The sequence below is a fragment of the Bos indicus genome, chromosome 8, assembly GCF_029378745.1.
Source record: "Bos indicus isolate NIAB-ARS_2022 breed Sahiwal x Tharparkar chromosome 8, NIAB-ARS_B.indTharparkar_mat_pri_1.0, whole genome shotgun sequence".
NCBI lineage: Eukaryota > Metazoa > Chordata > Mammalia > Artiodactyla > Bovidae > Bos > Bos indicus.
This window is the reverse complement of record NC_091767.1, coordinates 51031926-51176104: the sequence shown is the minus strand read 5'-3', so window position 1 is coordinate 51176104 and position 144179 is coordinate 51031926. Positions and strand designations below refer to the sequence as shown.

The 144179-nt window shown below is 40.2% G+C and overlaps 2 protein-coding genes across 10 annotated transcripts; one reads left to right on the top strand and one right to left on the bottom strand.

Moving 5' to 3' along the window:
* Positions 1-46467: 46467 nt before the first annotated feature.
* Positions 46468-107659, bottom strand: OSTF1 (osteoclast stimulating factor 1). 2 transcript variants are annotated; one of them, XM_019966076.2, is made up of 11 exons: positions 107422-107659; positions 76231-76277; positions 69517-69567; positions 66548-66611; positions 64666-64719; positions 63080-63187; positions 62131-62180; positions 58364-58442; positions 55099-55197; positions 47434-47464; positions 46468-47052 (listed from the first exon to the last, which is right to left on the bottom strand). In XM_019966076.2, exons 1-11 carry the CDS (start codon positions 107453-107455, stop codon positions 47025-47027), a joined length of 645 nt encoding a protein of 214 aa, XP_019821635.1. In that variant the 5' UTR covers positions 107456-107659; the 3' UTR covers positions 46468-47024. The 2 variants fall into 2 exon arrangements, with proteins under 2 accessions (XP_019821635.1, XP_019821634.1); XM_019966075.2 differs by lacking the exon at positions 47434-47464 and having other exon boundaries at positions 107422-107657.
* A 124-nt stretch (positions 107660-107783) lies between these two features.
* NMRK1 (nicotinamide riboside kinase 1) lies at positions 107784-137021 on the top strand. 8 transcript variants are annotated; one of them, XR_002181263.2, is made up of 11 exons: positions 107788-108158; positions 108557-108592; positions 112478-112531; positions 122363-122453; positions 122741-122789; positions 129406-129553; positions 129634-129705; positions 130330-130436; positions 132591-132674; positions 135870-135964; positions 136308-137021. XR_002181263.2 is itself a non-coding variant. In XM_019966080.2 (10 exons), exons 3-10 carry the CDS (start codon positions 112503-112505, stop codon positions 136325-136327), a joined length of 600 nt encoding a protein of 199 aa, XP_019821639.1. In that variant the 5' UTR covers positions 107788-107972; positions 108557-108592; positions 112478-112502; the 3' UTR covers positions 136328-137021. The 8 variants fall into 8 exon arrangements, 6 of the variants coding, with proteins under 6 accessions (XP_070650769.1, XP_019821639.1, XP_019821638.1 ...); XR_002181264.2 differs by lacking the exon at positions 132591-132674; XM_019966080.2 differs by lacking the exon at positions 135870-135964 and having other exon boundaries at positions 107788-107972.
* Positions 137022-144179: the final 7158 nt, after the last annotated feature.

The following is a 144179-nucleotide window of genomic DNA, read 5'->3' as shown; positions in this document are numbered from 1 at the left end:
CACCTTGATCTTGGACTTCCCAGCCTAAAAAATTTTGAGAGAATAAATCTCTGTTGCTTACTTACAACACCCAGAACCTTACTGTGGTATTTTGGTACAGCAACCTAAGCAGACTAATACAGATGGGGATGAAGGGAAGGGAAGGAGTTAAAGGGAACATCCAGGGCTCTAGCTTGGTCTGGATACCAGCCACTGACAGAGATGCATACAACAAACAGGCTTATGGAGAAGGAGGCTCAGTTCTGTCCAGATCAAGTTTGAGAGATTACAGGATGTGCTTGTGGAGATGTCCAATGAGCAGTCAGACATAGATGTGGAGCTCAAAAGAAAAAGTTATATCAAAGATGCAGATTCAAGAATAATCAGCATAGAAGTAACAAACAAAGGTTTAAAAATAAATGAGATCTCTCAGGAAGAATATGAGAATGAATGACAAGGGGGAAAAAAACTAATGACATAGGACAAAAGATTACCACTATTTAATGAGTCGGAAAAGGAAAAAGAAGACCTCTTAAGAAAGATTAAAAGAGAAAGGAAAAAAATCCAAGAAACCATGGTGGAGAATAGAATGAGAATGACTAGAGATCTCATCAAGAAAATTATAGATATCCAGGGAACATTTCATGCAAAGATGGGCACAATAAAGGACAGAAATGGTAGGGACCTAACAGAAGCAGAAAATATTAAGAGATGGCAAGAATACACAGAAGAACTATACAAAAAAAGATCTTAATGGCCCAGATAACTATGATGGTGTAATCACTCACCTAGAGCCAGACATCCTGGAATGTGAAGTCAAGTGGGCCTTAGAAAGCATCACTACAAACAAAGCTAGTGGAGGTGATGGAATTCCAGTGGAGCTATTTCAAATCCTGAAAGATGATGCTGTGAAAGTGCTGCACTCAATATGCCAGCAAATTTGGAAAACTCAGCAGTGGCCACAGGATTGGAAAAAGTCAGTTTTCATTCCAATTCCAAAGAAAGGCAATGCCAAAGAATGTTCAAACTACTGCACAATCGATCTCATCTCACACGTTAGCAACATAACGCTCAAAATTCTCCAAGCCAGGCTTCAACAGTACATAAACTGTGCTACTGCTAAGTCACTTCAGTCATGTCTGACTCTGTGTAACCCTATAGACGGCAGCCCACCAGGCTCCCCCGTCCCTGGGATTCTCCAGGCAAGAACACTGGAGTGGGTTGCCATTTCCTTCTCCAATGCATGAAAGTGAAAAGTGAAAGGGAAGTCGCTCAGTCGTGTCCGACTCTTATCGATCCCATGGACTGCAGCCTATCAGGATGCTCCATCCATGGGATTTTCCAGGCAAGAGTACTGGAGTGGGGTGCCATTGCCTTCTCCAACATAAACTGTAAACTTCCAGATGTTCAAGCTGGATTGAGAAAAAGCAGAGGAACAAGAGATTGAATTGCCAACATTCATTGGATCATAGAAAAAGCAAGAGAACTGCAGAAATCTGCTTTATTGATTACACCAAAGCCCTTGACTGTGTAATCATAACAAACTATGGAAAATTCTTAAAGAGATAGGAATACCAGACCACCTGACCTGCCTCCTGAGAAGTCTTTATGCAAGACAAGAAGCAACAGTTAGAACCAGACATGGAACAACAGACTTGTTCCAAACTGGGAAAGGAGTACGTCAAGGCTGTATATTGTCACTTGGCTTATTTAACTTATATGCAGAGTACATCATGTGAAATGCCAGGCTGGATGAAGCACAAGCTGGAATCAAGACTGCCAGGAGAAACATCAACCCTTTATGGCAGAAAGAGAAGAGGAATTAAAGACCCTCTTGTTGAAAGTGAAAGAGCAGAGTGAAAAAGTTGGCTTAAAACTCAACATTCAGAAAACTAAGATCATGGCATATGGTCCCATCATTTCATGGCAAATAGATGGGGAAACAATGGAAATAGTGAGAGACTTTTATTTGGGGGGACTCCAAAATCACTGCAGGTGGTAAATGCAGCCATGAAATTAAAATATGCTTACTCCTTGGCAGAAAAGCTATGACAAACCTAGACAGCATATTAAAAAGCAGAAACATTACTTTGCCAACAAAGGTCCGTCTAGTCAAAGCTGTGATTTTTCCCGTAATCATGTGTGGAAGTGAGAGTTGGAGTATAAAGAAAGCTGAGTGCCGAAGAACTGATACTTTTGAACTGAGGTGTTGGAGAAAACTCTTGAGAGTTCTTTGGACTGCAAGGAGATCAAATCAGTCAATCCTAAAGGAAATCAGTCCCGAATATTCATTGGAAGGACTGATGCTGAAGCTGAAACTCCAACATTTTGGCCACCTGATGCGAAGAACTGACTCCTTGGGAAAGACCCTGATGCTGGGGAAAATTGAAGGCAAGAGGAGAACGGGACAACAGAAGATGAGATGGTTAGATGGCATCACCAACTCAATGGACATAAATTTCAGCAGGCTCCGGGAGTTGATGGACAGGGAAGCCTGGTGTGCTGCAGTCCATGGGGCTGCAAAGAGTCAGACACGATTGAGCAAATGAACTGAACTGAATGGTGGAGAAAGTAAAAGGGTGGGGGAGGTCAAGGAGAAGGGCATGAGTAACAGGGCCAGATGTTAATGAGAGGCAGAGTTAGGCAGGGACAAAGAAGGGAACCAAGGATCAAGCAGCAAGGTAGATGCTCATGACCTGGAAAAGAGGGTCAGCACCTGGGGTGCAGGGTTAGGGGTTGAATATGCAGAATAGGGCTTCCCTGGTGGCTTAGCTGGTAGGGAATCTGCCTGCAATGTGGGAGACCTGGGTTCGATCCCTGGGATGGGAAGATCCCCTGAAGAAGGGAATGGCTACCCACTCCAGTATTCTGGCCTGGAGAATTCCATAGACTGTATAGTCCATGGGGTCACAAAGAGTCTGACATGACTAAACGACTTTCACTCACTCACTTATGCAGAATAAACTCTAAGAAAAATGGAGGTAAAACAACATGAGAAATGAAATCAATACATATTTGCAAATTTTTTACCCTTGAGTTGTAATTTTTTTAATAGATGTAAATAGTAGGACAGAGTTCATTACTACAGGCATAAAGAGATACTTTGTTTGTGCAATGCTATTTTTTAAATTAAGTAACTTGGCAGGTTAGAAATGAAGTCACATGTCAACCCCATGTGAAACTACACTGGTATATTTTGTTCAGATTAGGTTTTAATAGAAATGAAGCCTTGTGAATCTCTGAACTTTCAAAACTGATTTTCATTTATTTGTAAAGTAGCTAGAGAGCAACTATAAATGCATTCTGCTGCTGCTGCTGCTGCTAAGTTGCTTCAGTCGTGTCTGACTCTATGCGACCCCATAGACGGCAGTCCACCAGGCTACCCCGTCCCTGGGATTCTCCAGGCAAGAACACTGGAGTGGGTTGGCATTTCCTTCTCCAATGCGTGAAAGTGAAGTCGCTCAGTCATGTCCGACTCTTTGCGACCCCATTGACTGCAGCATACCAGGCTCCTCTGTCCATGGGATTTTCCAGGCAAGATACTGGAGTGGGGTGCCATTGCCTTCTCCAGTAAATGTATTCTGAAGCCAGGCAAATTCCAGAAAATCTACCTCTGTTATTATAATGCTGGTTATCGTTATTATTTGGAGATGATAATATTCTGCACATAATCAAAGGATTTTATTGACCCAGAACCTGACTAATCTATGGTTAAGACAGAAATCTCTGAGTCTAGGAAGAAACCAACCCTATCCCTCTCTTTCATTTTCTCCCTCCTTTTGTTCCTCATCCAAATGTGAACAATCCTAAATCAGCAGCTAGCAACATCACAGCTACTGTCATTTTGAGGTGACTCTGTCTACCTGCACATTTTAATTCCTCTGAAAGAAGTCCTTTCCTGCTTGCAAATCCCCAGATGAAATGAAGGTTCTGTCACTCTCCTCCTCTCTCCAAATTCTAGAACATGGTCCATCTCAGACCTTCATGCTTTCCTTCTGATTTTCTTCTGCCCTGTCCAAGTCTAGCCAGATGCTACCCAGCCTTTATGCATGAGACTTATGTCTTTGCAGAGGCTTAATTTCAAAAATAAAAGTTAAGATCAACACTGTGTCTACTCATTCCCATGGCATGAAGGTGAATTTCATAACACATCAAGCTGACACAGAGGTACAAAATCTATGGGGGCAGGGGAAGAGCAGGGCAGGGAAGAACATTAATTTATCTTTCCAAATATAATCTCTTCACTTAAGCAAATAAAAGAAGAAAGAAGGAAAGAATGGGTAGGGAGAAGCAGTTGGATATAATAAGAATAAAAGCATCCACCAACTAACACCATAATCACTGGGGACAATTTTGGTATCAGTTCAGTTCAGTTCAGTCACTCAGTCGTGTCTGACTCTTTGTGAACCTATGAACCGCAGCACACCAGGCCTCCCTGTCCATCACCAACTCCCAGAGTCCAACCAAACCCATGTCCATCGAGTTGATGATGTCATCCAACCATCTCATCCTCTGTCATCCCCTTCTCCTCCTGCCTCCAATCCCTTCCAGCATCAAATGAGTCAGCTCTTCACATCAGGTGGCCAAAGTATTGGAGTTTCAGCTTCAACATCAGTCCTTCCAATGAACACCCAGGACTGATCTCCTTTAGGATGGACTGGTTGGATCTCCTTGCAGTCCAAGGGACTCTCAAGTGTCTTCTCCAACACCACAGTTCAAAAGCATCAATTCTTCGCCGCTCAGCTTTCTTTGTAGTCCAACTCTCACATCCATACATGACCACTGGAAAAACCACAGCCTTGACTAGATGGACCTTTGTTGGCAAAGTGATGTCTCTGCTTTTTAATATGCTGTCTAGGTTGGTCATAACTTTCCTTCCAAGGAGTAAGCATCTTTTAATTTCACGGCTGCAATCATCATCTGCAATGATTTTGGAGCCCAGAAGAATAAAGTCTGACACTATTTCCACTGTTTCCCCATCTATTTGCCATGAAGTGATGGAACCAGATGCCATGATCTTCGTTTTCTGAATGTTGAGCTTTAAGCCAACTTTTTCACTCTCTTCTTTCCTCAAGAGGCTCTTTAGTTCTTCTTCACTTTCTGCCATAAAGGTGGTATCATCTGCATATCTGAGGTTATTGATATTTCTCCCGGCAATCTTGATTCTAGCTTGTGCTTCCTCTAGCCCAGCGTTTCTCATGATGTACTCTGTCTGCATATAAGTTAAATAAGCAGGGTGACAATATACAGCCTTGACGTACTCCTTTTCCTATTTGGAACCAGTCTGTTGTTCCATGTTCAGTTCTAACTGTTGCTTCCTGACCTGCATACAGGTTTCTCAACATGCAGGTCAGGTGGTCTGGTATGCCCATCTCTTTAAGAATTTTCCAGCTTATTCTGATCCACACAGTCAAAGGCTTTGGCATAGTCAATAAAGCAGAAGTAGATTTTTTTTTTTGGAACTCTCTTGCTTTCTCGATGATCCAGCGGATGTTGGCAATTTGATCTCTGGTTCCTCTGCCTTTTCTAAAACCAGCTTGAACATCTGGAAGTTCACGGTTCGTGTATTGCTGAAGCCTGGCTTGGAGAATTTTGAGCATTACTTTACTAGCGTGTGAAATGAGTGCAATTGTGTGGTAGTTTGGGCATTCTTTGGTATTGCCTTTCTTTGGGATTGGAATGAAAACTGACCTTTTCCAGTCTTGTGGCCACTGCTGAGTTTTCCTAATTTGCTGGCATATTGAGTGCAGCACTTTCACAGCATCGTCTTTCAGGTTTTGAAATAGCTTCACTGGAATTCCATCACCTCCACTAGCTTTGTTCATAGTGATGCTTCCTAAGGCCCACTTGATTTCACATCCCAGGATGTCTGCCTCTAGGTCAGTGATCACACCATCGTGATTATCTGTGTCATGAAGATCTTTTTTGTAGAGTTCTTCTGTGTATTCTTGCCACCTCTTCTTAATATCTTCTGCTTCTGTTAGGTCCTTACCATTTCTGTCCTTTATTGAGCCCATCTTTGCATGAAATGTTCCCTTGGTATCTCTAATTTCCTTGAGGAGATCTCTAGTCTTTCCCATTTGATTGTTTTCCTCTATTTCTTTGCATTGATCGCTGAGGAAGGCTTTCTTATCTCTCCTTGCCATTCTTTGGAACTCTGCATTCAAATGGGTATATCTTTCCTTTTCTCCCTTGCTTTTTGCTTCCCTTCTTTTCACAGCTATTTGTAAGACCTCCTCAGACAGCCATTTTGCTTTTTTGCATTTCTTTTTCTCGGGGATGGTCTTGATCCCTGCCTCCTGTACAGTGTCATGAACCTCCTCCATGTTGGAACAATCCCAGCATACTTTTCACCTTGTGTGCTTCCCTGGTGGCTCAGACAGTAAATAATCTGCCTGGAATGCAGGAGAACTTGGTTCAATCTCTGGGTTGAGAAGAAGCATATTTATTTAGTATTGCTTGGGTGAAAAACAATATTTTTTTTTAAAGAGTTGTCTGAAAAATGCTAAATATGTGAAATTTGTTAAACAAAAATGTAAAAGCTGTTAAATAGGCAAAAAGAATTAACATTTTATAAAGTAAATCTATATGTGAAGATATAATTTTATGCCAGTAAATATTAGTCTACAGCAGTATTTTATATGGCTGAAAAAATTCTATTAGGTAAATTTAACATAATCTGTTTTAAAATTCCCAACTCTTGGAAACTCAGTGTATTTTTTTTTTCAAATTTCATTGTTATAAATAATATATTGGATAAACATTCTTCTGGTTAAGTCTCCTAGGAGGTTTTTCATGTACAAGAATTATCTCTGACCTGGAGCTAGATCCCAGTTCTTCTGAATCCCAAGCTAATATTTTTTCTCTATGCCAAAGGGGGAGATTTATACAGAACATTAGATTTTCCATACATAGGTCTGCACAAATACAGAAAAGAACATGCAAAAATTCCTACAAACACATACATAGAAATTTATATTGATTGCCACTGATTGCCCAGCTCGAATAAGTGCAATTCTCACTCCAGAGTAACTGGCTGACAGTTTATTAAATAATATGCTTTTTGAGATATACTGTCAAGAAAAAATAAAGTTCTTGTCTAACTTACATGGTGCTAATGACTTGGATCAGGAATCTCTTCTGACTCAAAATCTGTGGGCCAGAGTCTCTTTAAAAGTTTTCCAGGAAGCAACAGACAAACAACTAATCTCAAAAATATACAAGCAACTCCTACAGCTCAATTCCAGAAAAATAAATGACCCAATCAAAAAATGGGCCAAAGAACTAAATAGACATTTTTCCAAAGAAGACATAGAGATGACTAACAAACACATGAAAAGATGCTCAACATCACTCATTATCAGAGAAATGCAAATCAAAAACACTATGAGGTACCATTTCACACCAGTCAGAATGGCTGTGATCCAAAAGTCTACAAGCAATAAATGCTGGAGAGGGTGTGGAGAAAAGGGAACCCTCTTACACTGTTGGTGGGAATGCAAACTAGTACAGCCACTATGGAGAACAGTGTGGAGATTCCTTTAAAAACTGGAAATAGAACTGCCTTATGATCCAGCAATCCCACTGCTGGGCATACACACCAAGGAAACCAGAATTGAAAGAGACACGTGTACCACAATGTTCATTGCAGCACTGTTTATAATAGCCAGGACACAGAAGCAGCCCAGATGTCCATCAGCAGATGAATGGATAAGCAAGCTGTGGTACATATACACAATGGATTATTACTCAGCCATTAAAAAGAATACATTTGAATCAGTTCTAATGAGGTGGATGAAACTGGAGCCTATTATACAGAGTGAAGTAAGCCAGAAAGAAAAACACCAATACAGTAAACTAATGCATATATATGGAATTTAGAAAGATGGTAACAATAACCCGGTATACGAGACAGCAAAAGAGACACTGATGTATAGAACAGGCTTTTGGACTCTGTGGGAGAGGGAGAGGGTGGGATGATTTGGAAGAATGGCATTGAAATATGTATAATATCATATATGAAACGAGTTGCCAGTCCAGGTTCGATGCACGATACTGGATGCTTGGGGCTGGTGCACTGGGATGACCCAGAGGGATGGTATGGGGAGGGAGGAGGGAGGAGGGTTCAGGATGGGGAACATGTGTATACCTGTGGCAGATTCATTTTGATATATGGCAAAACCAATACAATATTGTAAAGTTAAATAAAATAAAATTTTAAAAAATAAATAAATAAAAGTTTTCCAGGTAATTTCTCTGGTGGGCCAGTGGCTAAGACTCTGTGCTCCCAATGCAGGGGACCCAGGTTCGATCCCTGATCAGGGAATTAGACTCCACATGTTGCAACTAAACAGCCTGTATATCATAAGAAAGATCAAAGATCCTGTGTGTCGCAACTAAGACTTGGTGCAGCCAAATAAATATTTTTAAAATAAAAAAATCAAAATGTAAATATTTTTTAAAAAGAGTTTTCCAACTTTTGTAACTTAACCAATGGGCGGGGGGTAGGGGGAACTGTGTTATGCTCATGCACCAAAAAAATGCATAGTTCTAATTTTTCTGCCTTTATCTTTGTCTCTTTATTGACTCATAAAGGTAATTAACATGGAAAAACTCTGGTGAACCATATGGCAACAGTGTTTAGCACTAACGATCTTAAATACACACACACACACATACGCATATGTTACCTGGGTAACTGCACACTGAAGTACAAATGAACCTGATGACAAATGTAACTGAAGCAAGATTTCGTGACCTTTGAAAGGCCTACAATCTACTATGAATAGAAAACACTGAATGTGTTTTCATATAAGGAGAAATAAATGGCCTCAAATCCTATTTCCAATTCAAATGTAACATTTTCCTGACAAGCATAGGCTGCCAAGCAGAATGCTATGTCTTAAACAAGTTTTCTATAGATGCTACCAATCTATTTCAAATCCAACACATTCCCTTAGATTCTCTCTCTTGCAGTTCACATAAAATATACAGCATATTAATGTAATTTATCCATCTTGTTCAAGAAGGATAGAGCAAGGTTTACATCAATTCTGTCAAGAGAGTACAGAATTGGTAAGGTGAATTGATTTCCCATTTACCGTCTCTGGAGATGATTTCCTTGAAAATGAGATGTGTTTGGATTTAACCTTCATGAATAGCAAATCAATGACCATTTCACTTTTCTTCATTCTCTTCATAAGGAGGCAGCGTGAAGCATGGAACGGCTCCCCAGCCATGGAGAAGTGGTAATGCCAGAGGAGCTACTGTTGATTAAGGAACCACTAAAGCCACTGCAGAACTTTTGCCTGGAAAATCGCATGGATGGAGGAGCCTGATAGGCTGCAGTCCATGGGGTCACTAGAGTCGGACACGACTGAGCAACTTCACTTTCACTTTTCACTTTCATGCATTGGAGAAGGAAATGGCAACCCACTCCAGTGTTCTTGCCTGGAGAATCCCAGGGACGGGGGAGCCTGGTGGGCTGCCGTCTATGGGGTCACACAGAGTCAGACACGACTGAAGTGACTTAGCAGCAGCAGCAGCAGCAGCAGCGTATTGGAGAAGGAAATGGCAACCCACTCCAGTGTTCTTGCCTGGAGAATCCCAGGGACAGAGGAGCCTAGTGGGCTGCCGTCTATGGGGTCGCACAGAGTCAGACACGACTGAGGCAACTTAGCAGCAGCAGCAGAGTATATAGTCGGAGAAGGCAATGGCACCCCACTCTAGTACTTTTGCTGGAAAATCCCATGGACGGAGGAAACTGGTAGGCTGCAGTCCATGGGGTCGCGAAGAGTCGGACATGACTTAGCGACTTCACTTTGACTTTTCACTTTCATGCACTGGAGAAGGAAATGGCAACCCACTCCAGTGTTCTTGCCTGGAGAATCCCAGGAACAGGGGAGCCTGATGGGCTGCTGTCTCTGGAGTCGCACAGAGTTGGACACGACTGAAGTGACTTAGCAGCAGCTGCAGAGTATATAGTTGCCATACCACAACCCATACATCACTAGTAAATTTCAGAAACTATAATGTCTGCTACTATGTAAGCCAAAAGCAGAAAATGTATCATTTCCTCTCACTTCTGAAATCTCACAAATCCCTCTTAATGACAGAACCTAAGAGGAGACCAGCTGGCAAAGGAGCCTGAGAAATGTAGTTTGTAGACTTCCAGATGCAGCAGTAGAGGACCAAGTGTGAATGATGAAGCATTCAGCTTAGATAAATAAGTACCATATTTATTAAAAAAAAAAAAAAAAAAAAAAACAGAAGCAGAAAAACAAAGTAGAGTTAAGGAATTCAGAGGAAACATAATACAGGGAATAGGAACCAAACAGCAATTATTAAAGTAATAATTAACAACTTTAAATAAATTAGAGAAGGCATAACCTTCATACAATACAACAAGACACTCTTAAAATAAGGGGAATTTCAAAAAGAAAATGGTAGAGTTCTTGAAAAAAAACAAAATGTTTTTAAAAATTCATAAGAAGGTTGGGAAGATTAAGTCAAAAAATCCCCCCCTCCTTTTTTAAATACTGATAGGAAGTAGAGGAAAGACAGTAAAATCAGAGTGTATTTTTGAGGAGTTTGTCATCTGAAATAGGAATTTCAAAAAAAGAGAATATCAACAAAAAATAGTGGAAGGGGAGCTATAAAGGATATAATAGAAGAAATTTTCTCAGAATTGAAGAAAATAAACCTATAATTTGAAAAGGCCCATGAAGTACCCCCAAAATGCTAAGAACTTCATCATACAATTTAGCATACCAGAAACAAAAAGATCATAAAAGTTTAAATAGAAAAAAAAAAAAAAAAAAGAGGACACAATAAAGATTCAGGAATAAGAATGTCATCAGACATCTAAAAAGCAAAAATAAGGGGGAGAGGCATAGAAAATGTCATCAAAATTCTGAGGAAGAAATACTTTCCAACTTAGAATTCTTTCCCATTTACATGATCAAACAAAGCATAAAGACTTTTTAAAATACAAGGTACTCTTCAGGTAACATCTCTCTCAAGAATTGTTTCCCAGAAAGCTATTAGAGTGTAAATTCCAGCCAAAAAAAGGAGCAAACCATGAAGCCACAAGAGGGCTTCTCCGGGGGCTCAGCGGTAAAGAATCCACTGAGGTGATCCGGGTTCAATCGCTGATGCAGGAAGATCCTACATATAGCGGAGCAACTATGGACCAGAACTACGGAGCCTGTGCCCTATGCAGTCGTTGTGCCACAACTACTGAAGCTGGCGCACCCTAGGCCTGTGCTCTGCAGCAAGAGAAGCCACCAGAATGAGAAGCTGGAGCACCACAAGTGGAGAGGAGCCCCCGTTCGCAGCAATGAAGACTCAACACAGCCAACGCTAAGAAATTAAATCTAAACAACAGAAGTCACAAGATACAAAAAAGAAGAAGCTAAACAATGAGAGAGGTGAGGGAATTTGGAAGGAGTGGTTTCTTGGTGAGCGGTTCTTCAACAGCCTAGAGTCAACCAGCCCAGGCTGGAGGAGTGCGATGAAAGACTCCAAAAGAGCTGTCTGCATGGTGGTGCTGCGCTATGCTTAGTCGCTCAGTGGTGTCCAACGCTTCGCCACCCCATGGATTGTAGGCTGCCAGGTTCTTTTCCTCATGGGGATTCTCTAGGCAAGAATACGGGAATGGGTTGCCATGCCCTCCTCCAGGGGATCTTCCTAATCCAGGGATTGAAACAGGTCTCGCTCATTGCAAGCAGATTCTTTACCCTCTGAGTCACCAGGGAAACCTATGAATACCAGAGTAGATAGCCTATCCCTTCTCCAGGGGATCTTCCCAACCCAGGAATCAAACCAAGGTCTCTGCATTGCAGCTGGATTCTTTATCAGCCGAGCAATCAGGGAAGCCCATGGTGGGGGTAAATCTAGTAGATTATCTGATGAGTGTGGCTCTGCAAGAGAGACATGTACATTCTGAAAAAAATGTTTGGGGAAGAAGTAATAATAGGCACATATGAAAAAACATAGCCATCATAAACTTCAGGGGAAGAAAATGTAAAGAACTACAATCACATTACATTTTATGATAATTTATGTATGAACAATCATCTCACACGCTAGTAAAGTAATGCTCAAAATTCTCCAAGCCAGGCTTCAACAATACGTGAACTTCCGGATGTTCAAGCTGGTTTTAGAAAAGGCAGAGAAACCAGAGATCAAATTGCCAACATCCACTGTATCATCGAAAAAGCAAGAGAGTTCCAGAAAAACATCTATTTCTGCTTTATTGACTATGCCAAAGCCTTTGACTGTCTGGATCACAATCAACTGTGGAAAATTCTGAAAGAGATGGGAATACCAGACCACCTGACCTGCCTCTTGAGAAATCTGTATGCAGGTCAGGAAACAACAGTTAGAACCAGACATGGAACAACAGACTGGTTCCAAATAGGAAAAGGAGTACATCAAGGCTGTATATTGTCACCTGCTTATTTAACTTATATGCAGAGTATATCATGAGAAACGCTGGACTGAAGAAACACAAGCTGGAATCAAGATTGCCAGGAGAAATATCAATAACCTCAGATATGCAGATGACACCACTCTTATGGCAAAAAGTGAAGAGGAACTAAAGAGCCTCTTGATGAAAGTGAAAGAGGAGAGTGAAAAAGTTGGCTTAAAGCTCAACATTCAGAAAACTAAGATCATGGTATCTGGTCCAATCACTTCATGGTATATATGGGGAAACAGTGACTGATTTTTTGGGCTCCAAAATCACCATAGATGGTGACTGTAGCCGTGAAATTAAAAGATGCTTACTCCTTGGAAGGAAAGTTATGACCAACCTAGACAGCATATTAAAAAGCAGAGACATTACTTTGCCAGCTAAGTCCATCTAGTCAAGGTTATGGTTTTTCCAGTAGTCATGTATGGATGTGAGAGTTGGACTATAAAGAAAGCTGAGTGCTGAAGAATTGATGCTTTTGAACTGTGGTGTTGGAGAAGACTCCTGAGAGTCCCTTGGACTGCAAGGAGATCCAACCAGTCCATCCTAAAGGAGATCAGTCCTGGGTGTTCATTGGAAAGACTGATATTGAAACTGAAACTCCAATACTTTGACTACCTGTTGTGAAGATCTGACTCATTGGAAAAGACCCTGATGCTTGGAAAGATTGAGGGTAGGAGGAGAAGGGCACGATAGAGAATGAGATGGTTGGATAGCATCACCGACTCAATGGACATGAGTTTGGGTAAACTCCAGGAGTTGGTGATGGACAGGGAGGCCTAGTGTGCTGCAGTCCATGGGATCACAAAGAATTGGATATGAGTGAGCAACTGAACTGAACTGAACTGAATATTTACATGATCAAAATAATGTAAATAGTAAATAATGATTTCACCAAAAATGAATAATATGACTCTATAAGAAGATGGGAGCAAAGCTTAGATAGGGTTGATGGGAACATGGGTTGAAGGTGTACAAGAGAGATAAAACTTCAACTTCTCTAGTAGAAAATCAATAGAATATATATGAAACTGAAAATCAGAATACAGAATATCAGTTAAGCATGAAGATCCATTTTAACAATAATAAAATGAATCATTTTAAGTTGTAACCTGTCACAGGTTCTACTCATAGTAATAACAGTGGTAGAATAGCAGTCTAAGTCTGTTATGCAAGATCTGTGCTTTTAATGGCTCTATGTGCTGATTCTGCCTCTTGGGCAATGTCATCTTTTAAATCTCTAGTGTTTCCGTCTAAACCCTACTCTACAAGATGTGCATTTCTAACACCACAAAGTCCCAAATATCATATAGGGATATTATTCAGAAATTAATTGCAAAGAAGTACTGTACCAAACCATTTGTCAGTATAATATGCTAATTACACAAAGTAATACTTCCTTGGGACCCCATTCTCTGATAATTAACTGTAATATTAAGACCTTCTTATAATTTTAGGAAATCATTTTTTTTAACCTTTGTTTAAAAATGTATTTATTTTAATTGGAAGCTAATTATTTTACAATATTGTAGTGGTGTTTGCCATACATTGACATGAATCAGCCATGGGTGTACATGTGTCTCCCATCCTGAACCCTCCTCCCACCCGCCCCATCCCACCCCTCAGGGTGGTCCCAATGCACCCAGCTTTGAGTGCCCTATTTCATGCATCAAATTTGGACTGGTGATCTACTTCACATATGGTAATACACATATTTCAATGCTATTCTGTCAAATCATTCCACCCTCACCTTCTCCCACAGAGTTCAAAAGTCTGTTCTTTATCTGTGTCTTTTTTGCTGTCTCACATATAGGGTCATCATTATCATCTTTCTAAATTCCATATGTATGTGTTAATATACTGTTTTTCTTTCTGACTTACTTCACTCTGTATAATAGGCTCCAGTTTCATCCACCTCATTAGAACTGATTCAAATGCATTCTTTTTAATAGCTGAGTAATATTTCATTGTGTATATGTACTACAGCTTTCTTATCCATTCTGCTGATGGACATCTAGGTTGTTTCCATGTCCTAGCTATTGTAAATAGTGCTGTGATGAACATTGGGGTACATGTGTCTCTTTCAATTCTGGTTTCCTTGGTGTGTATACCCAGCAGGAGATTTCTGGGTCATATGGCAATTCTATTTCCAGTTTTTTAAGGAATCTCCACACTGTTCTCCATAGTGTCTGTACTAGTTTGCATTCCAACCAACAGTGTAAGAGGGTTCCCTCTTCTCCACACCCTCTCCAACATTTATTGTTTGTAGACTTTTTGATAGCAGCAATTCTGAGTGGCATGAGATGGTACCTCATGGAGGTTTTGATTTGCATTTCTCTGATAATGAGTGATATTGAGCACCTTTTCATGTGTTTGTTAGCCATCTGTATGTCTTCTTTGGAGAAATTTCTGTTTAGGTCTTTTTCCCAATTTTTTATTCTGTCGTTTATTTTTCTGGTATTGAGCTGTGTGAGCTGCTTGTATACTTTTGAGATTAATTCTTTGTCAGTTGCTTCATTTGCTATTATTTTCTCCCATTCTGAAGGCTGTCTTTTCACCTTGCTTGTAGTTTTCTTCACTGTGCAAAAGATTTTAAGATTAATTAGGTCCTATTTGTTTATTTTTGCTTTTATTTCCATTACTCTGGGAGGTGGGTCATAGAGGATCCTGCTGTGATTTATGTCAGAGAATGTTTTGCCTATGTTTTCCTCTAGGAGTTTTATAGTTTCTGGTCTTACATTTAGATCTTTAATCCATTTTGAGTTTATTTTGGTGTATGGTGTTAGACAGTGTTCTAGTTTCATTCTTTTACAGGTGGTTGACCAGTTTTCCCAGCACCACTTGTTAAAGAGATCGTCTTTTCTCCATTGTATATTCTTGCCTTCTTTGTCAAAGATAAAGTGTCTATAGGTGCATGGATTTACCTCTGGGCTTTCTATTTTGTTCCATTGATCTATATTTCTGTCTTTGTGCCAGTACCAAACTGTCTTGATGACTGTAGCTTTGTAGTGTAGTCTGAAGTCAGGCAGGTTGATTCCTCCAGTAACATTCTTCTTTCTCAAGATTGCTTTGGCTATTCAAGGTTTTTTGTATTTCCATACAAACTGTGAAATTATTTGTTCTAATTCTGTGAAAAATACCATTGGTAGATTGATAGGGACTGCATTGAATGTATAGATTGCTTTGGGTAGTATACTCATTTTCACTATATTAATTCTTCCAATCCATGGACGTGGTATATTTCTCCATCTATTTCTGTCATCTTTGATTTCTTTCATCAGTGTTTTATAGTTTTCTATATATAGGTCTTTTGTTTCTTTAGGTAGATTTATTCCTAAGTATTTTATTCTTTTCGACATAATGGTGAATGGAATTGTTTCCTTAAGTTCTCTGTTTTCTCATTGTTAGTGTATAGGAATGCAAGGGATTTCTGTGTATTGATTTTATATTCTGCAACTTTACTATATATTCATTGATTAGCTCTAGCAATTTTCTGGTGGGGTCTTTAGGGTTTTCTATGTAGAGGATCATGTCATCTGCAAACAGTGAAGAGTTTTACTTCTTTTACAATCTGGATTCCTTTTATTTCTTTTTCTGCTCTGATTGCTGTGGATAAAACTTCCAAAACTATGTTGAATAGCAGTGGTGAGAGTGGGCACCCTTGTCTTGTTCCTGACTTTAGGGGAAATGCTTTCAATTTTTCACCATTGAGGATAATGTTTGCTGTGGGTTTATCATATATGGCTTTTATTATGTTGAGGTATGTTCCTTCTATGCCTGTTCCTGGAGGGTTTTTATCATAAATAGTTGTTGAATTTTGTCAAAGGCTTTCTCTGCATCTATTGAGAGAATCATAGGATTTTTATCTTTCAATTTGTTAATGCGGTGTATCACATTGATTGATTTGCAGATATTGAAGAATCCTTGCATCCCTGAGATAAAGCCCATGTGGTCAAGATGTATGATCTTTTTACTATGTTGTTGAATTGTTTGCTAGAATTTTGTTGAGGATTTTTGCATCTATGTTCATCAGTGATACTGGCCTGTAGTTTTATTTTTCTGTGGCATCTTTATCTGGTTTTGGTATTAGGGTGATGGCGACTTCATAGAATGAGTTTGGAAGTTTACCTTCCTCTGCAATTTTATGGAAGAGTTTGAGTAGGATAGGTGTTAGCTCATCTCTAAATTTTTGATTGAATTCACCTGTGAAGCCATTTGGTCATGGGCTTTTGTTTATTGGAAGATTTTTTATTACAGTTTCGATTTCCATGCTTGTGATGGGTCTGTTGAGATTTTCTATTTCTTCCTGGTTCAGTTTTGGAAGGTTATACTTTTCTAAAAATTTGTCCATTTTTTTTCCAAATTGTCCATTTTATTGTCTTATAGTTGCTGATAGTAGTCTCTTATGCTCCTTTGTATTTCTGTGTTGTCTGTTGTGGTTTCTACATTTTTATTTCTAACTTTGTTGATTTGATTTTTCTCCCTTTTTTTCTTCATGAGTCTGGCTAATGGTTTGTCTGTTTTATTTATCTTCTCAAAGAACCAGCTTTTAGTTTTGTTGATTTTTTCCCTATAGTCTCCTTTCTTTTTCATTTATTTCTGACCTAATTTTTATGATTTCTTTCCTTCTACTAACCTGGGGTTCTTAATTTCTTCTTTTTCTAGTCGCTTTAGATGTAAAGTTAGGTTATTTATTTGATTTTTCTCTTGTTTCTTGAGGTAAGCTTGCATTGCTGTGAACCTTCCCCTTAGCACTGCTTTTACTGAATCCCATAGGTTTTGGGTTGTTGTTTTTTCATTTACATTTGTTTCTATGCATATTCTGATTTCTTTTTTGATCTCTTCTGCGATTTGTTGGTTACTCAAAAGCATGTTGTTTAGCCTCCATATGTTTCTATTTTTAATGTTTTTTTTCCCCCCTGTAGTTGACATCTAATCTTACTGCATTGTGATCAGAAAAGATGCTTGAAATGATTTCAATTTTTTTGAATTTACCAAGACTAGATTTATGATCCAGGATGTGATATATCCTGGAGAATGTTGTGTGTGCACTTGAGAAAAAGGTGAAATTCATTGTTTGGGGGTGAAATGTCCTATAGATATCAATTAGCTCTAATTGGTCTATTGTGTCATTTAAAGTTTGTATTTCCTTGCTAATTTTCTGTTTGGTTGATCTATCCATAGGTGTGAGTGGGGTATTAAAGTCTCTCACAATTATTGTGTTACGTTAATTTCCCCTTTCATACTTGTTAGCATTTGCCTTACATATTGCAGTGCTCCTATGTTGGGTGCATATGTAATTATAATTGTTATATCTTCTTCTTGGATTGATCCTTTGATCATTATATAGTGTCCTTCTTTGTCTCTTTACACAATCTTTATTTCAAAGTCTATATTATCTGATATGAGTATTGCTACTCCTACTTTTTTTTTGGTCTCAATTTCAATGAAATATCTTTTTCCAGACTTTCACTTTCAGTCTGTATACGTTCCTTGGTATGAGGTGGGTCTCTTGTAGACAGCATATATAGGGGTCTTGTTTTTTATTCCATTCAGCCAGTCTATGTCTTTTGGTTGGGGCATTCAACCCATTTACATTTAAGGTAATTATTGATAAGTATGATCCTGTTCATAGTGATGCTTTCTAAGGCCTACTTGACTTCACATTCCAGGATGTCTGGCTCTAGGTGAGTGATCACACCATTGTGATTATCTTGGTCATGAAGATCGTTTTTGTACAGTTCTTCTGTGTATTCCTGCCACCTCTTCTTAATATCTTCTGCTTCTGTTAGGTCCTTATCATTTCTGTCCTTTATCGAGCCCATCTTTGCATGAAATGTTCCCTTGGTATCTCTAATTTGCTTGAAGAGATCTCTAGTCTTTCCCATTCTGTTGTTTTCCTCTATTTCTTTGCATTGATTGCTGAGGAAGGCTTTCTTATCTCTTCTTGCTATTCTTTGGAATGCTGCATAGAGATGCTTATATCTTTCCTTTTCTCCTTTGCTTTTCACTTCTCTTCTATTCACAGCTCTTTGTAAGGCCTCCTCAGACAGCCATTTCTCTTTTTTGCATTTCTTTTCCATGGGGATGGTCTTGATCCCTGTCTCCTGTACAATGTCATGAACCTCAGTCCATAGTTCATCAGGCACTCTATCTATCAGATCTAGGCCCTTAAATCTATTTCTCACTTCCACTGTATAATCATAAGGGATTTGATTTAGGTCATACCTGAATAGTCTAGTGGTTTTCCCTACTTTCTTCAATATAAGTCTGATTTTGGCAACAAGGAGTTCATGATCTGAGCCACAGTCAGCTCTTGGTCTTGTTTTTGTTGACTGTATAGAGCTTCTCCATCTTTGGCTGCAAAGAATATAATCAATCTGATCTCAGTGTTGACCATCTGGTGATATCCATGTGCAGAGTCTTCTCTTGTGTTGTTGGAAGAGTGTGTTTGCTATGACCAGTGCATTTTCTTGGCAAAACTCTATTAGTCTTTGCCCTGCTTCATTCCGTATTCCAAGGCCAAATTTGCCTGTTACTCCAGGTGTTTCTTGACTTCCTACTTTTGCATTCCAGTCCCCTATAATGAAAAGGACATCTTTTTTGGGTGTTAGTTCTAAAAGGTCTTGTAGGTCTTCACAGAACCGTTCAACTTCAGCTTCTTCAATTTTACTGGTTGGGGCATAGACTTGGATTACTGTGATATTGAATGGTTTGCCTTGGAAACAAACAGAGATCATTCTGTCATTTTTGAGATTGCATCCAAGTACTGCATTTCAGACTCTTTTTTGTGGACCATAATGGCTACTCCATTTCTTCTAAGGGATTCCTGCCTGCAGTAGTACATATAATGGTCATCTGAGTTAAATTCACCCATTCCAGTCCATATTAGTTTGCTAATTCCTAGAATGTCGACGTTCACTCTTGCCATCTCCTGTTTGACCACTTCCAGTTTGCCTTGATTCATGGACTTGACATTCCAGGTTCCTATGCAATATCACTCTTTACAGCATCAGACCTTGCTTCTATCACCAGTCACATCCACAACTGGGTATTGTTTTTGGTTTGGCTCCATCCCTTCATTCTTTCTGGAGTTATTTCCCCACTGATCTCCAGTAGCATATTGGGCACTTACATGGTCAAGGCTATGGTTTTTACAGTGGTCATGTATGGATGTGAGAGTTGGACTGTGAAGAAAGCTGAGCGCCAAAAAATTGATGCTTTTGAACTGTGGTGCTGAAGAAGACTCTTGAGAGTCCCTTGGACTGCAAGGAGATCCAACCAGTCCATTCTGAAGGAGATCAGCCCTGGGATTTCTTTGGAAGGAATGATGCTAAAGCTGAAACTCCAGTACTTTGGCCACCTCATGTGAAGAGTTGACTCATTGGAAAAGATCCTGATGCTGGGAGGGATTGGGGGCAGGGGGAGAAGGGGACGACAGAGGATGAGATGTCTGGATGGCATCACCGCTTCGATGGACATGAGTTTGAGTGAACTCCAGGAGTTGGTGATGGACAGGAAGGCCTGGCGTGCTGCGATTCATGGGTCGCAAAGAGTCAGACACGACTGAGCGACTGAACTGAACTGACTGATGATCCCATTGCCATTTACTTTGTTGTTTTGGATTCGAGTTTATAAACCTTTTCTGTGTTTCCTGTCTACAGAAAATCCTTTAGGCATTTGTTGAAGAGCTGGTTTGGTGGTGCTGAATTCTCTCAGCTTTTGCTTGTCTGTAAAGCTTTTGATTTTTCCTTCCTTATTTGAATGAGATCCTTGTTGGGATAGTAATCTAGGTTATAGGTTTTTCTCTTTCATCACTTTAAGTATGTCCTGCCATTCCCTTCTAGCCTGAAGAGTTTCTTTTGAAAGATCAGCTGTTATCCTTATGGGGATTCGCTTGTGTGTTATTTTATTGCTTTTCCCTTGCTGCTTTTAATATTTGCTCTTTGTGTTTGATCTTCATTAATTTGATTATTATGTGTCTTGCCATTTTAGAAAAGTCAGAGGGACCAGAGATCAAATTGCCAACATCCACTGGATCATCGAAAAAGCAAGAGAGTTCCAGAAAAACAACTATTTCTGCTTTATTGACTATGCCAAAGCCTTTGACTGTGTGGATCACAATCAACTGTGGAAAATTCTGAAAGAGATGGGAATAACAGACAACCTGACCTGCCTCTTGAGAAACCTATATGCAGGTGAGGAAGTAACAGTTAGAACTGGACATGGAACAACAGACTGGTTCCAAATAGGAAAAGGAGTACATCAAGGCTGTATATTGTCACCTTGCTTATTTAACTTCTATGCAGAGTACATCATGAGAAATGCTGGGCTGGACGAAGCACAGCTGGAATCAAGATTGCCAGTAGAAATATCAATAACCTCAGATATGCGGATGACACCACCCTTATGGCAAAAAGTGAAGAGGAACTAAAGAGCCTGTTGATGAAAGTGAAAGAGGAGAGTGAAAAGGTTGGCTTAAAGCTCAACATTCAGAAAATGAAGATCATGGCATCTGGTCCCATCACTTCATGGAAAATAGATGGGGTAGCAGTGGAAACAGTGTCAGACTTTATTTTGGGGGCTCCAAAATCACTGCAGATGGTGATTGCAGCCTTGAAATTAAAAGACGCTTACTCCTTGGAACGAAAGTTATGACCAACCTAGATAGCATATTCAAAAGCAGAGACATTACTTTGCCAACAAAGGTCCGTCTAGTCAAGGCTATGGTTTTTCCAGTGGTCATGTATGGATGTGAGAGTTGGACTGTGAAGAAAGCTGAGCGCCAAAGAATTGATGCTTTTGAACTGTGGTGCTGTAGAAGACTCTTGAGAGTCCCTTGGACTGCAAGGAGATCCAACCAGTCCATTCTGAAGGAGATAAGCCCTGGGTGTTCTTTGGAAGGAATGATGCTAAAGCTGAAACTCCAGTATTTTGGCCACCTCATGCGAAGAGTTGACTCATTGGAAAAGACTCTGATGCTGGGAAGGATTGGGGGCAGGAGGAGAAGGGGACGACAGAGGATGAGATGGCTGGATGGCATCACCCCCTCAATGGACATGAGTTTGAGTGAACTCCAGGAGTGGTTATTGCTGCAATTCATGGGGTCACAAAGAGTCGGACACGACTGAGCAACTGCACTGCACTGAACTTGGGTGTTGTGCCTTGGGTTTATCCTGCTTGGGACTCTCTGGGTTTCTTGGACCTAGGTGGCTATTTCCTTTCCCATTTTAGGAAGGTTTTCAACTAGTATCTCCTCAAGTATTTTTTCATGCCCTTTCTTTTTGTCTTCTTCCTCTGGGACTCCTATGATTCAAATGTTGGGGCATTTAACATTGTTGCAGAGGTTTTTGAGGTTGTCTTCATTTAATTATTTTTTCTTTTTTCCTCTCTGCTTCATTTATTTCCACCATTCTATCTTCTGCCTTACTTATCCTGTCTTCTGCCTCAGTTATTCTACTGTTGGTTCCTTCCAGAGTGCTTTTGACCTCAGTTATTGCATCATTCATTATTAATTGACTCTATTTTATTTCTTCTAGATCCTTGTTAAACATTTCTTGCATCTTCTCAATCCTTGTCTCTACTCTATTTTTCTGTAACTCCATTTTGTTTTCCAGATTTTGGATCATCTTTAGTATCATTATTCTGAATTCTTTTTCAGGGAGACTCCCTATTTCCTCCTCTTTTTTTTTGTTTGGTGGGCATTTATCATGTTCCTTTACCTGATGAATATTTCTCTGCCTTTTCATTTTGTTTAGATTGCTGTGTTTGGGGTGGACTTTCTGTAGGCTGGAAGTTTGTGGTTCCTCTTTATCATGGAGCTTGCTCCCTGTGGGTGGGGTTGGACTAGTGGCTTGTCAAGATTTCCTGGTTAGGGGAGAGCTTGTGTCTGTGTTCTGGTGGGTGGAGCTGGATCTCTTCTCTCTGGAGTGCAATGAAGTGTCCAGTAGGGAGTTTTGGGGTGTCTATGGGTTTGGCATGGATTGGGACAGGCTGTATTTTAATGCTCAGGGCTGTGTTCCTGCATTGCTGGAGAATTCACATGATACGTCTTGCTCTGGAACTTCTTGGCTCTTGGGTGGAGCTTGGTTTCAGTGTAGGTATGGAAACTTTTGGATGAGCTCTTGTCTATTGATGTTCCCTGGAATCAGGAGTTCTCTGGTATTCTCAAGTTTTGGATTTAAGCCTCCTGCCTCTGGCTTTCAGTCTTATTCTTACAGTAGCCTCAAGACTTCTCCATCCATACAGCACAGATGATAAAACATTAAGGTTAATGGTGAAAAAATTCTCCACAGTGAGGGATACCAAGAGAGGTGCACAGAGTTACATGGAGAAGAGGAGAAGAAGGAGGAGGGAGACAGATGTGACTAGGAGGAGAAGAGAGGAAGTCAAAAGAGGAGAGCCCAATCTAGCCAGTAATCAGTCATCTTTTAAATCTCTAGTGTTTGAGTTCTAAATTCTACTCTACAAGATGTGCATTTCTAACACCACAAAGTCCCAAATACCATATTAAGGACATTACTCAGAAATTAATTGCAGAGAAGAAATGTACCAAACCATTTGTCAGTGTAACATGCTAACAAAAATGTAGCACTTCCTTTGGACCCCATTATCTGAGAATTAACTGTAACATTAAGACCTTATGGTTTTAGGAAATCATTTTAAAACAGATTCTCATTGGATAGTTTGGAGGTTCCTTAAGAAACTAAAAAGCTACCATATGATCCAACAATCCCATTACTGGACACATATCTGGAGAAAAACATGATTCAAAAGGATACATGCACCCCAGTGTTCACTGTAGCACTATTTACAACAGCCAAGACATAGAAGCAACCTAAATGTCCATCATCAGATGAATGGATAAAGATGTGATACATGTATACAATGGAATATTATTCGACTATTAAAAAGAATGAAGTAAGGCCATTTGCAGAAGCATTGGTGGACTTGGAGATGATCATACTTAGTAAACAGAGAAAGGGCTTCCCTGGTGGTCCAGTGGTTAAGAATCTGCCTGCCAATGCAAGGAACATGAGTTCCTGGTCCAAAAAGCTCCACATGCCACAGATCAGTTAAGCCCACGAGCCACAACTACTGAGCCTAGGTGGAAGCCGGAGCACCCTACAGCCCACGCCCACGACAAGAGAAGCCACCACAATAAGAAGCCCATGGGTTGCAACTGGAGTGTAGCCCCCCTCACCCCAACTAGAGAAAGGTTGCATACAGCAACAAAGACCCAGCCCAGCCAAAATAAATTATTTAATTAATAAAAACACTTAAAAAACAGAGGAAGATAAATATCATATGATATCACTTATATGAGGAATCTAAAAAAATGATACAAATGAACTTATTTACAAAATAGAAACAGCCTCAAGACTTAAAAGCAAATTTACAGTTACAAGGGAAAAACGATAGAGGGGAAGGATAGATTGGGAGTTTGGGTTTAACATGTTCACACTGTTATATTTAAAATAGATAACCAGTGAAGACCTATTGTGTAGCACAAGGAACACTGCTCAAAACACGATAGTAACCTAAATGGGAAAAGAATTTGAAAAAGAATAGAAATATTTATATATACAACTGAATCACTTTACTGCACACCTGAAACTAACACAACACTATTAATCAACTATGCTCCAATATAAAAAAAATTTAAATATATTCTCATTCCTGACTTCTTAAAAATAATCACTGTCAGGGTAGGGGGTGGGAGGAAGAAAAAACCAATCACTGTTAATTTTATATTAATGATTCAATCAATTGCTTTTAAAGTCTCATAAATACATCACTTTTCATATCATCAGGCTACTTTGGAGGAATTTTAAAGTAAATGGCAAGTCTAAAGTAGTTCTTTGCCAGCTATAATCAGAATCACCTGCTGAGTTTTTTAAACTACTGATCCCTAAGTCCCACTAGAGACTGATTAAAAATCAGAATCTCTGAGTGTTCTAAGAGCATCCCTGGAAAATTTGTAATGTAAAGCCAGTACTGAAAACCTGTTAAGTCTAGATCTATGATTCTCAAAATGTTCCCAGATTAGCAGCACCATCTCCTGGAAACTTGTCAGAAATGTGACCTCTCGCCCCTGACTCACACCTACTGACTCAGACACTGTGGAACTGGAGAACCGCAGTCTGTGCTTCACTCATCCTCCAGGTGAGCCTGGTGCACACCCGTGTTCATTTCCTGGGGCTGCCATGGCGAATTACCGGAAACCAGTACCTTGAAGCAACAGAAATTTATTTTCCCACAGTTCTGGAGGCGTCAGCAGGGCTGGCCTCCCTCTGAAGGCTCCTTCTCTTCCTGGCCTTTTCCAGGATCTGATGGCTGTTGACATTCCTTGTGGCTGCCTCACTCCAAACCTGCTGCCGTCCCCACACGGCCTTCTCTTCTCTATCTCTTATGAGGACTCCCATCACTGGATTTAGGGTTCACCTGGAGATCCAACCAGTCCATTCTGAAGGAGATCAGCCCTGGGATTTCTTTGGAGGGAATGATGCTAAAGCTGAAACTCCAGTACTTTGGCCACCTCATGCGAAGAGTTGAGTCATTGGAAAAGACCCTGATGCTGGGCGGGATTGGAGGCAGGAGGAGAAGGGGATGACAGAGGATGAGATGGCTGGATGGCATCACTGACTCGATGGACGTGAGTCTGAGTGAACTCCGGGAGTTGGTGATGGACAGGGAGGCCTGGCGTGCTGCGATTCATGGGGTTGCAAAGAGTCGGACACGACTGAGTGACTGAACTGAACTGAACTGAACTGGAGATCTTTAACTTAAGCACACCTGCAAAGACATCCATTCCTATCACATTCACCGGTTCTGGAGACAAATCCTTTAAGGGGATCTCCATTCAGCCCACTTCAACACTCAAGTTTGAGAAGCACTGGTAAAGGGAAAATGAATGAAGAAATACCACATCAAAAGATACTCCCTTTAATACACATGAACCCTCCACTCTCCTTTTCTCCTCTGTATAGTCTTGTTCAATCCTATCTCTTCATTTATCTATTTGTTAAGCTTTTCTATTTATTTTCCATTATTTAACTTATTTCTATTTCCTCACATTCCCTGAGAAAAAAGATCTTTCCATTATTCCTGAATTCTTTTCATTATAATATTATTCATACTGCAGACTTCACAGAATTTAGCAGAAAATGCAGGGTAGCCCTCAGATAAAGCTGCCTTTTTCAAAGGAAACACCAGAAATCACATTGCACATAAAGTGTGATCAAAGTTTATTTCAGAATTAATACTGAAGTGAAGTCGCTCAGTCGTGTCCAACTCTTTGCGACCCCATGGACCGTAGCCTACTATGCTTCTCCATCCATAGGATTTTCCAGGCAAGAGTACTGGAGTGGGTTGCCATTTCCTACTACAGGTACCAAATTCTGAATATAACTGTTTAGGAATACTAATTTTTAATCATTGCAACTAGTGCCCTCTAGTGGCCAATATCAGAACTGATAATAAAAACTAAAGCCTTTTACTTGCTCACTTGATTAAACATATATTGAGCATCTAATGTATATCAGATACTGTAGATATCTATGTGAGATACCTAGACGAATAAACTACATATCCTGACCTCCAGTTGTTCAGCTTTTTTCCCAAAGTTGTCTTGGTATTGGGGTTAGCTGACTGGACATACTGCACTTCTGATCAAGCAAAGCATTTACAGGGACACAAAAATCCACGTTTCAGTTTGCTTATTTGGCACCCCAGGCAGCTGCAGCTCCATCTTGGGTTTAGAAATTTATTTCAGTAAGTAATTGCAACACAAACCAGAAATCTTGGGTGTGATTTAATGAATCATGAATGTTGATATGGAAATTTTTAACTCTTTGACTTTCTTTTACCTATGATATAATCACTTAACTTTTTTCCCTTTAAAAACTAGCAGTGATGGCTAGTTTTCAAGATAACTAGCCAAGCATACACATTTCCCTCTCTCTTCTTCCCAATCACACTCAAATATAAATAATTTTAAAAATATAAACATGAAAATAACTCTGTAGAGTGTTGAAAGATGAGAAAGGTGACAGCAGACCAAAAGAAAATTTAATTTTGACAAAATGTATGCTGCTGCTGCTGCTAAGTCGCTTCAGTTGTGTCTGACTCTGTGCGACCCCATAGACGACAGCCCACTAGGCTCCCCCGTCCCTGGGATTCTCCAGGCAAGAACACTGGAATGGGTTGCCATTTCCTTCTCCAATGCATGAAAGTGAAAAGTGAAAGTGAAGTCTCTCAGTCATGTCTGATTATTCACGACCCCATGGACTATAGCCTACCAGGCTCCTCTACCCATGGGATTTTCCAGGCAAGAGTACTGGAGTGGGGTGCCATTGCCTTCTCCGGACAAAATGTATACATGGTAAGTATATAGAAGATCCATGTAAGGCATGTGATCTTGTGGTTACTATAGGGCTTTCCAAGGGCTGTGTTGGTATTCACAAGAAGAAGAAATTAATAGGGAAGATGAGATCATAGCAAGGAAAAAACTAGGAGGATTCAGAAGAAACAAGAAATTAGAGCAGGGGTGACCTGAAGAAACATAAATGTCTGGAGAACTCTGGAGATACTGGGGAAAACACAGATTTCCAATAGCATGTGAGACTAATGTTGAAATAATTATATTAGGATCACATAATCTCCAAGGATATGAAGACAACCAGACAACAAATTGATGAGTATCAAAGAGCTGAAGTTTGCAAATTATTCGTGTGTTTTTCTAAAAATAAAATAAAGTAGAATGGTCTTGTTCTCTGTATAGTATCACCCTTATTTACTTGCACTTAACATACTTAACTGATTGAAAAAGGCAAAGTAAGTGTTAGCTTGAGGGCAGTAAGAACATGACCATGGTTATGTTGTACTGGGGAATATTATCCATCATGTTTCAATGCAGGAAAAAAATTTGAGATGATTCATGTCATGGAATTCACTGAGGGAGCCTGTCCTGATGATTCACCTGATATGTTGTTGGTAACTCCCCGGTTGAGGAAGGCTCAACCAAGGGTTGGCCCATACTTCCCTGAATGATGAGAGTAGAGAACCAAGGAAAAAAGATTGTTCCTTCAGTACCCTCACACCCAAACCAGTATGCTTATCCAAAACAGCCCCAAACATCTATGTTCCTTGTTATAGGCTGTGCTGTATACCCCTCAAATTCACATTGGGTGTTCAAGGCCTAACACCCAATACTTATGAATGTGACTGAATTTAAAAATGTGTTTATCCCAGAACAAGAGTGATATTCTTACTGGCAAGGGTGGAGAGTAGAGAATGAAAGAATTCTGTACAAAGAGATCTTGTTGAAAAAGTAAATATAAGATCAGCAGCAGCAGTTTTTAAAGCTGCACTGAACATGGGAAACTCCATGTTTTAATCAGGCAACTAGGTATCTGTTCATGGCTCTGCAGGTAAAGAATTGATCCAATATCATGTTAATGTAAAGGTTTCTTACTAGGTCCATGAAAGACATGTACCTAGATAGCATATTAAAGAGCAGAGATGTTATTTTGCCAACAAAGGTCCATCTAGTCAAAGCTATCATTTCTCCAGTAGTCATGTAAGGGTGTGAGAGTTGGACTACAAAGAAAGCTGAGCACTGAAGAATTTATGCTTTTGAACTGTGGTGTTGGAAAATATTCTTGAGGGTCCCTTGGACTGCGAGGAGATCAAACCAGTCAATTCTAAAGGAAATCAGTCCTGAACATTCATTGGAAGAACTGATGCTGAAGCTCCAATACTTTGGCCACCTGAGGCAAAGAAATGACTCATTGGAAAAGACCCTGATGCTGGGAAAGGTTGAAGGCAGGAGGAGAAGGTGACAACAGAAGGTGAGATGGTTGGATGGCATCACCAACTCGATGGACATGAGTTTGAGTAACATCTGGGAGTTGGTGATGGACAGGGAAGCCTGGCATGCTGCAGTCTATGGGGTCACAAAGAGTCAGACATGACTGAGCCACCGACATGAAAAACACAAGATACAAAGTGTCCTTTCTGAGAATGGTACTGGCACAAAAACAGAAATATAGACCAATGGAACAATATAGAGAGCCCAGAGATAAACTCACATATCTAAGGGTACCTTATTTTTGACAAAGGAGACAAGAATATACAATGAGGCAAAGACAGTCTCTTCAATAAATGGTGCTGGTAAAACTGGATGGCTACGTGTAAAAGAAGGAAATTAGAACACTTCCTAACACCATACACAAAGATAAACTCAAAATGGATTAAAGACCTAATTGTAAGACCAGAAACTATAAAACTCTTAGAGGAAAACATAGGCAGAATACTCGATGACATAAATCAAAGCAAGATCCTCTATGACCCACCTTCTAGAGTAATGGAAATAAAAACAAAAATAAACAAGTGGGACCTAATTAAACTTAAAAGCTTTTGCACAGCAAAGGAAACTATAAGATGAAAAGACAGCCTTCAGAATGGGAGAAAATAATAGCAAATGAAGCAACTGACAAAGGAATAATTTCCAAAACATACAAGCAGCTCATTCAAGTCAATACCAGAAAAACAACTCAACCAAAAAGTGGGAAAAAGACCTAAACAGATATTTCTCCAAAGAAGACATACAGATGGCTAATTCAGTTCAGTTTAGTTGCTCAGTCGTGTCTGACTCTTTGTGACCCCATAAACCACAGCACGTCAGGCCTCCCTGTCCATCACCAACTCCTGGAGTCCACCCAAACCCATGTCCACTGAGTGATGCCATACAACCATCTCATCCTCAGTCATCCCATTCTCCTCCTGCCCTCAATCTTTCCCAGCATCACGGTTTTTCAAATGAGTCAGCTCTTCACATCAGGAGGCCAAAGTATTGGAGTTTCAGCTTTAGCATCAGTCCTTCCAATGAACACCCAGGATGGATCTCCTTTGGGATGGACTGGTTGGATCTCCTTGCAGTCCAAGGGACTCTCAAGAGTCTTCTCCAACACCACAGTTCAAAAACATCAATTCTTCGGCGCTCAGCTTTCTTCACAGTCCAACTCTCACATCCATACATGACCACTGGAAAAACCATAGCCTTGACTAGACAGACCTTTTTTGGCAAAGTAATGTCTCTGCTTTTGAATATGCTATCTAGGTTGGCCATAACTTTCCTTCCAAGGAGTAAGCATCTTTTAATTTCATGGCTGCAATCACCTTCTGCAGTGATTTTGGAGTCCCCCAAAATAAAGTCAGCCACTGTTTCCACTGTTTCCCCATCTATTTACCATGAAGTGATGGGACCGGATGTGATGATCTTAGTTTTCTGAATGTTGAGCTAAGCCAACTTTTTCACTCTCCTTTTTCACTTTCATCAAGAGGCTCTTTAGTTCTTCTTCACTATCTGCGTAAGTGTGATGTACATGAAAAGATGCTCAACATCACTCATTATCAGAGAAATGCAAATCAAAACTACAATGACATATCACCTCACACCAGACATAATGGCCATCATCAAAAAATCTACAAACAATAAATGCTGGAGAGAATGTGGAGAAAAGGGATCCTCTTGCACTGTTGGTGGGAATGTAAATTGATAGAGCCACTATGGAAGGTGGTATGGAGATTCCTAAAAATCTAGGAATAAAACCATCATATGACCCAGCAATCCCACTCCTAGGCATATACCCAGAGGAAACAAAAATAAAAATGACACATGTATCCCATTGTTCCTTGCAGCACTACTTACAATAGCTAGAACATGGAAGCAACCTAGATGTCCATCAAAAGATGAATGGATAAAGAAACTGTGGTACATATACAATGGAATATTACTCAGCTATAAAAAAGAATACATTTGAGTCAGTTCTAATGAGGTGGATGAACCTAGAGCTATTATACAGAGTGAAGTAAGTCAGAAAGAGAAAGATAAATATTGTATACTGATGCATATATATGGAGTCAAGAAAGATGGTACTGATGAATTTATTTGCAGGGCAGCAATCGAGAAACAGACAAGAACAGACTTAAGAACACAGTGGGATGGGGGGAGTGTGCAGGGAGGAAGGAGAGGATGAGATGTATGGAGAGAATAACATGGAAACTTACATGTAAAGTAGATAGCTAATGGGAATTTTCTGTATGACTCAGGGGTTCTGTATCAAACAGAGGTTCTGTATCAACCTAGAGGGGTGAGAGGGGGAGGGAAAAGAGAGGATGGTTCAAGAGGGAGGAGACATATGTGTACCTATGGCTGATTCATGTTGATATTTGGCAGAAAACAAAATTCTGTAAATCAATTATCCTTCAATTAAACAATAATTTTTTTTAAAAAAAAAGTGTCCATTCTGAGGGGAAAAGATTTTACTCACTGTGTTATGCTTGTGGTTACATCTCTTTAAAGAGATGACTAAGTTAAAATGCAGCCACTGAGGTAAGCCCTTATCCAATCTGACTGATGTCTTTGTAAGAAGAGGAAATGTGGTCACACAAAGAGACACCAGGGGTATACACCCACGAAAGAAAGACACAGCAAGAAGATAGCCATCTTCAGGAGAGAGGAAAGAGGCCTCAGGAGGAACCAAACCTGCCGGTATCCTGATCTCAATCCACCAGCCTCCAGAACTGAGGAAACACATTTTTATTCTTTAAGCCAGCCAGTCCGTGATCTTTCGTTGGAGCGGCCACGCACAGTACTATATTTCTCGAGATGTAATATCTGATTCTTCTTTTTCTGTTTCACTAGTCTCTTTCTTCTGCTATTAAAGTTGATTCACCAAAAATTACCAAAACACAGTCTTGATCAAAAGAAGGTTAGTTTTACAAGGACACACTGTATATAGCACAGGGAACTCCATTCAATGTCACGTGGCAGCCTGGATGAGAAAGGGGTCTGGGGGACAATGGATACATGTATAAGCATGGCTGAGTCGCTCTGCTGAGCACCTGAAACTATTGTTAATTGGCTATGAAATCAAAGCGTTAGTTGCTCAGTCATGTCTGACTCTTTGTGACCCCATGGACTGTAGCCCACAAGGCTCCTCAGTTCATGGAATGTAAAATAAAAAAATTTTTTTTTTTTTAAAAAGGGTTAAGTTTATTAGTTTCATGTAGCAAGAGGGAGCACACACATCTCAAACTAGAATATTTAGAGAAAGGTATTTACAGGGTTTGGGAGCCTGGAATTTGTCATTCAGTTGTTTTAGGACAGAAGATAACGAGCAAGGTCTTTGGTGGGGATCAGTAAAAATTTGCCAACTAGGTGAGTTATTGGTACAATCAGTGGTTTTTATCTTTCAAAGATACAAGTCCTTATACAGTTACCATTAAATCAAGTTTGTGACTTCTCTTGAATGTAGGAGTCTGAATGAGCTGGTGTTAGGGATCAGAGCTTAGTTTGCCTTGCAGTCATGGTTTGGTACAAATTTCTCTGTTTTGCAAGTTATGGTACAGTTTTGCAAGCTGTGGTTTCTGTGTCATTTCTCACTACTCAGAACCTCTTTGTGCTTCCCTCAGTGATCTCAGATCAATCTAGAGAGCTGATATGGATAAGTGAGCACAGTATCAATGAAGAGTGAGTATGCCTACTTTCTGGGTGATTCCAAAATTCCTTATCTATTTATGAACCATCATAATCCTTAGAGGAAACTAAAATCTGAAAAACTAAAATGTTCGATGCAATTAACACAAATTTACCTTTTTCATGTTAAAGTGAAAGTCACTCAGTCGTGTGCGACTCTTTGTGACCCCATGGACTATATACAGTCCATGGAATTCTTCAGGCCAGAATACTGGAGTGGGTAGCCTTTCCCTTCTCCAGGGGATCTTTCCAACCCAGGGATCGAACCCAGGTCTCCCACATTGCAGGCAGATTCCCTACCAGCTGAGCCACCAGGGAAGCCCTTTTCATGTTAACTGAGACCCAAATAGTGGGACTGCATTAGCAATTTAGCTTAAAACTTGAAAACAGAGCTCTGGAGTCAGGTAGATCTTGATTCAATTCCCATCTCCATGGCTTGTTTTAGGATCTTAGGCTAATACCCAGATGGTAAGCGGGTTAGAGGATCATCAAACTCATCTAGCAGAATTTAGAAGAGAAGCAATTCTTGCCAGTGACTGCAATATGCAGCACTGAGTAGTTACTGGAAGAACCATCCTACAGAACCTCCATGTTTGTGTCAAGGTGAAAAGTCTAAAGGTGCCATACAAATAAATGCAAATACAGATATACAGAAACTGATCATGAATAGACATGACATCAATTGGCTAAGGGGCACAGGAAAGTTGATGTACAAACCACAGTATTTTAGTTTTGTTTTGGCTAGCTGGGTCTTCATTGTAGCTTCTCTAGTTTGGGCATGCAGGTTTAATTGCCCTGAGACATGTGAGATCTTAGTTCCTTTACCAGGGTTGAACCCATGTCCCCTGCACTGATTCTTAACCAATGAACCAGGTAAGTCCCAAGCCAAGAAAAGTAGATGAGTCTGGAAGGGAACTTGAACTTAGGGGCACTTATGCAATATCTGGCTTCCTAGATGGCTCAGTGGTAAAGAATCTGCCTACTGATGCAGGAGATGCAGGTTCTATCCCTGACTCAGGAAGATGCCCTAGAGGAGGAAATGGCAACCCACTCCAGTATTCTTCCTGGAATATGCCAAGGACAAAGGAGGCTGGTGGGTTATAGTCCATGGGGTCGCAAGGTGTCAGACAGAATGGAGCATGCAAGCTCATGCAATATCTACAAAACCCTGCTTTGGGCATGCAGTCTTAGGTAAGAGCCAATCTTGGCACATTAATGGGAGTGCTTGTACCATTAGGCTGGGAAAGGATTTTAAGTGACTAAGCGTAAGGCTATCATAAGACTGAAGTACCCATCTCCATAAAGAGCATTCTTATAGGAAAACTGCCTTATCTTATAAGAAGAATAATTAGAATCTTAACACATGGCATCTGGTCCCATCACTTCATGGCAAATAGATGGGGAAACAGTGCAAAACTTCATTTTGGGGGGCTCCAAAATCACTGCAGATGGTGACTGTAGCCATAAAATTAAAAGATGCTTACTCCTTGGAAGGAAAGTTATGACCAAACTAGACAGCATATTAAAAAGCAGAGACGTTACTTTGCCAACAAACGTCCATCTAGCCAAGACTATGGTTTTTCCAGTAATCATGTATAGATGTGACAGTTGGACTATAAAGAAAGCTGAGTGCTGAAGAATTGATGCTTTTCAACTGTGGTGCTGGAGAAGACTCTTGAGAGTCCCTTGGACTACAAGGAGATCCAACCAGTCCATCCCAAAGGAGATCAGTCCTTAGTATTCATTGGAAGGACTGATATTGAAGCTGAATCTCCAATACTTTGGCCACCTGATGTGAACAGCTGACTCATTTGAAAAGACCCTGATGCTGGGAAAGATTGAGGGCAGGAGAAGAAGGGGACGACAGAGGATGAGATGGTTGGATGGCATCACCAACTCAATGGACATGGGTTTGGGTGGACTCCTGGAGTTGGTGATAGACATGGAGGCCTGGCATGCTGCAGGCCATGGGGTCGCAAAGAATTGGACATGACTGAGCAACTGAACTGAACTGACAGAGCATTTGGGAATCTTTGAGTTCAAGGTTAAACATTTAATGTCATTATTCCTTATTTATATAGTTCTTAATTTGAAAGATAGAATCACAATGCATAACCTCCTGCATCATACCCTCTGAAGAAATTTTAAATAGAAAACAACTTACCAGGGATCGAACCTGCATTGCAGGAGGATTCTTTACCAGCTGAACTACCAGGGAAGCCCTCCTTATCTTTAAGTGTAGTACTAAAACCAAATGATTTATAAAAATTTTTAAAGCTCTGGATTTTTTTATTTTTACTTTTTGTGATTGCTTGAATTGCGAACAGATGTATCTTCCAGACACAATATTTCAAGATCAACAAGTTAACTATTATGTCCTTTGTTGTTGGTGATCAGTTAAGTTATGTCTGACTCTTTTGTGACATCATGGACTGCAGCCTGCCAGGCTCCTCTGTCCAAGGGATCTCCCAGGCAAGAATACTGGAGTGGGCTGCCATTTCCTTCTCCAGGGGATCTTCCAGGGATGGAGACCATGTCTTCTGCAGTGGCGGGGGGTGGGTGGTGGGGTGGGGGGTTTTATTTATCATTGAGCCACCAGGGAAGCCCATTATGTTTTACATTCTCTTTTATTCTCTAGGTTTGACTCATGGTAGACAATTTAAAATGAAATTTTACAGATAAGGAAGTTAAATTTCAGAGAAGAAGACAAGAACTTAGTACTTATTAAATGAATAATACAACTAGTATTTTCTGTATATTATCTCGACATCTGCAAACCCATTTTGCTTGGTAGCCAACAGTACTCTCATTTAAGAGATGAGGAAATTTGCAGCTAATCCAAGACTTAACAATTCTCCCTGAAAATGAATGCCTTTTTCTCTATGCCATATTTTGTAAAACATATGGCTCTCTGTTAGTAAAAGGAGAAGTCAGAATGTTTTGTACTCTTTTGACTTTTTTCTGAGAATGTCTTGCTCTATTTGAAATTTCTAAGAATGTCTACAGTGACAATTTCTTTTTAAAATAAAAACAGCTATATTTAAAATATTCTGTATTTCTGAATCATAGGGAATGATTCTATCAATGATATATAAACTGACATTTCAGATCGTTTGATACAAATGATATAAACAAGCATTTCAGAAATGGTCAGTTCTACATAAATCACAAAATAAATCTTTATATAAGTGCCTATATTTCCTTGATTTGCAAGGTCAAGCCTCTGTTTGGAAAGCAACTATTTGACTTCAGAATCCAAATAATATTGATCATACCTCAGTGACACCCACAATTAGCCAGAAGTAATTCTCTTTGTCTGAAATCTGAAAGATCATTGTATGACTATTTCAGAACTACTCATTATATATGCACATACAATGTAACTTGTATGTATAATTTTTATGTATGTATAAAATATACATTAATTATACATATAGAGAGAAAATATGTATTAAGAAATGTGTATTTGATCTCCCACTCCTTTTCCTGGCACACAGTTCCTTAAAACCCTTGTAACCTCTGAAGTGGTGTCTTTTTTGTACGCTAACGACATGACTAACAGCTGGGGATCTTGGAAAGCCTCAGGATGAAGGCTGTTAATCCAGGGAAACAAGCCTGTGATTAGAGGGTTGGAACATTCAGTCCCACCTGGGAGGAAGGAGGGACTGGAGGTAGAGTTAATCACCTATGACCAATGATTTAATCAACCATGTATGTGTATGAAGCCTCCATTAAGAAACCCTAAGGGAAGGGGTTTGGAGAACTTTTGGGTTAGTGAACATGTGGAGAGCACCACACTCAGAGAGGCAGGGACACCCCCCCGCCTCCGCCACCTCATTCTTTCCCCCACACTTGGCCTTATGCAGCTCTTCCACTTGGCTGTAAACTATTTTCCTGAGTTCTATGAGCCACTTTAGCAAATTATCACACTCAAGATGGGGCAGGAGGTCATAAGTATATCTGAATCATAACTAGCAGGTCAGAAGCACACTGGGCTTGTGCCTGGCCTCTGAAGGGTGGCCAGGGGCAGTCTTGCAGGACTAAGCCCTTAACTTGCGCGATATTAGTGCTAACCCGAGGTTGAGTGTCAGAACTGACTGAATTACAGGTGAACAGTAAACAGATTCTCTCTTTTGGCCTCCACTGAGGCCTATCCCCAGTTTTGCTAACATAAAGCAGTCCATAAGAGCCAGCAGTTGAAACAATGTTGACCATGTGTCATCTACTCACTGAAAAGGCGCTTAAGAGGTGGCTGGCGCCGAGCTGGAAGTGGAGGCCTGGGCTCCGGTGCCCCAGGGCAGGGGATATGAATGCAAGGATGCCGGCAGCCTTCCTTTGTGGAACTCACTCGGAAATGTGGCAACAGCAGGGATGCTGGCTGCCCCAGAGGCAGAGGGTGCAGCAGAGCACAAAACACATTGGCGAGAGGCCTTTTGTTCCAGGTGCCAAAGCCACAGCCTCCCCAAAACGCCAACCTGTGGCTGCAGGTAGTGGGGAGAACCCTCCTCGCCCAGACCTCAAGAGACTAGCTAGGTCAGGTGGGAGGGGGCGGACCAACAAGGTGAGGGCAGTGGGGAGGGTCCTCCAGAGACCTGCCCCATGCTGCCTCAATCCAGCCTCCTTAGTTGTGCTTCTGCCCACGGTCCCCTTCAACAACAGGTAGTCAGTAGTGGCCCGCGCGGACCCCATACTAGTCTGGAGGGGAGAACCCTGTGGAGACCCCCCCTGGACCAGCTGCTGAATGCATCAGGAAAATCTGATATACAAGTATAGCCTGGTTAAGGTAGCACACATCGGAGCACCAAGCCTTGAGTGTGTGGCCAAAGAAATGTAGATTTTCAAAGTAAACAGATTTGAAGGACTGGAGAAGGTGATGGCACCCCACTCCAGTACTCTTGCCTGGAAAACCCCATGGACGGAGGAGCCTGGTAGGCTGCAGTCCATGGGGTCGCTAAGAGTCAGACACGACTGAGCGACTTCCCTTTCACTTTTCACTTCATGCATTGGAGAAGGAAATGGCAACCCACTCCAGTGTTCTTGCCTGGAGAATCCCAGGGATGGGGGAGCCTGGTGGGCTGCTGTCTATGGGGTCGCACAGAGGGGGACACGACTAAAGTGACTTAGCAACAACAACAATTTGAAGGACGGGACGGGGAAGGAAATTATGGGCGCAAGAAAAGGTCCAAGCACTTGTGGGAGGTTAGAATTCAAGCCCCTGTTCCATTTCTGCAGCTTCACCCGCTCCTAAAGATGGATATACAGGGAAATCTGATTTGTTTTCCATTCTTACAAAAAAGTACTAAACATGTACCTAAATGTTTATGGCTTTTCATAATTGCCAAAAACTGGAAACAACCCAAACATTCAGCAACAACTGTGTTACATTCATAAAATGGAAGTTTAAAAAAGGATACGTGCAACAAATTTGAATAACCTCAGAGATATGCTGAATGAAAGAAATTTGTCTCAAAAGATTATATGCTGAATGATTCCATTTACATGCCTTTCTGGAAGACAGCAGGGATGGGGAACAGATCAGTAATTGACAGTCACTGGAGTAATTGACAGCCGGTGAAGTAGCAGGAGGGTATGACTATAAAAGGACAGCCCATGAAGTTATTTGAGGCAGGGAGCTATTCTATATCCTGATTGTGGTGGTTATGCAAATATACACATTGTTAAAATTCACAGGACTCTACATAGAAAAGGGGGAAGAGTCAACTTGACTGCATAACTTTTTTAAAGCACTTACTCTATGCCAGGCACTATGTTATCTGAAGCAAAAGCAATTTGCTCAATGAGATAAGGAGTGAAGATAAACACAAAGTAACTATGGCACAAAATATTTGACACATGATAACTGAAAAGTAAAAACAGCAAATGTTACAAGAAATAAAAGGAGAAAGAGATCATTTCCAGCTTAACTAAACAGAAAATGCTTCAGGGCAAGATTGCCTTGAATTTCAGTTTCAAGAGCAAGAGAAGACAGATGATCATTCCCTGTGGAAAATGGTCAGCTAGATCATCTTATCACTGGTGTGCAGGAAGGAACAGAACAGAAAGTGCCTGAGGGCAAAAAGTGTGCCTGGTTAGATGGTAAGGAGTTTGGGGAGAGCCTGAGTTGGCATGCTGGCCATCTAGCACAGTAAGCCTTTCCAGGCAACTGGACCCACCCTTGCAAGATACCTTGGATACCATGTAGAAGGTTCACCTGGTCCACATCTTCATTTTATTCCCACAAGAGTTTTTTGCCTCATTTACAAATGTGGCATATATCTTCATCTTACTTGCTGCAACTTGCCTGCATGCTTAGTCGCTCAGTTGTGTCTGACTCTGCGACCCCATGGACTATCACCTGCCAGCCTCCTCTGGGGGTTCTCCAGGCAAGAACACTGGAGTGGGCTGCTGCAAATTAGGCTCTTCTTAATTATGATTATGGTGTCTTTTGCCTGTAGTTTGTCCTCAAATCCTCAAGGATATCCCTTTCCAGCTCTTTTTTTTTTTTTTTTTTACCACCAACCTCTACTTAGATGCTACCTCTAAAACAGAGACTCAAACTCCTTCTTGAAAATCCAGGAAGTAGTAGTGGAAATGGAAAGGAAAGCACAGATTTGAGAGACATCATTTTAGAGTTAGGATTCACAAGGGTTGTAAATTAGATGTAAGGGATAAAGGAATAGGGAAGAAAGAACAAATACAGGTTTCGAAGTTCTAAAAGGAGGAAATACACATAGTGATGATTTTATTATTATCCAACAATTGCATTTAAATATTAGTTTGCTTTAATCAATATTTTTAAGTGAAACCAATTTTTCTTTACTTAAAAAAAAATACATGTAGGGCAATAAAAACTGTTTGGGAACAGGCCACCACAACTTCAAATTAAAAACTTAAAAGTATTTTAAGCAACAGCATGAGGAAACCCAAAAAGATCAAAATAATAAACAATCTCTCAGATCATATTTGGGCTTCCCAGATGGCACAGTGGTTAAGAATCCATCTGCCAGTGCAGGAGACACAAGGTTTGATCCCTTGGGTTAGGAAGATCTCCTGGAGCAGGAAAGGACAACCTGATCTAGTATCCTTTCCAGGAAAATCCCATGAACAGAGGAGCCTGACAGGCTACAGTCCATGGGGTCCCAAAGAGTCAGATGCAACTGAGCACACACAGATCACAGTTTAAAACTCCTTACTGGTACTGAGATGAGGAAAGAATTTTCATGGATTTTATAAAATACGGAACAAGAAAATAGTATAAATTGAAACAATCTTAAAAAACGAGTATTGGTGGCTTTTCTCACAATAAAGAAATTATGTTGAAAGAGAAATAAAAATGACATATAGAGAATAAAGCTTGTTATACAACTTGCAGAAAAAGGAAAATTTGATAGTACTAGATGTGTACTGTTAGTATTAAACCACAATTAAACCACAGAAGAGACCCACAAACTAATTTGAACACAATGAGATTTTTCCTAATGGTGTGAATTTATGTAAAATCATTACTAACACAGCAATAAAAATATATGCAAGCCATTACAATAAGCAATTAAAAAATGAAGAAGTGAAACTGACCTTTTATTCTCACTCACTTGCAGTCAATACAAGTTTACTGGGTTCTTGGTTCAAAGGAAACATAACATACCATAGTTTCATTCTTAGGATTCCTTGGTGGGTATAATGACAATGCTGTTAGACAAGTACTAAGTACTGGTCCTCTGGTCCTCTGCTGGTTAGGAACCAGAGAGCACAACAGGAGGTGGGGGTGGGCAAGGTAGCAAAGCTTCACCTGCAGCTCCTCATCACTCCCGGTCTCTGGCATTACTGCTTGAATCCTATCTGCCTCCCACCCTGTCTATCTGTGAAAAGTCTATCTTCCACAAAATTAGTTCCTGGTGCAAAAAAAGTTGAGGACCATTGCTTTACCATTGCTTTACCATATATTGTTGACACTGGGAGACCAAATTCTTTAAGCCCTGACCTTATGGCGGAAACATACAATGTTGCAAAACTTACTATTTAAATAGGCTGTTTCCATTTTGAAGGCATCAGTTCAGTTCAGTTCAGATCAGTGGCTCAGTCGTCGGACTCTTTGGGACCCCATGAATCGCAGCACGCTAGGCCTCCCTGTCTGTCACCAACTCCCGGAGTTCACTCAGACTCACGTCCACCGAGTCAGTGATGCCATCCAGCCATCTCATCCTCTGTCGTCCCTTTCTCCTCCTGCCCCCAATCCCTCCCAGCATCAGGGTCTTTTCCAATGAGTCAACTCTTCGCATGAGGTGGCCAAAGTACTGGAGTTTCAGCTTTAGCATCATTCCTTCCAAAGAAATCCCAGGGCTGATCTCCTTCAGAATAGACTGGTTGGATCTCCTTGCAGTCCAAGGGACTCTCAAGAGTCTTCTCCAACACCACAGTTCAAAAGCATCAATTCTTTGGTGCTCAGCTTTCTTCACAGTCCAACTCTCACATCCATACATGACCACTGGAAAAACCATAGCCTTGACTAGACGGACCTTTGTTGGCAATATATAAGAGCAAAACAGAACCAGACATGGAGCAACAGACTGGTTCAAAATTGGGAAAGGACTACATCAAGGCTATATACTGTCACCCTGCTTATTTAACTGCAGAGTACATCATGAGAAATGCCTGGCTGGATGAAGCACAAGCTGGAATCAAGATTGCAGGAAGAAATATCAATAACCTTAGATATGCAAATGATACCACCCTTACAGCTGAAAGCCAAGAGGAACTAAAAAGCCTCTTGATGAAGGTGAAAGAGGAGAGTGAAAAAGCTGGCTCAAAACTGAACATTCAGAAAACTAAGATCGTGGCATCCAGTCCCATCACTACATGGCAAATAGTTGGGGAAACAGTGACAGGCTTTCCTTTCTCAGACTCCAAAATCACTGCAGATGGTGACTGCAGCTATGAAATTAAAAGATGCTTGCTCCTTGGAAGAAAATCTATGACAAACCTAGACAGCATATTAAAAAGCAGAAACATTACTTTGCCAACAAAGGTCTGTATAGTCAGCTATGGTTTTTCCAGTAGTCATGTATGGATGTGAGAGTTGGACCATAAAGAAGGCTGAGCGCTGAAGAATCGATGCTTTTGAACTGTGCTGTTGGAGAGATACTTGAGAGTCCCTTGGACTGCAAGGAGATCAAACCAGTCAGTCCTAAAAGAAATCAATCCTGAATATCCATTGGAAGGCCTGAGGCTGAAGCTGAAGCTCCAATACTTTGGCCACCTGATGGGAAGAGCCCACTCATTGGAAAAGACCCTGATGCTGGGGAAGACTGAAGGCAGGAGGAGAAAGGGACAACAGAGGATGAAATGGTTGGATGGCATCACCGACTCAATGGACATGAGTTTGAGCAAGGTCCAGAAGATGGTGAAAGTGATGTCCATGGTCTCACAAAGAGTTGAAAACAACTGAGCAACTGAACAACAAAATAAGAGCAAAATGGTAACACCAAATAGCCTTTCAATTCGAAATCATCATATACTAAATACAGGACCTATGGTCTTTCAAGCCCATCAAAGCACTCCAAAGCAACAAAATAAAACTGAAGCAGTGGCAGGGATAATCTCCTCACTTCATCTTTGAATTATTTTAATAATAATAGTAACAACCAGGTCAAGTTATGCACCTCTTCCCTATACTTCACAGAAAGTATATTTATCTTGAAAACCACTAACCTAAATGGCCATTAAGGAAATACCATTGTCCCTGGTGATACAGAGGTTAAAGCGTCTGCCTGCAATGTGGGAGACCTAGGTTCAATCCCTGGGTTGGGAAGATCCCCTGGAGAAGGAAATGGCAACCCACTCCAGTATTCTTGCCTGGAGAATCCCATGGACGGAGGAGTTTGGTGGACTACAGTCCATGGGTCGCAAAGAGTCAGACACGACTGAGCGACTTCACTTTCACTTTCCTCCCATTTTAAAAGTATTTTAGGGAATCCACTCTTCACAGATAATGGTGCTTTTGAAACACAAGTTTGTCAACACATTCTTCATTTGTACACATCAATTTGTTTTTAATGAAAACTTCCTCATTCAAGCTTATGAGTACAGCCAACATTTATTTAGCAGTTACTCTGCCAGGTACTACCCAAAGTCATCAGCATAGATCATTTTATTTAATCCTTTTTAACATTAGGCAATGGGTACTATTCTTCCATTTTACAGTTAAGGAATCTGAGTGTTTAGGTAACCTGTCCATGTGACTCAGCAACAGGCAACAGAACCAGACTTGAATCAGAGAATTCCACTCCAAAGCCCATACTCTTAGTCACTTCTTGAAGCATTCTTCTTTTATATCAGAACTATGGGTGATGTAGAGAAGGTCACCATTATCTCCTTTGCTGATTAGCCTCTTTTCCTTTTTGTCTCTTCTTCCATTTCCCTTCCTGCTTCCTCTCAGTCTAACTCACACCTTTGGATTCCTCCATTTTGTTTTCCAGCCACAGCCAGGGAACCTGGCCTCACTCAGCTCCTAGCTGGCAACAGCACAAGTTTAGATGGAAACCATTAGCAGAAAGCCACCGGCAGAATAGCAGAACTGCCTGGGAAATGTGAGGTTACAACCGTGTCCACGATGAGCTTGCACACTTGTGTAAGAAACATTCCCTGACCCTTCCGAAGAGACGCACTTATTTTCATGGTGAGGTGTAAATATGTGAGGAGCTCTCAGACTATCCGAGGGAAATGGTGAAGTTAGCAGTGCAAACTCAGAGCAAGGTGAATAGCTGCTAATCTTGACTTTCCTTCTTTAACACTTACTCAGTCTACTGTGCATTAACTTGGAAATTTGGGGAACTTGAGGGTATGACCTGCTTCGTTAGATCATACTTCTCCAGGGCTGTGTGTGTTGTTAGTTGCTCAGTCATGTCTGACTCTGCGACCCCATGGACTGTAGCCTTCCAGACTCCTCTGTTAATGGGATTCTTCAGGCAAGAATACTGGAGTGGGTTACCATTCCCTTCTCCAGAGGATCTCCCAACCCAGGAGTGGAACTTGGGTCTCCCACATTACAGGCAGATTCTTTACTGTCTGAGCCAGCAGGGAAGGACCCAAAAATGTTGCCAAAATTTTTCTGGGGTAAAAAAAGGAGATCTTTTTTTTAAAAAATTCTTTTTGAGGGTTAAATAACACATTTAATTAAGTTAGCTCAGTTTATTTGATGCTACATCCAAAGCCTGAGTTAGAAAATGAGCAGGTCTGCGTCAATTTTTCCGTCACCTGCCAGTTGCAGTAGGCAGCAGGTGCACGAGCTCAGGAGTCAACCAGACCTGCTTTTCCACCTTTAAGCAGTGCAACCTTGAGACAGTTACTTAACTTCTTCAAACCTTGTCTTCTCTGTAAAAAGGTAAGAGCATTAATGTTTGCTGCCCGGGGTTGTGCTGTAAAGATCAAGTGATGTCATGTCTATGAAAGTGCCTACCACAGAACTGGCAGCATAGACACTTAATAAATGGTTGTTTTATTTAATTTTATATCATTTTAAGGGAGGAGAAGATGTACAGGCTTGTTATTAAGAAATAAAGAGACAGAAACCATACATTTGCGGTCTGGAATTTTTCCTTCACTTAAGAAAACTGTTCACCAAAGCTATATTTTCAGTTAAAATAGCAAGAGCAGGGTCTTTTGCAATACTTCTCCCACCAAAACCTCAACTTTTAGTAATCAGACACTTTGAAGTTTGACTCCACAACGTATAGTTGTCTGTGTATTACTGCTGCATATGTATTTACAACACAAAATTAAGGAGAACAAGCACAAAGTCAAAGTTAACAGGGAAATGCAGATGATCAGTGTCAATGTTAGACTCTCGTAGCCTATCAGAAAGCATCATTTATAAGAAAAGAAGAAATACCAGTGAATCAGAAATTCTACACAGCAAAAAACATTTATGAAGAAAGCTTATATGGAAACATTGTTTTCTTCTGCCTAAAATTATCTTAGATTTCATTTTCAGCATTTCTAGTTTGGTTTTTAAGATGGGAAAAAAAAATAAGGTCACCATGGCTTTGCTCAACATTTCCCTTTGGGTAACAACATAGCCAATCCTATTTTTAAAAGTAGCCAATAGGGGTGAGGGGGGATCAGTGAAGAAACACAGAAATTGACAACTGTAATGCATGGCACTTCAACAACAAATAATTTGCACCACAGCAGTCCTGGAAAGAAACTAAAATGGGAACCTACGATAAAAACTGGGCTTTTTTTGCATGAGGTTACGGGCTTCCCTGGTGGTTCAGATGGTAAAGAATCTGCCTGCAATGCAGGAGACCTGGGTTTGATCCCTGGGTTGGGAAGATCCCCTGGAGGAGGGCATGGCAACCCACTCCAGTATTCTTGCCTGAAGAATCTCCATGAACAGAAGAGCCTGGCGGTCTATAGTTCATGGGGTCAAAAAGGGTCAGCCATGACTCAGCGACTAAGCACATACACTGGGCCAATAGCTGGACCAATCTCTCACTGCCCGAGGGGCTGGAAGGCCATCTTCTTTGTTAAGGATGCAATGGCTGGGAAGGAGTTCAGGCCACAGTGACTATCAGAAAGCTCGGGTTGCAGTAAAACCTCCAATGTCATTTCTAGAATATAATCAGAGCTCTCCTCTGCAGAGTCTGAGTGGTGGCAATTTCCTGGAACTGAATTTTGTTGCTGAGTTCAGCATTAAACAATCTCTGAGAAAGCTCAGATAAGCTAGACTGAATAAACAAGAAGCAAAGTAAATTTTCTCATGGAGTTTCAACCACAGCCAAATTGTGTATTGTGGCTGTTCCAACAGAAAAAAACTGAGTATATACCTAAGTCTGCCCTTCACTGCCAAAAAAACTATATATAGTTGGCCAACTTTCTAGAATTCTCTTAATGTTAAAGCAATGACAGTAAGGCCTCTTTTCCTCAAATGCATTATACATTTACATCAAGTACACAGTATTTTCATTAAAATTATCTATATTTCTACAAACTTTATTATCTCTACCAATGTTAAAAAAAAAAAAAAAAAAATTTGAGTGCTTAGTTGGCCTCTATCCTGACTGTCCCAGGCCCAAAGTACACAAGAATAAAAAGTCAGAGATTTCCCATTTTAAAAAACAAATACTTAAAAGGTTCTGTGGGAAAAGAATTTCAAAAAGGATTTCATATATTCAAGACTATGCTTATAAAGCAATAAAAATGTTTAAATTTAGGTGTTTGTTTTAAAAATACAATATCCTTTTTTTTAACTAATTTCAGATTTTGTGCTCATCTCTGTTAATACTTATACAGATGTCTATTAAAATTTATTTGGGATATTTGACTGACCTTGAACAGGCTTCTCAGGGTATCCTTTCTCAAAGCACCCATGGAGAGAAAAACCAAAGTCACAGACAGAGGAAACTCCTCTACAGGCAGTTATTCATTTCCTGAGTTAGCCCACTTCCTTCTTCAAACATTTCCTTCTCATCACCAATGTGTTTTCTGAAATTATCATCAAACTCCTCTTGCAAAACATAATTCTGGATCTGAGGCCTAAAATCCAGGCAAATGCCAATGGCCATGTCATTTTTTAGTATCATCACTATTGTGATCAAAATTAGAATCTCAAATGAAGTGTCACTTTGGTAGTACAGAAGGCTCCCTGTAATGTTACACTGATTTTTTATCAAAAGAAGCCAGATCATTATGAACTAGAGCCATGTTTAGAGAAAATAACTTACCAAAGTAAAAAACTGAATGGGGAAAAAATTTCATGGCTCATGACTCCTCCATTATGGAAAACTACAGCATCTTTCATAATAAGGAAATCATTTTTTTGTTCATCTTTCAAATCTTAAGCAAACTGTAATGAGCTGCTAAATTTTTTCACATTAAGTATAACATTGGAGAGAAAAACCGAAAGTCTCACAATGTTTAAGTTTGGGATGGACACATACACACTGCTGTATTTAAAATGGATAACAAACAAGGTCCTACTGCATAGCACTGGGAACTCTACTAAATGTATGTGGCAGCTTGGATGGGAGGGGAGTTTGGGGAAGAATGGATACATGTATATATATGGCTGAGTCCCTTCCCTGTTCACCTTAAATTATCACATTGTTAATTGGCTATATCCCAATATAATATAAAAAGTTTTTTTTTTTAAGTTTACATATTTTATTAGAAATCTATCTCCTCAATGATTGCTGCCTTGACTTTAATCAAAGCAGATATATCAATAGAAGGCTGAACAGAAATTCCACTACTTTGCCAAACTTGATCCCCTAACGCACTGAGAATCTCCAATGTCCACACAGTTTCCATCCCACATCCCTGAAGAAGGGGAGGGGCTTAGGGAGCCCCACCTTGTCTTGTACCAACAATAAAGTACACTGTACCCAGAAAAAAAGAAAGAAATTTGGCTGCTATGACTCTTCTCTGCTAATAATACAAAATGTATTTAAAAAAAATCAAATCAGGCTTTACCTAAATATAAAAAGCTTTATTTATCAGCAAAGAGTAATACCATAAAACAGACAAAAGAAATAAAGTCTCTTAAAATGTTTATTTTTGTCAGAATAGCCGACAATTTTCTGTTAAATCTTTTGGTTTATTATTATAATAAGCATTCTTCCCTTGAAAAATCCATTCAAAATATCTCAATCCTTGAGGTAAAGAACTTTAAAAAAAAAAAACAAACCTGACTTTTTTAAAGAAAAAAATTCTTAAAATTCCTTTAAGCTTGATAAATAGAAATAATCTCTTCTTGTTCTACTCTGGTGAGCAAACATGTACTTTATACAGCAAAATATCCAGTCACTTATTGGCAAACTGAAGGTGAGAACTAGTCACTTACAGGTTTTATTCAAACACAGTGCAATACTGCCACGTTCATATAGACTTTTCTTTTTTTTTTTTTTTTTTTTACAGTTATCAACACTCTTCTGACAAAGACAAGGTTTTGGAATGGCAAAAGCAACAGAAGTTTTAGATCTCAAAGCTCCGGAAGGGAATTAATCTGAGTCTTCATCATCAAGATAGTCCTCAGCATTGCTTAATGATCGGACTGCATCTAAAGGAATAGGGGGAAAAGCAAAACAGAAAAATTAGAAATGGCTTGGATTCTTTTTCACTTTCAAAGCTCCTAGGGGTTGTATTTCCCCCAAGGATCTTTCTCTACTTTTGCTTTCCAGTCTAATTATCAGCTTCTGCTGCCACAGAGGCTGACAGCTACATTTGTCTGCACGTTACCTAGACACGCAAAAAAGCAACAAACGTGGTGCTGAGGAGCTGTCAGTCTGCCTCCCACCACGGAACACCACCAGCCACATGCACCATGACCAACGTGGGACACGCCAGAAGCCCGTCCACCCTGACAGCTGTGCTTCCAAACCTCCTCTCCCAATGACAAGTGCACAGGAGGCTTCAGCCAGTCCACAACCTGTAGCCTTACCTGAAGGCAAGGTCACTGGGTAGAAAGATAACTAATGAGGGGGGAAAAGGAAAAGAAAGAGAATGAAAACACAGAAGCTTCAGTTTCATTTTAGCAAACACTGATAAAGAATATGCAGAAGAAAAGGAAACTGAAATGAAAAATAAATAATGTTTTAAAACAGAAAGAGCTGAATCCCATCAAATGTTGTCAACCCTAAACAGAGTTCAAAAGGAAGGTATCTGATCTTTTTACCTGTTCACCTGTCCATTCAAATTCAAATAGTCTAGTCAAATTCCTACAGCAACAGCTTACACAAGGTATAGTTTTAAGGGAAAAACTGAAATGCAAGTATAAACACATTGTTACAGTTGAATAAATGTGTATTATAGCACCCAGAACATTGTCTTTAAACACTATAAGCCCCTGCTCATTGGAGATATGATTGATTCCAAGTCTGGGACAGAAACTGTAAAAGATGGACCTGAAACCCCTTCTTAAGCTATAAAGCAAGGATTCTAGCAAACACAGCATCATTTTAAAAGGGCTCAGGATCCAACCAGAAGGGGTCTCCACTAGCCAAAGGTAGGCTACCAGTAATTAACAATACTGGATGAAAACACAGCAAATATTTCAACACACACCAAAGAGTGTGTGGTTCCCTTCAAAAAATAACAGAGAACCAGCAGGTTACTTTGAAAACTCTTAAAGGGCTTTCAGGGGCAGAACTCTTACTCTGCCCCTGCTATACAAACTATTGCTCTAAGTAAGCAAACAGTTGATAAGGGGAAATTTTTCTTTATAGGATGTTCTAACTAATAACCGAGAAGGGAATGAAATTAAAATATCACCATTTTGTAACCATCAGTGAAACAATGGATCTAGACAATAATCATCCATGGATGCCAACATCACAGGACAAGTGACAAACAGATATTAATATTATGTGCCTCTGACAGAAGAACACAATTTTCTTTATTAAGTATTCTTCCCTCTACCCCTAAAAAATCTAAGTCTAACCAAGCTTCTGGACATAACACCAACTGACAAAAAGATGAGGACAGAGGAGCATGACAAACGACACCATGGAAACGCATGCTTGCCATGTCTAGACTGGGAAATTCAGGGAAATTGTCCCAATTTCTTTAACAAATAAAAAGCAAGGCCAAACAAAGAGGAAAATGAGAGGGGAAGGAAGCATTAATTGAAAAAAGCAGATAAATAAGAGACATAGCTATCATTTTGGACCCTACTTAAACTATAAATAGATAAGTAAGCAAAGAATAAATAAACATATAAAAGAAAATGGTAAATCTAGACTATAACAAGATATTTGATGATACTGTAGTTTTTTAAAGAATATGTTTAGGAAAATAATTATTTTTAAAAAGGGAGGGGCAGGGGAGAGTCAATATGAGGGATATAGAAACCAACTTATCTTACATCTTATACATGGAACAAAAAGAAAGGGAAAAGAACAAGTAGGTATAAGCAGAACAGAAGTGTGCTTCAGCGATTTCACACCAGCTTCCAAACTACTAGAAGTCTCCAGTGTACTTGTCTCCATTCTCCTTTAAAGGAGCTCTGGAGACCTGGGAGGAAGGTATCTTCTTCTATCCCACACACACCCATGAACTTCACAACTGGCTGTGAACTGGTAGCTTTTTAAGTTAAATACAAAAAGACAAATATAGCAAAACTCTTCCCCTTTCTTTTGTACTTTGCTACTACAATCCTATGTTTTGCTATATCAGAAATATTCTCTATCCTTCAATCGTTACTTTGGCACTTTGCTTTAAGCAAGAGAAAGATAACTTGCCATGGTACAAATGCTGACCAAATAGAAAGTGAGAGGTAGGCAAGCTAATAAACTCCTTCTCCTTCCTTCCTTACTTCTATAGACTCTCTGAGACACAGTTTCTCTGGAAACTTCCAATACGGCCAAGTGCTGATGATGAGCTGTATCTTCACAGCCCATCCTGGGGCATCACCATCATGGTACTCTGTCTCCCAACGGTGTTTCTCAGCCTCTCCTACCTCACTTCCATTTTTTTCTCAGTCTCACTGCCCTGGATTACACATTCCAAGTCAAGCACCAGAACTTAAGACAGACATACAAATGAATAAATAAATGATGGCGGGAAAAACACAACATGGATAAATCTCACAGACGTGTTACACGAAAAAAGTTAGACACCAAAAAGCACATACTGTTTGATTCCATTTATATCAAGTTTGAAAACAGGCAAAACTAATCTATGGTGAGAGAAGCTGGGGATGCTGAAGGAGGCTTCTGGGATGCGGGAAGTGTCCTCCATCTTGATCGGGGTTGTGGTTAGTACGCGTAAGCACAGTGGGAATTCCCTGACCGTCCAGTGGTTAGGACTCTGCACTTCGACTTCAGGGACCCAGGTTTGATTCCTCATGGGGGAACTAAGATCCCCACAAGCCTCATGATGCAGCCAAAAAACAACAAGAACAACAAAATTTCAGTGTGAATTAAACCAGGTTAATGAATTAAAAAAAAAAAAGCAAAGCACAGTAAAAAAAAAAAAAATCATCAAGATGTTCAGTTAGGATTTACATATTTTAGTTAGTGTAAATTATACCCCAGCTTTTAAAAACTGGAAGAACAACTTAAAGGTTCAAGGTTCAGTCCTCAGTCATGGCCTGACCCTACCCCTATATCCTAAAGTTACTCTTCATGTTAGTGTAACATGTAAATTACCTTGTCCCTATAAGAAATTCAAGAGATACTTTCAAAAGTGGCCAACAATATGAAAATATACCTTTTCTAGTTTAGAGTTCATGGTGGCAATTAGCTATATGACCCAGAATTCAAGCTCTTATTCCAACTAGGATCAAAATACAAATTAAAAAAATTTTAACTGGATGACTGGGGGAATGAAAGAAGAAAAAAAGGAGAGAAAAAGGTAATATGAAAACTGAAATATGAAAATTCATTTCTTGGTTCTGTGTGCCAAGTCCCAAGATTATACCTCAATACTGAATTGAGTATTGCACAGATTTAGAGAGGTAGACTAAAGATACTTGGAGTAAACAGAGAAAAAGGGCATCCACCTCCCAGCCCTTTTCTACAAAGACTACAAAAAAACCTAAGGGAAAAAAGAGAAAAGTTTTGTCACCTGCTTCCTCCTGCTCATCTGGAGCCTTCTAGGTGTAGCTCTCTGGGGTCTGAGCAGGTGTGATATTTTCCTTATCTATCACAATCACACTCAATGTGCATGAGACTGATAACCTTTAACTCATAAGAAATTGGTACTCCTCAGTCAGGATGCTTTGGAGCTACTAATATAGCAATAGGAAGTCAGAGGCAGAGAAAGGAAACTAGGTCACAGTCCTTCTTCCTGACTCAACCAAGGCAGCAGGGAGTAGGAGATCTACCTCAAATAAAAGGGTTTCTCCCACACGGCTTCAAATATGGCTTCTCGGTCAAAATGTTGCTGGGGAGCACCACTCGGCTGGTAAAAACTTTCTTACTTTGTTAGTAGAACCTGTATAAATCTATGCATGAGTAATTCCTTTAAAGGACAACTTGCTCTGCCAGTGAACATTCATGGCACTGAATAATTAAGAAATCCCTAACTGCTTAATAGTTTATACTATACCTGGACTGAGGTTAAATAAAAATCTGGTATAAACACTCATCTGAAATAAGGAACAAAAGGAGCAATGGATTTGTGAGGAGAACTATGATGAGAATTTGATGATAGGTAAGGAAGATGATGGGGCTTCCCAGGTGGCACTAGTGGTAAAGAACTGCCTGCCAATGCAGGAGACACTGGAGATGTGGGTTCGATCCCTGGGTGGGAAGATCCCCTGGAGGAGGACATGCAACCCACTCCAGTATTCTTGCCTGGAGAATCCCAAGGACAGAGGAGCCTGGCAGGCTATAGTCCAAAGGGTTGCACAGACTCAGACATGACTAATGCAACTTAGCACACATGTACACAAGAAGGATGATTCTGGGAAGCGCCCCTGGTAAGCCAAGAAGAGAGACAGGATGTTTGCTTTTTTTGACTGGTGAAGCCAGGAGACCAGGCAACTGACTGTACTTTACTGCTAGAAATGGACTATGGGACAGCATAATATTGACTCTTCTCATAAATCAAGGGATAGGAGAAATAAGTTTCCCAAGAATTCAAATATGAATTGGAATTTGATTCAAATGATTAAAACAGAAATGAGTATCTCATTGACCCAAGTTTGAGAACTCTGAAAATGATAATATTCTAAGGATAAAATGAAAATACATGCACTTACCCTCTATAATAGAAATTTCTTAAAAAGTTGTTTTGGTGATTCTCCACTAACAGGGATCAAACTAAACTTTGGACCCTAAAGCAATACTAAAAAAAAGTCCTGAATGATGAGTAGCAATGTGAATGCATGCAAAAGGTGAGTCTTCCATTTTTGCCCCTGCCCCCACCTCCTCACCACCGGTAGATCAGCTGGTAAAGAAACTGCCTGCAGTGCAGGAGACCCCAGTTTGATTCCTGAGTTAGGAAGATTCCCTGGAGAAGGGCATGGCAACCCACTCTAGTATTCTTGCCTGGAGAATCCCCATGGACAGAGGAGCCTGGTGGGCTGCACTCCATGGGGTCACAAAGAGTCAGACACAATTGAGTGACTAAGCACAGTTCCTTTCTAGAAAATAGTAGTAAAAATGTATCCATGGGACTTCCCTGGTAGTCCAGTGGCTAAAAATCAATGCTCCCAATGCAGGGGGACTGAATTCAAATGTTCTCTCCAACCAAGCATCCTTTTTTTAAACCCCTCTGGGTTTCTCATGGGCCAGGAGGCTAATGAAGAATGAAAGAGGGACAAAGGAGAGATGGATGGGAAGAAAAGTTCAAGGCACATCCTTCTACTCCTCCCAGCACTCCTTTTCGGAAAATCACCGTATCAGAATGAATCTGGAGGAGCACAATCAATAGGCTACATACTGAGAAGTCAAATAAACAGCCAGTTTATGAATAGTATCATGAATGGCACAAATGTGTTTAACACCTTTTCTTTCCGTTAACACACTTTCAAAACCACCAAACTGTTCAGAAGTGCATGTAAACCTTTCAAACCTCTTCTCCCACATCAATAGATATTATCTTTGAGATCATACACTCTATCTTTAAAAACCACCCACAGAACTGTGACCAGATAAGTTTCCAAAGTCTAGAATAATTTTGATCACAGCTTATTGATACCATCATTTACAACAGAAATTATAATCATAAAACTCTTGAATACATAAATAAAAAATATTTAGCAATAACCACTCAAAAAACCTTACTCCTTGGAAAGAAAGTTATGACCAACCTAGACCAACCTAGCATATTAAAAAGGAGAGACATTACTTTGTCAACAAAGGTCCATCTAGTCTAGGCTATGGTTTTTCCAGTGGTCATGTATGGATGCGAGAGTTGGACTATAAAGAAAGCTGAGTGCAGAAGAATTGATGCTTTTGAACTGTGGTGTTGGAGAAGACTCTTGAGAGTCCCTTGGACTGCAAGGAGATACAACCAGTCCATCCTAAAGGAGATCAGTCCTGGGTGTTCATTGGAAGGACTCATGTTGAAGCTGAAACTCCAATACTTAGGCCACCAATGGGACAAGATAGAGAACCCAGAGATTAACCCACGTATCTATGGGTACCTTATTTTTAACAAAGGAGGCAAGAATATGCTGCTGCTGCCGCTAAGTCGCTTCAGTCGTGTCCAACTCTGTGCGACCCAATGGACGGCAGCCCACGAGGCTCCCCCGTCTCTGGGATTCTCCAGGCAAGAACACTGGAGTAGGTTGCCATTTCCTTCTCCAATGCATGAAAGTGAAAAGTGAAAGTGAAGTTGCTCAGTCATATCCGACTCTTCGCGACCCCATGGACTGCAGCCTACCAGGCTCCTCCATCCATGGGATTTTCCAGGCAAGAGTATTGGAGTGGGGTGAGGCAAGAATATACAATGGGACAAAGCCTCCTCAATAAGTGGTACTGGGAAAACTGGACAGCCACATGCAAAAGAGTGAAATTAGATCACTACCTAATGCTATACACAAAGATAAACTCAAAATGGATTAAAGACCTAAATGTAAGACCAGAAACTATTAAACTCTTAGAGGAGAACACAGGCAGAACACTCAATGACATAAATCAAAGCAAGATCTTCTATGACCCATCTCCTAGATAATGGAAATTAAAAAACAAAAATAAACAAGCAGGATCTAATTAAGCTTAAATGCTTTTGCACAGCAAAGGAAACTACAAACAAGGTGAAAAGACAATCCTCAGAATGAGAGAAAATAATAGCAAGGGAAACAATTGATAAAGAATTAATTTCCAAAATATATAAGCAGTTTATACAACTCAATACCAAAAAAGAAAAGAACCCAATCAAAAAGAGGGAAAGGGACCTGAAGAGACATTTCTCCAAAGAAGATTTACAGATGGCTATGCACATGAAAAGATGCTCAACATCACTTGTTATTAGAGAAATGCAAATCAAAACTACAATGAGATACCACCTCACACCAGTCAGAATGGCCATCATCAAAAAGTCTACAAACAATAAATGCTGGAGAGGGTGTGGAGAAAAGGGAACACTTGCATTTCTGGATTGTAAACTGATATAGCCACTATGGAATACAGTATGGAGACTCCTTAAAAAGTGAAGAATAAAACCACCATATGACACAATAATCCCACTCCTAGACATATACTCTGAAGAAATGAAAACTGAAAAAGACACGAGTACCCCAATGTTCACTGCAGCACTATTTACAATAGCCAGCACATGGAACAGATGAATGGATAAAGAAGGTGTGGTACATATATACAATGGAATACTACTTAGCCATAAAAAGGAATGCATTTGAATCTGTTCTAATGAGGTGGACGAAACTAGAGCCCATTACACAGAGTGAAATGAGTCAGAAAGAGAAATATAAATATCATATACTGACACATATATATGAAATCTGAAGAGATGGCACTGATGGCTTTAGTTTCAGGGCAGCAATGGAGAAACAGACACTGAGAACAGACCTATGGACAAGGTGGGAGGGGAGGAGGGACAAGGGGAGATGTATGAAGAGAGTAACAGAAATTTACAATATCATGTGTAAAACAGATAGCCAATGGGAATTTGCTGTATGACTCAGGGAACTCAAACAGGTACTCTGTGACAGGCTGAAGGGTGGGGTGGGGAGAGAGATGGGAGAGAGGTCTGGGAGGAAGGGGACAAGGGTATACCTATGGCTGATTCTTGTTGATGTATGACAGAAAACCACAAATTCTGTAAAGCAATTATCCTTCAATTAAAAATCTAAAAATATATATATAATCTAAAATAAAAGTATGGAAACAATGGTTCTTTGATAAAAAGAAATAGAAATATCTCTTTATATATATAATATAATAGAAAGCAAGGTAATTAGAACTTGATTGCAAGGAATAAAAGAAACATACTAATCACAGCAAAAGATCAATGTCTCTACAAATTTATTTTTATAGATATATTTGTCCATGTTGGAGGTTCTGATTCAGACCAAGGATATAAAATCTAACTCTAGAATCACCTGTAGAATTCAGCAAGAAAAAACTTTCCCCAATATTGAATTGATAAATCTTAAGTCGTGACGGCCTTATGAGGGAAAAGGATTAAAATCAAGTACCTGTTCCCTGCTTCTTTTTCAGGAGAGATGCACAGGCAGCATTAGTAGCCATGTCCAGGGCCAGCTTCTTCTCATTGTTTCTTAAGTCTGTTCTAGCACCTTCCCCAACACAAGAAAAGAAATTAGGTGTTTTGAAGACTCTATAGTAGCAGCCAATCTTTTTTTTCTTTTTTAAGTTTCTTTTTCCTCTCTTTTCTTCAAGTTATACTGAGATATAATTGACACACAACACTATAAGCTTATGGTACATAGCATAATGAAACATCATGAAATGATTATCACAAGTTGAGTGGACACCCATCATCCCATATAGATACAAAATTAAAAGAATATTAAAAAATGTTTTCCTTGTAATGAGAACTCTTAGGATTTACTCTCTTAACTTTCTTACATAACAAACAGTAATGATGTTAGTTATAGAGCAGCCAATCCTCTTTCCATCAAAACATCGCTTTTGGCAAAACTAAGGACAGAATCATCTGACCCTAAAGTAAGCTCTTTCAGTAAAACTTTCACAAAACAGCAACAGCATATTTGGCATCTTTAATCAGGGAGCTTACTGCTGCACCTGTAATAATTATATACAATTGAAATACAGCCTTTCCTTTCAAGTCCCTGCGTGTGAAACTTTCCCTGAGAAGTTTACTGTCTCCATGTACAACACTAGCTCAGTTAGAGTCAACGTGCCTTGCTATACACCCTTTGCCTCTTTCGTTCAAGAAGGTCTTTAGAAAAGACGATGTGAGTTGAGCTTGAGGAGATTAATATTTATCTTAAGTATACTTTCAAACATTATTAGCAGAATTAGTAAACCTTGAAATCTGGAGGCAATCTATTGTTTGCATAGCCCATCTTCCACTCACCTTTTCCCCATCTTTATTACAAATTACATCAGAATTCATAAATATATTCTCATTGTCAAAGATTTGAAAATACAGACATATGCTAAACAAAAGCTTATGTATCATTTCAGCTCTCAACTAACCCCTTCCTTCCCCATCTTCTATCTTCCACATAGGTGACCATTCCCAACAAGTGGGCATCAGCTCCCATCTCCCTTACATGCAAGAGTGCATTCACAGACACTTGTGCACACATATACAAAATCATACTACAGGTATTGGTCTAATTTGATGTGGGTTTTTTTTTTTTTTGCCAGTGGTATTTTCCTTTTTTAAAAAAACTGGTGTGTGGTTGATGTATAATACTATATGTTTCAGTTGTACAACAGTGATTCACAAATTTTAAAGATTATATTCCATTTATAGTTATTATTATACACAGTACTTTGTGCCTTTTAATCCCCTAGCTCTATTTTATCCTTCCCCCTTCCCTCTCCTCACTCATAACCAATAGTTTTGATATTTTTTTGACTTGAGAATATTGCTTCACAATATTGTGTTGGCTTCTGCCATACTAGTTTTGGTTTTTTTAACTTAACAATATATCATGCTATTTGTTCCTTAGTAGTACACGAACTTATAACTCAATCTATTTAAACATTGATAATTAATCCATTTTGTGGATGTTCCAAGATTTATTTAACCACCCCTCTCTGAGAGGCACTTAGACTCTAATATTCATTATCACAATAATACTGTCATGAACCTCCTTGAAACACATCTTTTATGTATTTCTGAAGGATGTTTTTCTAGAAGTAGCGTTGAAATATAAGGATATGTATGTCTTCATTCTGTTAGCTATTGTCAGATTGTCTTCCAAGAAGGCTTACCAATTTACACTTTCTGCCACAGTGTTTGAGAGTGCCATTTTCTCTACAAACACATCCTCTTTGGTAAACAAAAAATAAATGTCCTAAAACTCAAAGGCACAAAAATATCACCAAGAAAAGAAAAAAAAAAAAAAAAAAAAAGGAAAAAAAGCCAAGAGAAAAAGAGAGAGAAAGCACATTTAATTAGGAATATGGTGATTGTGTGTGAAGAATCTCTCGTCAAGAGCCTGAGATCTATCCACAGCTGGGGTTATATACAAAACCTCATTCTCTCGCTGTGCTACAGGTCAAACATTCTGTGGGTTCACAGTTCTGTGATTAATCATATCTTATTTTACACTTGAGAACTCACATACATAATTTCTGTCAGGACAGGAAATGTTCAGAGACAGGATGCCAGAAAAGAAAACCATTTCAACCAGTACTGCCCAACAGAAAATTATGTGAGCCATAGATGTAATTTAAACTTTTCTAGTGGCTGCATTTTCAACATGTAAAACTCATTTAAACAATATATTTTACTTAACCCAGTATATCCAAAATGTTATCACTTCATCATGTAATCAATATAAAAATTATTGATACAGCACTTTTTTTTCCCCACTAGGTTTTCAAAACCTGATGTTCATTTTCCACTTCTAGCACATCTCAATTCAGACTGGCCTCATCTCAAGTGCTCAGCAACCTGTGTGGTTAGTGACTGCCATAGCAGACAACACAGCTCTTGGTATACTTGTGAGGGGTACTATAGAGGTCATCAAGGTGTCTGATCTCTTATTCCTAGAGTTCACATCATCAACAAACTTTAAATCGAAAACTCACAACATTGCTCCAAGGATCCCTAATGACAGTACCTCCACATGACATGCAGGCTGGGAACTCAAGGATCCTATATTATAGCCTTAGACCAGGGTGCAGTGTGTGGTGATATCCCTGGCCCCCTATAAGGGTTAACTAAAGCTTGTGGGACAGACAGATGAATAGATGGTTGAGTCCATTATTTCAGTGTTCCTTCTGACTTGTGTAAAAATGTGGAATCAAGGCATCTTCTCATTTGCTGTACACTGAGCACCTGCTCAGCTCAAAGCAGGACACTGTGCCACAGCATCCTTTCTTATCTAATCAAGACTTGCCTGTGAGAACCCAGGGCCTCAGCAACTTTACCCACACAGCTTTCTTAGAGAGATCTCCTCTGTATGTGTGCACACACATGTATGCAAACACACACACATACCTTCCATCTAGGTCCCTTTAATCCTGAAGAAATGTAGGATTAAATCCTGCAGAAAAATAAATTCTTACTAAAAGTAACATTTATAATGCTAAAGCTTACCAAACTTTTAATTTAAAATGAAAAACAGAAACCACCTCAATAATTTTATCTTATCAGAAAAACACCATGATGCAGACAGAAATCAAAATCCCGGTTATAAAATAAGAAGCCCATTATTTTCCCTGCTATTTTTAAATGGTGTAATTGGATGGAGTTTGATTTTCAGAGTGATGCAAAACCAGAAAAACTAAACACTTTACCTTTTTCCAGAAGCAACTGTACAATATCTGCATAACCCTTCCAGGCAGCAGCATGCAAAGCTGTGTCTCCCAGCTTGTTCTATGGTGATAACAAGAGAGAGTAGCATTTTTTAAAAAGAGAGTGAGGATTGAAAATATACACAAATTTAGGTTTACTCTAGCCTAAGTAAATCTAAAATGAGAATAAAGTGAAAAAACCATATAAAATTCCAAAGAGGGAAAAGAGACTCAAGAGATGAGCGATGAGTCATATGAGGAGAGGGAATGCAATGGTGGAGGAGCAACTGACTTGGCAGAGCACATGTGGAAATGCAGATGCTCACAGACGGAGATACTAGGAGGAAGCAAGCAGATCTGTCCCTGTAGAAATCAGCATGAATGAGGAATTGGAGACACTGGAGACTCTGGAGCAGGAAGGAGGCATGGAGTGAAACCAAGAGTACTGGGTGAAAGTGTTTCTACTGAGTAATTAGAACCCCCAAACCCCAGATCACCTTTCTCTCTCCTGGCTGCCAGATGACCCAGTACAGATGGTAGAATTATCATACTTTGAAATTACCCAGACAGTTTCCAAGGTTATGGAACTTGGAGGCATAAGAGAAGGTGGTAATGAGGCCAGGAATTAAAAGCAGGGGGCTAGCTGAAAAACCTACACACTGAGCAGTAAGACCCCTCTCCTAGCTGCCTTTCCCTACCCCCCATACCCTCACCCCACTGCCCCAGCTTGTACATACACATATATACACACACATACACACACCCCACTGCCCCAGTGTACACACACACACACACACACACAAACACAGCCCCAGTGTGTATAGTCTAGCATCTACCCCAAGAAGGAGGCTGGAGAATGCTGCTCTGATAGAGCTGAACAGCCCCAACAGAGAGGAAGAAGTGACTATTTTAACTGGCATCTGGGTATAAGCCAGAAAAACATTGAGGACCTCACCATCTCACCCTACAGAGAAACCTACCAGTCAGTAAGCCCCACAAGCACACAGAGCTTCTAGACACACTCAAACATGAATGGACAAAGGCAGTATGTATTTGAGGCACTGTGGATTGGAAAAGGTCAGTTTTCATTCCAATCCCAAAGAAAGGCAATGCCAAAGAATGCTCAAACTACCGCACAATTGCACTCATCTCACACGCTAGTAAAGTAATGCTCAAAATTCTCCAAGCCAGGCTTCAGCAATACGTGAACCGTGAATTTCCTGATGTTCATTCAAGCTGGTTTTAGAAAAGGCAGAGGAACCAGAGACCAAATTGCCAACATCCGCTGGATCATGGAAAAAGCAAGAGAGTTCCAGAAAAACATCTATTTCTGCTTTATTGACTATGCCAAAGCCTTTGACTCTGTGGATCACAACAAACTGTGGAAAATTCTGAAAGAGATGGGAATACCAGACCACCTGACCTGCCTCTTGAGAAACCTATATGCAGGTCAGGAAGCAACAGTTAGAACTAGACATGGAACAACAGACGGGTTCCAAATAGGAAAAGGAGTACGTCAAGGGTGTATACTGTGACCCTGCTTATTTAATTTTTATGCAGAGTACATCATGAGAAACACTGGGCTGGAAGAAGCAGAAGTTGGAATCAAGATTGCCAGGAGAAATATCAATAACCTCACATATGCAGATGATACCACCCTTATGGCAGAAAGTGAAGAGGAACTCAAAAGCCTCTTGATGAAAGTGAAAGTGGAGAGTGAAAAAGCTGGCTTAAAGTTCAACATTCAGAAAACGAAGATCATGGCATCTGGTCCCACCACTTCATGGGAAATAAATGGGGAAACAGTGGAAACAGTGTCAGACTTTATTTTTTGGGCTCCAAAATCACTGAAGATGGTGACTGCAGCCATGAAATTAAAAGACACTTACTCCTTGGAACGAAAGTTATGGCCAACCTAGATAGTATATTGAAAAGCAGAGACATTACTTTGCCAACAAAGGTCCATCTAGTCAAGGCTATGGTTTTTCCTGTGGTCATGTATGGATGTGAGAGTTGGGACTGTGAAGAAAACTGAGTGCCGAAGAATTGATGCTTTTGAACTGTGGTGTTGGAGAAGACTCTTGAGAGTCCCTTGGGCTGCAAGGAGATCTAACTAGTCCATTCTGAAGGAGATCAGCCCAGGGATTTCTTTGGAAGGAATGATGCTAAAGCTGAAACTCCAGTACTTTGGCCACCTCATGCGAAGAGTTGACTCACTGGAAAAGACCGTGATGCTGGGAGGGATTGGGGGCAGGAGGAGAAGGGGATGACAGAGGATGAGATGGCTGGATGGCATCACTGACTCGATGGACGTGAGTCTGAGTGAACTCCAGGAGTTGGTGATGGACAGGGAGGCCTAGCGTGCTGTGATTCATGGGGTTGCAAAGAGTCGGACATGACTGAGCAATTGAACTGAACTGATTTGAAGAAAGATCAAAACCAAACTAACAGATCTCAGAGGGAAAAGATACAGTACAGTGAATAGCAGGAAATGTTTTTAAATATGTATATAATTGCTTTACTGGTAAGCGGCCTGCAGTGACCTCTAAAAATGGTTCGCTATTCACCTGACCCAGAAAACCCCGGAAAAACCTGGAAAAACCCAGAAATCATGCAAATCAAGAGGTTCAAATCCTCATGTTCACTTTCAGAACACTCATGAAACTGCCCAGGCCACTAAGGGCATGCATATCCAAAAAGCCACCTAACAGGTGAAGAATGTTGCTTTCCAGAAGAATATTGCTTTACAGAAGAATGTTGCTTTACAAAAAAATGTTGCTTTCCAGAAGCAACCTGTGCCATTCTGTCGTCACCACGGTGGAGTTGGTAGGTGTGCTCAGGCCAAACAGTGAGGCAGTCGGTGGTCGAAAAAGAGTGCTGAATTATTACTGTTCATGCTCAAAAATACAAGTGATTCAACCCAGAATTCTATCAGCCAAATAATCAAGCCCAAGCTCCCCTTTCTCAGGAAGCTATTGAAGGTGTTCTTTAACTAATGGAAGACACAGGGTTTAGAAAAGTGAGGACACAACACAGGAGGGCAGTGAAGGGTTTCCCAGGAAGACATCAAAGAGTAGTAGAGATCAAGTTGCTCCAATCAGAGGATGAAGATGGAGGCCTTCAGTATGATTCCAGAAAGAAAAACAAGAAAGCAACTATCATATACATTTTAGAAAAGTATATCAAAAGAGTACAAAACAGTGTAGAGGTCTTTGTTGGATACAAAAAAAAAGTACTAAATAAAAGGCTATAAATACAGAAACAAAAGAAATTATATAAACAGCGAACAATATTGAAACAGCCACAATACCATGAGCATCATATAGTAATATAACCAAAAATTATGATATATTAGGAGAACCAAAGGAGGAGAGATTGGAAGTTGGGTGGTGGAAGATGACAGGCTGTTGACAAGTATGGATCGCTCTACCTACCAGATAGGATCCCAAAACACTTATGAAGATGGTGAATTGTGAGACAGCTCCACAAACATATTTCTCAGTAATGTGAAGATTAAGAGGAAAGCACCAAAAGCTTAAAGTGATATACTAGGAGAAGTGTGGCAGGCATTCTGAGCTTTATACAGTTTGCACTTTAATGCAAAAATAATTTTTAACTATGTGCTTGAAGTATTTAGATTAAAAGTTTTATGAAAGATAATAAATGGGAAAAATTGAGTTTCAAGACGTCGACAGGATTTTACACACCTATAAGCTGTACTATGAGAGCAAGGCAAGCGGGTTAAACGATTTCTATGTAAGCAAACTCACCTGTTGGTTCAGTTCAATGTTTGGTTGAGTAAACAGCATTTCCACTATATCTGAAATTCAAATAGAAACAATCTTTTTTAAAGAATGGGAATAAAAGCCTGATAAGACTCTGTATAATAATTTTAAAAGGATTCTTTTTAGAAGAATCTTCAAAAAACTCCTTATCACAAATTTTTCAACCTTTATGTAAATAGAAGACTTAAGACTCTAAAAAACAGAATTATTTAGGGATAATTTTTTTCAAATATTTTGGCTTTTGCATTGTCACATGACATCTGTGATAGGAATATTTTTACACTTGCTGGGGTACCTAAAATTCATATCACTAATTTGTGCTTAAATTTTCCTTTGGCCATGCTATTTAACTTTTTGGATTCTTTGTTTCCCAATACTATTGGGATTATTTTCTGTGTGTTGTAGGGAGAGGGAGCAAGAGAGTAGGTTGCGGTAGATTCTCCACCAGGCTGAAATACATCCAGAAATTCCATCTGTCATTATTATTTACTGTAAGAGAGAAAGTTATCAACTGAATCACCAACTCAAGCAAATGCTGTCTTTCTCCTAAACCTTAAACTTAGAATGTAAATCGTAAAAGCTTTGGGGGATAAACTAAGCCAGAGGAGTCAATTGTGGCCCTTGTTTCAGTGAGGTTAGACAGTGGGGTGTGTTTTTCTATTACTGTTGTTTTCCTGTTGCTCTTCCAAGCCTGAGAGAGGAAAGGAAGCTTTCACTCTTTTAAGTGGAAAGGTGCCCACAGTGAGGCTGACCAGTCACATTCCACCTACAGTTTTACAGAACTTTCAGGAACTGGGCTTTTAAAAGGCTGATGTTCGGAAGAATTTAAAAAGAATAAGCAAGTTTTCTTTTTCATTTCTGTAACGCTGGCTCCCCTGGATGAAGCACATTTTCAGTGGCAAAGACATTCACGGTAACAAACAAAACGCAATACCTCTGTGACCCCCGTGACAAGCCCAGTAGAGGGCAGTGCTTCCAGCTTTGTCCAGACCGTTAACACCCACTCGGTTGTCCAGACACTCTCTCAACCAGCTCAAGTTGCCTGAAAACGTTTTATAATTATAAAAACACATGAAAAATATTCTCATTTTTTTGTTTTGCTTTTAAATCAATTTCATCCTGCCTAAATTTGTATTTGCAAAGGATTAGTCAGCAAGTGTGAAATTAAAACCTGCCCTTGTAATGCATTCTCTATGGTGCATCTTGACTTCCAGTTTATTAATGGAAAGCATTCACATCAATTTTTAATGGTAGGTTAATGGGAACAGTTGCTAAAATGGGTCTATTTAAGGTATTTTTACACTGTGGAAAAAACTGTTTTTCCTTTGTGAACTCCTAAAACTTTGAGGAGGAAAAAAAAAACAATCAAACCTAAGAACAAGCAGACACTACTCATATTCATATTTAAAACACACTTTCAGTTCCTACAAGGACATAAAAACTAAATAACCTACTCTAAGTGCTGTTCTTTATGTTAAAGTATAGCTATTAATTTAAAATCCTCTGGCTAAATGCCCTAAATATTTACTTAAAAAAATTTTTTTTAAATATCTAGAAATTTAAAAATGTCGATTTAGTAGTTATATTTACACATAATCCTAAACCAATAATTTCCTTTTATATACTCAGATTTCAAGAAAATCTAAAATTAAATGGGAGCTTACTGTAGCCTGACAACAACCCCCATTATCTTAGGGCAGGGTTCTCAACAGTGGCCCAAACTGACACTTGGCATTGGAGGATTCTCTGTTATGGGAGCAGTGCCGTGCACTGCAGGGTGTTGAGTGACACCCCCAGCCTGTACCCAAAAGGTGCCAGCATCCCTCGAGATACTGCCAAATGGCCCAAAGTCTGAAGAGAGGAATTACCCTTCAGTGGAGAACCACTGATCAATAGGATCAAGTCCCATGTACTCTATAACATCTTACAGAAAAAATCCAAACCCTTTTTGGCCAGCCCAATTCAAATCCCATCTCCGGTGGCTCCCTTCCTCCCCAAGTCCATCCTCCCATACATACCAGCCCTATACCAACACTCTCCCAGAGCCTAGACCCCTGAGAAGCCCCAACCCTCTGCCCAGAATGAGGCCAGTTACTCACTCTGGCCTCTAGAGCCTGTTTAACTGACCCACACTTCAACAACGGTCCTTATCACGTCTTGTAAAGATGTGCTACACACATCTCTGCCTGCTAGATTCTAAGCTCTGAAAGTCACAGACCATGCCTTTCCACTTGCCACTAAGCACAAGGCAGGTAAGGGGCTCAAAAGTATTTGTTGACATTTTAAAAATTAAAATCACACATTTCTGTAAAGTGAAAGAAGGCAGAATGGAGCCTGTCTTTGTGGGAGGCAAGGATTTAACTAGGAAAGGAACTTTCTGGGATAATGCAAATGTTCTGGATCTTGACCTGGGTGTTGGTTACACGGGTGTATACATTTGTCAAAAGTCATCAAACTATATAATTATTATCTGTGTGTTTAACAGTACTGTTTATCTCAATCAAAAAGAATCATACCTACCTCTTTTTGCAGCTTCATGCAATGGGTTGTCAATGGATTCTGCCTGCTCGGCCACTAGATTGAAAAGAAAAAGTGCAAATCAATGCTGAGAAGGCCACTCAAAGGATTCCGTGAAACCAGCTTAGTACCCAAGCTTCAGAAATGCCAGGATCTTTCCACCATACAGCTACCCTGACTTACTGTGGATTTTAAAAATGGCAGAAAATCAAAGTGATGTTTTATGCTTTGAAAGAAGCTAAATGTGTCAAAAGAAACCAAGTTAAGACAATAACACAATTAACTGGGAGTATAAACAGAAATAAGTGCAGTAATTAATTCGAAGTATAAATAAAAACAACGGACATGAACTTGGGCAAACTCCGGGAGATGGTGAGGGACAGGGAGGCCTGGTGGGCTGCAGTCCATGGGGTCGCAGTAGTTGGACACTACTGGACAACTGAACAACAATAAATAAAAACACACAGATCCAAGGCCTGCATACTAGCTTGCTCAAATATTTCAACAAGAAATTTAGTCAGGAAACTGCAAAAGCATTCGAGATTCATTTTTACATTCTTTAAAAACACCCTGCTTTGAAGATGGCTGAAAATAATTGTTTCCCTTGTATGCATGCATAAGAGGGGTGGGGCAAAGCAGAAATATTTTGCTTTCTGTATTCAGAAAGGGCAATCAGCACAATCAGCACGCCTACCTGCCTCTAAGAAAGGTGTGTTCACTGCTGTCACAGAATCAGCAGGAGTGACCACATGAAGACTGTTGCTCAAATGAGACTTCAGATGCACCCCTCCCACCAGAGGGCTGTAACTGGACACTCCCTTGGCTACCAGGGATCTAGCAACTGAGGAACATATTGCACCCTCGGTGTCTCTGAGCAGCTGGGAAGGGAGTGCACAGAAGTTGTTTATTTGGGATTTCAAAGAGGAGTGTAGAAATGTTTAAAGCCTTTTAAAATCCAGAATGATATGGCCCTTAGACCAGGTAAGTGAGGCCCCTGTGTGAAGGGCTTAGCCTCACTCATTTCCCTTCTCCCTCCCCTTTGCTCCCCTCCACTCCTTTCCTCTGTCTCCTCCCCTCCCCTCCTCTTCTTTGCAACCTTCCCCTCTCCTCCTTTCCCCTCTCCTCCCCTAGGAACTGTGAAGTGCTTCCTAGAAATTTCGTAAGTCACCTTACAGTGTTTGGAACTAGTGCCTGATGCAAGCACTATTGGTCCAAGGATATATCTAATTAAAATGTCCAAAGGAACCTTGGAAGTGATTTGAATCAAACTTCTCATGATACAGATGGAGAAATGGTCCCACGGGCACCAGATAAGTCCCTTAAGTAAGGTCCCTCATTGTTAGGAGTAGAAGAAGAATTAAAAACCAGGACCCTTGGTTTATCAATTTGTGTACACTTTTTACTTTGCAGATTTCTATCAAAGTCTGCTTTGTCCTCCTTGCAACTAGAAGTGGCTTCATGGCAAGGGCTCACGTCTCACTGTGCTATTATTCATTTAATGAACATCACTGCCCCAGACATTAATTAACATAACAAGGCAGAGTAACTTACTAAAGAAAGGGCTAGTCTAAAAAACAAAAGAGAAAGTAAAAAAAAAGAAAAATGTTCTAACCTTGAATAAAGTAAAGCCAAAAGCATTTCCCTGGAAACCTTAAGTTCTTTCAAGAATGTTACAATGGGTATTTTCTTAAGCCAAAGAGTCAAGTTCAAGCACCTCCAGGGTCCATGACCACTCTATTAAGAGAAGGCTCAGAGTAGAAAATGTCTCAGACTAGCAATGACTCCATCAATTTCTCAGCCATAGGAGAAAGCAGAAAGGTCTCAGGAACCAGATAATCGAGAATGCACAGAATATAGCCCAAGAAAGCCACTGCAGCCATCTTACCATAGTTGCTTGGGATCAGTCCAGTCCTGCCTTTGCAGGTACCTTTCCACCAATTGGTATCACTCTGGTGAAAGAAGAGTTAAATTAAGTGGCACCAAATCCAGTTTACATTCAATCACTATTAAAACCATGTGGCTCATGCTGGCCTCATTTTAGCCTTTTCAAAGGCTAGAGCAAGAGATATTTTTGTCTTCTTTTAGATAAAATACACGCTTCCAATTCAAATGTGGAGTTACTGCTTTGAACAGTAATTCCATCGGCCCTGGTCACATTGGTCAAGCTTCTTGTTTCCTTACTTATGGTTATCCATTCCCTTTATCATTAAATTACAAATATACACACATCTGCCTGTAACAAATCAAATACACTTCAATCGAAGAGTTCCAATGTTCAAACAAATCACACAAAGATAATATGAAAGAGAAGTAAAACAATTATGTTTAGTTCAGACTATCTATAGGATTTTTTTTGCCCAAAGTCTAATTTCTTAGTCTCAAGATATACATATATTTGATTTTCTAAAGATCTCTTTATTTCACTTTTGGTTTTTTTTGGTAACTTTTTAATCATAAAAAAAATGCAAACCTGTACGGAACCTACACATAGCCACTTCTTAACTGCATGAATTATTTACTCATAGCCAATACTGTTTAATGTATTACCTCACTTACAACTCCCCTCCCCTTCAGATTATTCTGAAATAAATTCTAGACATCATCTTCTTTATCTGTAAATATTTCAATATGATTCTCTAAAAGATAAGGACTTTCTCAAAGACATAATGATAATACCATTATCACAGCTTAGAGTTTTTTCCACAATTCCTTAATATCATCAAATATGTACAATATTCAAATTTTCTGATATGTCTCATAATAAGGCCAAACACTATGACTGGATGATTTGTCTCTTACGTCTCTTTTAGTCTATATTTTCCCCCTTCACTTATTTTTTTTTTCACTCCTTCACAATATGCTTGTTGAAGAAGCTGTTCTGAAGAGTTTCAAATAGTCTGGATTTTGCATGTTGCATCCCTTGTTATAAAAAAAAATGTGCTCCTTTGCACCTTGTATTGTTTAAAAAGTGTTGATTAGTTCTAAAGGCTTAATTAGATTCAGATTCAACTTCAGCAAGATTATTTCATCTGTAGCATTGATTCTTCCATCAGGAGACATTCAGTGTCTAGGTCTCTCTATTTGTAGCATTAGTAACCAATGATGAGCATCTGGATCCATTATTTCATAAGGCTTGCAAATGGTGACATTCTAATTCTATCATTCCTTCTTCATTTAAATAACTAGTATGCACTTGCATGCTCAGTGCCTAAGCTGTGTCTGACTCTTTGGAAACCCGTGGACTGTAGCCCAGCAGGCTCTCCTGTTCATGAGATTGCCATTTCCTCCTCCAGGGGATCTTCCCGACCCAGGAATTGAACCCGTGTCTCCTGCATTGCAGGTGGATTTTTTTACTGCTGAGCCACCAGGAAAGCCCTTAAATAACTAGAATATTACTTTAAAGACAAACTTTTCCTCATCAACTCTCACGTGACCCGGAGATAAAGTTCATAAAGAAAAGGCAGAACAAATATTGATTCTTTTCCTTAACAGTTGCCAGAATAAAAAGTTGGTTCCCTAGCATTCTCTCAGGTTGACCAATGATGTTTAGTTTTGTTTTTAAGTACCATTAGGAGCTCATGAATTTAAACAGAGTAGATGTATTTCAATCCTTGGGATTGTTGCCCTAACTGATTGCTAAAATTGTCCTATCTTTGACTAGTGGCAGCCTCTTCTATTTAGTTCCAGTGTTTTTCCAGTGTGACCCTCATAGTCTTTGCTGGCTTCCTTGCTTTCTAATAGGAAGATGTCCTGGGCTTATCTTATACCTCTGCTGCTCTCAACCTAGTACCAGACATTTTTCAAAAGAACTTTTTTTCTTTTAATGGGAAATATATTATTATCAGGATGGTCTTTTTTTTTTTTTTTCACCTATTCAAAGGACAGATTAAGAAATATTTTTGTTTCTTTTAGGTAAAAAACAACACACTTTGAATTCAAATGTAAAGCTACTTAAGTTCATTGATCTTATATCTATCTATATACCCTTTCTTGCAGACTGAAACTCCCAGTTTTCTACATCATTGACCTAATGACTCATTTGCTCTAAACTGCAACATGCTTGCAGCAATCTCAGAATAACAATACCAACATTTCTCCAACAACATCATAATTAAAAACAGTCTATAATGTGGGGGCGGCAGTTCTTTCTGTTCCTTATATTATTTGACTAGAGATATTCAGTCAAAATGCCGAGTTTTAAAGTCAATTGAAATAGTTCCTTTCTGTGTGTTCTACCTCTCTGGGATACAACTAAGTTCATTTGATTCATTCTGCTTTTCATTTTCAGGTACTGCTTTTTTATCATTCAATTTTATAACTACACAAAAGTTTTACAGGATTACAAAGTGTGCTCTCCAAAACAAGATGTAATTTTTTTACAAGTCTCTATTCCGTCTATATATTTCCTCCATTCTATTTCCCTTTCCTTTCAGAGAGGAAACTACTTTTTAAAAATGTGTAACTCTTCCGTTGACTTTTTATTTTAAATTGAGGAAAATAAGTATACGTATATCCTCTCATCCTTTTTTAGATAAGAAAAGGCACACTATCTGCAATTTTTTCACCTTGCTGTTTTTCACTTAAATTACCCCGTAATATTATATAGAGATATTCCTCACTCCTTTTTATGGCTGAATAATACTTTCTTTGTATATACAGCAAAGTTCATTCAACTATTTTCCTACTGATGGACATAAGGGTTACTTCCGATCTTATGCTATTACAAATTGTGTTAAGTGAATCGACTTGGGTGTATGTATTTCTATAAAGCTGTACATGTAAATAATGTACTGAAAAATAGTCTTATATATCTTTAATTCATGCCTGGTATGAAAAAATATTAACTGGGCTTACCATGTCAGTAATGTAGATAATATCACCTTCTTCAAAGTACAATTCATCTGGCTGAAGAAAAAAAAACTTTAAGTTTTACTCTATGCGATTTTTTTCATGAATTAGAACACAATCATGAAAATAATTACATAAATTCCAAATTCTAAAATGTCCTTATAGGCAGCATAGATTTTTACATACTTAAATCTGCACATAACCACATAACAAAACATTATTGACAAATTAACATACGTATAAGGTGAATCTTCCCATGAGAAGCTTCAAAGATTTAACATAACAAATAAGAATTCCCAGCTCCACAAACACACATACACACATCTTATTTTCCTGCACAATAAAAGAAAGGCACTTTTATGCCAAAACAGGATTATTAATAAAAGTTTCTTACTATAAAATTTCAAATGGTGATATATATATTTTCATAAAAGGATCAATGTCTACAATTAAAACCATGAAAAAACAGCTAGAAGTTTGGCTCTCTCCAAAATGATTAGGCTTCAAATCTAAACATTTTCATATCAACATCACTATCTACTTATTTTGAGAAAACCATTACCTTATCTCTTCATGCTCGGAGAGAATGAACATCTCATATATGAAAACAGTTAATAAATAATTCAACCATTAATAAAGCTAAAGAGCTGAAAGATATAAAGCAGTAACTCAGTCTGGACCACAAGCAGTTCTAAAGGGTTAATTGATTACATGGACAATATGTGCTTTTGGACCAACCAAACTCTTTGAATAAAGCCAGGCACTTTGATTAAACATCTTCTTTTTCCCATCAGTAGATAACATTTATCAGCATAACTTTATTAAATTAAATGATGTCTAGGGAGTTCCCGGGTCGTCCAGTAGTTAGGACTCAGTGCTTTCACTGCCATGGCCCAGGTTCAATCCCTGGTCAGGGAACTAAGATCATGCAAGCCATGCAACCAAAAAAAAAAAAAAAAAAAAAATTATACACAGACATATATATATATAATATCTATTGAGAGCAAGTTTCATATATTGGGAAATGTTTACATTACCATATTGAGTGAAAAGTGTAGGGCACAAAATTTCACACTGGATAAGATCAAAATTATGAATAAAATTCTATAATGAGCATGGACTACTTTCATAATTTTAGTGTGAAAAATATTTTTTAAAGGCTTTGATATTTTTGATTATGGTTACTATTCCATACAAATAACAATTATGCTAGTGAAACAAATTTTACTTCACTCTTTCATTTTCCTTTTGTTGAGCTCTCTCAGCTGCAGACTTGGGCAGTAAATGTGACTCTGTACCAGTAGTTTATTTAGTTTCAGAGATAATCTCTATTATTATTTTATTTTCCTTGAATATAAATGAATAGTATATCATGCTTTAAGCAACCACAATTCATAAATATTTAGATGCAATATGCATTCATATATAAAATAGCAAACGATTAAGGAAACCAAAAAATGTTTGAGTTCTTCTAGAAAGCACTTCCTGAAACATCTGTTGAATTTACACTTCGATCTGCAGACACTAGACTTACACATAGTATATCTATGCAAAATCAGCTGAACCTATGTAGATTAATGGCATACATTTTAAAATTACTGCAAATAGGCATTTAGAAGAAAGAGAGTAAAGCCTTCTAAGATTTTCTCTAATCTTTCTCTAAAATGCTCTGATGATCTATGCTCAATATTACAACCAATGTGTGATGGAAATAATAAGTAATTAGAGAAACAAACTATTTACTTTAGGAGTTCCCTTCTGCAAACTGGCTTACTTGTCAGAGGCCAGAAAGGGAACTCACTTTCCACCACAGCATCCCCGGCAGGACACAGCGGCCACCCCTACAACAGTAAGATTGGCCTTCGTTGGCAATCTGAATAGACTCTCTCTCCTTTAGATGACAGTAAAGAATGGGAGGAGAGCAAAAAGCAGAACGTAAGGAAGTAAAGAAAACAGGGTATATGTGAAAACTTCGCATTTTTTTGGAGTAACTGAGTTTCTAAGAGTTCTGAAAGACTTCAATGTCTTGAATAGAAGTTAACCTTGCCCACTTATGTCTAATAATGAATCCTCCTCAATCAGTGCTTATGTGTAAGTGACACAGTCATCTCTACCGACAGTTCTGACCTTCTAAAATCACAAAGGTCAAGTTTGCCTAAATTTCCACAAAGATCATTCACCCTTGAAAAAAAGGTACATTTTAACAAAGAACCAAACAAATGACTTAAAAAGAAACAAAGAACACAGAGTCACACAGACACACACACACACACACACACATATACACACACGCGGGAGTCCCTGTTATTAGTCTTCATCATAAAAAGGAATAAAGCCTGGAAGAGTGGGAGGTAAGCATTTAATGGGTACAGGGTTTTCCTTGGGGATAATAAAAATATTTTGGAAATAGACAGAGGTGACAGCTCCCCAACATTGTGACTGTACTAATGTCACTGAACTGTTTATTTTAAAGTGGTTAGTTTTATGTGAATTTTACCTCAATATTTTAAATTGTATGGTCTCAAATAATTATTGTCATTCATGGTTTGGTAAAATGCATGATTTGTAAAATGTCACCAAGTACAGTCATTTCAAAACTTCTCAGCGCTATTTCAGATTTTAAATTAATGAATGCTGTTCAGTAGCGGTGTCTGCCTCAGCCATGTATTAGATCAGACTTATTTTTCAACTAAGGCAGCAACAATAGGCAGTCGATTTCAGTCAGGTAGAAAAAGTGTTGCTATTTTTCAGCCAGAGAAAAGAGAATGGATGGTTTACTTTCTTTTTAATCAATAGCTCCCAGCACACAATGCTACTCTCTAGTAAGAGTAAAATATCTTCTTGCAAAGAAACTAGGAGCAGTTTTCCCTAACTGAGCTAAGGAGGTGCTCCATCAAATTCTTCAGACTGCTGGCAGTATAGACAACAAGGCAATTTCATGGTTTTAAAAGTTAGATTTTTATCTCCAATATTCATATTTTCCATTAAGAAACCACTTGTGGGACACTTAATGTAAACTGTTCAATGAGGATCCACTTTTAAATTCCTGGCATCATATTCACGGAATATGATGGGAAAAGAGTGACACAATCAAGTAAGCACTTCTCTATTTCCAGTTTGTTCTTTGGTTTTTAACCATATTTTTTTTCCTGTCTCCTACTTGTTGGCCACTGGGATGTTATGGCGATGAGTACAAACTTGGTAATGTATATCCTTGTTCCTATTCCATATATTCTTGGTAACATATAATTCTCAAGGCATTAATTTTCTTGGTTTATGCAAATATATATTTTATGAAAATTTTTGGAAAGACTGTGACATCCTTTTAAAATTTTTCACTTTTGTCAATCTGGAGTCCCAAGAATTAATAAAAGAAAAAAGATCAAATTCACTACAGATGCTTTCATTAGCACTTTATAGTACTACCATGTGCCAGGCACTGACCTGGACACTTATAATCTCACCAGCAACACTGTGAAGTGGGTGCTATTCTTATCATCACATTAGAACTGAGGAGCTTGTCCAAGGCCACACAGCAGGTACACAGTAGACACTGAACTTGAACCATGACAGGCAGATTCTGGGGTCCCTGTCCTTCAGTGCCACCTCTGCTTTCTGTCATACCGGAGCATCTTGCATAGCCATTACTGGTTGCCATGGTGTCATGACCAGGATAAAAGGCAATGGCTGTGGAAATTATCTCTTGTTTCTCCCTACCCTAGCCCAACATAATGCAATACAGCAAAATCAACAGCAGTACCCTATACCTGCAAAGCATACTTAATCTCATTTGATCCTTACAACAATCCATTAAGGGAGGGCTGGGTCATGGGTATAATCTCCATCTCACAAGCAGGCTTGGAGAGGTTCAAGAACTTGCCACAAATCACACAGTTTGTGAGTGGTAGGGCTGGGCTCCTAACAGCTTTTGGAATCCCATTCTAGGGCTCCTTCCACTACAGATAGTGCTGCAAACCTAGAGGAGTCCAGTAAGCACTATATGATAGAGGTGGGTCCTACTGGTTTCCTTGCAGAAATCAACATAAATCCAGCACATAGGAAATGCTGCCCTCTCTGCATCAGTGCAACTGTACACTGGTCTATCCAGTCTTGCAGGACCTCTATATGGTGGTTTATTAGACTGAGGGTTGGGCAAGAAATGAGAACCAAACAAGGCTGGGTAGTGCCAGGACTACCTTACCTTCGAGCAAGACAGAGAAGAAATAGATTGGCCAGAAGAACCAGGAGCGACAAGCTTCCAGTGTCCTACTTGTTCAGTGGCTCACCAAGAAAGCTGGGCATTGCTGTGCCTATTCCTGAGAGTAGTACAATAGCAAAAAACTGGACCCAGGTCTTCCTGGGGTACTGCACATGTCAGCGATATTCTCACAGCTCAGCCCTTCCAACTTGCTTTGTCTCAGTGACTTTTAGGTGAGTTTAGGATGTATTGGCAGTACACTGATCCCACTAGAGAAGACAGCTACTTGGTCTCAGGGGAGAGACCAAACTGAGTTTGTCTAACAGAAATTCTCATTCAGAAAACAAATGTAAGACTAACCTAGTTCTGGGATGATGTTTAAAATACTGAACAACTGGTAAAGCACAGGCACTTAACCAGTCAGGAAGACCCTCTAAGACCTAGGGGCTACCTGCTCAGCCAGATGCCTCCCCATTAACATCTGGACTGAGGGGAGATGGAGAGGAGCAGAGTGTGGGGCCAGCAGGGCATGGGGTAGTCATTAATGACCATCTAGTACATACAGAATGAATTGGCAGCACTGCTCTATAGTCCAGGATCCTCAGGACCATGGATATTAAAAATAGCATTTTAAATGGGGAATATTCAAAGAACCTAATGAGGTAGGGACTTCCTTAGTGGTCCAGTGGCTAAGATGCCACACTTCCAATGTAGGGGGCATATGTTCAATCCCTGGTTGGGGAAGTTCAGCAGGCTGTGTGCTGTGGTCAAAAACAAAGACCCGAATGAGTTAAATGGGCTTCCCATGTGGCACTAGTGGTAAAGAACCCACTTGCCAATGTAGAAGATATAACAGATGCAAGTTCAATCCCTGGGTTGGGAAGATTCCCTGGAGGAGGGCATGGCAACCCATTCTAATATTCTTGCCTGGAGAATCCCCATGGACAGAGGAACCTGGCAGGCTCTGGTCCATAAGGTTGCATAGAGTTGGACACGACTTAGCATGCAATGAATTATATTTTCTCCTGTGCATTTGATAATAACTAAGACTTTTAAAAAGCAGTAGAGATTCCATCTTGGAGTAGAACTGGAGTTGAATTAAAGTAATCAATGTATCAACCAATCAAAAATATGTGTTAAGAGAGCTGGAGAGCTGGATCATAAAGAAGGCTGAGTGCCAAAGAATGGATGCTTTTTTCAAACTGTGGTGCTGAAGAAAACTCTTGTGTGTCCCTTGGACAGAAAGGAAATCAAACCAGTCCATCCTAAAGGAAATCAACCCTGAATATTCATTAGAAGGACTGATGCTGAAGCTGAAGCTCCAGTACTTTGGTTACCTGATGTGAAGAGCTGACTCATTGGAAAAGACCCTGATGCTGGGAAAGACTGAGGGCAAGAGAAGAAGGGGGAGACAGAGAATGAGATGGTTGGATGGCATCACTGACTCAATGGATATGAGTCTGAGCAAACTCCAGGAATACTGAAGGACAGAGAAGCCTAGTGTGCTGCAGTCCGACACGACTTAGTGACTGAACAACAAGAGTCTATGAATATAGAAATCACAGGCAATGGCACCCCACTCCAGTACTCTTGCCTGGAAAATCCATGGACGGAGGAGCCTGGAAGGCTGCAGTCCATGGGGTCGCTAGGAGTCAGACACGACTGAGCGACTTCACTTTCACTTTTCACTTTCATGCACTGGAGATGGAAATGGCAACCCACTCCACTGTTCTTGCCTGGAGAATCCCAGGGACGGGGGAGCCTGGTGGGCTTCTGTCTATGGGGTCGCACAGAGTCGGACACGACTGAAGTGACTTAGCATAGCATAGCATAGCACTCCTTCTAACAGTAACAATGACTCCTTAATAGTAATAGCAGCTTTACACAATAATATCACTTAATTCTCATTAAAATTCTATGAAATTATTATTATAACTTTCACTTCACAGAAAAGTATACTGAAGCACAGAGGTTAGGTAATTTCTGAATTTAACAGGTCACACAGCTGTTAAAAGAGGCAGAGTGGGTCCTAAAGCTACTGGCAGCTTGAAACCCCTGTGTTCTCCACCCTAGACACTGTGCTGGTAAGCAGGATTTCAAGCCAAGTGTAGAATTCAGAGCAGGGACAGACATCTCACTCCACTGGGGGATGATCAGAAAGTCTTTATGGAAGAAGAAGGGTGTAATCAGAGTTTAGAGGGGTGCAGAGCCATAAGTCTAGAAAGAGGTCATAGGTGAGTTCTACTGCGCACCAAATCTAGACTGGAATAATCCACCAAGAGGAAGGAGCAGAGGACAGGAGGACTTAGAAGGGGGCTGAACCACATGGGACTCTGTCCATAGTCAATTCAAGGGTTGCAGCAGGTCATGGCCATTTAGGACAAAAGGAAGTACACACCCTATGGCATGCAGGATTCCCTGACTAGGGATCAAACTTGTGTCCCCTGAAGTGAAAACACAGTCTTAACCACTGGACTGCCAGGGAAGTCCCTTTATGTCAGTATTGGGACCAATATACTTACAGTTCTGGGTTCAAACGTATAAAGAGCTCTGAACACTTTAACTTGCCCTAAAAGAAAGGAAACAAAAAACACATGATCAGTTTTTTCATTTCTTAATTTTTGGTAAATAGTATTTATTATCCTTTATATTCTTCAGAATTCCCTAACTAAAAGCCTCTTGAGAAATTATTTTGGAATTAAATGTTTTTTCTACATAGAAGGTATTTTCTTAAATATTTGTTAAATTAAAGTATGAATAAACACACACCTCTGGGGGGTGATTTTGCTTCCCTCTCTCAAACAACAGGAGCTACCTAATTATTTGTACTCAGCTTCTGTCCTATGTAAAGCCTCTCCAACCCAAAGATCTAAGTTTAACATAAAGATACTTACTGGGAAAATTAACAGTAATTAAATATTCTTAAATCAATGGCTCATGATTTTATATTTTCCAAGAGAAAGGAAATACCAGAAAGAAAAAAACTACCTGTTGGAAAAATCTATGATTCCATGAAGTCCCACAACAGAGTGCAATCCACAAATGAGTCATGTTCATGAGAACTATCCTCTGTTCTACCAAACCATGATCCCACCTGCCAATGCAGGAGATGCAAGAGACATGCGTTTGGTCCCTAGATGGGAAAGATCCCCTGGAGGAGCGCATGGCAACCCACGCCAGTATTCCACGGGCAGAGGAGCCTGGCGGGCTACAGTCCAGGGGGCCGCAAAGAGTTGGACACAACTGAGCAACTGAGTACATAACAAAACAGCACACATCTTCTGTTCTGCCAAGCCATCTCCCTTTTTATATGTCCCTTCGCTGCATTTCCAGAATACCTGGTATCAGAAATAACTGATGTGCAAGCCTGTCTCATGTGAGGGCAGGAACCCTGACCTGTTCAATCTCCTGGCACCTACCTGGCATATAGTACGAACTTAATAAATTCTTGCTAAATAAATTGATAAGAACAAAGATAGTATAGGGAAAAGCCTACAAATATCAAAATCAAAGACCTACTTAAAATGTGACAACAGTTCAATTTCAGTACTGGAAGAACCTTTAGAGATAACCGCCTAGTCCAAGAGCACCATTAGGAACAGTGGCTCCCACGGTGGGAAGACTACTTCAGAAATTATGTACATTTTAAACAGATAACTAATAAGGACCACGGTGTGGCAGAGGGAACTCTACCCAGTACTCTGTATAGGGCTATATGGGAAAAGAATCCGAAAACAAGTGGATACACGTATAACAGATTCACTTTCTGTACACCTGAAAGCAACAGGACGTTTAAATCAACCGCTGCTGCTCTTTAGTCACTCAGTCATATCCAATTCTTTTCGACCTCATGGACTGTAACCTGCCAGACTCCTTTGTCCATGGGATTTCCCAGGCAAGAATAATGCAGTGGGTTACCATTTCCTTCTCCAGGGGATCTTCTCCACCCAGGGATCAAACCTTTGCCTCCTGCTTGATAGGCAGATTCTTTACTACTAAGCCACCTGGGAAGCCCATAAATCAACTATATCCCAATAAAAAAATTTTTACAGTGGAATTTTGTACATTTTTATCTTATTTGTTTTCATTCCTATTTTAACATGTTTTAAAATATAACAGCATGATATAGAATACATATAGGGCTTCCCTGGTGGCTCGGACAATAAAGAATCTGCCTGCAGTGCAGGAGACCCGGTTCAACCCCTGGGTCAGAAAGATCCCCTAGAGAAAGGAATGGCAACCCACTCCAGTATTCTTGCCTGGAGAATCCCATGTGCGGAGGAACCTGGCAGGCAGGGGGAACCATACAGTCCATGGGGTCGCAAGAGTTGGACATGACTTAACGACTAAACCAAAAATACATTATTGGAAGCAGTTAAAACCTTTCATTGATACAATATTAAGAATTATGAGGGCAAGTGTTTTATGCGTGGTATATCGAAGTACCTAGCACAATGCCTGGCACATAGGAGGCACTTAATAATTATTTACTGAAGGGATGAAGAATGGATGAATAAAAGAAAGGAACATGCACTCAAAAAGCAGTCTGAAAACCAGATTAGAATAGCACTGTCTAATACATTTTTCGGAGAAGGCAATGGCACCCCACTCCAGTACTCTTGCCTGGAAAATCCCATGGATGGAGGAGCCTGGTAGGCTATAGTCCATGGGGTCGCTAAGAGTCGGACACGACTGAGCGACTTCACCTTCACTTTTCACTTTCATGCACTGGAGAAGGAAATGGCAACCCACTCCAGTGTTCTTGCCTGGAGAATCCCAGGGACGGGGGAGCCTGGTGGGCTTCCGTCTATGGGGTCACACAGAGTCGGACATGACTGAAGCGATTTAGCAGCAGCAGCAGCAATACATTTTTACATAATGATGGGAAAGCTCTCCATCTGTGCTACTTACACAGAGCTACTGAGCACATGAAATATGGCTAATGTGACTGAAGAACTGATTTTTACACATCATTTAATTTGAATTAAGTTAAGCTGCCACAAGTGGCTGGTGGCTGGCATCTTGAACAACACAAATTTAGAACATGAGAAAATGAGAAGTGATGTTATGTCCATCAGGAGGGGACTACATAAATCAACTCCAATTCATCTACATGATAGAGTCATTTAAAAAGAATGCTGCAGACAGACTCACAGACACTGATGTGGCAAAGAGCCTGTAAAATATTCAGTGGGAAAAAACAAGTTATAGAACAGTATGCCAAGTACCATCCATTTATGTTGACCACACACATCTTGATTGGAAACACCAATTATGGGAATCCTCACATTCTACTTTACATACATGGTTTAAATTCATTATTACTAATAAAAGTAGCATGTACTACTTTTATTATCAATGAAAACAAAAAAGATATTTTCACTGGAGGCACAGAGGTACAGGAAATCACTTTCTTTTAAACACCCTAATATAGAAGAGCTGCTCAAATCCCGTTACTTGGTGTGGCTGCAAAAAAAACATTATTTTTGCAATCTGAATTCTAGTGCCACTTCCAGAAGCAAAAGTGAAAACTCTTTTTCATTTGGAGTTTGCTTTTCACCCCCATATCCTTAGGTCTAAGAAAGGAAACATTAAATGGAAGGAGAAATATTTTCTGCTGACCTAACTGTCTAAGGGGAGATTAACTGTCTTGATTACGTCAAACTTTCCAAGGAGAAGTTACACAAAGAAGCATACACTGGTGACCAAAATCAGTAATGACAGAACTTTCTTGCTCCTTTGAGGGCAAGGCAGTGATGAGACAAGTGATGGCTGACTTTGGGAACAATATCCAATGTCAACTTAATGAGCTTAAATTTTAAAACCTGGAGAAAAATTAAATGGAGTGGGACTAAGCTGCTGATTCTTTGTAACTGTATCTTTTGTGACTGTCTTACTATAAAATGTATACAACTAAGAAGAAAGTTGGAGATTTATTCATCTCTATTTATACTAAGCAGAGAGCATCAGGCAACTCTTCAGGCCATCACATGAGGGAATGTTCTCTTCATGTAATGTTGCAGAAAACATTTTCACATACAAATCTTTTAATCAATTAATATTGAGAATTCGCCCTTTAAGAATCCCTTTGAACCCATGTATCATAAAAGTCTGAGGCCTTAATTTATTCCATCCTCAAGGCTGAGTCAAGTTGAAACAAAACAATACAAAGAACAGGCAGAGGTTATGAAAGAATACCATAAAGAGGAAAAGCAGATGACTTTCATGATTACAGTTTACCAACCGTGGGTAGAGCCTTTCAAGAAAATACCAATTAATAAGACTTAACTCACTGATCATTCTTACATCATGTTTAACTCAACTGTGTGCAATGGTCTATAGGTGTACAGGTTTATGCAGAGCAATGAAGGGCAAAAAATCAGGGTCCTCTGTATTTCTATAGTATTGTCCTTGTGTGTGTGTGTTCAGTTGCTTAGCCATGTCTGATTCTTTGCAGTCCCATGGACTGTAGTCCGTCAGGCTCCTCTGTCCATGGAACTTTCCAGGCAAGAATACTGGAGTGGGTTGCCATTTCCTCCTCCATGGGATCTTCCTGACCCAGGGATTAAAACCACATCTCCTGCATCTCCTGGCTTGGCAGGTGGATTCTTTACCACTAGTGCCACCTGGGAAGCTCAGTACGGTCTTTGCAGACATTGAAGAAAAAAAAGTCTTAACAAATCATTGCGCTGATCAATTCCAAACATATTTAACGAAGGCGGATTCACAATGCAAAATAGTTGTGTTCTTGTATACTGCCAAGAGGCTAAATTAGATGCTTTCTTCAGGTGCCCTCCCTCTTGATCATTTTCTCAAGGAAGTCTGGTTATACATGCCACAAAGGGAAAGTGGAGCCAAGAAGATAACATGAATTGAATTCACCCTGAATTAAGACTGGAAACGGGCCCAATCTTTTGCCTGATGCTTTATGTGACTCTCATAAACATGAACTAGCGTGTGAATGGTACTAAGGATTTCAGTAGGGCTGGCCTCCTGACATAAGCAAAATAAGTAAATTCCCATGATACCAACAGTGGCTGGCTCCTTACCTTGCCAGGAACTCCCTTCTCTTTTCTCTGAAACCCCACCCAGACCCATAGTGAAGAGCTGAATCTACTAGTCATCAGCCAAACACTGTTTTCCTCTGGAGTTAGGCTGACTGTCCCTGCTCCCCTCATCCACACTCTCGGACTTCACTAAACTAATCTTTGTCCAGAGTAATTGAGGCTGATGGAGTAGAAGGGGATCTGGGACAGGGACCTGAACAGGCAACAGATAAGAGAATGTGCTGTTTCTGAGGTCTGCAAAAAGAATATGTATTGTTGCACCACTAAGGCTCTGAAGCAGCACTTAGAAGGACTGGGGGCTTATAAACCCAAACACAAAATTTCTAATCTACTTTATTCTCTGTTGGTGAAAGAGTGAAGAAGCTGCTAGTCTGAGCCACTATGACAGCAATAAAAGGTGACAGCTCACTACAATGGATAAACATACCATAAATAGCAAGAGAATGACTATTCAAAATACCAGAACTAACAGATCAACTGTTTCATTTACATTCTGCTGAAAAATGTTGGGAGGCATGAGACATTTTAGATGGACTTCATTTAAAATGGCTATGATAACTACCACACACTGACTATGACAGTTAAATCTAAAAACACTGACAATGCCAAGTGTTAAGAAGGATATGGGACAACTGGAATTCTCAGACACTACCAGTGGGTGTGTAAACTGGTACAACCACTACAGAAAATTACTTGGAAGTAGCATTAACTTTTTTTTTTTTTACAAGTCTTAACATGTCTTTGAGATCCTAAAAGCATTCTGAGGAAGAAAACCATCCTAATATTGCATACAAAAATGACCCTTCCCAGATGGTATTACTATCCCCAGAGTACAGTGAGTCTCAGCATTTTTAAACTGTAGATCATGACATATTAGCAGATGGTAAAACTAACTTAGTGGTTTTTAAAAATACTAAATAAAACAGAAAAGATCAGAGTACACTGCACATAATGGAACCAATTATGATTTTGTGAAACTTTTGTTTCACTGGGACTGGACAAATGAGTAGAGACATGAGTGTTTATTTTAGAAATTTACCAAATACACATTTTGACATAACACCAAATGGTCAAATATTAAAATCAACATTTTCCAAAACTAAATGTTGCCTTTACAGAATGAACTGCTGGGAAACAAATATAAATCTGAAATTTTATTCAAAAATTAATTACGATTATAGTTTTATTATTAAAAATTCTAGTAGACCCATTTTTAAAGCTTGATATAAAAGGGCAGGAACTATAATTCCTCAACATTGCTAACTGTAGCCTGAATGAAGCTTCTGCAAAACTAAATAAACATTCTCTATAAAATGAGGTCTGTGTAAAATCAAGATATTATGGCGCTAGTTCTGCCAGCGTAGCTTTTGCCTGTGATGATTCTGCCACAGTTTGTAAGGTCCTTCCTCCCTAATAGAAACTGACTGGGGTCCAGACTCACCTCCTCTTCATCTCCTGGGCTAAAAGATTTGCCTAATGCTGGTGATGCAATTTCACTGAAAACAATCCCACAAAGACACAATGGTTTCCCCCAAATTATTAGGGATCATATTCTCTCAACAATGTCAATTCACACCTATGATCTTAACTATTTATATAATAACATTTGGACATTTAAAATCCATAGCCTCACAATTATCGTTAATTACCACAATATTTTATTCTCCAATAAAAACGTACACTTATACTTTCAGTTGACTGAGAGAATTTTCAAATATAAAGTACAAAGAGGATATCGGAACTAAATTAAAGTTAGAGTATTATATACCTGTCTTTCAAAGAAAGACACAAGTACATGAGAAAACAATAAATCCAAATGACATGCCTTATTTGCATCACTGGCATGGCATGAGGAATACCTAAGCAATCTACAATCCTTGATAAAATACAAGGTGTGCCAAAAATGACACTGAAGTATGCATTTCACCATATGGTCAGTGACCCAAAGCTGAATGGCAGGTTTTGGAAGAAATTTGAGGCAAAGGTAAATTTCTGTGTACTCCTATGCTCATGTGTATATGTGTGTGTCTATGCACGTGCATTTTTGAATGTACCAGGTCACTAAGTAAAAGATACATCTCTTACTGGAGGTCAAGGTCAAAAAAAAAGTGTGAAAGCCACTACTCCAAACTATCTGATCAAGTTAGAGATTTGCTACAGGACTCTAAGGAATGGGTAATATTCTTTTATTTCATGAATCTCAAAATTCAGCTAACATATAAAATATAATATTCTCTCATCACCCCCAAAGCAGATATTCTAACCATTTTAAATAATTATAACCAACCAAAAAGAAATAGGAAGAAAATTACTTCAAAAAGGGAAAATTACAGAAAAATAAGAACTTATTTTATATGTATATTCCTCACATTTATCTAAGTGCATACAGGGAGTATTGGGCTTCCCCAGTGGCTTGGCAGGTAAAGAATCTGCTTGCAATGGAGGAGACACAGGAGATCTGGGTTTGTCCTTGGATCGGGAAGATCTCCTGGAGAAGGAAATGGCAACAGACTCCAGTATTCTTCCCTGAAAAATCCTATGGACAGAGGAGGCTGGTGGGCTATAGTCCAAAGGACTGCAAAGAGTCGGGCACGACTGAGTAACTAAGCACAAGCAGGGTGTATTACTCTTCTTACTTTACATCATGTGGGTATGAAAAAAAAAAAAATCTTAGGTTAAGTAAAAGTATTAATATTATTTCCACAAGGCATGTTTAAATTATTCTATTCAACAAGCATGATGAAACAGGATGTTTTCTGTTCAAAAACAAAACAGAAGGAGCCTATGTGATAGCATTCAAGAGTCAAGGCCATCACTTCCATTGCTGGGGTGAAAGGAAACAGCTGTGCTCTGTTAGGTCAACATGGGCTCCCATGGGCTTTGTGGGCTCCAACTCCCATAAATAGGATGGTCAGCTCAGAACAGGCTTCTGGGTGAAAATCTCTTGTCAGTCCACAAAAGTCCACTGCTCTTGAAAATAAAATGGTTTTCTTGCAAAGAAGATCACTATGTGAGTACAGCAATAAGTTTCTCCCTTCATACTTATATTCTTGGATGAGTTAAATCAAATCCAACGAACTCTATTTACATGTAACTTTAAAGATTATAATTAGTAGAAAAGACTATGAACGTAATGCTTTCATCTCTCCTTACTCCAGCACCATCTCTTTCCTGCTGCCCTCTTATGCAATTCAAAAAAAAAAACTAAAGAATTTGAAATGTGTCTTGATTTCAGCTGCAGGAATGGCAGACTCATTAAAAACAGTAGCCAGTGTGTTTTCTGACAAGAGGATTCTGTTTATTAACAGTGTGCCTTTCTTACCCATTTTTTCCTTTGCCTATACTTTTCAGTGCTTTTCAGCAAATTTCATTATTTTCACATCCGCTGGTTATTTTTATTTCTTCTCAGTATAACATAAAAGTCCCTAAGAGCAGGACTTTTCAAATGACAAGTTCACTGCCAATATGTTTTGATGGGTTAAAAATTAGAGGAAAGAGAGCAATGGTCCGTAAAACTCTTCATCTCAAGACACCTTGCTTCCAAAGTCAGCTTGGGGAGATCTCGGAGAAGAATGGAGAAAAATTCTTGATTTCAGTTTTTGGAATTTAAAGTAAAAAGGCTCCACTGATCACAGCACCTTCTGCGAAGGGACGAGGTGAGTCTGGGGACCAACTCGTGATAGCAGTGCCTGTTTTGTACAATCTGTGAGCTAAGAATTAAGAATGGCTTTACATTTTACAATTTGAGCCACCGGGGAAGTCCCAAGAATGGCTTTATATTTTAAATTGGCTGAGAGGGAATGTCATTTCATGGCATATGAAAATTACCTGAAATTCGAACTATAGTGTTCATTAATAAAGTTCTTCTGGAACAGAGTCAGTATTTATATGTCATCCACGGCTGCTTTTCCACTACCATGGCAGGGTCAAGTGGTTATAATAGAGACCATCTGTGGCTCACAACGCCTAAAATATTTACAATCTGTACCTTTACAGAAAAAGTCTGCTGCCCCCTGATCTGGTGAAGGACAAGTCAGACCAAAGAAGCACGTGTCACAGCCTGAGGAGGCAGTAGGTCTGCCTCTGACTGCCCTGCAAGCAGCCTGGGGCTCAGCCTTGTCCTGTGGGAAATGACCGGTTGGGCAAATGAATTCATACATCCAAGACTGACACAGAATTTCCTAACACTGATATCTCTAATCCAAAAGGGAATGACCCATCAAAGCTCACATTTATGGGACACTTAACACAGACCAGATACCATACAAAGGGCTGACTTGTAGCAACTTTTAATCAAAACAATCCTGAAACATAATTACCTATTCACACTATTTTACAGCTGAGGAAACAGGTTAGAGTAGGTAAGGAATCCAGGTCCACACAGCTAGGAAGTGCCAGAAATAAGGTTTAAACCCAGGCTGTCTGGCTCAGGGTTCATGCTCTGAACACTATGAACATGGCTCAGAAAGATCTGAGCTTTTATTGCTGGCACACTGGGATTAAATGGATTTAAACAAATTTATATATGTAAAGTACTATGTGCAATTCCTGAGACGCTGTATGTACCCATGTTAGCTTTTATTAATTACTATAAATTTGTACTTTATCCCTTGTGTTTTTATCTTCACTGGCAAGACAGCCTTATCAAAATCCTATATATTATATGTACATCCTTTATATTATATATATATCCTTATATCCTATATATTAGTTTATCATTTATAATACCCCCACAGAGAAGCTGAAATGCTTCTGTTAAGCAAACAAAGCCTAACAGCCAATATTATAGACCTTGCATGTGCTATGTTTAGTTGCTCAGTCATGTCCAACTCTTTGCAACCCCATAGCTCCTCCGTCCATGGGATTCTCCAGGCAATGATACTGGAGTGGGTTGCGATGCCCTGCTCCATCTTCCCAACCCAGGGATCGAACCCAGGTCTCCTGCATTGCAGGCGGATTCTTCACCATCTGAGCCACCAGGGAAGAATATTATATTCTTTAGTGGCTATTAAAGAATTCAGTGAGAGTTTTAAACCTCACTGTCATTTTGAAACCTATAGCCAGTGTCCTCAGTCAGCTCAGGCTGCCTCAACAAAATACCATGAACTGGGCACCTGAACAACAGACATTTACTTCTCACAGTTCTAGATAGAGGCTGGGAAGTCCAAGATCAAGGTGCTGGCAAATTTGGTTTCTAGTGAGAGGGCTCTTCCTGGCTTGCAGATAGCTACTTTCTCACCTCGTGCTCACATGGCCCTTCCTTGGTATGCACACACACAGATCTCTCTCTCACTCCTTTTAAAAAACCACAAATCCCACCAGGTGGGTCCCAATCTCATGACCTAATCTAACCTTAATTACTTCCTCCAAGGCCCCATCCCTATCACACTGGGTTTAAGGCTTCAGTACATGTATTTGGGGGGAACATAAACACAGTCTATAATGGCAATGAATACAGAATTATAGGGAAAAAAAAACAAATGCATGAACATAAAAATATACGTACATTGGAATATAGGTTATCACAGTAATTAATTAAAAAAGGATTTATTATGACCTTTATAAATAAGCTTTTGGAAGATATGCTTACATTTTACAGATACATAAACATAATGTCACAGGTGGTAATATTATATATACAATCAGCTATGTAAAATAAAGATATGCATAGAAGAAAAACTGGAAGGAAACAATACTACAATGTTAACACTCATCTCTGGGTGATGGAACTATAATTCATATTTATTTTCTTCTCTATTTTCTTGTCTAAAAGAATATAAATCCCATATATAACCAGGAAAAGGTGGTCTAGTTTAATGTCCTATTGAAGGACAACCAAAAATTTATGTGCACTTTATTTATCAGCAGAGTATTTATTAATATGAGTTCTCTTTTGTCCTCTTAGACTCTCTGATCTCACTACCAAAAAAAAAAAAAAATTATGGGTGGAAAGACAAGCAACTGTAATACCAAGTATGCTCACAAAAGTGAGAATACAGGGATCATGTAAGTAACACAGACAGTGAGTAGATTTTTAGGTCAGTGCTGGTCATATGGGAGATGGCACCTACTTTGTTTTTGGAAAAATAACAGGAGTTGAAAAGAGGGGCTGGTGGCAGTGTAGGGCAGACTAGAATACAGAGCAGAAAGTAGACAGAGGGGCCAGAAAGGGTGAAAGGTGGCTTAGGAATGTCTTGAATATCAACAAGCCTGAAGCCTGACAGGAGAAACGGTGAGAGATTAGGCTGGGGACATGAGTGCAGACAGGCTACAGAGTTCTCAAATTTTTCTGAGACCCATAACAATAAACATTTTGCATATCAGGACCCAGGAAACACACACTCAAAAAACAAAAAAATTTTTCAGAAATACTTATCATTACATTTATATATGAATGTATATAACCAGTGTCTAGAGATCAAATGGGAATTTTTCAGATTAGATATCTGGTACTCCTTGTAAAAATAAAATACTCTCAGAATATATTAAAAATGGCCTTGGAAAGTATCCTATTTTTTCAAGAAATTTTTAAAAAATTTGAGCAAATAATATATGGACAAGCTTACAGAATGACTTTCATGAATGACTTTCATGAATGACTAATTCCTTAGGAAATTACAATTGTACATAGAAAATAAAACTCTGCAACAATAACAAAACAAATGGTCTTAGTCCTCTATAAAAACAAAAGCTAGCACCATAACATGATGATAAAATGTTTTCCTTTATTTAAAGCAGAACCCCTTAAAATCTGATATAGGGACAAAGATATACACTATATTTAAGAAAATGATTAGAGAATCTCTAGAGACATAGAACAGAGTTAAAGGACTCACTTCCTACTTACCCAATAGACACACAGGGGTCAAATCTGTAGTGAGAGCATTTTACTACCTCTAGTTAATCCTAGAACTCTTATATAATACACTCTGGATGAGTGAAAAATATTATCAAATACAACAGGAAAATGTAATAAGTGGAAGCAAAGAGTAAGCAAAAACTTTGAGTCTCTCTCAGTTCAGAAAAAAATAATTCAAATTTTCTTCTATAGCATATATGAGAGACTCTAAACAAGTTTCTATCCAAAATTATAACAGAACCAAAAACAGGAAAGTGAGTTTAGAGAGGTCACCTATAGGAAACCAACAAGATGTCTAAACTATTCCAAGATCATTGACTCACTAAGACAACAGCCTTTAAACTGGAAACTGTTTCCCCAATTACATTCCTTCTCAAGTCATATACTAGTGCTCCTTCAAAAGGTTTATGAAGTGCTCCCAAGGGTCATGTTCCTGGTGCGACAGTGGTAAACCTTGCCTGGTGGCCCCAGAAAAGTTGGACATAACACCTCTGTTGGAAGCTACACCCAGTGGCCATCCCAGGGCCAGACCTGGCATTGCTGAAGACTCAGCCCCAGAAAGGGGATGTGCTCGGTTGTGAGCTCCTCCACCCAACTCAACTTGGTTCTGAAAGTCAACACTGTTTACGGAAAGGAGGGGCTACAACTGGAAGGTCTGGAAAGACCCAAAGAGTCCAAATGACTCCTGGAAAAGGTCAGGGGAGAATCTTAACCCAAACAAAGGTTCAGGTATTTTTCCAAACCAGATTAGCTATTAGGAGGACAAGGGAGTGAGAATTAAGTCCTGAGGATTTCCCCAAAGGCTAGACAGAGACAAACACAAAGAGCTGTAGTTTTCTGGAGCTATAATTAAAACAGGATAATTACAGGACCATTCTTAGGAAAATCTTCCTTCTACTCGAGGCCTTGGGTGGAGCTGTGATAAAATTCCTGAGGGTTACATACTTACTTTCAGGGACTAACCTCAGCACTCTAAGACCCAAGGCAAATTGCTTATGGATTTTTTTTTTTAACTCTTTTTCATTAATGGATGCCCAGAAGATCAGTTCTCTTTTTCAGAAACATGGGCATGGGGTCATAGGGAATTTGGAATTTGTTCTTAAACTTCTAGGAAAACCTCTGGTCCCCTCCCTTGAGCTTGCAAAACTATCTGCTGTTTATAATGTGGAAGGGTAGACAGTGAAAATAACTGCTCTGCCCACAGGGACGGAAGAGGGGAAACTCTGCACTCTCTAGGGTTTGGCTTTCCACCAATATTCAGTGGTCACCCAAACTGCAGGCTTCCATAATAATTACTAGGAATGTGTCCCACCATCCAGATGCAGAAGTGCCCTCCCTTCTTGTCATCTGTCCTAACAAATTGCAGTCCCTTATCTATAAAGACATTCAGTGAAAAATTAACACTCAAGATCACTATAATAATTTTCAACTGTGAACCAAATTTTTTGTATTTGAGTCTAAAGTTACAGCAATAAAACTTATTCCCATTAGTACAAGTCTACGTTCTTAATATTGCCATTATATCAGAAGCCCTGTAAATATGTAAATGTTATTTTCTTGAAAAAATTGGTTTCTTGTGTCAGATCTACATAGCTGACAGTGTAAAGGGTGGGCTGAGAATCACTCTCAGAGGAGGACTATCAATTAACTTTTAGAGAAAAGCAATGAAAACCCTCCTTTCTGATAAAGAATCCGCCTGCCAATGCAGGAGACACAAGAGACAAGGGTTTGACCCCTGGGGCAAGAAGATCCCCTAGAGTAGGCAACCTACTCCAGTATTTCCTGCCTGAAAAATGCCATGGACAGAGGAGCCTGGCGGGTACAGTCCACAAGGTCACAAAGAGTTGAACACGACTGAGCAGAGAATTTGATTTTCTCTCTGTGTGCCTGATCAGAGCGCTCAGGCTCGGGGAATGGGTAAGAAGTCTTTTAAACTTTACCTATTCCAACTGTTATTTATAAGCTAATGAGTTTCATATTGTAATATCTGATTCATAACTAAGTTTAGAAAATGAGGCTATGGGATCTCTGGTTGTGCCTGTCTATACGTTTATGTGTGCATTATCCTTGTTTTACCTTTGGATGGTATTATCAAAATTAATTTGCAAGTGAGCACTACTTAATTAGATTAAAGGAAATTAAGTGCTTATATAAATTCTCAAAAAAAAAAAAAAACAACACACACACACACACACACACACACACAAGATAACTGGCCAGAATTAATTTCAGTTCACATGAACTGGGAAATATTCAATATTACATTAATACTTGGTATTAACGTTTAAGCTTGTTGATTTAATTAACACAGACACGTCTTTAAAGTCACCAACATTAAACATAATATCTTTATTGTGCCTCGGTTTAATAGAAGTCAAACAAGGCCTTATTATATCTGTTGCAAATTTGTCAGCAAGAAAAATAATTTGGTATGATGAAATTTTTGTAAGTGCAATAAATGCTTTGGATGAACTTTTAAAGAATAATTATGTTTTAGGAATGTCTACTTGAGCATGATCTCTTCAGATATTTGGTAATGTGAAATTTTACAGCTGTGTTAAATTAAGCTTTAAATGATGAAAATCTGTTGAATAGCTTGGTCATTCCCAAATAAAATAAGATACTGAGACATCAATTACTAAATAGAGAAACTAAAGATATTTAGGACTATTAATGAATATGCTTGGAGCTACCCTGAGATGTTCTCTATAAAAAAGCAAATCTTTTTAAAATTATCACACGCATTTATTTTGACCAATCTACAGAATGCTAAAGTAAGACAGTTCATAATTGCTTCATTCTTAGTTTTCACTAGAAATTAAGGTTTTCAAGAGTTGAGGAGTCTAATTCAAACATGTAATTAGGGTTAACAGAAATAATAAAGGAAGCATTTCTGTATACAGTAGGAAGCCGGATATATGTTTTCGGCTATATGAGGGTATATGAGGAATAAAGAGGGTATATGAGGAATAGAATTGCATTTTATTAGGAAAAAGAAAAGAAGTCTGCCTGAGAGCTAATGATTTCTGGATGAAAAAGAAAAAGTAATGGATACAGAAAGTGAGGGGAGGATTGTGGGAAGTGGACCTTGAAAAAAGAGCTTTGTACATAGTCAGGACTGGCTAAGTTTAGAATAAATTAAATTGAGTATATTTTAAAACTAAACTGGTCTATAACTTAAGCTTCTCTCTCTGATGAGGACAAGTTTTCTTAAAATACTGGATTGCCTTTGATAACAGATTTTAAGTTTCTTTACCTTTTAAGTGATCTGTTCTGTATTTGCCTTTGAAATATTTTATTGTTACTTTTGGGGTTTTTTTTTTTTTTGGTGATGTTGCTCAGTCGTGTCTGACTCTTTGCAATCCCGTGGACTGTACTGTTACTTGGGCTAAGTGAATAACTACTGTTTCAGAGCGACCCATGATCCTATTTGACTGAGTAGATAGGACTGATATCTTTCAGACAAACTTCAAAATCTTTTGATATTTTTCTGACAAACTTCCAAAATATCAATTTTTAATTGTAATTCTTTTGACCTCCAGCTAACTTTGAGATGTTTTAGAAGGCCATAATGCATCTCAGAGAGAAATATTTAACTAGCACATTAAATTATTTAGTGAACATTATTATTACAAGAGTGATAACCTTTTAAAATATATATATCCATAATGTATGGATATTATTAATACAGTATGGATTCGTACATTATTATCATTAATAATGTACATTATTAGTACATTATTAATACAGTACAGTCTAGTCTAGGCCTTCCTGGTGGTTCAGATGGTAAAGAATATGCCTGCAATCGAATCCAGGGTTCAACCTCTAGGTCAGGAAGATCCCCTGGAGAAGGAAATGGCAACCCACTCCAGTATTCTTGACTGGAAAATCCCATGGACAGAAGAGCCTAGCAGGCTACAGTCCAAGGGGTCACAAAGAGTTGGACATGACTGAGTGACTAAAACTGGGGTTATTCTAGAAATTACATGAAATTTCTAAAAATTTAGTATGCTCTATTCTAGTTATTTCAAGGAGAAGGCAACGGCACCCCACTCCAGTACTCTTGCCTGGAAAATCCCATGGACGGAGGAGCCTGGTAGGCTGCAGTCCATGGGGTCTTGAAGAGTCGGACACGACTGAGCGATTTCACTTTCACTTTTCACTTTCATGCATTGGAGAAGGAAATGGAAACCCACTCCAGTGTTCTTGCCTGGAGAATCCCAGGGACGGGGGAGCCTGGTGGGCTGCTGTCTATGGGGTCGCACAGAGTCAGACATGACTGAAGCGACTTAGCAGCAGCAGCAGTTATTTCAAAATGTTGCATGTCATAGCAAATTTCTTATCAACTACATTATGATTGGATATTTAATCATGACTCTTTAAATCTTTCTGTCATTTATAGACAGTTGTACTCCACTAAATCTCAAATTATACTGAGGAACTGGTTAAGAAAGAATCTTAAGGAAACTTGATGACTTCATCAAAAGTTTAACAAGAGGATTAGTTACTGAGTGAACTGGTGAATACAGTTATAATGCTTATTTTTCTATCCGAAACATTACTTTTAATCTGTGTTTTCCAGATATAAAAAACCCTTCCCCTCAAACTAATTATGATGTACCAGCAATTTAATAATTACACCTCTGTAAGCAGGACTGAAATATTTTTCTTTTATCTCTACCTGACCCCTCCATGGACTGGAAACTCTTAGGCTGCCAGCAGCTTTATCAGATAAAACAGAAAAGCCACCTCCTGACAGGTGCAGGAGTCTGAAGGTACTTTGTAGGCCTCAATAAGAAGAATTTACCTAAGCAGAAATCTGTGACAAGTCATTGGCTTGGCTTTCCTGGCTCAGAGATACCTTTCATCAATTGATCACACTTAATTTGTGAAAAAATTAACCTTGATTTGACTATATTGAAGAAGGAAATAGCAGCCCACTCCAATATGCTTGCCTGAAAAATCCCATGGACAGAAGCGCCTGGGTGGGCTACAGTCTATGGGATTGCAGAGTCAGACATGACTGAGCGACCAAGCAGTAGACTACATTTTAAAAAATGAGGGTAATTTTAGAGAACAAGAGATGTTTCAGTGGATATCAAAATCTAACTCTGTTTAATGAGGTCTGTATCCCCTGAGACTCATTTCTTAGTTCCTTGCTGTTATGTTATATTGCTGCAAAGTTTAACTGAATTATGAGAAAGGCACTCTAAGTTTGTTTCTGAAGCTCAACTGAGTAACCTATCTTTGGATGAAGATCAGGTGCTCCATGACCTGCAACCGGGAGGTTAACACCCGCGTATTGTCATTTAAACATAAAGGCTCCCCTCATGCTGGGGAAAATTAAACCATACTAGAGATAACCAGCACACCCCACTCCAGTACTCTTGCCTGGAAAATCCCATGGATGGAGGAGCCTGGTGGCTGCAGTCCATGGGGTCGCTAAGAATCAGACACAACTGAGCGACTTCACTTTCACTTTTCACTTTCATGCACTGGAGAAGGAAATGGCAACCCACTCCAGTGTTCTTGCCTGGAGAATCCCAGGGACGGGGGAGCCTGGTGGGCTGCCATCTATGGGGTTGCACAGAGTCAGACACAACTGAAGCGACTTAGCAGCAGCAGCAGCAGCAGAGATAACCAGCATAGTAACACTAAGAAACTGGGCTAGGTGCCTTTTGAACAGTGCCAATACACAATTTCCCTTAAACATAAGGATTGGTACAGAACAGATTAAGACGATCTAGGATATAATGGGTCACACCTAATGGAAGTTCTTGACTTAAATTCTTCAGTTCAGTTCACTCACTCAGTCGTGTCCGACTCTTTGCGACTCCATGAATTGTAGCACGCCAGGCATCCTTGTCCATCACCAACTCCCGGAGTTCACTCAAACTCACGTCCATCAAGTCGGTGATGCCATCCAGCCATCTCATCCTCTGCCGTCCCCTTTTCCTCCTGCCCCCAATACCTCCCAGCATCAGAGTCTTTTCCAATGAGTCAGCTCTTCACATGAGGTGGCCAAAGTACTGGAGTTTCAGCTTTAGCATCATCCCTTCCAAAGAAATCCCAGGGCTGATCTCCTTCAGAACGGACTGGTTGGATCTCCTTGCAGTCCAAGGGACTCTCAAGAGTCTTCTCCAACACCACAGTTCAAAAGCATCAATTCTTCGGCGCCCAGCTTTCTTCACAGTCCAACTCTCCCATCCATACATGACCACTGGAAAAACCATAGCCATGACTAGACGGACCTTTGTTGGCAAAGTAATGTCTCTGCTTTTCAATATGCTATCTAGGTTGGTCATAACTTTCCTTCCAAGAAGTAAGTACTTAGGACTTTACTAATACTGCTAGCTAAATTGTTCTCTGCATTACCAAAAGTGTGACTCTGGCTCTGAAAAAATGAAGTTCCATAGCATACCAAGATCAACAATGGTAATAGTGTAACTCTAATTACGGGAAGAAGAAACAACAGGGAATATTTTCCGGGACCATAAAAAACTATTAAGACAGGTGGTCCAGACACTTTTGGCTACTGCTGAGTAAGGCCTAGACTAGTAACAGCAGATAGAGCGGCCTGTCAGTGAAATCTTTCCCAGACCCAGGAATAAGCACTCCCAGTACCAAGGGACAAAACGGTCATGAAATGCCCCCAAACCATAGTCAAATGTATGACCTTGAATGGGCCAAATTGGCACTTGCGATATGCCTCTTCAAGGACTAGGTCAACGGCCACTGCAGCCACTGACCTTCAACACACCCTGAAAGGAGTTCAGGGTGGAAATCAGAATTGCGACACACTGTGCACTGGGAAAAACCAGCAGAACTGGCCTGCAGATAGATACTTTCAGGAGGAGATTTTATGCGCCCCAATTCTTGCATCTTCTCATATCTAGAAAAGCACTAAAATCATTAACAGTGTCAACTGCTTTGGCCACTAAGGACAGAAATGTAACTGAAAGTCAAAATGGAATAGCAGTGGTTCAAATATTCAAGGTAATACTAGGTGACATTATGTATGTGATTACAGACAAGTCCTTGTATTGCTAAGAATTTCAGTCTTCTGAGCTGGGTCAAACTTGAGACACTACCAGCTATTTTCAAAACAATGCCTGCTAATAGCTGGTATGTGCACCATTATGGTTTCAAGGTATCCTCTTGCAACTATTAAATTTTTAGAAAATGAAATTGCATTAGATCAGATATTAGCAGAAAATGAGACATGTAGTGACCAACTATGGAATGAGGTTCGTGGCATTGTACAGGAGACAGGGATCAAGACCATTCCCACGAAAAGCAATGCAAAAAAGCCAAATGGCTGTCTGGGGTGGCCTTACAAATAGCTGTGAAAAGAAGAGAAGTGAAAAGCAAAGGAGAAAAGGAAAGATATAAGCATCTGAATGCAGAGTTCCAAAAACAGCAAGAAGAGATAAGAAAGCCTTCCTCAGCGATCAATGCAAAGAAATAGAGGAAAATAACAGAATGGGAAAGACTAGAGATCTCTTCAAGAAAATTAGAGATACCAAGGGAATGTTTCATGCAAAGATGGGCTCGATAAAGGACAGAAATGGTATGGACCTAACAGAAGCAGAAGATATTAAGAAGAGGTGGCAAGAATACACAGAGGAACTGTACAAAAAACATCTTCATGACCCAGATAATCACGATGGTGTGATCACTCATCTAGAGCCAGACATCCTTCAATGTGAAGTCAAGTGGGCCTTAGAAAGCATCACTACAAACAAAGCTAGTGGAGGTGATGGAATTCCAGTTGAGCTATTTCAAATACTTAAAGATGATGTTGTGAAAGTGCTGCACTCAATATGCCAGCAAATCTGGAAAACTCAGCAGTGGCCACAGGACTGGAAAAGGTCAGTTTTCACTCCAATCCCAAAGAAAGGCAATGCCAAAGAATGCTCAAACTACTGCACAATTACGCTCATCTCACATGCTAGTAAAGTAATGCTCAAAATTCTCCAAGCCAGGCTTCAGCAATACGTGAACCATGAACTTCCTGATGTTCAAACTGGTTTTAGAAAAGGCAGAGGAACCAGAGATCAAATTGCCAACATCCACTGGATCATCGAAAAAGGAAGAGAGTTCCAGAAAAACATCTATTTCTGCTGTATTGACTATGCCAAAGCCTTTGACTGCGTGGATCACAATCCACTGTGGAAAATTCTGAAAGAGATGGGAATACCAGACCATCTGACCTGCCTCTTGAGAAATCTGTATGCAGGTCAGGAAGCAACAATTAGAACTGGACACGGAACAACAGACTGGTTGCAAATAGGAAAAGGAGTACGTCAAAGCCACATATTGTCACCCTGCTTATTTAACTTCTATGCAGAGTACATCATGAGAAACACAGGACTGGAAGAAACACAAGCTGGATTCAAGACTGCTGGGAGAAATATCAATAACCTCAGATATGCAGATGACACACCCCTATGGCAGAAAGTAAAGAGGAACTAAAAAGCCTCCTGATGAAAGTGTAAGTGGAGAATGAAAAAGTTGGCTTAAAGCTCAACATTCTGAAAACAAAGATCATGGCATCCGGTCCCATCACTTCATGGGAAATAGATGGAGAAACAGTGGAAACAGTGTCAGACTTTATTTTGGGGGGGCTCCAAAATCACTGCAGATGGTGACTGCAGCCATGAAATTAAGACGCTTACTCCTTGGAAGGAAAGTTATGACCAACCTAGATAGCATATTCAAAAGCAGAGACATTACTTTGCCAACAAAGGTTCATCTAGTCAAGGCTGGTTTTTCCTGTGGTCATGTATGGATGTGAGAGTTGGACTGTGAAGAAGGCTGGGTGCCAAAGAATTGATGCTTTTGAACTGTGGTGTTGAAGACTCTTGAGAGTCCCTTGGACTACAAGGAGATCCAACCAGTCCATTCTGAAGGAGGTCAGCCTGGGATTTCTTTGGAGGGAATGATGCTAAAGCTGAAACTCCAGTACTTTGGCCACCTCATGCGAAGAGTTGACTCATTGGAAAAGACTCTGATGCTGGTAGGGATTCGGGGCAGGAGGAGAAGAGGACGACAGAGGATGAGATGGCTGGATGGCATCACTGACTCGATGGACGTGAGTCTGAGTGAACTCCCCAAGTTGCTGATGGACAGGGAGGCCTGGCGTGCTGAGATTCATGGGGTCGCAAAGAGTCGGACATGACTGAGCGACTGAACTGAACTGAAGTGACCAATAGCTCCTGTAATATAGATGTTAATAGCACATCTGAAGTTAAAATCTACTTAGATAAAAGCAAACAATTGGCTACCTGGCTATATATAAGTCTCCCCAAGGTACACAGACTGGCATTCAGGCTTACACTCCCAAATTCCTCAGGGAATGAGATTTATTTTGTCTATTAAAATTCTAGGTGTCACTCCTCCAACTACTTCTAACTGGGTCTTTTACACCAAAATAGAATGCCAAGGGATTGAGATTTTAATCATACAAGGTTCAGATCCAAGACCTGGAACTCAGAAATATGTCCAATTCAGTGCCTGTTCTCCAAATTGAGGGACTGTGCCCAATTTTAGCAGGGAGTGGCCAGAGCCAACGTCGTCCAGTTCCTTGAATTGAAACTGAGCAGGCTCTGTGGGGCTCCAGGGTACAAATCCTTTCTGTGTCCCCCGATTCTTGTTTGTAGGATACAAGCTTCATTCAGCCTCTATGACCTTCCCTGAGTTCTAAAGGAAAGATTCAAACAGTCGCTAACCAGGGAAGGGAAGGGACACAGAAACAGGGGAGGAGCAGTTAAGCAGTGGTGCAGTCTCAGAGCAAGGTCCTAGTTCCTCCTCAAGGACTACGAATAACAGTACTTTTGAGTTCTTCTGCAGAAAATAAGACCCCCGTGCAGGTGGGGAATGGTAACTTCAGGCTGAGTGCTAGATTCCTGGAGCAACTGCCCTGTTACCTCACTACCAACCAATCTTAAAAGAGCCACACACCGTGCAGCCCCCACCCCAAATTTTGCCTTCCTTTTCAGGGCCCAGCGATGACCATCCTGTTGGGCCTCCTGTTTGGCTCTTGTTTTTGTCAACTGCTTACAAGGTTTACCTCTGAGAGGATCCAACAGTTTCAGACTAAACTCATGCTACTCTGAGGGAGAATGCTGGTTTTGGGTGAAGACTACCTCGATTTAAGCCAGGTGGTGAGAGACTTCTACTCTACTAGGCAGGACTATTCCCACTCTCAACAGGAAGTATTTGTAAAAGAGATCTCTACCTCAACTCCCAGGAAGTATATTGAGTATAAAGTCTCTCAGGGGGGAATTGTTAGGGGAAGCACTAACTGAAACCACCCTCCAGCCAGGCACCTAGTAACCACTTGCATGAGTTATCTTACAACAGGAGGTCCTAGTTAAGGAATGCAGAAGTAACAAGATATCACCAACTAGAATAATTTAGGAAAAGTTAAAAGGAGAGAGAAGACACCAGTCCATACATCCTACCAAACTCCTAGAATCCTTCTCACTGGAAGCCATCTTGGCTGAGAGATGCACATGCCATTTGGAAGGACCTCATGTGAAGAGTTGACTCATTGGAAAAGACTCTGATGCTGGGAGGGATTGGGGGCAGGAGGAAAAGGGGACGACAGAGGATGAGATGGCTGGATGGCATCACCGACTTGATGGACATGAGCCTGAGTGAACTCCGGGAGTTGGTGATGGACAGGGAGGCCTGGCGTGCTGCAATTCATGGGGTCGCAAAGAGTCAGACACGACTGAGCGACTGATCTGATCTGATCTGAGTTAGAATGACTGGCCAGAGACAAACAGGAAACTAACCTCATTACCATAAAACCAGAGACTGCAGGCCACGTGGCAGAGCAGTTCTCCTGGATTCCCTTACCCTGCCCTTCTCTCTTTCCTTCTCTCTCTGCCCCGGCATCCCTTCCCCATAAAGTCTCTTGCTTTGTCAGCACATGCGTCTCCTTCGACAATTAATTTCTGAGTGTAGACAAAAGCCCACTCTTGGGCCCTGGAAGTAGTCTCCCTTCCTGCAACAATAATGGCCACATTTTGCGAGCATCTTATTGGCATCCATGCATGCAGACCCCAGACACATTTCTGCAGAACCACCCCAATGTTGCCTTCTAGGCAGGTGCAAGGAAAAAAAAACACACTCCACTGTCCTGTGTAGCCGGAAACCTAAGTGAAATCACGCCAGACCTAATTAAGAATATATTATGTCCCCATCCTAGCCCACTTGCCATCCTCTCTCTCTCATAGAAATCTGAATTTATGAACTGCCCTTAAAAAGTATTTAACTCCTCCATGTTTTAATTACCATGGTACTGATCACTGGGAGTAGCAGGGAGATGGGTAAGGGACTATCAAAAATGTCCCAGGGCTCTATAAAAAGCACAGGATGAAATTATGTAGAAATCTGAGGAATTATTTGAAAAGTCAGTCTAAGGCAATAGAGATTCAGAATCAGATTTAGAATCAAACAAAAAAACTGAGGTCCCGAGTAGTCTATGGACTGACTTATCTAAGTGACCTAATAAGTTAATTAAAAAAAAAAAATTAAAAAAAAAAAAAAAATGGAGAATTTCACTCCAAAGCTAACATTCATTTCCCATTACTATATTCTGCCTCTCTCCCCTCCAAATCAGAGTTTGCTCTTAGAATACCCTAATTAGCCCATCTTTATGCCTAAATTCCTATCAGTAACAACTAGTTCATCTGAAAAAGGAAATTTCTCAGGAATCTTTTTTTTAGCTTATTTTTTAACGTAAGCACACTGGGGAAGACGATTCTGATAAATCAATGATTTGTTTAACACTGCAGGTAAATCTGCTCATCATATGTGAAGCAATGAGTTTATTCTCAGAGGTCCATGGAACTGAGAAAAGAGGAAGACAAGTGCCAGGTGATGTCAGTGACGAAAACCAGGATGCGCCTGGGCAAGATATTGCTGTAAGGCTCTCTGGGCACGTGGCCTTGGTCCCCAAATCAGAGCTCCAACAACACCGGACTATGGCACTCAGGTCTACCAAAGGTTAGGTCTGAAGAAGGATGGACACCCAATGGGAAATCTGTCTAAGATCAGACATAGACCCATGCCAATCTTAAGGTCACAGCATGCTGGAAAGGCTCAGTGTGTTAGCCAGAGGGCCATATAACAGGAAACATGTGTCCAAGTAAGCTAAAGACAAGGGTTCAGGGCAGACCAAGCAGTATACATCCCAGTGCCAGTCAACAAGAGAGTGCCTGGTTAGATGTCAAAACTTCAGAGAGATCCAGTGCCAACCGAGAATCAGGAAATGAGCAGGAACCCACTGTGGAGAACAGAGCTCCTACTAAGTCAGTGTCAAGTCCTAGGGACCATTTAGAGACTCAATATTTAGGTATAAACTTGGACTCTCCTGAGTAGGAAGACATTAGGCAAGAACTAGAAGCAGCTCTACTGATGTGACAGGCTCCCTGAAAGAGGAAGTGGGCAGTCACCATAAGCACTGACTCCCACTCAACAGCTCTTCTTAATGTATACCCAGGTTGTGATTAGCAGCTCCTTAGGTGACTTCGATTTAGAACCTGAGTTCTGAGGAATAAAAGTCCTCAGCAGAAAAACTAGGCTGAAAACAATCTTGGGTGTGATATACTATTCAGAAACTAACTTTGGAAAGACTGGTGTTTGTTGCTATGTTTCTCAGACAGTTTTCTGGTCTGAAACACCAGTAAGAATACCTTCAGTTTAGGTCCTCCCAGGGCTATTGGACCTGTATTCAGGTCAAGAAGCAACCATTAGAACCGGGTATGGAACAACGGATTGATTAACAATTGGGAAAGGAGGATGTCAAGGCTGTATATTGTCACCCTGCTTATTTAACTTATATGCAGAGTACATCATGCAAAATGTCGGGCCGATGAAGCACAAGCTAGAATCAAGACTGCCAGAAGAAATATCAACAACCTCAGATACGCAGATGATACCACTCTAATGGTAGAAAATGAAGAGAAACTAAACAGCCTCTTGATGAGGGTGAAAGGAATGAAAAAGCTGGCTTAAAACTCAACATTCAAAAAACTAAGATCATGGCAGCCGGTCCCAACACTTCATGGCAAATACTGGAAACAGGGACAGATTTTATTTTCTTGGGCTCCAAAATCACTGCAGCCATGAAATTAAAAGACACTTACTCCTTGGAAGAAAAGCTATGATAAACCTAAACAGTGTATTAAAAAACAGAGACATCACTTTGCTGACAAAGGCCCATATAGTCAAAGCTATGGTTTTTCCAATAGTCATGTATGGATGTGAGAGCTGGACCATAAAGAAGACTGAATGCTGAAGAACTGATGCTTTTGAATTGTGGAGCCAGAGAAGACTCTTGAGAGTCCCTTGGACTGCAAGGAGATACAACCAGTCAATCCTAAGGGAAATCAACCCTGAATGTTCATTGGAAGGACTGATGCTGAAGCTCCAATACTTTGGACACCTGATGTGAAGAACCGACTCTTTGGAAAAGACCCTGATGCTGGGAAAAGTTGAGGACAGCAGGAGAAGGGTGCCACTGGGATGGTTGGATGGCATCACTGACTCAATGGACATGAATCTGAACAAACTCCAGGAGATAGCAGAGGACAGAAGAGCCTGGTTTGATGCAGTCCATGGAGTCACAAAGAGTCAGACACAACTGAACGAATGAACAACAACAGGGCTACTGTCAACAAACTTTCACAAACTCATCAAAACAACAGGCCCCAAAAGCAGCTCCCAAACCCTGTAAACCTGCATAGACAACAACTTAGAGAAAGTCCTAAGAGTCTGATTTCCAAGAAAGGAAATATGAGACTCTGTGGAATCTTCCAAATCTGGAGTCTGGAGACACCTGCCAACTGTACCAAAAAACCTGGAGGGTCTTCTCTCAGCCTAGCATTTCTCATCCGTGCTCAGAGAACTAGAATTTGGAGGGATCCTCTCCATAAGCATGGATTGGATCAAGACATTTCTAGAAGATACAGCCATCCCAGAATACTCTCCAAGTGGAAGTCACACAAGTATCATACCAGTGGGTTGAATCAAGTCTGTCCTCATAGACAAGAGAATCCTGACATAGAAGCCCTGAATTTCCCAGAACCCAGCAAAATCCCTGAGTCAGGGATGTCAGAAAGGCTCTCAGGGCTGCTTTCAGATCACTGTAAGAGGCTGGAGGCAGACCCTCCAGCAAGAGAAAAAACCTGGTCTAGACACCCTAGAGTCAGTTTCTAGGGTCTCCCTTAATTTGAATTTAAACGGCTTTAAGGCTCCCTGGGAAACAGGAACATTAGACTAGGAAAGAACCACCAGATACCTCCCCTCCAGGGACCCCAAGCTCTCACCACTCCATGGTCCCCTCTGTGGCTTGCTGCTGCTGCCACCATCCCCACCCCTTGCTTGTCTTACACAAGTGCCTGAATGGGGGCTTCCTCACTGTTCTGTCCTCCCAGCAGCCACTGAAGCCAGGCACCTACCTCTTCCACTTCCTCTCAAAGCTACGGTCATGCCCTCAGCCCTGACACTTGCACAGTGAAGAACAGTCTGTCTGCTTGCCTGCTGATGCAGTGCTCTACTGGGTGTGGCCCCTCAGGCCTCCAGTCTTCTTGGCCTGTGGCTGACAGGGCTGCCCAGGCCCACTACCCCTTTCTCCCAATCTGCAACTTGTACCCCTCTGACCTGGCGCCCCTAATACATTCAAGTTCACACAAGGGCGGCAGGAGGTGGAGACAGGGGTGAGAATGAGTACCTTCTTTGATTCCAAGAATATAAAACCAAAGCAATTTATCAAATTCTAAGGAAGCTAATAAGTTTAAAAATGCTCATCAAAATGCACAAATACAGAACTCTCCCCTAACTCTTACCCTAAGAGTAAGTTGAGGGATTTGCCTTGTAACTTTCTAAAAATTCTACAGATACTCAAACACTGAGTGGGAAACAACTGGAAAGAATTAATAAAAAAGACGTGGCCTCAGCAGCCCCACCAGTGACTTGTGTGAGTGAGCTGAAGCTGTGACCCTCTTTAACTCAAGTCTGCAAACTAATCACCCACAGCTCTTGTTAACAACTGACAAATTGATAAACGCGGGAGAGATGGTTCACATGTGGACATTCAAATGCTCACTTTCTGTGTGAAGCAATAATGTTTTTCACAAACTGCGACACTAGGCAGAAGGCTTTCTCTTTAATTTGGGACAAATTTCTCCAGTTCACAGTTCCACACCAAATATCCCTGGCTTCTGTGAGAGGAGCTCAGGCCCTGTGCAGTCAAGCAAACATGGACAGGCCATCGTGTCAAGTTATTTCATTTCTCCACACGTCAAATGACTTCCCTCTTTTCTGCCTACTAAATTCTTACTCAGCATTGGAGACCCTGCTTACATTTTCCCTCTTTAGCAACACCATCTCAGCGTCTTCAAGCTCCTTGCCTTGTACTTCTAGCCCTCTAACTACACTTTGATAATACCTCCTATCACATGTGTGGCAATTTTTCTGTGTAAGGCATGCTCAAACATTTTGGGTAGGAAAGTAAATTAGAACTACCTCTTTGGGAGAGCGTTTTGGAAGTGTGTGTGAATGTGGCAATGTATTAATACATACCCTCTGGCACAACAATCCCACTGCTGGGACTCTGTCCTGTGTGTATACTCACACATGTAAGCAACAAGGCTGTTTTAACACTATTTGCTATAACAGAAGAAATGACTGAAGCGTGGTTCATGGGTATGGTTAAATAAATACAACAGAGTACTAGAAAGCTGTTCAAAAGAATCAAAAATCTCTATATATACTGGTATCTGAAACTATTTTCCCAAGCTCATTTAATTTGTTTGATAATGTTTTTTCCCCAGCTTTATTTAAGTATGAATGAAATGACAAATGAATAGAGAATTTGACTTAACAGTTCAAATCAGCCCACTAAAAGGATGTGTCTGTCCCCCGTCTCTCTCCCTCTTCCCAAGCCCATGTATTTTGTTTCCCATGGCCGTTACGCAAGTGAAGACAAATTTGGCAATGGTTTTCACTGGACTTGAGGTATGAGATGAAGGGGATCAGAAAATGTCATCCCAAGATGTAAAAATAGGCCAAAGGACGTTGAATGAGATTTGGACTAGAATCCTCTCATTCTAAGTAGGTCTGATAACCTTCCCATGTGGCTGGAAACCTGATGTCTGTCTGACCTTGACCAATTCTTTTAAATGGCTTATTGATTTTCGCGATGGAAGTAAAGCGGTCTAAATATGTCACTGTCTTGGGAAAATAAATTCAAAGGGCTTTGAAGAAGCAAATGTCAATGTTTTAGGTTCTTTCATATTTACAGTAAAAACATCACAAATCTTCAAAGATGTCACACATATGCTGCTTATATAACACCTTTGAGAGGGAAAAGGTTTTCATCTAAAATGATCTGAAGTTTTGTATAATTTTTTCCTCTCTGAATAAATGAATCAGTTAAAGCTATCACTAGATGACAGCTAGGGATGATTTTTATACTTTCGTTTATTTATTTATTGTTCTCTGTACTATAGCTTCTAAATTTTCTATAACAAAAACATATTCCTTCCTTTTTTAGCTGTAAGATTTTTTTAAGCAAAATGGATAAGTCAGCCATCCAATTGTAGATAGGCGACAATCTAAGATATTTTCTGGAGATACCTAAATCTCCCCCGTTAGTTTCAAAAGCTTCAGGGACAAGATCTTATTTTATTGTTCCTTGGAGCCCCAGGGTCCGGCACAGGGCCTAAAATACAAGCTGCATGTATTAAGAAGTGTTTAGCAAACCAATTTTGGATATGGCCACTAACCCAAACTCTGGTATAACCTCAGGAAGGTAAAAAAGGAAATGAAGTGGCAGGGCTCTCCTGCCAGCAGCTGACCAGGACTCTGAAAGAACATTCCTTTGGAAAATGGTACCCCTACTGAGTATACGCCAATCACCCTGACAGATATACATCAGCCCACATTCTAGCTACATGTCCACTGCTACTAAAATCTTCCCGTAAGTCCTCTGTCCTCCTTCACCTAGCTCCCCTCATTTCCACACTGCCTCTGAAATTGAACCATGCTGCTTCACCCGGATCTTGCACTGCAGGAAGCTCTAAAGACTAGCATTATGATGTCCCACTTGTGTTTCTTGTAGAGATGTCCAGTCCACTGCAATACTTAAAGAGAACCCACCCATGAGAAGTTCATTTCAGATCTCACTACCACTGTAATAACTCTTCTCAGAGCAAGTAATACATTTTAATTTTATGAACACTGCGAATTTTAGTAATTGATCTGTTCTCTCTCTCTGCTTGAAGCAAAGAGCCAAATCTACAGGCCTTCTTTAGAAACTTTGCAGGACCTTACAACATACATGTCTGTAAGATAACTTTCTCTCCAGTTTCCTCTTATTATTCTTTCCTCCCTCTATAGGACCCCACTTCCTGCATCTTTTTTTTTTTTTTTTTCAAGTTTCATTCAGGATGAGGCAGGGGTATAAACAAACCAAAAAGCTAAGAATTAAATACACCATGTCGTCCAATTCCAAGTATGCTTTAGACATTTTCACCCATCTATCTTGCCTGCAGGACAAGAAAGTAAATGTCAGCACCACCCTTCTTGTTGCTACAGCCAAGGGGTGCGTTTGTGACAAGAAAGTCTGACTGAGGACCAGAGACACTTTCCTTCCCACTTCCTGCCTACCAGGAAGGTAAAAAAAGTTAAAATACACATGATGACAGGAGTTAATGGTATGCTTTGATGTAAAGCATAGTAACATCAAGGTTAAGAGCTCAGACTCTGGGGCCAAACTACCTGGGTTCTAATTCTGCCCACTCCTCTCCACTCAGTGGCTAATCTTGGGCTCCTTAACTTGACCTTTCTTGACTTAGCTTCATTTCCGCATCTGTGAAATGGGAACAATGCAGGTACTGACCTCACAGGGTTATTGTGAGAGGTAAATGAGATAATACACGGAAAGTGCTTAGATCAGTGCCTGGCACACTGTAAACGAGAGCCAGGACTATAATAGGCCCCTTCTGTTTTCAACTAAGCCAGGCCACACAAAGTTTCAAGTTGGATTAAAAGTAGTATTTCTCACTGTAAATTAGGTCACTGACAGATTATTTCTAGGGTGATCTTATTTTAGTTTGGATCTCATTTACAAATCAGTGTGGAGTCTGAATAGTAGTCATTTCTTAATAATTTGCTTTCTGACTTACTGAACAGGAGAAAGCAGTAAGGTCAGACAACAAAAATGGTTCCTGAAAGTGTATTTCCAATTGGTCACAGAGTGATCCCTAAACCACACCCAGGCAAATACACAAAAACACATCACGTCCGTGCCCCTCCAGCTGTAGCACAGACGTCACTGAATGTCTAGAGATGAAAAACTTCATGAATGGCTTCTCAGGACCTTCTTTGAAATAAAGTACTCTGTTCAGTTATCAAAGAATAACTCTGCTGTGTTGATTACTTGAGGTCCTGATTTATACATAAGTTTAGAAAGCTGCCATTTCCCACAAACGCACTTAGAAGGCAAATTCCTCATCAGACTCCATTTCTAAAGAAACAGAGAGCCCAATCCTAGCCATGTCCCACCTTTGCTCATACCAGAGCCAAAGTGCCAGCAAAGTCACACCCAGTCCACCAAAATTCAAGTCCCGGGTGACTATGTCATATATGCGAGTGTGTACAGAATTTTCAAATAAAATGACTTGAAACTACCACTGCATGATGTCGTGAAGAAAGAAAACTGGATGAGATGAAAAGTTGAACAGCTTGACAAAAGTTTAGAAAAATCAAGAAAAAAAATCAATCACTGAAACGACTCTCTCCTAATCAAGGTTACTTTGAAACTGGATGTAAATAGATACATTTCAGTCTGTAATATACTGAAGTTACCTGAGACCAGGAAGAAAAAAGCTGAGAGTATGTCTGAGCCATTTCTCGTCCATTTCCTACGTTTTCTGTAATCACCTACCCAATGAAGGCATGAATTTGTTACAGTATCGAACTGAAATACGTCAGTCCCTTTTAAATACTTCTTTCTCCGTGTCCCAGAAAATATTCTAGGGATCGAAGAAGAAATGAACAAGGAACATTCGCCAAAAGAGCTCCTTTGAGGAAATCTCACGCTTTCCAGTTTAACTCGACAAACTCACAGAGGGAGTAAAGCAAAGGGCTTGTATAGCACTATAAAGTGACACTTCCGAATAGTAATAACTGAGATTACCCTGCCGCAGCCTAGATTCTTCTAGTCAGGAGCTCAACTACAGTTTCCTAAAGGCTTTTCCCAAGATCTTAAGGTCAATTTACTGCTCCCCTGTAAAGTCCCAAAGGAGACTCGCTCACCCACCCCACCCTATAAGCAGCGCACTTCCCGTTCGTTTTGGCCGGTCAAGAACTCAAACTTGACACTGACACACAGTGAAGAAAAAAAAAAAAAGAGGAAGTGGCTGAAGAAAAAACCATTTCAAGACTTTTTTTTTTCCCCCTAAGGGAGATCAATGGCCCTGTCTTCCAGGAAAGCGTCAATGGGACGTAGCCATCACATCGATGGGAAAGTTGCAGCGAATGACAACGCTGAAAAACCGAGGGTGAGTCCTCTTTAAAAATGAAAATTTTTAAATTCCTCGAAAATCTTGCGATCTGTCTCCTGGAGCGAACGCAACAACTCCCACCCTGGTGCGTCGGTCGCGAAAGCGAGGCTCGGGGCGGGGTACGTGCCTGACCTGCCCTGCCAAGGGGCAGAGGGAGCGCGGGGCACCGCGGCCGGCCCGGGATCCCCCGAACACCTCCCTTACCTGGTTTGACTGGTTTGGGTGGCGGCTTCGACATCTCTCTTCCTGGAGAGGCTGATTCTGAAGACTACGCACGAAAAGTCAGCCAAACGCGCCTCCAGCCGACACTCTGAGCGCCTCAGTTTCTTTTTGTCTGCTTTGCCGCGGTGCCCCTTCAGGGACCTGTGTCTACTCTCGGCAGCCGGACAAGCCGAGGCAGGCAAGGCAGCTCAGCGAAGTGCCCCGCCCCGCCCCGCCCCGTGGCCGACCGAGCTGTCTGGAGCGCGCGGCCCCGTAGACGAGGAAGTAGCCGCCGCCTAGCCGAGCGCTTATTGGCTCCCCGGCTGCCCGCTTCGCCGCAGCAGGAGCGCGGGCGGCGCGCACGGCTGCGCGCCCGGAGGCAGAACCAGGCGGAGCCGGACGGGGAAGCCCCAGGCTCGCGCCGGCCTCGCGCGCCCTGATCGGGAAAGGGCCGGACAGGGTAGGACCGCGTGCGCGCGTAGGCGCGGGGCCACGCACGCCGGAGGCCCGCCCCCAGCAACGCCGGCCAGAGCCTGCTGCCGCGTCCGCTCCAGGTGGTACGGAACCTAGGTTGGCCTTCTCTACCCTGGGCAGCCTCTGACCCGGAAGGGGAGCGGGGAAAGAGGCTGTGCCCCTCTTGGTTAACGAGCTTCGGGGGTTGCGGCGGGTTAGTGACAGGCGCGCGCTTAGCGATCGCCTGTGCCACTTTGCTCGGGAGCAGTCGAACGAACTAGCGCCCGGTGAGTACCTACCTGACTCCGCCGCTCCCCGCCACACAGACTCGATGGGGCCTGGAGGTGTTTCCAGAGTGTTCCTGCGCTGGAGCCTGAGCCTGGCTGTGTCTTGCAAGCTCTGTTAGGCTATCTACCACCCTAAATGGACTGATAAGTGGCCTGCCCAGGAGAAAGTGTTGTCCTGATGGGGTACTACTCTCACGCCCCCTAATAATCCTTAAAATGGGAGTCGGTCTTCTGGAGACCATACAGGTTTTGGGGAGAAGTCACTGGGGTAGGGGTGAGGTCTTGATCCCTACCGGAGGAGGCAGTCTTCTCCTCTAGCGTTGAGAGTGACTAACAGAGCCCCTCGTTGTTGCCTGTTACTGTACAGCCTAAGAATGATTTTCACATTTTTTTTTTAGATGGATTAAAAGAAGTCAAAAGAAGTAGAGTTTGTGGTACGTGGAAATTATATGAAATTCAAATTTCAATGTCCATAAAGTTTATTAGAACACAGCCACGCTCATTTGCTTCTGAATTGCCTGCGGCCACTTTCACTTCCTAACGGCAGAGTTGAGCAGCTGCCCACGAAACCCCAAACATTTACGGTCTAGAACTTAGCAGAGCAAGTTTGCCCACCCCAGACCTAGCAGGTTGAATCTCCACTGGGAGGCAGGGGCTAGAACAGACAAGAAACGCAGTGGGCGAAAATTTAGAATAGCATAGGCAATATGATAAATCACTTGTATTTGGGGGGAGGAATAAAAATTGAGAAGAAAAAACCTTGCATGCGAGTCTATGTAAAATGAAGCTTCGAAGTCTACTAGGAATTAAGTGAAACAGTGATTCCAAGACAAAGGGGCAAGGGTTGTGTATTCGGACAGGCAAGCCTTGGTGTTTACCAAAAGGGAGCAAAGTTTAAAAAAAAAAAAAATAGTAGAAAAAGACTTCCCTGTCACATAGAAAATAATCAAAATGTTGAAGAAAATAAATTGAGTGAGAAGTCCTGGAACATTTCACTCTTCTAGAAAAACCAGGCTGCTGTTTTAACTGATTGAAAAACCTTTTTAGTTTTGTCATCATCCATTCCAACTACGGAGTTGCTAGCTTTCTTATAATCTGCTGATTCTACACATGCCACCTCTGACTGTTTTGCAGTTTAGTATACAAAATGTACACTGTTTAGTAGTGAAATAATTTAAATATAGAGATGGAAATACCAGACCACATTACTTGCCTCTGAGAAACCTATATGCAGGTCAAGAAGCAACAGTTAGAACCAGACATGGAACAACTGGTTCAAATTGGGAAAGGAGTCCATGAAGGCTGTATATTGCCACCCTGCTTATGGAACTTATATGCAGAGTACATCATAAGAAATGCTGGGCTAGATGACTCACAAGCTGGAATCAAGATTGCCAGGGGAAATAACTACTGCCTTTAATGATAGAAAATGAAGAGGAGCTAAAGAGCCTCTTGATGGAGGTGAAAGAGGAGACTGAAAAGGCTGACTTAAAACTCAGTATTTAAAAAACAGATCAAGGCATCCGGTCCTATCACTTAATGGCAAATAGATGGGAAAAAATGGAAACCGTGACAGACTATTTTTTTATTTTCTTGGGCTTTAAAATCAGATAATGACTTCAGCCATGAAATTAAAAGACGCTTGTTCTTTGGAAGAAAAGCTATGACAAACCTATTAAAAGCATATGACAAACAGCATATTAAAAAGCAGAGACATTACTTTGCCAACAAAGGTCTGTCTAGTCAAAGCTATGATTTTTCCAGATGGGGCACAGAAAATACCCCACCAATAATCAATCAATCAAAGTAACATCTGTTATACAGGAGAGCCTCACAATTAAGGCAGCACACGTACAGCATCCTTTCTCTGCTCCTGGTAGTAAAGTGCTTTTTAGCAGCTTTGAAAGATGATTAGAAGTTAACTCATTTGGTTGAGTTTTGTTTCTAGTTTTGTTTTGTTCTTTGGCTGCACCGTGTGGCTTGCAGGATCTTAGTTCTCCCACCAGGATCCAACCCCAGGCCCCAGCAGTGACAGTGCTGAGTTCTAAACCATGGAGCACCCGGGAATTCCCTCTGGTTTTTCATGTACTGTATGTGTGCTCTTGAGCAAGTCACTCCATTGCCTGGGCCAGTTTCAACTTGTGTAGAATGAAGGAGTGTGGACCATGTGATCTCTTAAGATTGTATCTCTCCAGGCTTGAGAATTTAGGCTGTGATAAATTATCCAAAAATAGGTGAGCTGGAAGCAAGAAACAACAAAGTCTGAATTTTTTTGTTCTTATTTTGCTAATTAAGGACATGAATCTACTATTACCTACTGCCAACATAATTTTGTAGGAAAAAGGACATGTTTTAAAAGTGTAAGATGTTAAGATGTAAGAAAGCTACTATCTCAGGATAAAGGGCAGCCTTTCCCATCCTAAAAAAGGATAGTTGGCAGGCTTGCACTGACATACTGAAAATAAGAATAGGGTAAAATATAATTCAAAAGCAGAAAAATTACAATGTAAAAATTTATTTTATAATACTCATTATATGTAATTGTTCCCTTGATACACTTTGGCAATTTGGATGGGGATAAATATATTCAATATTATGCAACTCCCAGTAAAACTCAGATGTCCAACCTGATGTATTATTTTATTTCTGTCACAGTCACATTCTTGTCTCACATAGGCTAGTAAATGAAATTGGAACCTCACCTTACCCAGTTGCACTCAATTTGAAATACCCGTTGTTTCCAGTATTAAGGGTGGTAGGGATTGGTTCCAGAACAATACCCACCAACCCAGGAATGCCAAAATCTGCAGATGCCCAAGTCCCTTACATAAAATGGCAAAGTATTTGCATTTAACTTATGCACATCCTCTCACGTGCTTTGAATCATTTCTAGACATGTAATCCCTAATAAAATGGACATGCTGTGGAAATAATTGTAAATTCAATGCAAATGCTATGTAAATAGTTGCTGGTGCAGCAAATTCAAGTTTTGCTCTTTGGAACTTCCTAAATTTTTTTCCCCAAAATACTTTCAAACCAGTGTTGGTTGAATCTGCATCTGTGGAGCCCTCAGACACCAAGGGCCAACTGTGTTCTGGAAGAGCTGAAGAAAAGCCAAGGAACGCCATCCCTCTCTCTACCAGATTTCTCTCCCTACTATCCCCACAGAGGGAGTCTGGACACAGGTCGGGGTAGGAACTGGGAGGGCAGCCAAGACTAGCCACCATGTACCCAGGGTGGCATAGCTTAGATTCCTAATCATTCCGCTAGAACAGTCAGGAATAAAGAGCAGCATCAGTCAGAGACAACCTTCTAGAACCATTGTGCTAAGGTTCCCTGCTGCTGGGCTTCATCTTCTCACTTAAAGAGATGACAGTGGTCCTTGGAATATCCACAAGAGTACTTTGGTAAATCTTAGGGGGCCATGTATTAAACTGCCCTCCATCCCCCAGACCAGGGGTCAGCCAGCAGTGGCCTGCAGCTAAAACCCAGCCCTTTGCCTGAACACTTGTAACATTTTGTAATAGGAAACACTCATTCTGAAATCCAGTAAGGGAAATGTTATCCCAATAGAAAAGGAATCCCATTCTTCTCATTTGTAGACATGCATTACAAAAAAAAAAAAAAAGTACTCAATTATTATTATGTTTTGGCTTCTGTCAAAAAGTTTGTGGAAATGGTTTCTCTCTTGTAAGTTCTTAAATAATAACCCTGACTTTGCTTCCTGGCCCACAAAGCCTCAAAGATTTACTCCCTGGCCCATTACTGAAAATTTTTCTACCCTGGCCCTAGAGTGAGGAAATAGCACCCTTAAAGGGAGCACCCTTTAAGTGCCTGGAGCACCCTCCAGCCTCTGGCCAGCAGTGACTTTCTCCCCATTTCAGGAGAAAGAGGCCATCTCAGCCAACTCCTTGCCTTGGGGTTAATGGGTCATTCTTGGGTGATTGAGTCATGTAGGTGAAGAGTCATCTGCCTGAGGGGAGCGTGAAACTCTGTAATATGCCCCAGGGCTCTGCAGCTCTTCCCTGCCCTTGAAAACAAACCCTCAGGGATGTGTGCTTGGCCATAGGGGCCCTTTTAGTTCCCTTGACTTGGCTCTCGGGCCCTGAGTACTACCCACCGTTGGCGCTTAGCACGAGAGTATGGCAGAGGGAAGCTGGTACTGTTTGAAGCTCTCCTATGGAATGTGGGTAATCCAAGGAGGGTAACCCAGAGTTCAGTAGCATCTTCTCCTTCAGCTGGCCCTCCTAAGTTAGGACTCTCTCTTTTATCTCTTTGGACACCTAAGTGATATGCCTTCGATTTTTTTTTAATTTTAGGAAGACGTGATTTTCAAAGCTAATTATGAAAACATTTGTCATTGGAATCAGTGGGTGAGTAATTTTTCTACCAATAGCTGGTCAAGATACTCAGGATGTCCAAAGGGTGTTGCCATGTGAATGTGGTAGGAGAAGGAGAAGCAGTGAGAAGGAAAGAGAAAAGAGAACAAGCCACTATTGAATTTAAAAGAGTTAAGTATTGGCTACGTAGATGCCGAGAAATGGGAGAGTTTCCTGTAAACAGAAACAGGAGAGTCAGTACACAAAGTCTACCTGCTTGACTTTATTTTCTGAAGCTGACACCAGCGGCAAGGCCTCATCAGATGCTACTTTGGTTTGGGGTGATATATCATTCTCCACACAGCTCCTCCACTGTGACTTAGAAAATCTATGGTTTCTTTCCAGTTATGCTCAGTTTTGGACATGTGGAATGAGGAACCACTTCACCTCTACTCGTTTTTCCACATACTTTTTTATCTTGAAGTAGTTCTTATTGCTGTGGCATGATTATTAATCATTTACCCCTCTCACTCTTAGAAGTGTCCTAAATTATCCTAAATTATATGGTCACCCTACCCATGTAACCAGAAGTGGGCATTCAAATAAGACTACAGCAACTCAAGAGGACATTGTTTGTTTTGCTAGTGCATTATATTCATCTTTCTTCTGAGTACTTTCACATTATGTATAGTCTAGTTAATAAAATAGTTAAGACTATTGAAATTAAAAGTTTGTGATTTGGGCGAGATCATCATATAATTGTATTACATTACTATAGTGAGTCATCAGTTAGAAGTAAAATTGAGTGAATTAAATGCCAGAACTTTGCCTGGACTTACTCCCGTCTAATTAGAATGAAGTTCAGTTTTTCTCTGCCTTGGCTTCTCTTGTCCATCCCTTGCTTTCCATGCTCATTGCCACCATCCTAATTAAAGCCCTTATATTCCCTGATTCCAGTCTCCTCCTCTTAATCTGTCCTACATACCTCTACCAGTTTAATCTTTATACAAAATTTTTAGATTATTTTCTCACCTGATGAATGATATCCAGTGGTTCCCAATTATTTAAAATGCAGTCTGAATTTCTGGATATATGAGGACCATCCAAAATAATGAAATGTATAAGCATCAGGGGCAGGCAGGGTACAGGAAAGATTTGATGTAGGAGCTTAGGGGTGTCACCAAAGACTCCATTTCTCTCTGTGTCTTCCTCCTTTTGAATTCATCTAAAGTTGGTTGCATTATTTGGTCACAGGAGACCACCAGCAGTTCCTGGGACCTCGTGCTACTTCTGAGCCTAGCACTAGGGCAGGGACTTTGCTTCCCCTAGGTCAAGGGTCTCTTAGACTTGACCAGCTGTGTCACATACCCACAGTCACAGTCAAAGGCAAAAGCAAGGAGACAGCCTTGACTGGTTTAGGCCAGTGAGGCCCTGCTCTGAAGCTGAGAGCGGGTCACTCCAAACCAGACCTTGGGAACAGGGTGGCAGGAGGGGGAGCCCGGGGAGGCCACTACCAGATCCACTACAGGATCCAGTCCAACCTTCATTCCGCATACGTTCGAGTAAACGCCCCTCATCTCAGTATTCCAGCCCTCCATGTGGAAATCTGGGTCATGCTTTCTTGTCATGTGCATTACTCCCTAAGAAAGCCTCTCTTCACTGTCTCTTCCTCAGCATGGGCGAGGATTTTGTTTTACTGCTGCTGCTGCTTCTGCAAAGCCCTTGCCAGACTCAGCTATAGTTCCTGCCTGCCTTCCTCCAAATGCACTGTGCTGTATCTCAGTTCAGTTCAGTCGCTCAGTCGTGTCTGACTCTTCGCGACCTCATGAATCGCAGCACGCCAGGCCTCCCTGTCCATCACCAACTCCCGGAGTTCACTCAGATTCATGTCCATCGAGTCAGTGATGCCATCCAGCCATGTCATCCTCTGTCATCCCCTTCTCCTCCTGCCCCCAGTCCCTCCCAGCATCAGAGTCTTTTCCAATGAGTCAGCTCTTTGCATGAGGCAACCAAAGTACTGGAGTTTCAGCTTCAGCATCATTCCCTCCAAAGAAATCCCAGGGCTGATCTCCTTCAGAATGGACTGGTTGGATCTCCTTGCAGTCCAAGGGACTCGCAAGAGTCTTCTCCAACACCACAGTTCAAAAGCATCAATTCTATGGCCCTCAGCCTTCTTCACAGTCCAACTCTCACATCCATACATGACCACAGGAAAAACCATAGCCTTGAATAGACGGACCTTTGTTGGCAAAGTAATGTCTCTGCTTTTGAATATGCTATCTAGGTTGGTCATAACTTTCCTTCCAAGGAGTAAGCGTCTTTTAATTTCATGGCTGCAGTCACCATCTGCAGTGATTTTGGAGCCCCCAAAAATAAAGTCTGACACTGTCTCCCCATCTATTTGCCATGAAGTGATGGGACCAGATGCCATGATCTTAGTTTTCTGAGTGTTGAGCTTTAAACCAACTTTTTCACTCTCCACTTTCACTTTCATTAAGAGGCTTTTGAGTTCCTCTTCACTTTCTGCCATAAGGGTGGTGTCATCTGCATATCTGAGGTTATTGATATTTCTCCCAGCAATCTTGATTCTAGCTTGTGTTTCTTCCAGGCCAGTGTTTCTCATGATGTACTCTACATAGAAGTTAAATAAGCAGGGTGACAACATACAGCCTTGACATACTCCTTATCCTATTTGGAACCAGTCTGTTGTTCCATGTCCAGTTCTAACTGTTGCTTCCTGACCTGCATACAAATTTCTCAAGAGGCAGGTCAGGTGGTCTGGTATTCCCATCTCTTTCAGAATTTTCCACAGTTGATTGTGATCCACACAGTCAAAGGCTTTGGCATAGTCAATAAAGCAGAAATAGATATTTTTCTGGAACTCTCTTGCTTTTTCCATGATCCAGAAGGTGTTGGCAATTTGATCTGTGGTTCCTCTGCTTTTTCTAAAACCAGCTTGAACATCTGGAAGCTCACGACTCACATATTGCTGAAGCCTGGCTTGGAGAATTTTGAGTATTACTTTACTAGCATGTGAGATGAGTGCAATTGTGCGGTAGTTTGAGCATTCTTTGGCATTGCCTTTCTTTGGGATTGGAGTGAAAACTGACCTTTTCCAGTCCTGTGGTCACTGCTGAGTTTTCCAAATTTGCTGGCATATTGAGTGCAGCACTTTCTCAGGATCATCTTTCAGGATTTGAAAGAGCTCAACTGGAATTCCATCACCTCCACTAGCTTTGTTCATAGTGATGCTTTCTAAGGCCCACTTGACTTCACATTGCAGGATGTCTGGCTCTAGGTGAGTGATCACACCATCGTGATTATCTGGGTTGTGAAGCTCTTTTTTGTACAGTTCTTCTTTGTATTCTTGCCACCTCTTCTTAATATCTTCTGCTTCTGTTAGGTCCATACCATTTCTGTCCTTTATTGAGCCCATCTTTGCATGAAATGTCCCCTTGGTATCTCTAATTTTCTTGAAGAGATCTCTAGTTTTTCCCATTCTTGTACTTAAAATTTGCTGCCCTGTGAACTAATTACCAGACCACCTGACCTGCCTCTTGAGAAATCTGTATGCAGGTCAGGAAGCAACAATTAGAACTGGACATGGAACAACAGACTGGTTCCAAATAGGAAAAGGAGTACGTCAAGGCTGTATATTGTCCCCCTGCTTATTTAACTTATATGCAGAGTAGATCATGAGAAATGCTGGGCTGGATGAAATACAAGCTGGAATCAAGATTGCCGGGAGAAATATCAATAACCTCAGACATGCAGATGACACTACGCTTATGGCAGAAAGTGAAGAACTAAAGAGCCTCTTGATGAAAATGAAAGAGCGAAAAAGTTGGTTTAAAGCTCAACATTCAGAATACTAAGATCATGGCATCCGGTCCCATCACTTCATGCAAATAGTTGGGGAAACAGTGGCTGACTTTATTTTTCTGGGCTCTAAAATCACTGCAGATGGTGATTGCAGCCATGAAATTAAAATACGCTTACTCCTTGGAAGGAAAATTATGACCAACCTAGACAGCATATTAAAAAGCAGAGACATCACTTTATCAACAAAAGTCCGTCTAGTCAAGGCTATGGTTTTTCCAGTAGTCATGTATGGATATGAGAGTTGGACTGTGAAGAAAGCTGAGCGCTGAAGAATTGATGCTTTTGAACTGTGGTGTTGGAGAAGACTCTTGAGAGTCCCTTGGATAGCAAGGAGATCCAACCAGTCCATCCTAAAGGAAATCAGTCCTGGGTGTTCTTTGGAAGGACTGATTTCCTTCTTCCCAATATTTTGGCCACCTGATGCAAAGAACTGACTCATTTGAAAAGACCCTGATGTTGAGAAAGATTGAAGGCAGGAGGAGAAGGGGACAATACAGGATGAGATGGCTGGATGGCATCACTGACTCAATGGACATGTGTTTGGGTAAACTCTGGGAGTTGGTGATGGACAGGGAGGCCTGGCGTGCTGCAGTTCATGGGGTCACAAAGAGTCGGACATGACTGAGCAACTGAGCTGAACTAAGTATTCACTTGAGACTGCAAGGAATAAAAAAATTTCTGAAGGATTCAAGGGGCATCCATGCACCCTGTGAAACTGAATGCTTGTGTGAAGATATTCATTTTTCTAAGGAAAGGTTTTATAACTTTCATCAGATTCTCACGAAGTTCCTTGATGTTAAAAAATGTAAACTCCCTGGGTGTTAGAGTTGAACTTTAATCTCATCTCCAGTTGTTACCTTAGGCAAGTTTTTATGAACATACAACTTTTCAACCCTTAGTTCCTCAACTGGACAATGAGAATTTTAATATCTATCTCTTGCAGGAGGGATTCTCCACTTGTTGGAGTAATTATAGACAGCTTTTTTTAACTCCTCCCTAGCCAGATGATGGTGGTGGTGGTCACTAAGTCATTTCCAACTCTTGCAACCCCAGTGACTGTAGCCCACCAGGCTCCTCTGTCCATGGGATTTTTGAGGCAAGAATACTAGAAAGGGTTGCCATTTCCCTAGCCAGATACCATGTTCTAAATACAGTGACCTCTCTTGTTACCTGTCACACGAAAAACAGACTAAAAATTTTTGTCACACTGGAAAAATGGACTAGAAGTTGTGCATTTATTTGGGTTTTGTGAACAAAAGTACACCCATTTCCTTCCCCATATACCAGGATGGAATCTGCTCCATCTGGACAGTCTGGCCCTGGGGTTGGAGAGCACATACAGGAGGCTGTGGGCCTCCTGGTGCGAGGTGGTTATGAGCATACTGAAGGAGAAGAGTTGAGTCTTAAGGTGTCAGCTCACCAGGATGGTTGCAGACTAATAGGTTCTAGGCTCAGACAGGTTAAATTCTCCCCTCTGCCCCTGCCTGAAATCTCTCTGACCTAGACTACCTTCTAGCTGGTCCGTCTCCTCTGAGTCTAAAAAAAATGGGGTGCTTATTTTTCATTGGCTCCAGCTAAGTCAGTGAAGAAAGGCAGAGGAACCGGAGATCAAATTGCCAACATCCGCTGGATCATGGAAAAAGCAAGAGAGTTCCAGAAAAACATCTATTTCTGCTTTACTGACTATGCCAAAGCTTTTGACTGTGTGGATCACAATCAACTGTGGAAAATTCTGAAAGAGATGGGAATACCAGACCACCTGACCTGCCTCTTGAGAAATCTGTATGCAGGTCAGGAAACAACAGTTAGAACTGGACATGAAACAACAGACTGATTCCAAATAGGAAAAGGAATACGTCAATGTGTATATTGTCACCCTGCTTATTTAACTTCTATGCAGAGTACATCATGAGAAACGCTGGACTGGAAGAAACACAAGCTGGAATCAAGTATGCCAGTAGAAATACCAATAACCTCTGATATGCAGATGACACTACCCATATGGCAGAAAGTGAAGAGGAACTAAAAAGCCTCTTGGTGAAAGTGAAAGTGGAGAGTGAAAAAGTTGGTTTAAAGCTCAACATTCAGAAAACGAAGATCATGGCATCCGGTCCCATCACTTCATGGGAAATAGATGGAGAAACAGTGGAAACAGTGTCAGACTTTATTTTGGGGGGATCCAAAATCACTGCAGATGGTGACTGCAGCCATGAAATTAAAAGACACTTACTCCTTGGAAGGAAAGTTATGACCAACCTAGACAGCATATTCAAAAGCAGAGACATTGCTTTGCCAACAAAGTTTCATCTAGTCAGGGCTATGGTTTTTCCATTGGTCATGTATGGATGTGAGAGTTGGACTGCAAAGAAGGCTGAGCACTGAAGAATTGATACTTTTGAACTGTGGTGTTGGAGAAGACTCTTGCGAGTCCCTTGGACTGCAAGGAGATCTAACCAGTCTATTCCGAAGGAGATCAGCCCTGGGATTTCTTTGGAAGGAATGATGCTAAAGCTGAAACTCCAGTACTTTGGCCACTTCATGAGAAGAGTTGACTCATTGGAAAAGACTCTGATGTTGGGAGGGATTGGGGGCAGGAGGAGAAGGGGACGACAGGGGATGAGATGGCTGGATGGCATCACTGACTCGATGGACGTTCGTCTGAGTGAACTCCGGGAGTTGGTGATGGACAGGGATGCCTGGCATGCTGCGATTCATGGAGTCGCGAAGAGTCGGACACGACTGAGCGACTGAAATGAACTGAACTGAAGTCAGTGAAAAGGAATCTGTTAGTTCAGCTACATGATCTTAACTAAAGACGTTAGGTCTAGAAAATAATACATTTTCGAGCCAGATTTCTCATACTGTAATAAAGTTACCCCTGTTTACTATGTATTTTAAACCAAAATTCAGTAACTAAACTATGGGCATTCAATATGGATTAGACATTTTTGTTAGAGGGGGAGAAAATTCTCACAACGGCATTTACTCAATATATAGGGTAAACCCACCCTCCCACTTTTCCTATTTTTCACATTTTACTTCGTTTTTGGCCATGCCACATGGCATGTGGGATCTTTAGTTCCCCAACCAGGGATCGAACTGAGGCCCCCTGCATTGGAAACGTGGAGCCCTAAGCACTTGACTAACAGGGAAGTCCCCATTTTTCCATTTTTAAGGAGGTTGCCTATATCCAACCCAATTGTGTGGACTAAGGTTAAACTCAATGTGCCAGCAAATTTGGAAAACTCAGCAGTGGCCACAGGACTGGAAAAGGTCAGTTTTCATTCCAGTCCCAAAGAAAGGCAATGCCAAAGAATGCTCAAACTACCGCTCAATTGCACTCATCTCACACGCTAGTAAAGTAATGCTCAAAATTCTCCAAGTCAGGCTTCAGCAGTACATGAACCGTGAACATCCAGATGTTCAAGCTGGTTTTAGAAAAGGCAGAGGAACCAGAGATCAAATTGCCAACACCTTCTGGATCATGGAAAAAGCAAGAGAGTTCCAGAAAAACATCTATTTCTGCTTTATTGACCTTGCCAAAGCCTTTGACTGTGTAGATCACAATCAACTGTGGAAAATTCTTCAAGAGATGGGAATACCAGACCACCTGACCTGCCTCTTGAGAAATCTGTTTGCAGGTCAGGAAGCAACAGTTAGAACTGGACATAGAACAACAGACTGATTCCAAATAGGAAAAGGAGTACGTCAAGGCTGTATATTATCACCCTGCTTATTTAACTTCTATGCAGAGTACATCATGAGAAACACTGGCCTGGAAGAAACACAAGCTGGAATCAAGATTGCCGGGAGAAATATCAATAACCTCAGATATGCAGATGACACCACCCTTATGACAGAAAGTGAAGAAGAACTGAAAAGCCTCTTGATGAAAGTGAAAGAGGAGAGTGAAAAAGTTGGTTTAAAGCTCAACACTCAGAAAACGAAGATCATGGCATCTGGTCCCATCACTTCATGGGAAATAGATGGGGAAACAGTGGAAATAGTGTCAGACTTTATTTTTCTGGGCTCCAAAATCACTGCAGATGGTGATTGCAGCCATGAAATTAAAAGATGCTTACTCCTTGGCAGGAAAGTTATGACCAGCCTAGGTAGTATGTTGAAAAGCAAATATATTACTTTGCCAACAAAGGTCCATCTAGTCAAGGCTATGGTTTTTCCATTGGTCATGTATGGATGTGAGAGTTGGACTGTGAAGAAGGCTGAGCGCTGAAGAATTGATGCTTTTGAACTGTGTTGTTGGAGAAGACTCTTGCGAGTCCCTTGGACTGCAAGGAGATCCAACCAGTCCATCCTAAAGGAAATCAGTCCTGGGTGTTCATTGGAAGGACTGATGCTGAAACTGAAACTCCAGTACTTTGGCTACCTCATGTGAAGAGTTGACTCATTGGGAAAGACCCTGATGCTGGGAGGGATTGGGGGCAGGAGGAGAAGGGGATGACAGAGGATGAGATGGCTGGATGGCATCACCAACTCGATGGACATGAGTTTGAGTGAACTCTGGGAGTTGGTGATGGACAGGGAGGTCTGGCGTGCTGTGATTCATGGGGTCGCAAAGAGTCGGACACAACTGAGTGACTCAACTGAACTGAACTGAGGTTAAACAACAACAACAAGAAAATTGTGAATCAAGTTTCTTTTACTTTGTAGGTATAAGGTATTTGGGTAATAACTGAATTATATCTAGTAAACAATTTTGATGAAAAAATATTAGATCCTTTTCCCCTTTCTAGATTATAAACGTATTACAGTTCATCTTACTGGGTTCTTACAAATACATGTGCAGTCAGGAGTTTTTTGTACTATAGACATTTGTTGGTATGGTGAAGTCTTGATTTCTTACAATAGTGGTTTTAAGTGCACAAAATAAAAGAGGAATGCAAAGGAAACCAACTGTGATAATAATACAGTTATAAAAATATTTTTAAAAGCAAATTTGTAGCATTGTGATATACGTGCTTCTTTGTTAACTCACTAAATAGCACTGTCCAATGGTAAGTCTAAAAACTACAGTAAATTTGAAGTAATAATGAGTATCAATGGTATTAATACAAGATTTCTGTCCCAAGTGCAACATGTTATGAAACTATCTATTTGTGATTTCTATTGGTGAAAAAGTCACAGGTACAATTAACAATAGTGTTGTTTCTGATTTATATTTATAATGAAAGGAAATGCCTAAAATCTGTTAGAATTTAGTGAAAATAAAGATGTAAATTTATTTCAAGTTCACAAAGACCTCGAATCTGTCCGTAGACTCTTTAGAGTTATGTCAACCCCAGGTTAAAAAAAATCTGTTTGAGTTACTGAGTCGAGAAGTGCTTTCCACCCACTATGCACATTTCTGAGTACCAGAAAACTAGATACATACGCAGAGGAGGTGGTCAGGGTCCCCATTCTCCTTAATGTCACAGTCCAGCCAGAAGAGACAAGTAACTGACTGGATGCAATAAGCTACAATGGACCTCCCAACCAGCCCAACCAGTGGAGAGAGATTAGAAGGAAAGGAGGCACCCCAAGGAGATGAAAAGTCTTGATAGGTGGGCTTGTAATATTCTCCACTTTTCTTCACTGTACATTGAGACGGAATCATAGTGAGCATGTACAGTTTCATATACTTGCACTAAGATGTGCTTCTCACCTTCTCTGAGTGCCATGTGAACCCTGTAAATGTTTCAGCATAGACAAAAATTTGTTTTACTTCAAATACAATAGCTGTAATTTAAGTCTTAGTATTTAATATTACCCAGTTCACTTTCCCAGCAGTTAGTTACCTTTCTGCTCCATCCTGTCTGTTTCATAAGACCTACTTGGGCCTATAGTTTTGCCAAACAAAGAAATATTATCTATAAAGGAGAGAATTCTTCTTGGTTATTACCTATTGTGTGAAATATCCTTTTTGTAAGGTCAATTTAAAATGTTTTATGTTCTTTTAATGCATCTTCCTTCTCAGTATTCTCTTTTTTTTTTTTTTTGGTTCAGTGTGACAAATGGTGGGAAGACAACACTGGCTAAGAATTTGCAGAAACACCTTCCAAACTGCAGTGTCCTATCTCAGGATGATTTTTTTAAGGTATCTATGAAACTTCTCAAATTATTTATTTAAATAGAAACAGTTATAATAGCAATGTTACTTGAATTACATCCAAAAGCCTTTGCTAAGTGATTGAGCTTTTGTAGTGAAGACAGGCTCAATGCAATAGTGTTACTTATCCACCAGATGGCACACTTATGGGAGCTAATCTTTGATTTTATTTATCCTCATCACCAAAGCATTTGTTAAAGGTTGGTCACCTCTTCCTTCTATGACTGTATTATTTCTGCACTGAAGTTCTTTTGGGTACTTTATTGTTTTTCCAGCCAGAGTCTGAGATAGAGACAGATGAAAATGGATTTCTGCAGTATGATGGTAAGTAGATGAGCTTACAGAACATCATGTGCTAATGTTCATTCCTTTTTCAAACCCAAATAACTTTGCTATCTCTGAAGAGAGTCTAAGAATAAGTTTAAATATGTTGCTGTACTTTAAGCATGCTTTTTTAAGGGTTTTTGATACATGTTTAGCTGTTTAAATAAATGAAACCCTTTCCCCTGTTTCATGGTTAAAACTGAAAACATTGGAACAATAGATTTTTCTTTTGAAGGTGGGGCAAGATAGGTCTTTGTTGTTCTGATCCCTCCATAGCACACACACAGCTACCTAGACGATCATCTGTGTCCCATCTTGCCTCGGTCAAACTCTAGGACTATGTGCCTCCTGACCTTACTTTCCCAGTGACCTAAGTACTGGGTCTTGTCACTGCTCAAAAAAGATTAGTAAATATTTTTTAGATGGATTCACTTCACCCCCTTGCCCACTCTAACACTGAGTTGAAGCTAATAGGGTAAAGTCCATCAGAAAAGCATCTACTTAAATCCTGAAAGATGATGCTGTGAAAGTGCTGCGCTCAATATACCAGCAAATTTGGAAAACTCAGCAGTGGCCACAGGACTGGAAAAGGTCAGTTTTCATTCCAATCCCAAAGAAAGGCAATGCCAAAGAATGCTCAAACTACCGCACAATTGCACTCATGTCACATGCTAGTAAAGTAATGCTCAAAATTCTCCAAGCTAGGCTTCAGCAATACGTGAACCATGAACTTCCAGATGTTCAAGCTGGTTTTAGAAAAGGCAGAGGAACCACAGATCAAATTGCCAACACCTTCTGGATCATGGAAAAAGCAAGAGAGTTCCAGAAAGCCAAAGCCTTTGACTGCGTGGATCACAATCAACTGTGGAAAATTCTGAAAGAGATGGGAATACCAGACCACCTGACCTGCCTCTTGAGAAATCTGTATGCAGGTCAGGAAGCAACAATTAGAACTGGACATGGAACAGCAGACTGGTTCCGAATAGGAAAAGGAGTGCGTCAAGGCTGTATATTATCACCCTGCTTATTTAACTTCTATGCAGAGTACATCATGAGAAACGCTGGCCTGGAAGAAACACAAGCTGGAATCAAGATTTCCGGGAGAAATATCAATAACCTCAGATATGCAGATGACACCACCCTTATGGCAGAAAGTGAAGAGGAACTCAAAAGCCTCTTGATGAAAGTGAAAGTGGAGAGTGAAAAAGTTGGCTTAAAGCTCAACATTCAGAAAATGAAGATCATGGCATCCAGTCCCATCACTTCATGGGAAATAGATGGGGAAACAGTGTCAGATTTTATTGTTTTGGGCTCCAAAATCACTGCAGATGGTGACTGCAGCCATGAAATTAAAAGATGCTTACTCCTTGGAAGGAAAGTTATGACCAACCTAGATAGTATATTGAAAAGCAGAGACATTACTTTGCCAACAAAGGTCCATCTAGTCAAGGCTATGGTTTTTCCTGTGGTCATGTATGGATGTGAGAGTTGGACTGTGAAGAAGGCTGAGCGCCATAGAATTGATGCTTTTGAACTGTGGTGTTGGAGAAGACTCTTGCGAGTCCCTTGGACTGCAAGGAGATCCAACCAGTCCATTCTGAAGAAGATCAGCCCTGGGATTTCTTTGTAAGGAATGATGCTGAAGCTGAAACTCCAGTACTTGGGCCACCTCATGCGAAGAGTTGACTCATTGGAAAAGACTCTGATGCTGGGAGGGATTGGGGGCAGGAGGAGAAGGGGACGACAGAGGATGAGATGGCTGGATGGCATCACTGACTCGATGGATGTGAGTCTGAGTGAACTCCGGGAGTTGGTGATGGACAGGGAGGCCTGGCGTGCTGTGATTCATGGGGTCTCGAAGAGTCGGACATGACTGAGCGACTGAACTGAACTGAACTGATACCTGTAAAGAAATATCGTGCTAGGAAACCATATTTAATGGTCTTATCAACTTTTAATAAGATAATTGAGTACTTATGCAAACTAGCTCTCTTAAAGAGCCGTGAGATATGTTCCTTATTTTTAACTTTGATAACCTGGAAGGGAAAATATTATGTAGTCAATTCTTTTTGTGTGTGTGTGTGTAGTCAATTCTTACAGAAACATGATAGCTTTAAGAGAGGCAAAATCCTTGACTGGCTATCTGCTCTTATGTCCTGAGCCAGTATATTTTTTTCTTCTCTTCCCTTCTATTGGTTAGTGAGAAAGATTATTACACAGTAAGAGTTAACCAAGGAAAAAATATTTTTGATAATTGATAAAGATTTATTCCTAATTTAAATGAGTTCTTACAAACTAATAAGAAAACCACTAATATCTCAAATGAAAATTGTCCAATAATGTGAATAAGTTATTCATAGAAGCATAAGGTTACTTGATTAATGAATGTACAATAAAAAGTCAACCTCAAAAGTAGTTAAAGAATTAAGCTTATTTTTTCCCTCTTACCTCATGAATAGATTTTTAAAGCACTAATAAATTAATAATGGCATAGGCCCATTAAAATAACTTATGCTGCTGCTGCTGCTGCTGCTAAGTCTCTTCAGTCGTGTCTGACTCTGTGCGACCCCATAGACGGCAGCCCACCAGACTCCCCCATCCCTGGGATTCTCCAGGCAAGAACACTGGAGTGGGTTGCCATTTCCTTCTCCAATGCATGAATGTGAAAAGTGAAAGTGAAGTTGCTCAGTCGTGTCAGACTCTGTGCAACCCCATGGACTGCAGCCTACCAGGCTTCTCTGTCCATGGGATTTTCCAGGCAAGAGTACTGGAGTGGGTTGCCATTGCCTTCTCCAAAATAACTTAGAGGTGGATATTAATTGGTACAATCTTTTTTGAAAAGGAGGTTGAGCATATGTCCCAAAGACCTTAAAATATTCATGCCATGTGTTCAAGTGTCCCACCTCCAGGAATCTATCTTAAGCAGAATTCTGAGCTCTTTAGGTAAATGTACAAGTTTAAGGTAAGTCAAGGTAATGATGATCTTTATAACTACCAAAAGAATAGTTTTAAAGTATATAGCTATCACATTTATAAATAGATGGAATCATTATAATATAGCTGATAAATATAAAAGAAGTAAAAAATAGAGAACTAAAATATCAAAAGATGGTGGAAAAATAGAAGATGGTGTAAAATGATAGCTTTAAATCAAATATATCAGCTATATTAAGTTAAATCAACTAAACATGTTAACAGGTTGTCAGACTTTGGATTTTTTTTAAGTCTTAATACATTTCAATGTCTTGAAGTAATATAGAGATATATTCTAATTACAGAGAACTGAATTAGAAATCAATAGCAAAAGAGTAAGTAGAAAATTCCAAAGTGTTTGAAAATTAATCAGTGTTTTTTTCCTGATTTTAAAAACTTTTTGTTATAGAAAAATTTAAGCAGATGCAAAAGGAGGCAAAAAAAGTATAATGAACTCTCATGAATTCACCATTCTGCTTTTAAAATGATGAACTCTTGGCCAATTATATTTCATCTGTACCCTCACCCACTTTCTCCTTCTGTATTATTTTGAAGCAGATCCCAGACATCATCATATTCTATCTGAAGCAAGACTCCTCATTATATCCCTTGGGTCAAAGAACAAATCACAATGAAAATTAGAAAATATTTTAACTGAATGTAAAGAAAATATATTAAAACTAATGGTACTTCTTGTTCTACCCAAGATGGCTTGGCCCCATCACTTGCTATTCCTCCCTCTTAAAACTAAAAACCCTGGATAGAATACAACAAGCAAAGACTCTGAAAGATGAAGAGAACATATTGACTAGGGACTTTGAATCTTGAGGAATGACATTGCTGTGAGTTCCCTGGGCACTTTTTTTTTTTTTTTTTGCCTGTCATATATATCTGGAAAAAGATGGTAGAGAAGTATGCTACATGGAACCATCAATAGCTATAACTAAAACCCCCCAAGAACTCTGTTCCCTTTCAATTCAGTTCGGTTTGGTGGCTCAGTCATGTCTGACTCTTTGCGACCCCATGGGCTGCAGCACACCAGACTTCCTTGTCCATCACCAACTCCCAAAGCTTACTCACACTCATGTCCATTAAGTTGGTGATGCCATCCAACCATGTCATCCTCTGTCATCCCCTTCTCCTCCCACCTTAAATCTTTCTCAGCATCAGGGTCTTTTCCAATGAGTCAGTTCTTTGCATCAGGTGGCCAGCGTATTGGAGTTTCAGCTTCAGTATCAGTCCTTCCAATGAATATTCAGGACTGATTTCCTTTAGGATGGACTGGTTGGATCTCCTTGCAGTCCAAGGGACTCTCAAGAGTCTTCTCCAACACCACAGTTCAAAAGCATCACTTCTTCGGTACTCAGCTTTCTTCACAGTCCAACTCTCACATCCATACATGACCACTGGAAAAAACATCACTTTGAGTAGACAGACCTTTTTTGGCAAAGTAATGTCTCTGCTTTTTATGCTGTCTAGGTTGGTCATAACTTTTCTTCCAAGGAGCAAGCGTCTTTTAATTTCATGGCTGCAGTCACCATCTGCAGTGATTTTGGAGCCCAAAAAACTGTTCCCTTTAGTCAAAGGAATAGGAAAACAGTGCCGTAACAGAATAGAAAATTATTTTGGCAATATCCACTTTACTGTAGCCAAACAAAAGGAAAAACAACTTCCCCTCATGGTGTTAACAGGGCGCAGTGCATTTCTAGACTTTTGGACCAGCAGCACCAGCACAGCAGGGTCCATTGGCTTTCCATATTAGCATAGGAATCATATCAGTAATGCTAAAAAGAAAGCTGAACTTCTACACCTAACTGGCAGCAAAAAAAAAAAAGAATAAGGCAGTGTGAGGTGGTGTGAGTTGGCATTCCACTTTTCCTAACCAACTTGTGTCAGCTACTGTGTGCAGGACCCACTGGAGAGCTGAACTTCTGTCCTCACTGAACTGTAATGAAGCAATACCTGGATGCTACTGCATGCCTCTTTCTCCTTCCACAGCTATCCCCACACCTCAGTATGGTGATGCTCAGCAGACAGCTGAACATCCACCCAACCTGGACCTGCACACTACCCCTGAACAGAGTAACTGCCTGCAAAAACAAGATTAAATAGGCTCCAGAGCCTTATAACATAATACCCAGAATTTCCAGGATGAGACTGAAAATCACTTGTCATGCTAAGAACCAGGCAACTTTCAATTTGGAATAAGAAAAGACAGATAACGACATCACGATGACACAGATGCTGGAATTCTGACAAGGATTTTAAATGACATCCATAAAAAGGCTTCAGTGAACAACTGTAACCATTCTTGAATCAAGTGAAAAATTAGAAAGCCTCAATAAAGAGGACATTTGAAAAAGTACCAAATAGAAATCTTAGAACTGAAAACTGATATAATAACTAAAATTTTATCACTGGATGAGCATAATAGTATAAATACGACAAAGGAAAGAATCAGTGAACTTGAAGACAAAACAATAGAAATTATTAATATTCAATCTGAACAGCAGAGAGAAAATAGATTGAAAAGAAATGAACAGAAACATGGGGCAATAACAAAAGATCTAACATTTATATCATCAGAGCCTCAGAAGGAGAGGAGAAACAGTGTGGTGCTGAAAAGTATTCAAATTAGTAATGGTCTAAGACATCTCAAATTTGGCCTAAGATGTAAACCTACAGATTGATGAATCTGAGTGACCCTCAAAGTTAATCAAAACTAATCAAGAAAAAAATAGAGAAAAACAAAGTCAACATCATTACAAATTCCACAAATATCAAAAAGATGAGGATATTATGAACAATTTTATGCAAATTGAAAACTTAAATTAACCATCTTACCAAATGCAACTTAAAACAAATAACAGAACAAAGAGAAAAGCTTAATAGCTCTATATCGATTAAAGGGATGAATTCATAATTTTAAAACCTTCCACTAAAATATCTCTACACACAGATGGTTCAATTCAGTTATTCTGAAGTAGGAGTGAGAATTTGCATTTCTGATAAGTTCTCAGCTGCTGCTCCTGGAAGTACCACGCTTTGAGAATCTCTGTTATAGGGTACTTTTCTAGAATTAACAACTGTAACCTCTGAAAGTATGCACATTTTTAAGTTTTGAGTATTATATATTTGTATCCTTTGTAAATTATTTTAATGATTTACCTCCTCTTATTTATCTGTAAGAGCTCTTTATATATTAAGGATACCCATTCTTTGCCAAGTATATTGCAGGTAATTTCCCCAATGTGTCACTGTCTTTCTAACTATTTTATAAATATTTTGTCATCCAAAAATGTTACACACTTACATAGTCAAGGGGGAATAGAAGTTATAAATAAAGCAATGAGTTTATAATTGTCAAAGTTGGTTAAGTGGGGACATGGGAGTTCATTGCACTCTACGCTCTACTTTTGTATGTGTTTAAATTTTTCCAAAATGAAAATATATCAAGCATACCACCTTATCAATGTTAGAGTTTATATTTTTTGTCTAAAATGTTTGTTAATTAGATGTTTTGAAGGAAAAATAGAATAGTGTTATTTCATATGTTTATAGGTCACTGGATTCCTCATCATAAAAAGCCACAGCATAAAACTTTTGTTGTATTTATTTCATATTTGTGTCTGTTTGTTTGAAGTGCTCGAAGCACTTAACATGGAGGAAATGATGTCCGCCATCTCCTGCTGGATGGAAAACCCAACACACTCTCTGGCATCAACACATGAGGAAAGCATTAAGGAAATTCCCATCTTAATTATTGAAGGTTTCCTTCTCTTCCATTATAAGTAAGCATTCCCCACTCTATTAATGACTCTGAATGAATGGGGAAAAAACTAAATATGCACTAAATATGCTGTTATTTTAGGCCCCTTGACACTATATGGAATAGACGCTATTTTCTGACAATTCCGTATGAAGAATGTAAGCGGAGGAGGAGGTAAGTTTTGAAAATGCCTTTGTGGATTGTAATCCAAAAGACAAACTTTAAGGAAAGCAAGGAAACAGCATTATTGAACAATGTGTATATGTTATTTTTCAAGCAAGGGAAGCCTCAACTCTTCCCAAAGAACAAGACCTTTTTCCATAAGTGGCCACCCACATGGAGTAATGCAAATTACTTTTCTAAGAAAAGGCTCTTGTATTAATACAAGCTGTTTGGCTTATCCTTCCTAAATCTTCATATGGAGCAATTTCATTTTGATTATGATTTTAAATTAATTGGCCTTTATTCTGCTATAGCCATTGAGGACACTGGTTAGTTTAAAGCTTACTACAACATAACAGTATTGCTATCATTATTTATATTAATATTGTTAATTCTTTTATAAATCACTTGAGGGGAGAAAGATAATTAAGAATGATAGTCAGCGAGTTACAAAGTTCATTTTTAGATCAGAGCACTGAGTCTATCCTGTGCTGTCTTTGTAACTGGCCTTGAGTCTAAAAAATATGGTCTTATTCCTTCTCAATTTCTGAGTAATTTCCCCATTGTCCTGACCATTATTTTACTTTATCAGTTTTGTGTTTCTGTCAACATGAAGTTTCCTACATATTTTGACAGTACAAGGGTGTACAAGCCTCCAGACGCCCCAGGATACTTTGACGGCCACGTGTGGCCCATGTACCTAAAACACAGAAAAGAAATGGAGAATGTCTCATGGGAAATTGGTGAGTGTCTTTTTCCCTTCAAGGAAGACTTTTCACTGTCATTGCCTCAAAGTACACAAGAGTACACAAGATTTTAGAAGGCATATTTCTCATGTATTAGATTGTAAAAGGACATTTTAAGCCAGAACCCTCCTTTTCCACATTAGCTCTCCTGGCTTCTGTTTCTCTCTCTATGACTCTTGTCAAAGTGTAGCAACTTCTAAATGGTCATTCATTCAACAAATACTGATTGAATGCATTCCCTGAACAAGGCACTGCCCTGGTGTTATCAAGGGAAATAAGACAGACTTGGTCTCCAGTCTTATGCACCAACATTCTATCAGGGAAACAGATGTTAAACACACTTGCTGCACAAGCTGTCCTTTCTAACTATGCTGAGTACTGTGACACTGAGCTTCAGGGGGACTGTCCCAGGCTTAGCAACCGGGGAAGGCTTCCTTGAGGAAGCCACATGTAAACCACTTTATGATAGATTTAACTGGACAAAGGTGGGGGTGGGATAGAAGGTCACCCCAGACAGTGGGTATGGTGCATGGAAAGGCCAGCGGGCACTGGCAAGAAGGTTGTGGTAGAGAAAGACAAAGCAACGGGTGATGTTGGTGGTACAGGAAGGGTACAGACCTTAAAAGGCCAAAGGTCATCGTCCTAAGGAAAGTGGGAAGGCCTCTACAGAGAGGTTTATTACAAGGATATGGTAGATAGAAAGTTTTTGTTTCAGTCAGATCCATGTGGCTTTGTGAAGGGTAGATGTGTAGGGTGCGAAATGGGACATATGTATTCAGAGGAACTGAATGATAGAATAGATATGGAAGGTGCAGGTAGTTGAGGTGTCAAGGACAACAGCTCAGGAATTGTCAGGTATTATTTCAGAGAACAGAAAAAAGTGAAGGACTCACAGATTTGCAAGGAGGAATGCAAGTCTGCTTTGCATGCCAGTAATGCAGTTGAGATGCCTGAGAGACTTAAAGCAGTGATTTAGATACAAATACCTGGATCTATGGGGCTGGACTGAGAACAGATCCTTGGGATACAGAGTACAACATGGAGAAGATGCAGGAGGCTGGAGACAGAGGCTTTTGGATGAGCCGGAGCAACCAGAGCGGATACATCTTTTCAGAATAAAGGGAGTTGCCCCTACTGTGAGAGACTTCATGGCCTGTTTGGTAAATACGGAAGGCACACGGGACCTCCCCATGGTCTAGAGGCTCTTATGATCCCTTCTTCAGTCCAGTCCAACCCCCTCTTCCACATCCCCAGGGCCTCTCATGACATTTTTGGTCACATTATTTCCAACCTAGACCATTGGTTGCAGGGATGTCTTCTTCTAACTACTGCCTGTCCCCCCCGCCTCTGCCATCTCATGCTCCTACCTTGCTTAAATGGTTCCAAAGAGTCTCCAGCCCTTTGGGATAAAATCTAAACAGCCAGGAAGGATCACAAGGTCTCCAAAGGCTAAGGCAGAGCCTTGCTCTTAAATCTAATTTCTATACTGTTCGTGCCTCCCCACCTTCTAGCCTTTCCAAACTGAGCATCTTTTTCTTAACAGGCACAGTTCTCTCCTACCTCCCCTACCTCTGCAGTATTGTGACTAGAAGGCTCTTTCCTTCCTTTAACCTACAGAATTTTCTTATAACTTACTTCTTATACCAAACTGACTATGGCAATTTAAATGTCATGGCCTGGAGAATGCAGATTCAGCACATACGTGACAGAAATCACACACACACACAACAGCACACACACACACACACACACACACACACACACACACACAAACACACGGCATGGTTTAAGAAGCTTCACAGGTTATCCTGATAAAGAAGTTTGAGAACTATTCCCTTAAATGATTGTTTTGAGAAAGCACCTATTTGGTGCTCCTAAAGTGATGTATGCACAATGCCACTTAACTCTGTGTCTTTTTTGTTTTTATAATTTTCACATCAGCTAGTTTGAATTTCTCTGTAATAACCCAAATCTCTTACCTATTGTACCCGGCTTTATATTTTTCTTTTTAATGGCTATTAATTTCTTTTAAAATTAAGTTCCTGGGTTCTTTAAACTAATGGTGTCCTCAAGAGATGCCAAATGCCAGAGTAAGCATCCCATATTAATAAGCCTGTTAGCATTTGAACTACTCTTTTTTCCCCTTCTCAGTTTATCTAGATGGAACAAAATCTGAGGAAGACCTCTTTTCACAAGTATATGAAGATCTAATACAAGAACTAGCAAAACAAAAGGGTTAGTATTGTCCAATCAAAGTGGATTGTGAAGGACCAACCAGGAAAAATATTTCATTACATACCCGTGAATGTTGTTGTTGTTATTTTAGTCACCAAATCATGTCTGACTCTTTTGTGACCCCATGGACTGCAGCCCACCAGACTCCTCTGTCCATGGGATTTCCCAAGCAAGAATATTGAAGTGGGTTGCCATTTCCATCTCCTGGGGATCTTCCTGACCCAGGGATTGAACCTAGGTCTCCTGCATGGGCAGGCGGGTTCTTCACCACTGAGCCACCAGGGAAGCCCCAAGAATGGTATACCAGAATGCTAATGTAAGAGTGATCGTATCCATTCACTCGTTGCTTTGAAGACAGTTCAGAATCAGAGACTCTTAATGGGTCTAGGGACTTGATTACTTTTCTGAGTTCTTTTGAGGGTGAAAATATTCACCCTTTGTTATCTCTCTTAATGATATTTCTGTTACTTAGTTCAAATTTTTTAATAGATGGCTGTTATTTCAATAGGACTGAAATTATTGTTATAATTGAGTGAAATTAAATGCTGATAATCTTGTTTTAATAGGTATAGAGTTCTCTTTCTCCTTTATTCCTCAAAGATTTTTCATAAATACTTATTTCCCAAAATAAACACAAGATTTTAAAAATAACTTATTGAGTATTTCTTTAAGGTTTTCATATCAGACAATACATTTTGCAAGTGACAGAAATCCTCCTAAATCTGGCTTAAGCAGAAAAAAAAATACAGGAGTGGCAGTGGCTTCAGACTCAACTGAGTTAAGGAGCGCCGATGGGGTCCTCATGGTTCTGCCTCAATTTCTCATTTTCTGTTTGGGTATATTTTGAGGTCAGTCTCTCTCCACTAACAGACATGAAGTATTTTGGCAACACTATCCTCCTAAATCCAATAGCCCCAGTAAAAAGACAGTTTTATCCTTTATCAACTCATATCCTTGTCTATGAGTTGATAAAGCTGAGTATTGGATACAGAAGGGTCTATATGTTATTCTCACTAGTTTTGCATATATTTAAAATTCTTTATTTTAAACATTTTTAAATCAATTTTCCATATTATCCCAGCTGAAAAGTCCCAGGAAACATTTTGATTGGTCCTATTTGGGTCACATGACTTTGGTTAAACCAATCACTGTGCCTGAGAGATGGCTTACTTTTGTTGGCTAGAAGTGGATCAGGTACTCATCTTGTAATTGAGTACCTTAGGAAAGGCGTCCTGATTTAAGGGGAGAAATCCCCCAAAGGGAAGGCAGAGTAGGAGGTAGAAACCAGAAGAAGGATGACAAAGTGTGCTGGGGAAACAAAACTATAGATGTAGATCTTTCACTGGCACTGTTTGAACTAACACTTTTCATGGCTAACATACAAAATGCAGTCATCAGCTGGCTCAGGAGAAGACAGTATGAGTCACTTTGGCAGTGAAGAATATTACATGCTCTTTTGGTGAGAAGCAACTCCTCTGGTGCAAATGTCATCATCTCTCAGAAAGAATTAGATTTCCTGTGTCCTCAGTAAATTCCTAACTGACTAGAAGTTTGAGTCCAGCCAGGCATTGATCCTAACACACTCCTAGTTTCAGAATCAGCCCTTCATGTAGGCATGAACCTATTTAAAGAAATGTCAGGACCATACTAAAATTTCTTCCTGTAAGTGGAACTTAAAATCCTTGCCAGTTTTGCCTGCTCACCCCTGCCATGTGTTACTCTGATGAAAGGCATGCCCCTCATCACGAAGCTCAGACTGAGCATCAGTGGATACAGAGAATGTAGAGTGAAGGGAGGGGCTCAGCCTTTGTAAATGATAGCACCTGAGCCAGAGCCACTTCTCTGAGAGCTGTTTGCTCCCTTGCTGACCTTGATAGGGTACTTACAGGGTGTTGATACTTGCAGTGGTTGAACACCTATACCTTTCCATTCTCTCAATAATGGTTAGGCTTGGGTCCAGTTGTCCTTTAATGACCAAGTCACATGCTGACGTTTGGCCTTATGCTGTATCTGCTGATAAAAACAAGCCTTGATCATGTAGCTCAGGCAGATTGCATACAGAATGCCAGCTTTTGCCATCTGGTCCAAGACCCAAGAAAAGCTGGCATGTTTTGACGGGGGCTGAAAACCCACAGGAAAGTACATTTCCATGTCTGTAACACCCTCCTCTTTCCTTACCTACATCCTAGAGGTTTGTAAGGAAGTATTCCTTCATAAGACTATCTTGCCTTCGTTTGAGATATTGGATAAAGCTTAAAAGAAAAAAATAATAGAAATATTATGAGACATAAAATCCAAGGAATATCAGCTCTTCCTACCTCCAAGATTTATGTTCGTTTTTTTTCTTTTTTTTTCTGTTGTATAAATAAGTTACTGCGTTATTTATAGTAACCCATCACCTTTCCCAGTTCTTCCAATCACAGTGTCCTGGCAAAGCTAGCCTGGAGGGATCCTTAGCATAGCCTGGTTTAACCCTCAGTGAGGTTAAACCAGGCTGTTCTGGGCACCTTCAAATATTTCAGTTGAATATACCTCAGGCTTCTTATAGTATCTCATAAACTAATTTTCTATTCTAAACATATAGAATCATAATTGTGATACAGCAATAATAATGAAACAGAAACAAAGATTGAATTTAAATCTCTCTTACATGGTTTACATGGTTAATTGCCATGTTTACTTTTATTTTTAAATTAATATTTAATGTTGAATAAGCTTTGTAGAGTCCATTATATAATGAAACAATAAAACTAAATAGCTCTTCCAGTTAAAGGATTCAAGGTTGAGTTCTGTTTTGCTCAGTAAAAGTAAATTATAAAACCTGACATTGACATCTTCCTGCAGAAGAAAGATGTCAAATCAGAGGGATAAAAATTGCAAAATAAAAATTTAATAAAATGAATTTGGGGGGATATTTTTCTATGTTGAATTTAAAATATAATTTCCAATTATAAAGTAACACTATAATTGCCATAAAATTATTGAACCATTTCCTACTGTTAGATATTTAGTATTGTTAAAAAGATTTTTACATTGGCAAATAATGTACTGTAAAATATCTGTGTGTGTTGCTGGTTTTCTTCTTCTTGAATGATATTTAAAATTTTCAGAAGTAGCACTTGCTGAGTCAAAGAGTATAATCATTTTTATATTTTGCATGCTTCAAAGATTACAAAAAAATGTGTGCTTTTCTAGCATGAGATGTGTGATAAGAATGCGGCAGGCTGATCATTGACTTTCTAAGCCAAAGTCACTAAATATTCAGCTCGACGTCCTTACTTTTAAAAAAGGTAAGAATACTTCTTTCTTCAAACTAAGGATATCATTCTAAAACAAGAATATTACTGTATCAGCCACCTTTTGTGATATTCTTCTAGTTCTCAAATTATTACTTAGAGTCAAGGATCGTTATAGCAATTGCAAATAATACTGGATATCTGAAAATAGGCTTAAATTTAGCACAAGGATTAAAAGAATGAGATTTGGACTCAATTTAGTTCTTTACAGAAAACCAGCATTTCTGGTCCCAGAATCTGTGTAATCTTAACACACCTTAATGTTAGTGTGAAGATGTAATAAAATGACAATTGGAATTCTTCATTAATGTCTTTTCTTTTTGTCATTGTTCCCAAGGTGTGCAAGTGACAGTATAAAGTTGGAAGGGACTGAAACCTTCCTGGAGTGAACTGGGAAATTCAAAGGAATCTACTCAAGTGCCATAACCAAGACACATTGTGCGCTTTGGTACAGTGACAGTCTGCTGTTTTGTTTGTTTGTTCTGTCACACATGATTTCTTTAACGCATGGAACAGTAAGTGGCTATCCATGATAATGGACAGAAATTTACCCTAATGCTGTTCTCACACCAAGAAGTGCACAGGTACAGCATAGCTCACAAAGACTGAGTCATTTCACTACACTAATGATTTTCAAACTTTTATGAATGGGACCCAAAGTAAAAAATAAGATGTAGATCACAATCCAGTATATATGTAATCTATTGATGTGTGTGTGTGTGTGGATGAGTCTATATATGTATGCATATGTGTCTGTATTTGTTGCATGCATCATATCAATTATCATATAACATTTACTTCACATACAGTTTACTCTTTATATTTTTCTATTTTTAATTTTTTAAAAATATTTGTTACCATCCCATACTGATGCCCACCTCCTGCAAATAATGGGATTACCAGGAGTAGCAATCATATTGAATAAATCAACAATTTGCAATGGTATATTTTTGTATGTTTTGTCCTTGTTACTGCTGTAATTGTTTCTCATATGTATCTAAAACTGCTGAATCATTTGTGTCACTTATATTGAGACTTTGTTACAAATAAGGATTTTTGTGTGCATGTTTTATTTTGTTTTTGTCAAACCGATCGTCTAAAATTGCATAAGTAAGCCACAGGGATTTAAGTGGTATGCAGTATAGGGGACCTTTCATTGGAAAGCACAAACAGGTAATCTGTAAATTGTATAATTTCTTGATGCCCCATTCAATACTGGAATTTAAATTACGGATCAACTTCTTATTTATTAATAATAGATTTCTCACATTCACAGTTTTTACATAAATATAAAATATATTCTTAAATTAACTTTAAATAATCTCTACAGACTCATCTAATCAGCTCCCATTACTTAGAAGTTTGTAACTAGCTTGCACTCAGTAATGATTAGGGGTTTTTTGCTCACATACACTATAAAAAAAAAAATCTGGGCTAAAATTATAGTTCATTCACTTAATAGCTTTTTATGTTTTTGATCAAACCCTTTTAAGTCTTTGTTTCTCTTTGTAAGGTGAGGATAACAACAGTACTTACTGTGGGTATAGTGGAGAGTAAGGTAAGTTTTGAAATCCTTAACATGGCCCCCATGGCATCCATGATCCACCTTCTAAGTGCCTCTCTGCCTGCATTTCCCATCACTCAACTCTCTGCTGCTCAGCCACTGGAACCTCCACTCCTCAAACTCACCAGGACTCTTCCCATGTCACAGCAGCCTCACGTGCTGTTCCTGAGGCTTAAAGCAAACTTCTGCAACCCTCCCTCCAGCTGGCCCGCTAACTCCTACTCCGCCTTCAGTTCACTCTTGTGATGCCACTTCTCAAGGATTTCCCTTCTCCTTACCCCGCCCTCATAGGTGCTCTCAAGGTTCCTCTACTTTTCCTTCAAAGTGCTGGTCACAGTTGTAATTACTCTGCCACTTACAGAATCACTCATTCAGTGGCTGTCTCTCCAGCTAGACTGCAAGCTCCCTGAAGGCAAGACCTACCTCTGAGGCTCAATTACAAATACTCCCTGTTAACTAGCACAGTGTCCAGCACATAGTGAAATAATAAATGCTGGGTACTCTTTATAAATTACTACTATATCAGGAATGAGTTCACATGCAAGCAGTATGTTAAATTTGACTAATAGTAACTTACTGAGGTAATCCTTTTTATATAACAAAAGTTTAAGACATGTAGTCTAGGGTTTTTACATAGAGTCAGATTTAAGGGGGAAAAAAAAAAAAAACAAAATTAGAAGGCACACAGTTAAATTTGAATTTCAGATAAACTCTAAACAACTTTCAAGTCCTAACTATTACATATTTAAGACTTGTTCTTCGGAAATTCAACAACTCGAAAGTGTCATAGAAAAGCCACAGTCTTTCATCCTTGGCCTGTGGAGCTATCACCAGGAGGTCACAGGAAGGCCCCACAGAAGCTCCCAGCACAGTGTCAACTATCAAGGAAGGAACTGGATACGGGAGGCAGACAGCCATAGGGCTCCCCAAATTACCCAACAGTGACCCCAGCAGCCATGGCTCCCATGGCCACTCTCACTGCAAAAGAAGCTGGGAAGAAGTTGTTAGGACAGATTCTAACCAGTTACAAATCACTGCCTGGGGATGTTGCCAAGTTGAGGAAAGGTAGGGGATGCGGAACACTTTTACTAAAGAAGGAGGAGGAAACAGATAAGCAATTGCAAGTATTTTGCAAGTATTACCACATTTTTTTTTCTGCTTATCTTCTCTGGCTATAATTTTCTCAAGCTTAGATGAATGTAATTTGTTTTATCCAAACAGTTACAAAAATTTTTTTAATATTTATTTATTTGACTATGCCAGGTCTTAGTTCCAGCATGTGGAATCTTAAATTGTCATTGCAGCACACAGGGTCTTTAGTTGTTACATGTGGGATCTAGTTCCCAGACCAGGGCTCAAAACCTGGGCCCCCTATATTATGAGTGCAGAGTCTTAGCCACTGGGCAACCAGGGAAGTCCCAAGATTTTTCTTTTTTTTAGTATCAAAATCTAGATATGACTTTTCAAACTTTATTTCCTCAAATTTCTGAAATACTCTTCCCCACAGAGAATATTGTCACTGTTGATTGAGAAGCATCACACTTGACTTTACCCATTTCAGCATGTGAAAATAGATCAGAGAGAGACTGTTTATCTTGGTGTGTGTGCTGGGGCGGGGTGGGGGGGGGGGGGCAGTGCAACACTAACAGACATTAAAAATGGAAACATTCAAATCATTTTGGGAAGAATGAAATGTTTTTGTTTACTTCTCTCAATGAGAAACAAATTGGGAATTTGAAATGAAGAATACTAGTATTTCATTTCCACTATGTGCTTTCACATTTAGTTACTCATCAAAGCAGTTAATGAGGTATTGGATTGTATTGGCCAAAAAGCTCCCCTAGGTTTTTCCATCAGATCTTATGGAAAAAAATCTGAACAAACTTTTTGGCCAAACCTATAAAGCTCAACATTCACAAAATGAAGATCATGGCATCCGGTCCCATCACTTCATGGGAAATAGATGGGGAAACAGTGGAAACAGTGTCAGACTTTATTTTTCTGGGCTCCAAAATTACTGCAGATGGTGACTGCAGCCATGAAATTAAAAGACGCTTACTCCTTGGAAGGAAAGTTATGACCAACCTAGATAGCATATTCAAAAGCAGAGACATTACTTTGCCAACAAAGGTCCGTCTAGTCAAGGCTATGGTTTTTCCTGTGGTCATGTATGGATGTGAGAGTTGGACTGTGAAGAAGGCTGAGCGCCGAAGAATTGATGCTTTTGAACTGTGGTGTTGGAGAAGACTCTTGAGAGTCCCTTGGACTGCAAGGAGATCCAACCAGTCCATTCTGAAGGAGATCAGCCCTGGGATTTCTTTGGAAGGAATGATGCTAAAGCTGAAACTCCAGTACTTTGGCCACCTCATGCGAAGAGTTGACTCATTGGAAAAGACTCTGATGCTGGGAGGGATTGGGGGCAGGAGGAGAAGGGGATGACAGAGGATGAGACGGCTGGATGGCATCACTGATTCGATGGACGTGAGTCTGAGTGAACTCCAGGAGTTGGTGATGGACAGGGAGGCCTGGCGTGCTGCGATTCATGGGGTCGCAAAGAGTCGGACATGACTGAGCGACTGATCTGATCTGATCTGATATTTGTTTAGAAAGGCTAAAAGGAGCAAATCTGCTGAAGACTTCACTTTTCTGTGCATAAATAACCTCAATCCCTTTAGGTTGAATTTGCTGTAGGAAGGTTTTGTTATGCTAAATGTTAAGCCCAGAGGAAGGAGTTTAGAAGAGGGCCTTGTGCATAGACTGTTATACTATAGGGTGACATTGAAGCCCAACAAGTTATCTTCTAAGGATACACTTGTGTAGTACATAGAATCTTAAGATGTTGGAGTAGTCTCAGCTGGTCTGATGCTCTGTATTTGAGTGTAGAAATTAGAACCAGAGCTGGTGACCTGCCCAACCCCATGCAGCTAGTTACTAGCAGAACCAGGGCCAGGCCATAATTCCTACAACATACAAACATGCACACACACACACACACACACACACACACACTTTCCATTTTAAAGCAAAAAATGGCAGAAAATCTCTTGCTAGAGTATATCATCTCTCCATCTTTCCTTTGGAAGGTGAAAATTAAGGAGCTTGGAAAGGCAAAGGCTGTGTCAGGGGAAAGGGAAACTTTCTGTTCTGGACAGTTGGAGCCTTGTCAAGGAGGCAAGCCAACTCATGAGGTTATCTGAGGGGCAAGGTGCAGTGGAGAGCTTATGTGAGCTCCATGGTGCTGTCTGCTGTTGCTGATCTTAGGTTTGTGGCTCCAGCTGTTCTTCAACAACTGAAGCCATGGTGGAGACCTAGGAAAAAGCACAGATATAGGAAAGGCAGAATAGGTATTACACTCCACATCTGTGCACCCATAGAAGCAGATGAAAATTGCAATAGCAACTTTGGGGCCCTCATCAAGGTAGCATGACCTGTATATAAGAGCACATCAAAAACAGAATTTCTTACCAAAGTGAGCATAGTTGATGCATTCATGCTGACATGTCCAGAAACACATCATCAATGTGAAAGCAGAGGTTAAAATCACATGCTCCCTGGTAGCTTCCAGATCCTAAAGAAGTTAGGTTGTCTTCTTCAAAATTAAAAAATGAGACTAGGGCTTCCTTGGTGGTCCAGTGATTAAGACTGCATGCTTCTACTGCAAGGGGTGCTGAGTTTGATCCCTGATCAGGGAACTAAGATCTCACATGAGGGGCAGTACAGCCAGATAAGTAAATAAATAAAATAAAGATTGAGATTTAAACCCATACAAATAAATCCTTATTGACTCTTCTTCGTGCCTGAACAGCAAGTTTCTAGAACTTACTGTTGTTAACAATGGTTCTTAAACCTTAGTGTGTACCAGAATTCTTTGGAGGGCTTATGAAAAGCCCAGATTGCTCGTCCCCAACCCCAGAGTTTCTGGTTCCATTGGTTAGGGGTAGTGTACTAAAATCTGCATTTCTAACAAGTTCCCACATGATGTTGATATTGCTGACCCAGGGATCATGTGGAGTTACTGCTCTATAGCTGACAAATAGCAGCGGGCAGGCCCAGGAGGACCCACACTGGCTGTTATTCAGACACCATCAACCTGAAATTATCACTACTATCAGCCCTTAAAAGTATTACAGAATAACTCTTGTGTCAGTTACTGGTTTTACTCACTCTTAGCTCCAAATTATCTCTTTTTTGCTGCTTCTGTGAAAATGAATCTGGGCCCTCTAAATAATTTTCTCTTGTCAAGTGGAACAATGTTAAGCTTTGTCAATAGGGGGCGCTGGAGAGCCGTTGCAGGAGAAAGATTTTGCTTTTAGCTTCCGCTGAATTAGGCTTCCCTGGTGGCTCAGACGGTGAAGAATCCGCAATGCGGGCGATGTTAGTTCGATCCCTGGGTTGGAAAGATCCCCTGGAGGCGGGCATGGCAACCCACTCCAGTATTCTTGCCTGTGAATCCCCATGGACAGAGGAGCCTGGTGGGCTACAGCCCATGGGATCGCAAAGAGTCGGACCCGACTGAGCCTCTAAGCAGTGACTCTGCTACTGCTAAGTTACGTCAGTCGTGTCCGACTCTGTGCAACCCCATAGACGACAGCCCACCAGGCTCCCCCGTCTCTGGGATTCTCCAGGCAAGAACACTGGAGTGGGTCGCCATTTCCTTCTCCAATGCATGAAAGTGAAAGGGAAGTCGCTCAGTCGTGTCCGACTCCTAGCAACACCATGGACTACAGCCTACCAGGCTCCTCCGTCCATGAGTGCCTCTGCTGAGACATCTCCTGAGGAACAGTTTTTCCATGGCATCCTAGAGGCGGATTTACCCCAAATTCCATTGAATGGATTGCCAGCAAATTTAGCCAACATTGCACCACAGCTACTTCCCTGACACTCTGAGCCTTGGCAATACCTTCGCCAGCAAGGTCTGGCTCTCATTAGTAATGGAGATGGGTGGGGGTGGGGGTGGAGGTGGGGGGGTGGGGGGGTGCGGGGGGGTGGGGGGGTGCGGTGGGGTGGGGTGGGAGTGCGTATGGTAAAGTCTCTTCCTTTGGTGTTCCTTCTCAGCGCTAGTGGTTTTAGGTGTTCCTTACCTCTATCTTCTTCAAAGTTCTGTTTACTCCTTAGCAGCCTTCCTTGTGTTTTATTTATAAAATGTTATCTCTTGCTGGTGTTTTATTTATAAAATATTATCATTAATTGTTTAATTATAATTTGTTTATATGTGTTATATATTTATCTTACACATTTTTATTTTACATACTTTAAACATATGCTTTATATAAATATATATTTAAATATATGTTATATACTTATTTACAGCCATTTTGGTACATTTTCTATTTATTCTTTATTAAATTTCTATAAATTATTTTTTAAATAATTACATTGATTTTTATGTAAAGAATTTATAAAATTCTTTATATCAAACTTTTCTTGTTCATATTAGTCTGGTTTTTCTTCCCTTATTGGACCCAGTGGATAGATACAACCAGTGGGTATATTAATACTATTCAACTGACTTACACAAGATGAATTTGGGCAACTGTGGGGCTGCTTTTTTTCCTTTTTTTGCCTTTGTAATGTAAAGCATAGGGAATATAGTCAGTAATATTATAATAAATTCGTATGGTGACAGTAACTAGGTTTATTATGGTTATCATTTTTGCAATGTATATAAATATTGAATCACTGTGTCATACACCTAAATCTAATATTGTATGTCAATTATACTTCAATTTGTAAATGTCAAAAACCCCCACACTTTGACCAGTAAAAAGGGCCACAGCCTGCAATCTTATGATCTGTACATTACCATCCTTTCTGTAACAGACTTTAAATGGATTCCCTAAGGATATCTTGGATATTCTCAATGTGACAGTAAAGTTTTCCATGCAGGAGGAGAGGCTCAGTTTTTTGAATCAGCCTTTCAGGAAAATTTTTTAAATATAACTTGTCTTTTTTAATAGATCTATCATCGTAAGTCCGAAGGTTGTATTGGAGGACTTTCTTAAAACTTCAAAGTGACCATGATGAAACAATCTAAACAGGAAAAAAATATTTAACAGTGACAATGCTTATGTAAAAGTATGGTATTTATTTTACTGTATGGGTGTTCGGACTTCTATCTAGTGGCCTATAAATTTATAGAAATAACTAACCTTCACTTAGTACCTACCATGTTTTAGGTATGATTTCAATTATTGTTAAGAAAATTTTCCAAAACTAAGAAATAGGCCAAAGGGCTCCTGCATATCCTTTCAGAGTTATCTCAGCATTTTCTAGCCAACCCACCCAGCCACCAAGGGTTAGCTAGTTTCCAGGGGTGTGTATCTTTGTTTGACTTGCTATTTTCTCTTGATTAGGACATTTTATTGATAAACTTCAGAAGAGTAGATGTTAACTTGTAGAAATTGATAGACAATATTTCTCAACCTCAGCACCTTTGGCATTGGGGGCCAGATATTTCTTTTTTGTTGGGGGCTGTCCTGTGCATTGAAGGATGTTTAAGACCATCCCTGCTCGCTCCCCACTGGATGCCACACACACACACACACACACCTAGCTATAACAACCAAAAATGTCTTCGCATGCATGCATGCTCAGTTGCTTGGTCATGTCCAACTCTTTGTGACCCCATGGACTATACAGCCCACC

What these genes read in the sequence shown, in the direction of transcription:
- OSTF1 (XM_019966076.2), bottom strand. Translation starts at nt 107,455, where the DNA reads ATGTCGAAGCCGCCACCCAAACCAGTCAAACCAG. An exon ending in TTGTCACGGGGGTCACAGAG is followed by an intron (nt 62,181 to 63,079) that starts GTATTGCGTTTT and finishes TTTGAATTTCAG; the next exon opens with ATATAGTGGAAATGCTGTTT. An exon ending in GAAAAAGAAGCAGGGAACAG is followed by an intron (nt 47,465 to 55,098) that starts GTACTTGATTTT and finishes CCCCCTCATTAG; the next exon opens with TTATCTTTCTACCCAGTGAC.
- NMRK1 (XM_019966080.2), top strand. Translation starts at nt 112,503, where the DNA reads ATGAAAACATTTGTCATTGGAATCAGTGG. An exon ending in GAATGTAAGCGGAGGAGGAG is followed by an intron (nt 129,706 to 130,329) that starts GTAAGTTTTGAA and finishes ATATTTTGACAG; the next exon opens with TACAAGGGTGTACAAGCCTC. An exon ending in GAATGTCTCATGGGAAATTG is followed by an intron (nt 130,437 to 132,590) that starts GTGAGTGTCTTT and finishes TCCCCTTCTCAG; the next exon opens with TTTATCTAGATGGAACAAAA.